Below are 105,455 nucleotides of genomic sequence, written 5' to 3'. Positions count from 1 at the left end.
GTCAATTATTGATTCTACTTCCTGTCTCTGCCCAGCTGCTTCATGCCCTGATTCTTTCAGCAGCTGCTGTTGATCAATATGTTTGTGTTTATATATGTGTGGGATCTTTGTGTGTTTGTTTGTGTGTGTGTGTGTGTGTGTGTGTGTGTGCGTGCGTGCGTGCGTGCGTGCGTGTGTGTGAAGACAGAACACATTATGAACTGCAGAAGGAGGGGGCTATTACATTACCAGTTGATAAAGTACCTTTCCAAGATATGTTTGTCTGCATGTGTAATGTGCACGTGTAAAATAATGTGTGCAAGTTCATTTCAGTTTTTTGGTGTGTGTGTGTGTGTGTGTGTGTGTGTGTGTGTGTGTGTGTGTGTGTGTGTGTGTGTGTGTGTGTGTGTGTGTGTGTGTGTGTGTGTGTGTGTGTGTGTGTGTGTGCAGTCAGACCATCCTGTTGAGGATCATTGATGATGAGGAGTATGAGAAACACGAGAACTTCTTCATTGTCCTGGAGGAGCCACGCTGGCTCAAGAGAGGAATCTCAGGTCAGTGGCACACTTCTACTACCCCACACGCACACAAACACAGATCACACAAATGCTCGCACACACGGGCAAACACACAAAGATCACGCACACACACACATACACACACACTGCTACATTTTATTGCTGCTATTTCATTAAATATATATTTTCGATTGTGTCAAATTTTTCTTGGATAAAAGCTTCTGCTGAATGACCTAAATCACTTCAGTCAGTAAATAAATACAGAGTAAACAACGGACGCTAAATCTCTTGTTCATAAAACCCTCCGCATTCAACTCCTCTTCCTCCTGTTTCATATGTTGTATGAAATCTGTGGTCCACCGCCATTATGCCTCCGCTTCTCTGTGTGTTCATGACATAACATGAGATTAAACACATGGACGACGTGACACATAACGCATCTCATACCGTATCTCTTCTGCCTGGGCTAGGGGATCTATGGCCACAGAGCCGTATTAGAAGCAAGCACTCTAGCAGTCTCTCTCTGAAACTCTATGACCCGCTGTGCAAAGGGTTCTGGAGTCGCCAGATCAAGGACCAGCCGCTCAGACTCTGCCCCGACAATGGCCCGTAGAGAAGAGATCCTTTTAGAGAGAGGACAGGGGAATCGGGATTAGAGTCCCCTGGTGATAACGCATCCACCAGGACACACATTCCTAACAATGTGCACTCACACACACACACACACACACACACACACACACACACACACACACACACACACACACACACACACACACACACACACACACACACACACACACACACACACACACACACACACACACACACACAGGAAACACATGGGAATACAATGATGGGTATAGGAAAGTGAGTTATATTTACTGGTTACAAAGCCACATAGTCTACCTTGCCAAGAAGCAGAGAGGAATCTCCGAAAAAATAACCATATATATAAATCCTGTGTTTGTTTCTTTGTTGTATGTTTGTTTGTGTCATAATAACTACTGTCTTCTGTCAGTTCTGTTACTCACTCCTGTTTTAATCTCTCCTCTGTCCCCCCCCATTCTCCTCCCTCCTCTTCTTCCTCTTCATCTTTCCATCTCATCGTCTCTCTCCTCATCTTCCTCCTCCTGGTTACAGCTCTGCTGCTCAACCAAGGTAAGATCATCTCTGTGTTATGAAGCCCACAGCAGTTCAGCCAAACCCAACCTACCCCAGATATGCCTCCCAGTGAAGGGTGTGAAAACCCGGCAAATAGAACCATTACAGGTTCAATGCATCTAATCCCTGCCTGATATGTGCTCACAAACGAAGTCCCTGGTTGTCACTCCAGGACCATGCCATGTTTTGGCTCAAGCCCTGCACTTAACCAGTGGCGTTCCCTCGTTAGCTATTAGCTCTGGGTAATGCCGATGGTCTAATCCACATAATGGCTGGAAAACACCCAACCATGACTCCGTGAAGGTTTGCTGACTGCTTGGCCTTCACATGTTCACATGTTGGCATGATGCGTGTTGGTGTTGATGTCTACAAAAGCGTTCATACAACTAACAGTTCTTAATATGGATTTTTACCCAACAATTCGTTCTACATACCTTTTTCTTTCTATTTCTTTCTCCACATTGATAATAATACGTATTGTTACATTCCTTGGTTTTACTGAAACAGCACACTGGAGCTGTAATTGGCTGCTGCTTATAGCCACTGGCGGATCATGTTGTTTGTGTGGGTTTGTGTTTGTACGTGTTTGTGCTTGGTTGTGTATTTGTGTGTGCGCGTTTTTGTTTGTGCTCATTGTGTGTGTGTTTGTGTTTTTGTTTCTGTCCGTTTGTGTGTTTGTGTGTGTGTTTCTGTGTGTGTGTGTGTGTGTGTGTGTGTGTGCGTTTTTGTTTGTGTTTATTGTGTATGTGTGTTTGTGTGTTTATTTGTGTCCTTGTGTGTGTTTGTGTGTGTGTTTGTGTGTGTGTGTGTGCGTGCGTGTGTATACTTGTTTAGAGAGCGAGATCCATAGCCATACACTGAGCTTCCCTCTTGCTAAGGCCCGTTTGCCTCATTATGCATTTCTCCATGTGCTACAACACATGCTACAGCCCCCGATAGCTTAGCTCGCGGGAGTTAGTTTACATTTGGATCAGAGCCCGGCTGCCCGCTTGAACCTCATACAGGACACCGACGGACAGGAGTTAAAGGCTTTTACACACACAAACACACACACACACACACACACATAGCCCAGATAAACACACACAGTTTTACTGGCCTTAATGTATTTATGGGGCCTTTATCACAAGGTAAACCAGAGCTTTTTGGTTTATGGTTGAAGGGGAATCCCCTGCTGTGCGGTGGACTGGTCTGAATGTCAATAGGATTGTTAGAAGGCTCAGACGATGGTAGGGGGTAAGGAACATTTTCAAGAAGGTGAAAAAGTTGATAAATTCTTTGTGTAGATGGAGATCCCTGCTGGCCCCAGCTGCGCTTAGTTAAGAAGAGGCCGCTTGTGAGTACTGTGGTGTGTAGGAGAGCATCGGGGATGTGGAGTATCACAGGGTGAACAGGGAAGACGGGACTGTTGGTGAATACTGTAGTGTGGAGAGAAGAGCGTCTTACTATTTAGAGGATGTTTGTGTTTATTTGTGTGCATTAATGTGTGGTTTGTCTCACAGCAGTTTGGCACGAATTTGCAGTATTAAAAAAAAAGGCTGAAAATGTTCTTGTGTGGGCCAGTTTTTGTGTCAATCGGTTTTTGTGTGTGTATCTGTGTGTTTGTGTGTATGTCTGTTTGTTGTGTTAACCTGTGTTTGTGTGTGTGTGTGTGTGTGTGTGTGTGTGTGTGTGTGTGTGTGTGTGTGTGTGTGTGTGTGTGTGTGTGTGTGTGTGTGTGTGACATTAGTACAGTAAGTGACTAAAAATCCTTCTTAATGCTGGATGCTTCGCAATAAGAGTCCTCTTTGAAGTGAAGGGAAGCTTTCATGCCCTACTGCTCTTTACAGCCACCATTACACACAGACACACAGACACACACACACACACACACACACACAGACACACACACACACACACACACACACACACACACACACATACACACACACACATACATACAAAATCATACATACACACACACATACACTCGCAAAGTGTAAAAAAAACCTTGCAAGATCATTCTCCACTGCCCACGCTCCTAATCACACCCCATTTCATGCAAAAAAAAAAAAAAAAAAAGTACACACTGTGCGCACAAATACACACAGACAGAAATACATGCATGATTTAATGCACACAAATGATACAGTGGGAAATAAAATGCTGACTCGTCCTGAATTATTAATAAAGTTATGATTTATAGATTGGTGCCGCAATGTGCTGCAGTCTCCACTTCGATCTCTTAAGGCCGCTGCTCTTTATTTAATATCTCCCTTAACCTCTCCTCCCTCTCTCCCCCTTTCCTCCTGCTCTGTCGACCTCCTTCCACATCTGACCTCCTCTCTTCTCCCTCTACCTCCTCTATTCCCAACACCCCACCCCTCACCTTCCCTGTTCCCACCTCCCTACCTCCCCCTCACCTCCTCCCCACCGCCCTGGCTCCCCTTGCACCTACCTACCGACCTCCTTCCACCCCCTGCACTCCCCCGTTCTCCCCTCCCAACCAATCCCTCTTGCCACCTCCCTATCCACTCCCCCTTCCCCTTCCCACCTCCTCCTTCCTGCCCCTCACCGCTCCCTCCTCCCCTCTCCCTCCCCCCTCTCCATCCTCCCTCCCCCCTCTCCCTCCTCCCTCCATCCCTCCTCCCTCCACCCTCCTCCCCTCTCCCTCCCCCCTCCTCCCTCCCCTCTCCCTCCCCCCCTCCTCCCTCCTCCCCTCTCCCTCCCCCCCTCTCCCTCCTCCCCTCTCCCTCCCCCCCTCTCCCTCCTCCCCCCCCTCTCCCTCCCCGCTCCCTCCCTCCTCCCTCCTCCCTCCTCCCGTCTCCCCCCCTCCTCCCTCCCCCTCCTCCCAGATGACGACGGCCAGATGAGTGCGGAGGAGGAGGAGGCCCGCAGGATAGCTGAGATGGGGAAGCCCATCCTGGGGGAGCACAGCCGCCTGGAGGTGGTCATCGAGGAGTCCTACGAGTTCAAGGTAGCCAATCACGCGGTTGCATTTGGCAACCAATCAACCAATCAATGACCACCATACGTTATCCTCTTGCATTGACCTCTTGGCCAATGCCCTGGGGTGGAGAGTCCTCCAGTCTGAGGCGATACAGACGTGTGGAAGGATCATCCATCAGCCCCATTGATCTGCCTAGTCGCTTTAGCTTTCGTGTGAAGAGCCCGTTCAATAGGTGCTACAGCGCTGTCCATCCCCCTTTCGCCCTGGTGCGTGCTGTATATATATAGAAGAGCTCTGTGCCATATGTATATATATAGCCCAGGCTTTAAGTGAGGCAAGGCGGTCCTACTCCGGGCTGGACTGTTACCATCCCTGCGTTATGAACGCACCACGCACCATGAACGCACCACCGCTATTTCCTCTGTGAACCAAGGCGGCCGCAGCCCACTTTCACAGCCCAGCTGGAATGTGGATTTGAATAATTCAAATCCACGACGGGCGCTTGATATATCAGCTCACTCCCTGCCAGGCAGCGGTCTGGCTGTTGAGGCACGTACACGCTTCTTTCTCCTCCTCCTCCTCCTCCTCCTCCTCCTCCTACCTGGAGCCAAACACGGTCTAAACCTAATTGGAAGAATATCTGGTACATCGGTAAACACTGAGAGAACCGCATCGCAAGCCCTGTCCACACGATGCCTGTCAATGTGTAAACATGTTAGTTCAGCCTCTGTTTCGGCCTTATGAACACGCTGAGCCTGGGAACAAGGACGCCAACTGCTCCAGATCCTCCCCAAAGGCTGAAATGGGGAGTGTTTTAAATATGGCTCCGTAATGATGAAAGATTGGCGTCGTTTGCAGTTGAATTTCAGTCGGCGGAGGATGATGACAGAGGCTCATTACAGTGCATGGTTTCTGTGATGCTTGCATGCGTTGTGAATGAAGCCTTTTTCATTTTCATATTTGGATTGCTGGATTTACTTTGAACCCGACCGTTAAGTCCCATACTTAACGAGAGCGCAGACAGAAGATTCAGTCCAAGGCAAATATTGACTCCAATTACATTCTGGTTCCTGTAAACTGACAAATAATCATTTTCAGCGCATTGAACCGAGTCGAAAAGAAACAGGGCAAGCAAACATCGCCAATGTTTGGTGATGAGCGAATGCGAGATACCCAAACACTGAACACCAATCACACTCGCTGCCCTCACGGCCCCGCTCTCCCATTACCTCCCTTAGAATCTTGACCCAACCGCGGGTATAAAACTGCCTCTGTACCTCGTGATATATAGCGCCAGAGGAAACAACCATGGAGGTGAATGGAGTTTTACATTGAAATCAATCCCAAAGAAGAGAACGCCTGAGCCTGAGGTTATAGGGTCAGGGCACTCATCGTAAACGGGGATATCATACGTTTGTGTTGACTGAAACTCCTCATCAGAGGGGGGCCTTCTCATATCCAGAGATTGGTTTCCTCATCTTTATTCCTACCTTATTTATGTGCGTTATTAAAGATGGAATTGCTGCAGCAGACCAGTAAAGGGCAGACGAGCCGGGTTGCTAGGTATCCTTCGGCGGGCTGCTTATTTATACTTCACCTGCAGATTTTGTTTTTGCATTCATTGTATTTTTGGTTTGCCCACGTTTCGTTCTATATTCGGCTCGGTGCGTACGACACTGTGTGCTCTTCCTGTCCCTTACCTGGTAACACATTTCCGACTGAAATCATTTAAATCAATCAATTCAAACATAGTACATATAATACAACCAAATGTGTGTTTACTAGCATGTATAACCTTTCGGATCACCAAACTTGGCTGGCCATCCTCATTCCCAAAAACAAAATATGCAAATATTTAGGTATATCAGCAAAAATATTATGTTATATCTCTTGATATGATGAGGATTTCATCAGAAACATCATCCACATCTGTGTGTGTGGATGACTACGACATGGGAGAGTCCATCTAGCTCCCAAACAATCCACATGACTCTGTTGACCCGGGCCTTATAATGTGGACCCGGCCTCCAGCCTTCCTGTCTTCTGATTGGTTGCTAACCACGAGTTTCCTTGGCTTCTGGTTGGCAGAGCACTGTGGACAAGCTCATTAAGAAGACCAACCTGGCGCTCGTGATCGGCACACACTCCTGGAGAGAGCAGTTCGTGGAGGCGGTTACCGTGAGCGCCGGTGAGACCGCTGTGTGTGTGTGTGTGTCTGTGTGTGTGTGTGTGTGTGTGTGTGTCTGTGTGTGTGTGTGTGTGTGTGTGTGTGTGTGTGTGTGTGTGTGTGTTTGACCGCTTGTGTATGTGCGTGTGTTTGAAAGTGTTTGTACGTGCGTGTGTGTGTGTGTTTGACAGTGTGTGTGTGTGTGTGTGTGTGTGTGTGTGTGTGTGTGTGTGTGTGTGTGTGTGTGTGTGTGTGTGTGTGTGTTTGACAGTGTGTGTGTGTGTGTGTGTGTGTGTGTGTGTGTGTGTGTGTGTGTGTGTGTGTGTGTGTTTGACAGTGTGTGTGTGTGTGTGTGTGTGTGTGTGTGTGTGTTTGTGTGTCTTTTAAAGCGTATGCATGTGTGTGTGGTTGTGTGTGTGTATGTGCACCTATGTGTGTGAGTGAAAAGGTAGGAAACTGTATTTAGCAGTTTGCATTTTTTTGTGGCAGTCAAAGAAGAATAACCAGTTGTAACAAAGTCTAAATATTAATTTATGCGTGATATTTTCACCTGCATGCGTGAAATTGAAATTCCAGCCACTGGCTGATTAATTTCATTTAATGACACCACCTTTAATTTGTCAAGTAATCAGTAAGTAATCACACACTTGAATATACACACAAATGGAAACACACAAAACCACCCACACACACATATATGCGCTATCCATATCCATTAAAGAGCCTCACGCTGGTATTCCGACTTATTTGGCCGGATCTAGTGTTACCCTTCGAGCAAGGTAACTACGGTCGGCTCTTGATTGAGTTCACTGCACTTCCATCGCGCTGATGACACTGCTATGGAGGACTCATAAAAGGAACACAGCCAAAGTCACGTGCAAAGTGATTCAATTTCTGAATATTCTGATACCAACAACGTTAAGACTCAAGTAAAACTGAGAACCTGTTTGGTAAACTGCGCTTGGAGCCACTATGTGTTTGGAATATAAACCACATATTCATAACGTTTTTTTGAAATGCGGATTTAAAATGTAGATCTGTGAGGAGAATGCAAAAGGGTAAATTAAAATATGATCGTTCTTTGGATGGGTAAATACCGCCCTCTATTGGAGGGTATTATTCATTACAGTTAAGGGACATTAAATGAGCGCTTCGACGCAAAACAAACTGCCTCAAGTGTCGTGGTTGTCCATTAGTTATCAAAGAAGGATCAGCTCAGTGGTTAATTAGCTTGCTATGCAAATATTTGTTATTCTAATATTTTTCAAGGATCGCAGTGTCAATTTGGTTAATTAAATACAACATCTTCTTTTCTGTATGTGTCTCGTCGGCGAGCTCAGTATTACGTTAATACTTTAGTTGATTACGTCTAGTACTTACTCCCTGCCAAAGTGAATAATTTGGAGCGTTGCATTGTACATTTTCAAGCAGTTATACTTTGAGATTTCTATATCATGGCCTTCTTTGGATACAATTTGATTGTACTTGCTTTTGACCATGCGTTTGTGTATGAGTACCATTTCAATTATAGTGATACCATATTGATCTATATATAACTAATATCTGAATCTTCGACCTACTCTCCCACCACCCCCTCCTCCCCTTTGTTCCTCTCTCTCCTCCCCCTTGTCCCTCTCTCTCTCCTCCCCCCTCCTCCCCTTCGTCCCTCTCTCTCCTCCATCCTCCTCCCCCTCTCCTCCCCTTCGTCCCTCTCTCTCTCCTCCCCTTTGTCCCTCTCTCTCCTCCCCTTTGTCCCTCTCTCTCCTCCCCTTTGTCCCTCTCTCTCCTCCTTCTCTCCTCCTCTTTGTCCCTCTCTCTCCTCCCCCTCTCCTCCCCTTTGTCCCTCTCTCTCCTCCATCCTCCTCCCCCTCTCCTCCCCTTTGTCCCTCTCTCTCTCCTCCTTCTCTCCTCCCCTTTGTCCCTCTCTCTCCTCCCCCTCTCCTCCCCTTCGTCCCCCTCTCTCTCTCCTCCATCCTCCTCCCCCTCTCCTCCCCTTTGTCCCTCTCTCTCTCCTCCTTCTCTCCTCCCCTTCGTCCCTCTCTCTCTCCTCCCCTTCGTCCCCCTCTCTCTCTCCTCCATCCTCCTCCCCCTCTCCTCCCCTTCATCCCTCTCTCTCTCCTCCCCTTCGTCCCTCTCTCTCTCTCCTCCATCCTCCTCCCCCTCTCCTCCCCTTTGTCCCTCTCTCTCCTCCCCTTCGTCCCTCTCTCTCTCTCCTCCATCCTCCGCCGTCTCCCTCCCAGGCGACGAGGACGATGACGAGGAGCACCTGCCCTCCTGCCTGGACTACGTCATGCACTTCATTACCGTGTTCTGGAAGGTGCTGTTCGCCTGCGTGCCGCCCACCGAGTACTGGAACGGCTGGGCGTGCTTCTGCGTGTCCATCTCCGTCATCGGCCTGCTGACCGCCGTCATCGGGGACCTGGCGTCCCACTTCGGCTGCACCGTGGGCCTCCGCGACTCGGTCACCGCCGTGGTGTTCGTGGCCCTGGGAACCTCCATCCCGGGTGAGCCCCGACCTTTACCCCCCAGTAGTGACTCTCCTCCGCCTGGTCCGGCTGTTCAGAAGCCAGTTCCTGCAGCCCTCAGTGGCTCAGTGTTGAGCGTATGCTGCTGCTCCCCCTAACCCTAAAGGCTTAGTTATGGTTCCACGTTGACGCGACACAAGCACCACTCAAAGCCGATATATGCTCTGTTTTAGACGTAACGCGTAAGCACGTAAGATACATAACCCCCCCTTGCGCGGTAAAATATCCCCCCTTACGTGCTTAAGTGCGTCGCCCAAAATTCCTGACTATGCGACTAAAACACTACGGCCCTACGCAGCTCGCAAAGACTGTGATTGGCCAGCTAACCACATCCTTTCAGGAGTCTCACGATTTCCACTTCCACGCCCACAGATTCGTTTGTTGCTCCCCCTACTGTTCTGGCGGAGAATCCCCTTGCAACACGCGCAATCCTTAAGGAACCTTAAAGGAACCGTAAATCAAAACTTGTCTAAAACAAGTCCCTTGTGTAAATTACGTGCTTACGTCTCTGCGTCTAAAACGACCCTAAATCGGCCCTCAGTCGCTTCGACGCAGTCGTGAACCCGATTCGGTTCCGCGTCGGGGTTTACGTTGGCGGAGCTGTCACAGCCCTTGCTGCCGCGTCGCCTCGACGCAAGGTTAACCCCCTTTGTGTAAACCTTTGTGTAAACCCCCTTGCGCTGCGTCGACGTGGAACCATAACTAAGCCTTCACCCTAACTCCAACCCTACCACTCACCCGTGTGTCACAATGTATAGAGCATCCGCCAAAGGACCGAACCTGAAGGCCTCGTCTGCTGTGTCCGCCTCACATGTTAGACGAGACGGTACTTTATTGATCCCAGACGGGATATGCGGGAGCATCAGATAAATATAGGATGTACGTCGCACTCATGAATGAAGGGTCTCCATGGTCGGCCCCTGTAACCCCCTAACCTCTCCCTACCGGTCTCCCCCCCCCCCCCCACCAGACACCTTCGCCAGCAAGGTGGCCGCCACGCAGGACCAGCACGCCGACGCGTCCGTGGGCAACGTGACGGGCAGCAACGCGGTCAACGTGTTCCTGGGCATCGGCGTGGCGTGGTCGGTGGCCGCCATCTACTGGGCCTCCAAGGGCATGGAGTTCCGCGTGGACCCGGGCTCGCTGGCCTTCTCCGTCACGCTCTTCACCATCTTCGCCTTCTTCACCATGGGCGTGCTGCTGTTCCGGCGCCGGCCCTCCATCGGCGGGGAGCTGGGCGGGCCCCGCAGCTCGCGCATCGCCACCAGCCTGCTGTTCCTCGGCCTCTGGTTCCTCTACATCTTCTTCTCCAGCCTGGAGGCCTACTGCCACATCAAGGGCTTCTGAGGGGAGGGAGTGAGGGGTGGAGAGGAGTGGAGAGAGAGAGGGGGAGAGAGGGAGAGTGGAGAGGAAGAGGGAGAGGGGCAGAGGGAGAGAGGAGTGGAGAGAGGAGGGGAGAGAGAGAGGGGGAGAGAGGGAGAGTGGAGAGGAAGAGGGAGAGTGGAGAGGAAGAGGGAGAGTGGCAGAGGGAGAGAGGAGTGGAGAGAGGAGGGGAGAGAGAGAGGGAGAGAGGAGTGGAGAGAGGGAGAGAGGAGAGGAGGGGAGAGAGAGGGAGAGGTTAGAGAGGAGAGGGGGAGAGAAGAATGTAGGGAGAGCGGGAAACAGGGAGAGAGTAATTGAGAGAGGGGAAAAGAACGGGAGAAAGGGAGTGAAACAGCCACATATCCTCCACGCTCATCCCCATTGTTCAGTGTAGCCCGGGGAACGGTTGCTACGGTTAATGGTGTTCACGCTCCGTCGCGCCCCCTGTGCATTGGGACCCCGCAGACTTTACACACACACACACACACACACACACACCACTGTTATCTTACTTTTTTACATTTCTATTTTTTATGCACTTTGAGATTTTTTTTAAAAGTTTTAGTTTGAAAGATCCCCATTCTGCTCTTCTTATCACAGGTGTTCTGTCCCCCATTCATTAACCCATGCCCACCACCTAGTGAAATGACCCAGGTCTTGGTCCACTGGAGCGAGGTCAGGAGGAAGGGCCACCCCTGCCTACCGTTTACCTTATTATTTCTGTTAAATAATTGTTTCTATCCGTTTGAGTTTATTTTAGTCAGTTTCAGTAAACAACAATCACACTGAACACACACACACACACACACACACATTGTGTTAACACAGGGCAGAGGAGGGGTGGCGGTTAGTTTGTGCATGGAAGAGTAAATACGAAGAATTAAGAGCGCCAGAGATAAGAAAGGCTGAGTAGGTTTCATGAGGGAGAGATTAGGGTAAGGGTTTAAACACTGCAAAGGATTCAGACAACATCCATCTACCCTGATTAGTTCTGCTACCGTGCCGATGAAGGAAAGTGGAGCCGAACTCACAGTTCCTTCAGCCGACGCACTGAGGAAAGAAGAATGCCCCTTGGTCCATTCAACCAGCCGTGTTTTAAACACCCTCTTCAGCACGGTTCTGCGTTGGCCTCTGTCCAAACAAACCTTTGATGAGGAGAGGGAAGGAGTGCAATGTTTACAAAAACAACATGTGAGACGAGCGTGGACCTAATGGAAGGCCTGAAGATGTTTGTCTGGATGGAAGGAGCCCTGCATCGGGCTGTTTTACATACTGGTGTACTTGGAGCTCATAGATATCACCGCATTCGATAGACAACAAGAATAACATTGACCGAGAGTCGGACTCGACCACGGGCTGCATGTGGTGTATCAACGCACGACATGCCATGTGCTGACACACCACACACAATAGAGTAACACAATTGAATCACTTGCTTAACACAGTACATTGACACACTGCACACAACACAGCACACTGAATCAACACTGCTAGCTAATGTACAGACTGTAAATACAGTAAGATTAATTTCCTGTGACATGCATCACATATACTCTCAGACTCCATCCCTTCCCTGAACTAGGGACTCCTCCACATTTCAACGTAACTGAACTGGGACTGGACCCAAGACTGTGTGGAATCCAGATTCATCCTCTTAATATCCCCCTCCCTTTTCAGTGTGCAGGAAATGCACTCCGGATCTGAAGTGATTATTTAGCGTTGAGTAAATATGGTGTCGTGTTTGAGAATGGTCACACTTTAGTCCGTCAAAGTGAGTTGCTGTCCACTGATGCTGAGCCAAACATTTGTTATCTTTGAAGCAGAGAAGCAGAGTAGAGAATTAGAGCAGTAGAGGGTTTAACATTTAGGTTCCAACAGTGATCTATACGCTTTTAGATTTGAGATCAATGAATTCGATTCTGTTGTTTGTCTCATCAAAATTTGTTTAAGGATACTTAGGCTGCTAGCATATTAATTTAGCAGCCTATGGAAGTCAGGCATCAAAGTTAATTATAGCTCTTTTAATCAACACTGATATTATTCTAAAGGTGATTACATTTTCCCTGCCACATAACGGGTTAGGCAAGGAAATTGTTAAATGAATCCCACAGCAAAGATAAAAGATTAGCTAACATTGATAATATAACAGTGTTATAATACAGCATTGTATTCTGTAACTGATTAATATTTTTCCACGCTAATTTGATGTTACAAAGGACAACGTTTTGAGAGCTCATTTTAAAGCTACAGAGAAAAAACATGTGCCTGTTCTAATCCGGTTTAATCCTCATTGTTTACCCTGTTAAGATTAAACACTGCAACTACACTAATACAATTCAAATTAATTCCTAGCAATTCTGGCTGTTCAAAATATTAGAATTATACAAAGATAATATTATATTGGAGATGCTAATTTTTATTTAAAATGTGTATATATATATATATATATATATCCACGCATATATTGCCTGATTAGGCAGTGAAAAGGAATAGTGAGTGATTGAATGTGTATGCTAACTAAGGGTCCAACAAATGTAACTTTTCCTCCCCTCATGTCTACTTAATAGTGATATGTAAATACATGAACCTCATTGGGTAATGTTTCCAGGTCAGTGGACAGTAACCAATAAGCTATCAGCATTTTGAAGTTCTCCTACTCTCAAACGCATGGCAAACACACCTGTGACAGTTTAATCTTCAAGACTGGTCATCAAGAGAAAATAATGAGAGAAGAAAGAAGTTACACTTTTCTTCATCTACCAAGGACATTTGTAATATCATTGGCTCCTTAGCTCACAGAACAACTGTGGGCTACAAGCCTCCAAACTCTTGTGCTGATATTTTGTGTTTGCTAAACCATACTAGGGGCCACCTTAGTCCACAACGGGACAGATTTAGGGCTAATTGTTGAAAATCACAATTTAGTGGCTTGACAGCTTTGGTCGGTAATGTGGGTAATGACTCCTAATCCATGGGATTCCCATGAATCCATTTCTGTGGCATGCATCCTGACAAGACTATCGTAGCATGGTTATGGCATGGTTAACTCCAACTAATATGCATGGGTAGTCCGAGTAAGAGGCGGAACAGTGTTAGATGATCATCATGAGAGAGAAACCCTCAGGTCACAGTGACCTCTAACATCACTCGTAGGTAGATCAGATCATCCGGCAGCATTACCTAGCCATACCCACACAAAACAAAAATGACTATTACACAGGATACTAATCGAATGCCTAATAACTAAACGTCAAAAACTACACTAATAGGATATTAACACCTTTGGTTTTCCAAACTTTGCCTCTTTTGGTTTTTTATCGTTTATGTCCACCATTTTTTTTTTTTATACACATGCACCAGAACCCGAATTACCCTTTAGGCACGTTCATTCAGGTCACTGATTTAAATCAGAGATTTGGATGAAACTTACATCCCTTCTCTGCTGAGACGATGTCACCCCATTGTGTCCTGTGTAGCACAATGCTAGGGTACAGTTGGTGTAAAACCACCCCAATATAGAGTGGAAAGTCCTAAACCGGTATATGTGAACTATAATCCATCCAGAGTCAACTGCCCACCCCCAACCCTCACCCATGTGTAGGACCTGTATTATATATCTAAGACAGGTCATGACCTAACCATGAAATTATGAGGTAGGATCAAACCTGTTAATTGCGTGTAAGGTCTTGAATGATGGACTGAAAGAGGTGAGGTATGCCGTGGATATGTTTAAGTGTCCACTCGCAAAACGCTGTCGGCGACATGGAAAACGTAGCGAACACAACAAGTGGGGTCATATGACTGCATAACAGCCAAACATTTGAATCGATTTTTTCCGGTTATTTGAGTGATTTGGTTCCGAAGCCAGTATCACGCCAAATTTGGGGCAGTCTCCCTTTGTTTGTTTGATATTAAAACATGACAAGTATTTACAAAGATACATTGGCCGATAAGCAGGGAGTGTTGTGAGCTTTGATATATTCAGATAACTGAAACTACTACAGTAAATTCACTGCCTAATATTGTTGTTATTATTATGACTATTATTATATTACTGCAAGGATTTAGTTTCTAGTGCTGCCACGGTGTCATTGCAATTCTCCCCAACCCCCTCTAGAAGTTTACAACTGATAAGTGCTCTAAAGGTAGATTTTATTACTCCTGTTATTCATGATAATATTTCGTAGCTACCCAATTTGTTAACCCTATAGACAAACCATACTTTGTACAAATTTCGTAAAATCGACTTTATACCGTTTCCTCACATATATAACTAAGGTGGGTTTTTGTATTTCTTAACAATCTAGTAGTAGTGAGAACAAAATGGATTGTGTGGTAGATGAAGTGTCGATGATATTGTTAGCAAACAAACCGTGGATTACATTTTGATCAATGTTTCCCATCGAGGATGCTCCCATTCAAACCAGTCAGTGAAGTGTCTCATATTGAAAATACTTTAATCAAACGCACATTACTTTGTCTGTGGACTCGTTTGTTTCTGTTTTACAAACACCTGTGTATATTTTTTCTGACGAGATTATTTATTTATTTACACAGATTATTTATGTATAGAAAAAAATTGTACTGCAGTTTTTCGACGTACACTGTAGGTTCAACGTGCAATACAGATATATTTAACACATTATTACTTCAATATCTTTGATGTGAACTGAACTACATTTATACTCCAGCTAGGAGGTTAAAACTAAGACATCAGACATGATCTTCTCTCTAGTGTTTCTCGCACCCTTTTTGCCAACCCATCATCATCTATTCCCTTTCTCCGAGGAAGAAACGTTTTTTAACGTTATGTTAAGTAGCATGTTTACAAAGGGAAACTCGAATATTTCCAGTATAGGCTTACTGTCAGCTTTGGGGTGTCACGACGAGCATACGGGAGCATGAAAAGGGGCCACTTCAAGGCAAAGCGGTCGCGATACGAGCCGTTAATAAGCACAGCAGTGACGAGCAGAGACGTTAAACAAGATCAGTGGTCAAGCAGCTAGCTGCAACGGTAGCCCACCGTCGTACTCTCTCCCGCCAAATCACACGTCTGCGCCCCTGAACTTAAAAGCAACGGTTACATCAAAGGTTTCCCTTGGCTCGTTGGTGGCCTTTGACTGAGTAGAGGCTGTCTCTGTAACAGTTGGTGTACGGTATATAGAGTGTTACTAATAGTACACCCAATGTGTCCTGCTTCTCCCCGGATGATGTGGCCCAGCGCCGCGCACCTGCTCTCTGCCCCCATAGAACTGTTTACAATGTCGCAACATGATTCTGTGTTTTGATAAACTTCTGTACCAACTGTCTAGCGGTGCCCTTGGCTGTTCTTGTAGCTAGATGTGATGTCTCCCCGCCCCAGTGTTCGTATGACTCGTGTTTCCTCTAAAGACGCATGGTGAACGTGTGGTAGCAGCATGATCTACGATGATGGATGTTTCTATACATATGTGATGATAGGTTGATTCCTGTGATTGACTTCTAACAAAACCCAACCTTTTTTGTAACAAACAATAAACAAAGCGGCATAAGAAAATACATTACATGTGATGTGAATGGAAACGTGTACTAACCTGGTAACACAACATGGACACCGGGACTTGTGTGTTTCAAACACACAACTACAGGCATACACATATGAAGGGATTCTGTGTCTGTGTAATTATATTTCCTTTAAAGCTGTGAAATGAGAGCCTTCTCTGTTTTTGTTAAGGCTGTGCCTGCGACAAATACCATTCAATTCCATCTTGTTGGTGTAAAATATTTCTGTGTGTACCCCCACCACCCTCCCCTCCCCCCGTCTCGCTCTGTAACCAGTGTCTTGTGGCGTTTTACCCGTGATGAAACTTCTCTTTGCCTGAACCTTTGTAGGGTTACAACGACTGAGTTATTACAATACCATGTGATAGAGATATACATTATTCAATACTGTAATAAATTATTAACCAAAATGGATTTTTTAACAAAATGATTGTGGAAAAAATAAGCAAATAGGGATGACGCTTGTTTTGGGAATATGGCATGAGGTGTTAATGTGTTACTGAAAGAAATTAAGCTATTTATTGAGCTAAGGTAGACCTTGTTTAAATATAGTTTATTTATTTTCATCGCTAACTGTGTTTGTGTCGTTATTCTTTGCAGCACCCCTAGATTAAAACTGATCCGAAAATAAACATTATGTTGTTTCACTTTGGCAATTAATTGGGTTTTTCGATGATAGATTATCCCTCCAGAATAATGCAGCGTTTTTTTGTGATTTATGTGGCCAAAAATCCTTGATTATGCGGCACGTTTTCTTAAAAAATGCGATGAAATATGCGGCATATTTATGCAATTTGATGCAATGAAATTGCGGGAACTTGCAAAAAATGCGGGAACTTGCAAAAATTGCGGAAAAAGAGGGGGAAAAAGCGATTCCCCCAACACCCTGTTCTCACTAGGCTACTACCTTAATGTAGTGTCATTTCTTATTACTTTCTATGATAAACAAGCATACTACATCACAGAAAGTGCTGGGAATAATTAAGTTCTCATCTTATTTTATTTGAGACCTTAAAACATGGCTCAAACTTACAAAACATTGAGTACAACTTCTGTAGCTTTATAAAAAGAATCTTCTGTAAAGATGAATAAATAAAATATCAAAAAAAATATTTTCCTGTTTTACAGAGGAAGCTTTTCAAAAGAGCAACAAAAAAGTGCAATCTTACAACTGTAAAGTTGCATCAACTCATTGAATGAAACTACAACAGTCCACTGTGAAAATAAAAACTAACTGCGTAGCCTCTAACACTAGCCAATCATTCCTCATCCTCCGTCCCCTCTCCCTCAACGTCCATTTCTTTAACCATCCTTGCATGTTTGGCTGCGGCAAAGTGGTTTCCCAGTGTCGACTTCCGCCTGCGGTCCAACACGCAGTTGCACTCGCGTGTTGGACCGCAGGCGGAAGTCGACGCAAATTATTGACAGTTGGGGCAATAATTTGCCCCCACTGTCGTGTAACTGGGAAACTGCTTTGCACGGTCTTTTGCACTTATCTTTGTTGGCAAATGAAACCGCTTCATCTTGCCTTCGTCAGGGGTTTGCGATGACGTTCACGTCGCGTAATTACGTCACTCCATTCCGTTCCCATGGCAACAGGGGGAAATGGATGCTTTTTTTCGCGGAAATTGGCAATTGATGCGGTGAAAGTGCGGCATATTTGAAAGAATGTGGCCGCCGCATGAATATGCACTTAGGCTGATTATGCGTTGAAATATGCGATCACGTTTTTAGGTTTCTATAGAGGGGACCAGCACCGCAGGGGTCTTGGCGCCCTCAGTGGTGGTTTTTGCTCCTTCTATTTAAGCTTTATATTGAAAATAGCAAAAAACACACAATTGTTGGCTAAATGTGAGACTTACACCGAGGCTGTCGTTTCCAAAATGCTTGTGTTTCAGGTATTTTACAAAGGCCACCGTCAGCAGTTTTGAAGTGCATCCCCCTGCTGGTTTTGAGATTCATAAATTAGAATAAATGCTATCTTTTTATGTTATTACTCGGATTAATACATATACTCGTCAATTTTGAACCGTATGATTGTGCTGATATTTAGCCTCTTGGCTCGATTGCACGGTAAACTCGTGATTTTTTTAATGGGAAAAACGAATCCCCGCAAAATGTAAAATCTCGTCGTTGCGCCGGTGTTACACCGAATTCTGCGACCCACCGAATTCTGCGACCCACCGAAAAGTGTGACCCCAGGAGGCGCTGTTGCACATTTTCTGCAACATGCACGTTTGCATTATAACAAAAACATAAATAAAACACAAGATCTCCCCCCACCGGTGGGTCTTTCTTTTCTTATACTAACATTAATTCTAAACAGCATTTTACACAGTAGCCTAATAGGAAATGATCAAAGGTAAATCAGCCTAATTTAACACTGACTGTAGCTTTTCATAGGTAAAGAAGCAACGGTGAAGGGCGGTACTAAACGCCCTATCATTGTATTGGTCTGTAAAATGATGATCAAATCAAAACAAATGTATTTATTAAGCACCTTTAATAAAAAGGTAATTGGTTGGGGGGAGATCTTATGTTTTATTTATGTTTTTGTCATGCCTGTATACGCTTCGAACTCGTGCATATTGCAAAAAATATGCAACAGCGCCACCTTGGGTCACACTTTTCGGTGGGTCCCGTGTGGGTGTCAGATTGACTCATGTTGACTCGGCTGCCAGATCGACTCGGGGTCCTAGAAGCGCAATAATGACGCACTTCCTGTAAACGCTGTCTTTTAAATGCGAATACGCGCTTCATTCATTCCCATGTTATTCCCAAGTATTAACGATCTCCTTTTGTTTTCTAATCTATGAATAATAATCTAATGTACAAATTATTTTTGCATACTTGGGTTATATATAAAAGAAGAATTGGTTAACTCGATTCACTGAACGGGGCGATCCACTTTATTTCCAGCGCTCCCAACACAGAGTCAAAACAGCGACCCACACGCAGACACTTCCGTTCTCCTCCTTCAGAATAAGAGTTCCTACCAGGAACTGGGTTACGTATGCATTCATCAGTGCTTTTAGACGTGTTTCCAATGGCTTTTTTAGTGCGAAAGAACGGGCTGCGTTCAATGAAATCAAAACCAAAACGGATTGAGCCTTCTTTTTATGTCAATAATTGAGCCCCGTTTATAAACAACCCTTCCAGGTTTTGTCCGTTGGCTTGTGTCGATGCGTCAAGTGTCGATACGTCGTCTGTAAGCGCAGGACCCCGAGTAGATCTGGCAGCCGAGTCAATCCGGTAACCACACCTGCCCTGCTACGAAGTTTTGCGCATATATTCGGACAGCCACATGGGGGCGCTGTTTGGTTCGTGATTGAACGACCCGCCCCTTGATGAAACGCTAGACTGCGCAGATGCGGATGTGGCGGCTTCGGGGGGCTCGCTGATTGGACAGCACGCCGAGCTAGCGCTAAAGCTTAGCCAGTTAGCCTGGCGGAAAGAAGCTGTAAGATACATTAACGCTTGGTACATTGGTTACTGGCCAAATAACACAGTTGGATCGGTATATCTTCGGTTAATTTGAAGGGTTAGCTGCTGCTCACGTGCAGTAGAAGCTTCTTCGCCGGGCGCATTGACGTGGATCGCGACAAACAAGGTACGATGGCTAACGCATGGGCTCGCCATTGTTTATGGACAGTTGCGGGCACTGACTAATTCCAAGATAATGTTATACAATATTGTGTTTTAAATGCTCGGTTTGCTGAGTATCGGTAGCCTCCAATGCATTCTTCTTCTACGATATTGACGTTTAATCATATTTTCATTTACTCACCGTACAACAGTTTATTTTTGTCCAGAACATAGACGGGTCCACACTCAGGTGTTTATCTATATATATAACGCTCTGACAATCTTGATGGCATGTAGACACATGGCTACGTTTATCCTGTTGAGCGAGCAATAACTAACGTTACTCATAAGTATTGGCCCATTGAAATATGAAATTATAGTATTTAGTTTCACTTTCAACTGTGCTTTAAGATTGGTTGAACGAATTGTGTTCATGGCCAACTGCAGCTTCTATACATTGAGCATAAGTGGCTGAATACCAAGACTAATATCGCTGTATGCTGCTGTTTTTGCATTTAAACTTTGAGGTTGTTGTAAAACAGACCCAATGAGGAAGTTGACGAGCTGCCTGTGAGTGACACATCGCGCACGTACAGGCGGACGCGCGTGGGCAGGATTGGCGCGTGGGCAGGATTGGCGCGTGGGCAGGATTGGCGCGTGGGCAGGATTGGCGCGTGGGAAAAGGTCATCACAATGAGATAGAATGATTGATGATCTACAGCCCTCGGCAACAGTGGAGATATCAAACTCCTTAATCCGCTGGTTTGCCTATGATGAAGTTTCAATCAATTCCTTGTCGCATAATAAGTCGTACTACGGTATTTATTTATTTTTGTAGTGCATTGGTGTTTTATCTTGCATTATTCTCATGTACACGCACGTTTTTCTTCCTTCTGGACTCCTTTCTCCTACCAGCAGACGAGGTGAGAGATGTCCCACTACTCCTCATCCCGTAGCTCGTCGCGGGCCACCGACTGTAAAGTGTACGTCGGTGACCTGGGCAATGGCGCAGCGAAAGGCGAGCTGGAACGGGCTTTTAGCTACTATGGCCCCCTTCGTACTGTGTGGGTGGCCCGGAACCCTCCTGGGTTCGCCTTTGTCGAGTATGAGGACCCCAGAGATGCTGAGGATGCTGTGAAGGGAATGGATGGAAAGTGAGTTTAAACGGGCCGTGCTACTTCAACAAGCCGTATTCACATGCATTGGATTATTTTTTTAGACACACACAATTATTTTTACTTTTTTTCTCAAACATAAATCGGACGTTGGCCATATTGGTGTCTGAATTTTCATCACAATTTCCACCAAAACTATATTGCCGGGCCAGCTTTTGCTTTTAAAATTAAACCGCTGTCTTTTCCACCAGGGTCTTGTGTGGTTCTAGAATTCGCGTTGAGCTTTCAACCGGCATGTCCAGGAAGGGTCGCGGGCGTCCAAGTCGTCGACACTTTGACCCCCAAGACCGTTGCTACCAGTGTGGTGACCGTGGCCACTATGCATACGACTGCTACCGCTTCAACAAGAGGGGAGGTGGCCGACGTAGCAGGTACCCCCAAGGCCCCTCACATACCTCTACTACCCAACCAGTCACAGCTTCCTTCTCTGAAAAGTGTTTACTTCATCTGAAAGATGTCCAAAAGCATCATGAGGTTAACCATAACCAATTAGCATAAGGTTGAACCTGACCACTTTATCTGAAAGGAATCATGAGGTTAACCCTAAAAACTTTATCTGAAAGATGTCAAAGGCATCATGAGGTTAAACCTCACCACTTTAGGTTAGTTTAACCCTGACCACTTCATCGGAAGATGTCCAGGGGGTTGAACCCAACGGCTTCATCTGAAGATGTCCTGCAGTTGAATGCCCTCCAATATGCTGAGTCGGTTAAACCATATCGGTTGTTCTCTTCTTTTCTAGGTCCCGCTCTCACTCCAGATCTCGCTCCCGGTCCAGGTCCCGTGGCCGCCGCTACAATTCCCGCTCTCGTAGCCGTAGCAACGAACGGTACATGGATGTGCTGCATGCTTCAAGCATTTTTTTTGTCAATAACTGCTCATTGCTGTTTATTGATTGTGAGAATGGGCGGACAGTCCAGGTGGATGTGTGTCATTTCCTAACCCTTTGCCTGTTGTCTTTTAGTGGCAGTGGGCGACGCCGTTCTCCATCGTACTCTAAGCGCAGGAGCAGGTGAGCCTTAGTGTCGACGGCTGTTACCAGAGCTAATGTTGGCCTTTGTTCTTTCCCCACCATGTAATATGACCTCACTTTGAGGGTCTTTCTCTGTTATCGTACTTCAGCACCCACACGTGGAGCCTTAAACCTGCTGCCCGCCCCGTTTCTTGAACCCGTCTGGCTTGTTTAGTGCTCTGGCCCTTTTCACTTAAAAGTGTTTTCATGATAACAGGTCTGGCTCCCCAGCCCGCTCTAATAAGTCCAGGACTCCTGCGAGGAGGTGAGTTTCAAATTTTTGCTGCAATCGTTCTCCGAAGATGGGAGTTAAATATATTTAGGCCCAGTCCCCCCTCGACTCTTAAACATCACACGCATCGTATTGAAGTTGGTGGTAATATTTTCCCAGTCCTTGACCCGTTTGGTGTGCTTCACCAGTCGCTCTAGGTCCCGGTCCAGGTCCGCCTCGGCTCCCCGCCGTCGCTCTGCGTCTGGCCCCAGGCGCCGGTCTGTCTCTGGCCCCAGGCGCCGATCGGCCTCGCGCTCTCGCTCCCGTTCACCTAGCCACAAGAGGACAAGGTACGGCCCCATCTCTACTTCCTCACTCACTGTAGAAAAGCTGTTTTAACTTGTCTAGTTCAACCAGATTGTCTTCTTTTAGAAAAGTAATTGAATTTGCCCTGTGTACCACCCCTTGAGCAGTCTAGTGATCAGCCAGCCTTATGAGTTCAGCCAAGGGTCAGATTTGCACATTAGCCAGGGTAGATTGTCTTGTCCTCTGCATTAAGCGTTGGATGAGCCTAGACCAGCCCAGGCACAGCCACAGCTCCCCTACATCGTCGACGTGATTCGGACGGCTCTGCTACTGTTTCTCAGTAGCAGGATAGAGAGGTGGAGGCAGGGAGGATGAATAGGAAGTGAGGTGGAAGGTTTAGAACGGCGGCCTTCCTTCATGTACCCGGTTCTCTCTTCACAACCATCACCGAGCGGTTGAGCGGGAGGTTCCTGTCCTGTTAAGTGAACCTCCGCCCGGCTTTGTGCTGAGGAATTGAGAATAGGGCACATGGAAGGAAGGAAGGAACACCTTTAATCTTAGGATAGCCAATGGGGTTTCATCTCTTACAGTTGCAACAAGGCCCTGTTAGTTAAGCATTTGAGGTTCATTAGATTCAGTCTTAATTTAAAGTGAAAAACACAATATGACTAGCACTAAAATCCAACAGCAGGAACCGCACCATCCCTGGAAGCCTTAGTCTTTCTGAATGCTGCTTCAGATTGGTTTTAATAAGGGTATTATCCCTGGCTTTCTGCTTTTGGATCGTAGTGTTTAGTTGCTCTTTAAACTGACTGCAGTCATGAACTGAAAGATTAGTAAACAGTAAGCTTTAGGTTCAAATGTTGTTCTAAATTTGGGTGGGTTCTTATGTACAGTAAAGGGGTACTTGTAGAAAGGCAGCTGGGTGTAGTTGGGGTTCAGGCAGCATAGCACCAGTGGTGACTCATCTTTGCAGAACGGTTTTGTTTATTTTTCATATTTTCTTTAAAGCGTGTGGTGGCAGCGGACCCCAGGGTCTGCCCGCTGCCGGCGGTCACGGCCTGCGGGAGGGTGACTTAAGCCCTGAGCTGAGATCAGCCTCCGCCTGCAGCTGGCGTTAGAGTGAGAGAGAGCGAGAGAGAGAGGTCGACCGACCGACCGAGCGCTCCCCCCACAGTGAATGGGCGACCGACGCACGCGCTCAGACCAGAACCGCCCGAGCACTCACACAGTTGTTCTACTAGAGCCAGCCTTCAGGCCTGCCAGCGGGCGGACCCACACAGTCAGAGTCTCGACCACGACCTTCTTGAACCCCTCCCCCCCTCCCCTTTCCCTTCCTCCACCCTCCTCTCCCCCTTCACCTTCCTACCTACCGGAGCTCTCCGGCCTCTGTCTTAGCTTATGAGAGGGGGAGGGAGCGCGCTGAGGAGACTTCAGCCGTCTTCAAGAGCCTCCCAGCGCAGTCTCTTCGAGTAGTAGTCATCCGTCCTTCAGTGCTTTCGTCCTCCGCTTCAATGTACTTGTTGTTTCTGGCTCAAAGGTAAACATCCAGATGTCCCCCCCCCCCCCCCCCACCCCCCACTGATAAGGCTAGAAAACAGCTGGTTTCGATGTAAAGCACTCACCTGAGGTGGCGGGGCTGACAGTTAGCCGTTAGGGCAAAGGTGCTGCGCATGCTAATGAGTGGCTGAGTGAGTGATTGAGGGGTGAAAGGATAATGTGCTCAATTTCAGAGACCTTGAACGAAGTGGGGAACATAACCGGGTACTTTAGCCTTAAGCTAACGGTAACTGTAACTGGTTGGCCGACAGAATAACATTATTGAAACTTACAAGGCGGAGCTCAAGACCATGTGGCCATCCACTAAAGTAAAACCAACTTAGCAGTAGACTCGGGATTGAATGGAATTGAATGCGCTCTGAATGATTTTATTGATTCCCCAAATAGATAAAACATAGACTCAGTCAAAATGTATGTGTCTTGAGCCCTATAATGTGAAGGTGACTTTATGAGTCTAGTTTAACTTCTCAAATGTAGAAACCCTAGCCCTGGTAGAAAGAACCCGTTAAGTCCCGATTGGTGGTGATTGAATCTAATATCTGTTCCCATTACAATGTGTTGATCCCAGCCTACCAGACGACAATGACATGTATTGTTCTTTGATGCAAAGAGACTGTTTTTTGTGTGGAAGTTGTATAATTGAGTGTGTTCAGAAGTGTCGGTCCTTACAATTGGATTTCCATTTGAAAGCCAAGGACCGGCCTGCTGAAACTCCTTCATACATCTCATGGGCTTCTCCCCCGGACCAATGCCATTTCCCTGGCACCGATTATCCCTTAGTGCATCGAATCTGAGTCTCTGCACCTGGACCGATTTGCAATATAACTGAATCTTCTTGACTATTTGGTGTACAGTAATCAAATGGTTCTGAATCAAGCCAGGGAAATGGCACAGGGAGCGGGCCTGGAGTGTGAAGGTTGTGTTGTCCTTGTCCCCATGCTGCAACCATTAACCCTCATCTCTCTCTGTTACAGTCGTTCCCGCACACCAAGCGCAAAGAGGAGCCCCACCCCTGCAGGCGACTGAACATACCCAACCACACCCCAATAACATCCACCCTGATACACACCCTAATAACGCAGAGTAATAACACACACCTAACCAAACCCTGACACACACGTTATTATCACACACCCAACCTCACGGTAATATTACATGCTAATAACACATTAACCCTAACCACACAACACAAACACAAAAAAATTCTCCATCTCCCCCCCCCCCCCCACAAAACAAAACTAGTCTCTCACAAACCATCGTGTGCGGTTTGCTTTGAACAGTTGAAATTGGCACATTGTATGGACCTGGCTATTTTAGTTTTTAAGTTATGTGCCCGTTATCCTTATGCTGAATGGCACCCTTTATTTCTTTTTACACTTCCAAGGACCTTGCAATAACTTGCTTGTATTTCAAAGAGAAAATGTACATTATGGTTGTTAGTTCGTAACAAATCCTGAAGGTTTTTTTTGGTTTAATTTATGGAATGAAACTCTTTCACACTGAAACATGCTTAAACAAGACCCAACCTTAATTGATTGATATTGTGTTATTAATCCTCCGTTGCTGTTGTTTATTAGGACTTTATCTTATGTTTTATGGGATGACCCGACCCCCCCCCCCCCCCCCCCCCCCCCCCCCAGGCTGTTCAGTTCCAGCCCCACCTCTGTCCCGTCGGAACTGGCCTGCATGTCTTGGGACCATGGTTACATGTCGTCATGGTTACCGTGTCGCTGGCTCATGGAGGAGGCCGACCCTAAGCATGAAGTCTGGTCTTCTACTGCACTGCCCGTTTTACATGTCCTCAGCCCACTGTCAACTGATCGGGATTTCTGCTGTTCATTTGTTTGTGATTTTTTTTTTTTGTATAGGTTTTTAGAGCTATAGAGATCTGGCTTTTGTTTTTGTAAGGGCTTGTTCTTAAAGGTTGGGTATGGAATTCTCTTTTCTGGTCATTTTTGAAAAATTACTTAATCCTTATCACCCACTTACAGCCACTGAGTTAGAAGTACTGACATGAAAATTAAACAAGTCAATCATCTGTGGAACGGGAAGGGTTCGAAAAAATCTCCAGCCAATGATTTCCACAACCATCGAGTGGCATTGGACAGTAAGTACGTCAATCAAACGGTCGTATTGCACTCCCCGCGCGTGACCCCTTCGTGCGCGTACTCAAAGCTCGTGACCCAGAGCAAGCTTCTGTTATCCTGGGGTAGCTAATGGCCCGCTCTCGCGCATCTCTGTTCGCGCTCGTGCATGATTGCGCGTCCATGTACTTGGAATGGGTAGAGTCAGCATTGAAGGAGAGTGGGTAGGACCATTTGAGTTGTGTATTTTCAAAATCTGCTGGCGTTTCGCAAATCCCATACCCAACCTTTTAATATTGGTTGACTCTCCCTGGCTCGCAAGTGGCAGTTATTTTTGAATAAATTTCTTGGACATGTCTTTCGTCTGGTCATTTGTTCATTTGTATCGGCTTTCGTCATACAATTTACAAATAAGCAACTGAAAGTTGATTTCTTGTCCTCTTTCCAGCAACTTATTGTAAATATAATTTTTGCATTAATTTAACCCACATAAAATACTGGCAATTAAAGGCTAAGTAATATTACATGGGAGGAAGTGCAGCTCAGAATATAAGCATAGTGCTTCTTTAAGCGCTATGTTAACCGTAGTAAGCGACCACATATTGTGACTTCACTAATGTATTTGGTCTCGTTAAAAAAGAATCCACTGGACTGTTGCCATTCAAAAGACACATTTTCACGAGAAATAGCTTGCTGATTTCACACAGGTCCACACGTTGATGCAGGATAACTTCGGTATTATGTACATTTGTCTGTTTCCATTTATTGTGCAACCAGGGGAATAAGAGAGGAGCCGGTCTAAACCGCTTGATAACACTACGTTGTTATCGTTTCCGGCTTCTTTCCTCACCATTTAACTAAAAAGTTATCTTTGGGAATGTTAATCTTTGCAGTGCGAAATGAATTTCCACCGCGGAATGATGTTAAATCAAGTGTCCCAGTGCTCCTTTACTCTACAGCACCCATATGAGGCATGTGCCTTTAAAAGACTGTCGGAATTAAACAATATATAATTACATTTAATTGTACTGCAATGTCCAAATCCAGTCTTCATTATTACGAATCGAATAATCAAGAAACACATTTTTGCATGGTATGGGTAAGCACTATGGGAGTGTTTGTTTGCGGTACATACGCCGCGATATTGACAGGGCCCATGAGAGTTCACCCTGTAAACATATACGTGACCTAGGCTAGTCGCAACTTAGTGGGTTCTCGCATTGGAATCAATTTCAAAAAACAAAGTGCCTCAATAATGATAAATATATTTTCCTATTTAATGACCCAAAAAACACTACTTCTTACATACGCATTCCAATGCGCTCATGCTTCCAATATCGAGGCGGTCTGGGATGCGGTTATACATCGATATAAAAGCCCGAGTATGCAATACTTCGTCAGACAAATTCTAATGTGTCTTATTTGTCCCTGTAAATTACACCATAGTAACAAAAACTGGAAAACTATATTTGTACTACTGTAAAAAAAAAAAAAATGGTGGAAAATTCGCACATGATATTTGAAAAAGCAAGGTAGGTTGTATTGATTATTTATATACGACCCTGATAACGGCGATCTGGTAATGTATTTCTATTGGTTCCTCCTTGTGTCACATAAAAATGAACAGGTGGTTTTAACCAATCGGTGCGCGCAAATAACAATAATAGGCGTGGTCATCGGAGGGTCGTTTTTCTTGACTTTTCCGTCCATTTTCTTTCAGTCGTCACTCCAACCAACCTTTTTAACCGGGACAACATGGCTACTGCAACCAGCCGTTATTACAGCGAAGACGGCAGGGCAACGAAACGACAGAAAACCGACGGAATGGCAACGGTAAGTTCCATCAGTAATAGGTATTAAGCAAGCGCTCGACGGTGCCCACAGTTGGCTAAAGCACGACGGTCTCGGTATGAAGATCCATTCAATCCAACGCCTGTAGGAATACCCCGAAGTAGTCGGTTCAAACATTAAAATGTGTCCTATGAAACATAAAAATCTCGTTATTTTAGACTCACTGTCAATAATCCTGTATTCTTTTAAAAACGATATGCTATCGACCATTGTGCATTCATTTACACGAGTTAAAAGTGAAAAGGTACGCCCTGCTAACTAGGCCCCGCCACGCCGGATAGGCTTTGTTCGCCTCATGCTAATGCTAGCTAGCACCTTGAGGTTCCCATGTCATATGTGGCCACATTTGAACATTGCCGTTTTCATTAGGTTTTAATATGGTCGCACTCGCATTATATTTGAATTGGAAGAACTGCGGACCGCTCTTGTGTTATTTCGTATTAAATCCGTAAAGGACGTAACGCAACTCAAGACCCCTCCCCCTATGGTTAACCCTTTGTCCCAATCGGTCCCAGCTGCACCAGGTATTGATTAATATGGCAATATCATGTTTGTTCTTTCACGTCCTGCACATATAAGTGGGCACGTTACGTTAATCCGCGCTTCGATTCTAGTAATTACAATTATTTCAACCGGTCCCCTTCGCATCGTAAGGTCGGGCTAATCGGCCGGAAATGGCCGCACCGCTTTGCCCATAGGACATCCCAATGGGACTACTACGGAGTGGGTCGCGTTCAGCGCATCAAGTGAACGCACTTCAAATGGTTAAACCTTTTATTTGTTACAGGGCTATGAGGACCCGCACAAGACCCTTCCGTCTGTGGTGGTGCATATCCGTGGACTGGTGGATGGGGTCACTGAGGCGGATTTGGTGGAGGCCCTCCAGGAGTTTGGAGCAATTAGGTAAATTCTTCAAGAGCACATTTGACCGAATATTTAAACCAGACATATTTAACCAAGGGTTTATGAGGTTGCGTCTCATCGTTTTTTGTTTTTTTGGTTGTAGCTATGTTGTTGTGATGCCCAAGAAGCGTCAGGCCCTGGTGGAGTATGAGGACATGAACGGCTCCTCCACTGCCGTGACCTACGCCGCAGACAACCAGGTGTACATTGCAGGCCACCCGGCCTTCATCAACTACTCCACCAGCCAGAAAATATCAAGGCCCGGAGACTCAGACGACTCCCGCACCGTCAACAACGTCCTGCTCCTCACCATCATGAACCCCATCTACCCCATCACCTCGGTAACCACTGGGCGCCTCGTTGGTCGGATTTCAAATTGGGCATTTTGTTGGTAGTAATTGTGGTTGATTGATGGTTTGTCCTTTTTTTAACAGGATGTCTTGTACACCATCTGCAACAACTGTGGGCCTGTCCAGAGGATTGTAATCTTCAGGAAGAATGGTGTACAAGCCATGGTCGAATATCCTTTTAGATGAGATTTGGGTTCACGAGCAGACTATAAATACGTTTTACTGTTTTGAGGTCACACCTCTGCTAAAGCATGCTAGTGTGCCTTAGCTAATGATAAAATACATTATTGTGCTAGCATGTTTCCCCCTATGTTTCCTTAACTCCAACATCACATTCGACTCGGTTCAGAGTGCACAGAGAGCAAAGGCCTCGCTCAACGGAGCGGACATATACTCCGGCTGTTGTACTCTCAAGATCGAGTATGCCAAGGTACTTGATTTAAACTGTCAACATATTTATCTCAACAAAGACTGGGTATCTTATCTGCATGCCCCAGCTGGTGCAATAAAAAAATGTATCTTGGTGACAAGATTAATCATGTAAACTTAACTATGTTAATGGTTCAGAGTGTACACTTGTGAACACATCTAAATATTTACGTTGGGGTTATTGGGGTAAAGAACTCTTTGAATTTATGCTACTGGAATTTAAACTCTTTATTCAGAAGACATGTGGATCAGCAAGGGGTTTTAATAATAAGGTGTGGTTTTGATTATCATCTCTTGTCTTCGCAGCCTACTCGTCTGAACGTGTTCAAGAATGACCAGGACACCTGGGACTATACCAACCCCAACCTGGGAGGACCCGGTAAGTCTTTAAGCAGGGGCTTTGGAGTGGACACACACCATAGGTTCCTGCACAGCCTGCACCTTACAATCAACCCCCTTGCTTCTGCGATTGTGGGAACGTTGAGTAACCAGGCTTCTGGTGCAATTTCAACACGACTAGATATGACCAAGACATACAATATAAAGCCCCCATTTTTGTTAATAAGGAGGGTTTTTCAAGTACCACTGAAGGTTGCGTTACTTGGATAAAGGAAAGTTACACTAGTGCAGAGTTGCAATATATTCATGGTGATGCTACACTCTGGGGGTTTTGGGAATGCATAAGGGCAGGTCACACAAAGGCGCCCTTTACCGACAAACCTATGCCTGTTCCCAACCGCTGCATTCTCACATTTTGACTTCAAATAATGCAATGTTACAAATACAATAAAGGCCTACTGGGATTGAGAGGTACACATTGTTGCTGACAACACCACCAGAACCACCACCACCACCACCCTCTCAAACATCCACTTCTCCAGTGAAGACACATCCACTCCAAAGCAGAACAGAAGGCCCCTCTCAAACACAGATGGACAGAGCACAGCGCACCCTCCATCCAACACCATCGCAGTAGGACTGATCTGACTGCTGCTCCCGCACCACGCCTCATCTCCTCCGCATCCCAACACCAGAGCCCTGAAGACTTTCATTCACCACACAGAGCCACCACACCCCAAGCCGGGGAGCTTGGTGCTCCGTGCTTTTGGGGCTGGAAGCTATGCTTGGTCTCCTCCCTGCCCGCCCCTACCTCTGCTCTCTCTTTCCATCTCTCTCTCTCTCTCCTTTCCCTCTTCTTACCCCATTGGTGTCCATGTGCTCAACACACTGAAACAGACCTGGGGTGTAGCGGTGCCTACACTCCCACTTTGATAACGGAGAAATGATTACTGACCTGATGGCCATCTCACAGAAGAAGGCCGCACAAAGACAACATCCACAACAGACCATCTGTCCACCCAACAAGCAGACTGATAAACCTAGTGGCAGACACGTGTTACTACAACGGTACTAATACCAGTTGGGCTCGGGCTCTCTGTTCTCTCTGCTTTGTACCGGGCTCGTCCGTTGATGACTCGAGTGACACTCAAGCGACACATTCTCCTGCTGATGTACCAACTGATCCAAATAGATGCCTTGCACAGCAACTGGCATCAACACCCCTACTGAATCCTCCTCATCACTCTTAGCCACCAACACAGGAGGAAACACGAGACCAATGAAGACAGGACACTGCTGACAACACCAACCACAGAATCAAGTTACCTGGGTGTCTTACCACATGCATTTTTGTCTAGCTATTTTTTTTTTTTTTCATCTATTCTATCTTAAACTCTCCAGAACGTGTGTAACACCTTCCATGTAATGCAGGTTTGGCAATTTTCGCCTAAGAGGAGCCAGCTTCACGTCTGAAATGTGCTCTAATGGAGACAAAGTCAAACTAAAAGGAGAGCGGGAGCTCTGGTCGCCGCAGGGCCACCCTGGGTGCACCCAAGAGGCCGGAGGGTGCTCCCGCAGGAGTGGGACTAAAGACAGTGTTGGATGAAATGAAATGGGTGGAGAGTGGTGGGACTGCTGCAGCTAATGTCTTCTCTCCCTTACCGCAGTGTGTAACAATGCAGTAAGTAAATCCAGACCCCCCCGTCTTTTCCACCGGAGAACACGACAGCACAACACCACCACTCTGCCCAGCATCCAACACTGCCACACCAGACTGACGCTGACTTTTGTGTTCCCACTGAAACACCCAACCCTGTCACTGCGTCTCTGGGTGTATTTGTGCGGGAGGGGATCGTTGGTTGTGTGAACTCCAGCTGTTATTCGATCATGCGTCTTTTTAAGTCCAAGGAAAGCTCAGATCCCTCCACATGGGTGGTCTTAATGGCTACCCCTGCACTGTTCTGGTGCCAATGACTACTGATTTTTAAAGCCTGTATAATTGATTAACTACATTTTCCTTTTACATGAAAAGATTTGTACCTGTTTTTATTCCCCTCTCATCCTTGCCTGGTTTAGGATAGGTCTCCAATTTGAGGCAGCATATTACGTGCGCTCCTAAATGCATGCATATTCTATGCTTTTGTAGAGGGGCTAGCTGTGAAATGTAGCTGTACATTTGAACCGGCCTCCTCATGGTCTATGATTATTGTTTACTTCTGCAGATGGTGACGCAGATGGAAACGGAAGCAATTCAGGTGTGTACACGTGCAACGTTTAATCAGAATGTTCCTTTTTTTTGTTCAATCCATTACATTTTCTTAATGTATAATCTAAAACCTGGTTTGATTGAAGCATATTCTATTTTTAGAAAAGGGTATCCCTTCTATCTCAACGTTCCATACTTACCCTCAGTCTTTCCTTGTCGTTCTCAGAGGATGTGAATGCCAACCCCAACAAACGGCAGAGGCAGCCTGCTCTGCTGGGCGACCACCCCCCAGAGTACTGTAAGTTCCCTCTCCTCGGACACGACCCTACACGGAACAAAGAACCTAGCCAGCCGGCCCCCCTCAATCCTGCAGAAGCGTTTACACTTCTGACACGTTAAACTAGGGAGGCGGAAGTCGGTTTTCTAGTCCTGGAATATAGATCTGTGGGACTCCTTCGACCAGCAACCAAATGCTAATGTCCTTGGGCCTCATCCTCCCACACTGTGGCCCTTAAGAGTTGCAGATATTAAATACACGTTCAGAATATGTATACAATGCTGGTTAAATATTTAACCTTTTTTATTGAATGTCAAATGAGATTTCAACCGAGGTCCGAGAGCCAACCGAGGTCAGTTTCCCGCTGCGCGTACTAACTACGGCCGTCACACTTGTCACACGCTGCCTTATCCTCCCCTCCAGCTGGTGGTTACCACGGCGGCTACGACGACAGCTACGGCTCCCCGCCCTACGAGGGCCGACGCATGGGTCCCCCGATGAGGGGCCGTGGTGGGCGGAGCTTCGCCCCCGGCTACGGCCCCCCTCCTCCCCCTCCCGGGGAGTATGGTGCCCACGCCGACTCTCCTGTCGTCATGGTGTACGGCCTGGAGCCCGTCAAGATGAACGCGGACAAAGTCTTCAACGTCTTCTGTCTCTATGGCAACGTGGAGCGAGTAAGTGGCCTGCAGGAGTTCTTTGCAACTTACAACTCGTAGATAAACTACAATGTATAGAATTGCTGTCACACATCGTAAGATACTCGACTGTTGGCTGAAGTTCTGCCCTTTAGCTATATGCCACTGGTATCTCACCCTGCATTGTGTGCCCCCACCAGGTGAAGTTCATGAAGAGTAAGCCCGGGGCAGCCATGGTGGAGATGGGAGACTGCTACGCTGTCGACCGTGCCATCACTCACCTCAACAACAACTTCTTGTTCGGCCAGAAACTCAATGTCTGGTGAGTGTCCTAGTGGGGTTACTCCCCTGCTGGCCCGATGACCATTGGGTTTAGGGCTATAGTCTGTTAAAATACTTGAATTAAATGGCACTCTGATTTTCAACCCTAGTACAAAAAATGTCAACGCTTGATGGGTCTGAAAAAAGTCTTGAGTTGAAACTCGTTGGCCCCGCTCCCCCTCAACATGTGTTCTCATCCCCGTGCCTGCAGTGTGTCCAAGCAGCAGGCCATCATGCCGGGCCAGTGCTACGAGCTGGAGGACGGGAGCAGCAGCTTCAAAGACTTCCACGGCTCCAGGAACAACCGATTCACGTCCCCGGAGCAGGCGGCCAAGAACCGCATCCAGCACCCCAGCAACGTGCTGCACTTCTTCAACGCACAGCCCGAGTCGTCGACGGAGATCTTCGGTCAGGTCCGTACGCAGCGCACCCGCCTCCGTCGTCGGAAGCTCAGATTCCTGACTCGACGTCTAATTTGTAACTAGACGCCTAAGGAATAATGCAAAGTGAGAAATCAGGCATATCAATGAGTGCTAGTTTATGGTGCATTGAGTTCTGTCATCTGAATGTTAACTTTTCTATCACAGATTTGTGAAGAAATTGGTGTCAAGTGTCCAATCAACATCAAGCTGTTCACTGGAAAGAGTAAGCTACTTTATGTTTATTCATTCAACATGGGAAGCTTGTATAATGTTAACATAATATTTTTTCATGGAGACATGAGCTCCACTGCACGATACTTGAGCATGAAGGTAATGACGTTAGTGAGGTGTCCCCTGTGTTAAGTGACTGAATGCCCACCAGGTGGCGCCGCACCCAGTGAGCGCAGTGCGTCTGGACTTCTGGAATGGGAGTCAATCAACGACGCCATGGAGGCTCTGGCCATGATGAACCACCACCAGATGAAGAACACAAGTATGTACCCCATTGAACGAGTTCACAAAGATATAAATACGGAACTAGTACTCCAGAAACTTATTTTTGCATCATCATTTTTCAAACGACAACGCAAGGCGTGCAGGCGCGCCTGTCGTATGATGTAAGTCACCCGTGTTGTGCTGCTCAATAGAGTGTTGTCCTCCAGTTTGTCTAACGGTGTGGTGCTCCTCTCTCCCCAGCTGGCCCGTACCCATACACCCTGAAGCTGTGCTTCTCCACCGTACAACACGCCAACTGAGTGTTTTCCTGGCTGCTGCAGAGATCACCAAGTCCACCATTCCCCACCAATCCTTACCGGAGGCACCTCAAATATTAGCGGATTAGACCAGCCTGAATCATTATATATTTTTTGATTTTTACCTTGACACTTATTTGGCCATTCTGTGATTCAGCCTGTTGTGGGTCTCATCCAGATGTTTGAAAGGTGGTTTGTGTGTATTTTCTCTGGTGGCAATTCTCGCTTGTCTGTAGTCCTTGTGATGCAATGTTCTGTTGTCCTTTTTACTTGGATATTCTTATACAACAGCTTTGAGATGGTATATTTCATAAAAGTTGTTTTTATGCTCGGGTGGTTAGGAAAAACATGGTTTTGTATAAGATTTTGTTTTATTTTTATTTTTATTGCTGCCTCTTCTGCCCCTTCAAGAATCTGTTAATATGCAGGGCAGTCCGTTTTTTGTTGTAAGAAAAATAAAACAAGAACATTAATGAATCCTTGCTTCAATACGCTTCACTTCAAACTATACAATGTAGTCGTTGCTTACTTGCTGGTTTCTTAAGTGGCCCACCTCACATCACTTAGGCATTCCAGCTGCCTACATTAAACGCATTGACGTATGACCCAATCCGGCCATATGACAGCACAGCATCTGCTTGATGTTTTTAAACATGTTAATTGTTGAAGCCACAACTGGGTGCTGGTGAATCGTTTTTAAACATGCCATTAGGGGAGAAGGTTGGCTATTCTACCCTCTCCCAACTAGAGAGAGATGTGTTTTGGGGGGATTATTGTGGTGCAGTCCAGATGTTAAAGATCTAAGACTTATCAGCCTTTTGAACTGAGGCTACGCTTAGACTGGCCAATTTAGGTGTAATCTTTGGTCCGTGGACAAAGGAGAGTACTACATGCAGTGTGTACAGTGACTGCAGATACTTTGGGGGATGTGGATATGTCGTAAAGACCGTAGACAATAGACGCATGATTAGCAGTTTTCTGTAATCGTAGCCAGCTGAGCTTCGTTAACGGTTAGTTACATACACTGGCACGACAATTAGTGCTGCAAGGCGATTGCACTTCTACAACGCAGCTTAATTACTTAGTTATTTTTTACATGTTTATCAGGGGAGAGCGCGAACGCAGTCCCCTACTACCACAAATTATGCAATCGAGATTCCCACATTTGGGGAATTCTTGGATAGTGTGATTCACTAACCATGCTGAAGGCTGTGGGTTAGAAGCCCTACTGTTAATCAACAGACCTGTAGCCCTCCTTGAGCCGGAGGGCCTCACCCGTACACCTCCTCATTGACCACATGTCTGAATCCACTGCTTTGGAAAGAAGCTCAAACTCTAAAGAGGTCATTTGTAATTTTCCCAGGCCCTACTTCAAAATGGTCTGGCATGATGTTAACCGACACAGCCAATCATTTACCTGATTGCTTTATTATTGAACAACTTTTCCCTGTGTTTCGTCCTCCCATCAGGCTCCAGCCCACTAATATATCTTATCCTTCAAAACCTATGATACATCTCTTCATGGGGCTAGACCGAGGTATAAGACACTTGTGTGTCTTAACTTGGCACTGTGGTGCGTCCTCCCATCAGGCTCCAGTCCACTAGCTAATCTGTCTTATCCTTCAAAACCTATGATACATCTCTTCATGGGGCTAGACCGAGGTAGAGTCAGCAGGTGCAGAGACATCCTCCAGTAAATGGTGGTTGACGCATATGCCTGCCCACTCATTTTAATTTTTCAATGTGAATTTGTTGCCCAGTACACGTTAGTAGTTATAGTATTAGAAATGTTTTCATAGCATCCGTAGTGTCCAAGCGAAGATACGACCAAAAGTCGACCACAGTCGACCATCGTATTTGCATGGCTAGGCAGAGGTGCCCTGAATACCTATAGTAGAAGATATCTTCTACATAGTAGAAGATATCTCTTAGCACTCATCCATATTAACTTTACATAGTGTTTAAGAGCCGTGCTGGATCATATGGGTCCCTATGAGGGCACAGGGGTACCTGGACTCCTTGAGAAACAGCCAACCAATGTTTTTCATTATTTTATTTCAATATATATGTTTTTATTAGTTCTTTTTTTTTTTTTTTTTTTTAAAGAAAACACTTAATTTAATACATAAGCTGACGACATAGTTACCAGAAAATGACTCAAATTAACCGAATATTAGGGTTACGCAGGGTGTGCGCAGACTAATGCATCTAACCTGTTTTGTGCACTGAAAACCGGGTAGCAAGTGAGAAAGGAAGCACTTCGGGATATGGTCTCATAACTAATTTGCTCCATTCCTTACATAGGCTACAGCAATGTGTGGAAAAAGTATGATAAAGAAAGTAGATATTCAATTCAATACACCCCAGTGGATTTTGTTTGTGCGGTAAAGGTGAGGGTGGTGGGCCCTTCAGTCTGCTGGTGCCTCGGGTGCAACATTCGGTATAGGCTTATTGATAATATGTCTTCGCGTCATTTATAAACAAAGTCAATTTTGGTTTCTTTAAATTTGTTTATTTTTTATGCTGCTATTTTACATTAAATTACATTGCGAGTGAAATTAGCTTTCCATTAAAAGGGGCGGGACGTGCTGCAAGCCAATTAAGTCGCCGGAGGGGCAGGTCGGATGTAGGGCCATGTATGTTATAATGTAGCTGTATCTGGGGAATACCTTCCAGGCGTTTCTTTCTGATGCACCAGTCCAATCCAAGTTACGTAGGCCTATCGATGGAAATATTTCTTAAATATGAGCCAAACAACTTTTAAGCCAAGTGGTTCGCTTTTTGATACTTTGTTACCGTTTTGGCAACTGAACAATGTGGTTCACCTTAGAAAAGCGAAGTAAGACGAAGTGAGGGCCACAGTAGCCTATGGAGTCGGGCCCTCGCAGCGTCGTCGGAGCAGAAACCTGATCCTTCCACGACGGGAGAAAGTAGGTCAAACACTGAATGGTCATTTTACCGTTTTAAACGACGTTTGTATTTGTTTAGCCTATGGGTTTATATTAATTATATTGGTTGTTTTGTAACCAAGTAGGCCTAATATTGAATTACTATGTTTGGGTCAAGGCTAAATGCTCGCCAGGTTTCTCCGCTCCCGACACACCAATGATTTCACACCATTGACGTGAAATGGATCATTTTTTTGGATCCTTTCCATGGCGAAAGTCTTTAGCACCTGTAACTGCAGATTTTGTAAGCGTAGCCTACACTAAAGTCACAAATGTGTAACAGTAAATTTGGAGTCCTAAATATTTATTTTGCATGTACTTTTGCGACAATAATACCTTCATATATTTTTGACCTTTATTTAATTATATATGTGACAGGGCTAGCTTTGTGTCACTTTGCTGCACTTGTGGTAGCTTAACTTAACATGCTGTTGGCGTAGTTCCTAAAATGTCCTGCAGAGGGCAGTGATGTGCCTCTTTATGTTACAAAGCGGGAAACATCAGAATAAGAGTACAGGATTGCATGATGGGAAACAACAAAGATAAAACTATAATTATATTGCTAGTAGTCTTTAAATTGTGTCTTTGGGATATGGATATCCGAATGCTGATTGCAGTTTGATAGCCAAGCCGTTGTTCTTGTTTTGTAGTCAAAAAAATGTTAATACCATCATATAGACTGTTATGTGTGAGAACCAGTATAGCACGTTAGCCGTGTACAACTCATACTTACCTGGCAGGGGAGACACCATGATCAAGAAGGTGGTTCACCCAGGGCGAGGCTCAGCCATTGCACTTCGGCTGTGCTGACCCGTGCGAATTCCTCAAATGTGGGAATCTCGACTGCATAATTTGTGGTAGTGGGGGACTGCGTTCGCGCTCTCCCCTGATAATATTGTGGAAAATAAATATTTTTTGTGATTACGTAATATATCCCTTTAAGTTCTCTCTGTAGCGGACTCGTGTTTGGTTTACTAAAGGCAGAATGGTATTTTCACATTCATCGGCCATAACTCAACCATTGTTATCATAATCTGAACCAAAAAAATTGAATAATTTTGGGCAGTAGTATGTGGTATTTTGACGAAATTGTGGATAATTTAGGATTACGGTTTGTTAAATTTCCCAAACTTTCAAGGTACAGCAAAATCGATCCCGACGGACCGTATTGGCGGCGAATACAACTGTGCATTATATTACAAGTTTAAACTATATCATTTTATTTCTAGTAATTTGTGTTGAAATTGTATCAGATTGTAATATGTTACTCAAATGTTAGCACTAGATATAGACTCTTATGTGGGAGAACTAGAAAAGCACTCCCCTGATATTCTTGTTGAGTATAAATGCTTCAGCTTGAATGTGAGTGACCTTTGACTAGGGCTGGGCGATATGGACCAAAACGCATATCTCGATATTTTTTGTTTGAATGGAGATATACGATATTATAACGATATTTTGAACAAAACGGGTAAAGTGTGTAGTTTTAACTCCACGTCACAAGTATTCACCATCAACCATTTATTAAGGTTTATTCAATTTTTTTTGCTCAACGAAGCACAGATGTTCCTTAACAACAGATATAAAACAATAGTGTTGCCTGTTTGAAACATGTCAAGTACTATTTAAAAAATAAACATAGTGCAGTGCAACAGTGCAACTAGCCTACACTTATAGGCATAACGTGCAAGTAACAAAAAATGTAAAACAGGCTGACCCAAAAACAGGCCTATGGCTTCACAGTATTACATTGAAAACAGAGAAATATCATAAAACACAGGCCTACATAAGCCAATATTCTGTTCTAATAGGCAGGCATACCACTGCAAATAATAAAATTGTACACAATAGTGCAGGCCTCACCTGTTTGAAAATATACAGCTGCATAATTAGTCAACTATGAAAATAATTGCTTAATGGGTACCAAAAATAATAAATGTAGAGAAAATAAATAATCCTTAATAAATTCAAATGGCTAGATATATTGCAAATAACAATAAATGTGAAAATAAAATAGAATATTCACTGAGGTAGACTGTGAAGACAAGTCTTCCTATGTAAACTTGTATATTACTTACAGGTTCTGTGCTAGCAAAACAAGCCTGTCAACCGTTTCAGGCCTCAGGGAGGCCCTGTAAGTTACAGCTTACAATGTTACCACTGCAGCTGAAAACTCGCTCAGAAGGAGAACTTGTTGCTGGTACTAAAAGGTACTTATTTGCTACCTTGCTAAGCGCTGTATAGATCATTTCCTATTCCCTCCACCATTTAAGAGGATCTGTATTACTCTCAATCCTAGGGGTTTGAGAGCCTTCTGGACCATCTCCAGTGCCTCAATGTCCTGCCATGTGAGGACTAGGCTCTTTTGTCAGAGGAGGGGACCTTGGTGATAGCCACTAGGGATGGGCATTTGAAGAAATTTTCTTGATCGAGCATCGCTAGAGTTATCGATCAATTATCGATTAATCATTAACTTTTTTCTATGTTTTTTTTCTAATGTTTTTATCAATGAAATCTTTATTCCAACAATAATGTATGGGCCAAAATTAATACAATACAGTTAACTTGAAGACCTACAACTGTTTAACAGTTTTAAAATAATAAATACAGGCATTATAGGTTATAGGCCTATGCGGCGCTCGTAAAGTCCGAACAATGCGCCTACAGGCATTCTTAAAGGTTTGGAAACGATTCAACAAGACTAAATCTGTAGCCTATTCCAATTACAATAAGTAGCGAACTTATCGGACAACAATAATCAAACAAAGGCAGTAGGCTAAAAGTGGGCATTAAACTGTATAACTGTTATGAAAAAAAGGGGGGGGGAAAAGGCCGACATATAATGCCTGCAGCCGGCGCGCGGAAAAGGCTCGCAACAAAAAGATGAGCCACCCATTTACAAACAATTGCATGAACTAGTCTATCTAAAAGCAATACCTTATTGAACATATATAAGGCTGGACTTGTTGCTAAAATATCACAGTTTTGGCAAAATGTAACGACGAGGCACCAAGCGGAGCGAGAGTCAACACATTAAGAAAGAAAAGAGCGACTCACATACGGTGGTGACTGTCCCTACTGTCCATAGCATACAGTAACTCCAGCCTACATATTTTTGTTTAGGAATATAAGCATGTTAACATGCTCGGGGGTCAGACGCGAACGCAGCCTTGTAACTGTCAGTCCAGCAGCAGAAAACACCCGCTCTGACGGGACCGAAGTTGCGGGGATGCAGAGGTATTGTCGCGCTAACTTTGACAGCCTGGGGAACCTTCTTCCATTCACTTTCCACCAGTCGGCAGGGTTATATTCAATTAAATGCTTCAAGACTCACAGTATGCAACACAACGTCCTTTTGATCGATAACAATATAAATTGATCGACGCATTTCTTAACGATCAATTATCGAGCATCGATTAATTATGCCCATCCCTAATAGCCACCTATTGTTCCAGGATCCTTTCGACCGTCAGCTGCCTTGATCCCCAACGTGTGACAGATTCTGTAATGAGCTGATGAGTTGGGAGGCCAAGCTGTTGCTGGACTTCAGAGAGCGCCCTCCTCCTCAGCCAGCGGTCGGAAAAGCTCCTGACTATCTTTGTGCTCAGGGAAATGGCCCCTGTGATGCGGCTGTCATCCATCCCATGACCTGTGAGAATCAGTATCATAACTTGATCAGCAGAGTGCTTTCTTAAAAATTTAAATATGGTTGATCTGCTTTTCAGTCAATTCCAGTGGTTATCTAAAAACCCAAAGGCATTTAAAAGTAAAAAAAACTGGTCGCTATGAAGGAAAGTCAAAGTAGGTTGTTTAAGGTAGCCCACAACACTGTTTTAGGACTTAATAACGCATTACTGAATGAGCTAAAAATCCAAGCAAGTTGTTTATGATGGCCATAAATAATTATGTTAGTGTAACTTGCAAATAATGGTTTTTTAAAACTATTTCATCAATAATAATGTGGAGACACTTAGCCAAATTAAGTCTGTGACCAAAGCACTGCATCCTCATTCAGCTCCACCGCCTTGATAATGTTGCTCCCGTTATCTGTAGTTATCCGTGGTCATGCCAATTTCAAATGCTGTTTACAGGCAGGCCTTAGGATAGTAGTGGAGAGCAAAAATGAATGAATAGCTTCAGAGCTAAGAGATGACAGATTGTATAGAAAGAGATTTTGAGATTAAGTTCCTCAATAGTACTACTGAGGGTTGGGATGTATCGACTTCAGACTGTTATAGCTGGAGACCCCAGAAGAATACAGAAATGCATGATGGGAAACAACCAAGATGCTCACTAAGTATATTCATTACATCACTAAGTTGTCTTTTAATTGTATCTTATGGAAAGCAGACTGCTGATTGTAGTTTGATAGCCAAGCCGTTCTTGAAAAAAAAAAAAAAAAAAGTTAATACCATCATATAGACTGTTATGTGGGAGAATGAGTACAGCACGAGAGCCATGTACAACTCATACTTACCTGGCAGGGGAGACACCATGATCAAGAAGGTGGTTCACCCAGGGCGAGGCTCAGCCATTGCACTTCGGCTGTGCTGACCCGTGCGAATTCCTCAAATGTGGGAATCTCGACTGCATAATTTGTGGTAGTGGGGGACTGCGTTCGCGCTCTCCCCTGATAATGTTGTGGAAAATAAATATTTTGGTGATTACGTAATAAATAATCCTTAATAAATTCAAATGGCTAGATATATTGCAAATAACAATAAATGTGAAAATAAAATAGAATATTCACTGAGGTAGACTGTGAAGACAAGTCTTCCTATGTAAACTTGTATATTACTTACAGGTTCTGTGCTAGCAAAACAAGCCTGTCAACCGTTTCAGGCCTCAGGGAGGCCCTGTAAGTTACAGCTTACAATGTTACCACTGCAGCTGAAAACTCGCTCAGAAGGAGAACTTGTTGCTGGTACTAAAAGGTACTTATTTGCTACCTTGCTAAGCGCTGTATAAATCATTTCCTATTCCCTCCACCATTTAAGAGGATCTGTATTACTCTCAATCCTAGGGGTTTGAGAGCCTTCTGGACCATCTCCAGTGCCTCAATGTCCTGCCATGTGAGGACTAGGCTCTTTTGTCAGAGGAGGGGACCTTGGTGATAGCCACCTATTGTTCCAGGATCCTTTCGACCGTCAGCTGCCTTGATCCCCAACGTGTGACAGATTCTGTAATGAGCTGATGAGTTGGGAGGCCAAGCTGTTGCTGGACTTCAGAGAGCGCCCTCCTCCTCAGCCAGCTGTCGGAAAAGCTCCTGACTATCTTTGTGCACAGGGAAATGGCCCCTGTGATGCGGCTGTCATCCATCCCATGACCTGTGAGAATCAGTATCATAACTTGATCAGCAGAGTGCTTTCTTAAAAATTTAAATATGGTTGATCTGCTTTTCAGTCAATTCCAGTGGTTATCTAAAAACCCAAAGGCATTTAAAAGTAAAAAAAACTGGTCGCTATGAAGGAAAGTCAAAGTAGGTTGTTTAAGGTAGCCCACAACACTGTTTTAGGACTTAATAACGCATTACTGAATGAGCTAAAAATCCAAGCAAGTTGTTTATGATGGCCATAAATAATTATGTTAGTGTAACTGGCAAATAATGGTTTTTTAAAACTATTTCATCAATAATAATGTGGAGACACTTAGCCAAATTAAGTCTGTGACCAAAGCACTGCATCCTCATTCAGCTCCACCGCCTTGATAATGTTGCTCCCGTTATCTGTAGTTATCCGTGGTCATGCCAATTTCAAATGCTGTTTACAGGCAGGCCTTAGGATAGTAGTGGAGAGCAAAAATGAATGAATAGCTTCAGAGCTAAGAGATGACAGATTGAATAGAAAGAGATTTTGAGATTAAGTTCCTCAATAGTACTACTGAGGGTTGGGATGTATCGACTTCAGACTGTTATAGCTGGAGACCCCAGAAGAATACAGAAATGCATGATGGGAAACAACCAAGATGCTCACTAAGTATATTCATTACATCACTAAGTTGTCTTTTAATTGTATCTTATGGAAAGCAGACTGCTGATTGTAGTTTGATAGCCAAGCCGTTCTTGAAAAAAAAAAAAAAAAAATGTTAATACCATCATATAGACTGTTATGTGGGAGAATGAGTACAGCACGAGAGCCATGTACAACTCATACTTACCTGGCAGGGGAGACACCATGATCAAGAAGGTGGTTCACCCAGGGCGAGGCTCAGCCATTGCACTTCGGCTGTGCTGACCCGTGCGAATTCCTCAAATGTGGGAATCTCGACTGCATAATTTGTGGTAGTGGGGGACTGCGTTCGCGCTCTCCCCTGATAATATTGTGGAAAATAAATATTTTGGTGATTACGTAATATATCCCTTTAAGTTCTCTCTGTAGCGGACTCGTGTTTGGTTTACTAAAGGCAGAATGGTATTTTCACATTCATCGGCCATAACTCAACCATTGTTATCATAATCTGAACCAAAAAAATTGAATAATTTTGGGCAGTAGTACGTGGTATTTTCACGAAATTGTGGATAATTTAGGATTACGGTTTGTTAAATTTCCCAAACTTTCAAGGTACAGCAAAATCGATCCTGACGGACCGTATTGGTGGCGAATACAACTGTGCATTATATTACAAGTTTAAACTATCATTTTATTTCTAGTAATTTGTATTGAAATTGTATCAGATTGTAATATGTTACTCAAATGTTAGCACTAGATATAGACTCTTATGTGGGAGAACTAGAAAAGCACTCCCCTGATATTCTTGTTGAGTATAAATGCTTCAGCTTGAATGTGAGTGACCTTTGACTAGGGCTGGGCGATATGGACCAAAACGCATATCTCGATATTCTTTGTTTGAATGGAGATATACGATATAACGATATTTTGAACAAAACAGGTAAAGTGTGTAGTTTTAACTCCACGTCACAAGTATTCACCATCAACCATTTATTAAGGTTTATTCAATTTTTTTTGCTCAACGAAGCACAGATGTTCCTTATGTTAATTATTTTAACATAAGGAACGCGTTTACTAGAAAATACCATTCTGCCTTTAGTAAACCAATCACGAGTCCGCTACAGAGAACTTGGAGGGATATATTACGTAATCACGAAAATATTTATTTTCCACAATATTATCAGGGGAGAGCGCGAACGCAGTCCCCCACTACCACAAATTATGCAGTTGAGATTCCCACATTTGAAGAATTTGCACGGGTCAGCGCAGCCGAAGTGCAATGGCTCAGCCTCGCCCTGGGTGAACCAATTCAATTTTTTCAATTTTTAGGCGTTTATTTAAGTCAGGCACAAAGTTAAATTTTAACTTTGGTTTGAAGGTCAGAACACACATGGTTTCAAGGTCAGAACACATTCAAAGGTTAACAAGCAAATAGTTACATTTTACAGCAAGGTCAACACATTCATAGGTTAACACAAAATCCTACATAACTCAGTGTTCTTTATTTTCCTGAGTTCCTTACATACCACAATTCCATATCGTTCCTTGTCCCTCCAAACATAATCCTTTAACAAGGTTATGCTCAAATTAACTATTGATTCCGCTGAAAACAAAAGGCTTTTGTACACCATTAGGTTACGACACCTCCAAATCGACTCTTTTATGCAATTAATCAAGGCCCACCATCTTTCCCACCCCTTACAATCACCACTCTGTATAACCCCATACAGGACATCTGATTCCGTGGGGACTCTAAACAGGTCACCCAGCCATTGCCCCAATAAGCGCCAAACCCTCCGAGCCACCCCACACGACCACAACAAATGTGAAACATCCTCGTCTCCACCTCACCCCACCCTGGGACATCTTGCGCTCTTAGATGACCCCCGTCTCTTCAGAAATTTTCGTGTAGGGAGACACCTCTGAACTGCCTGCCAAGTGAGATCTCTATATGCATTGAACAAAAATGGCGAATTAACATTTCTCCACACCCTAAGGCAGCTGGCTTCAGCCAGCGCGCCAACAGTAACCAGTCTTGACCGTTCGGGGCTCTAACAGCTCTTTACAAAGGCTCGGTCTACCCGACCAACATCCCGCCACTTTCCAGACTTTACAAAGGTCACCACCCTTTCATATAGCAGAGGCCTCTTCTCTGCATGAGGTCTTTTTAGGCACGGTCTTAAGGCACGGCCTTAAGGCATGGCCTAAGGAAAGTGGGGACTTTCCTTAGGACTTGATGGCCTATCCAGAACATGGCGAAATTTGGTCATAGGCTCCTCTTATTTTAGTTTAGCACTGCTGCCTGCAATATGGGCGTCAGAAATAGAGCTTTCATTATCTTTGCTAGATCAGGGAAATTTTTACCCCCTTTCTGTGATGGCCTACACCAAGCAAGTTAAGTGGGCGCCGGTTCTTAATGTCTTTTTTGTCTCCTTTTTTGTAAAGCAAGGAGATGATACCTGTTCTTAAGGATAATGGTAGGTTATTACTATGCAAACTTTCATTAAACATCTCTAAAAGTGGGTCTTTTAATTAGGGCCCGACCGATATTGATTTTTGAGTGCCGATGCCGATTATTTTCAGAGAAAAATTACGATTAAGATTTAATCGGCCGATTAAAAACAAAACAAAAAAAAGCATATAAAACAGTTTTTGATACCTTAAATATACCTTAAACACTTTTGACGAATATGTGAATTGAATGCAGAACCTTTGAGTGTTTTAGAATACATTTACAGTCAAAAATTTGTGTAATGTAAAAACAGGCACAACATGCTCAAACAACGCGTCTTATGTACATTGGTGAGGTGAGCGCGCAGCTGCCTGAGCGAGCGTGCTTTCATGTTGTACGGTAAAATTCAATCTCCTCTTTTTTACTCCAGCTAAAGTTGTTAGTTAGCAAGGTGAGTAGGAGCGCACTCTGCAGGATACTAAGCGCAATAACATTTCTAAAAAAAAAGAAAGAAAAAAAACGGTTGTAATCTGCGTCTTTTTGGCAGATGTTGATTATTTTCAAAAAGGCTATAATCGGCCGATTAAATCGGCAGGCCGATGAATCGGTTGGGCCCTACTTTTAATACATCCCCAAAGGTAATATACAATTATTTGGGTAACCCATCAGCTCCTGGGGGCTTATAATCTTGCATGCTCTGTATGGCTTTGGTCAATTCATTTACATTTCAGTCACTTTCGAGTTCAGAGGCAATACCGACGTTTGGCTTAAGAAACTCAATAGGTTTTCCAATGCGGTTATCAGTCACCTCTTCTTTATACAATTCAGTATAAAATGTATGTATTAAATCAAGGATGTCTTTAGTTTCTGTTTGTTCTTTTCCATCCTCATTCGGAATGGATAACATAGTATTCCTGGGCCTGGCTAATTTCCTAAAGAAGTATCTTGACATTTTTTTGTTATTTTCTATGTGTTTAGTCCTGCTACGCATAAGAAGGCCTTTTGAATCCTCAGCAGTAACAGCTATCATCTCCTTCTTTAGCCTCAAAATCTCTACTGCCACATAAAACCCTGAATGGGCCATCATAAATAAACGCTGTAACTTTGCCCGTTGTTTTTTGTATTTGAAACGCTTTTTCATTGCAATTCTTTTCCCTTTAGTGAAAAAGTTTTTGGTCCGACTTTTTAAGTCTTCCCACCACTCTCCGACTGACTGGAATAAAAACTGTAGTGATATCCATCTTTTTAACTTGTCCTTTAGTCTTCTACTAATTTTTGATCTTTGAGTAATGAAACATTTAATTTCCAGTGATTTTGGCTTGTATGAGCAGGGTGTCCTCGCGGTAGTAAAACGTAGTCAAAAATAAAATTGATAATTAAGGCCCTTAAAGGAATAAAAGGTAACAAACGCAATTTGACTTGGTAGTAGGGATGGGCACGAGTCCCGCCCGCAAATGCCCACAAGGATGGATGTTTACTTTCTGTCTCAGGAAAGGCCTGTCCATTGGCTTGGAAAAAACGAGCGTGCACATAATTCATTAGGCTACCAGTATTGGTAACATATTTATTGGTAAGCCTGCATGTTTTCAACCATGCAAAACATTAAATAGGCCTCAGTAAATGAAACACGAAAGTCACATATTTAAAAAGATAAAAACTCTGCAGGTCGGGAACCAGCACGTCTAAATGAAAAATGAAAGGTAAAAGAATCAGCTGGTGCTTCGACCATGAAGGAAAAGTTGTTGGAAAAGTAGGTTTTGCTTATTGATGAGGGCCTCATGATAATTTGTATATTTGACTTTACCCTCATATTTGATTTGCGGGAGTGCAGTGTATCATCCCGCACCCGCAAATGCACCTCTATCGTCCTGCCCGCACCCGCAATGAGCTTTAATTTTTTGTCCCGCGCTGCATTATTTTGCGTCGCGTCCCGCGGGAGTGAAGACCTCTACTCTCTATGTCGTTGTTTTGCGGTGCTAGCAGCAGCAGCACTAGGGCTACAGGGATCGCGGCAGTGTCACATTTATACCTTATAGTAAGTAGTAAGTGGTGCTTTGCATACCCCCCCGCCCCGCTGCTTGATGTCGTGTTGGTAGTAAAAAAATATTGTGGAGGTAGTAAAAGGTAGTAAATTCATCTCTATGATTCCTGCATATACCCTGATGAGCCTTGACATGGCACGTTATTGTACAGTCAATTTTTGAATGGTCACTGAAAAATACTGGGGTAACAGCAGCATCAGAAACTAAAATGTTCTTTGTCGTCAACAGAAAATCAATACGTGAACAAATGGTACCATTTGACCATGTATAGCCTGGTGTGTTAGGGTTCTTATTGCGCAAGGTATCATTAAGTTTAAAATCCTTGATGAGGTTATTCAACATTTCTGAACTTGAGTCCAGCCTGACCGTAGCAACGGTCATTCTGTCCTTTTTGTCCATCAGACAATTGAAGTCCCCGCCCAGGATCACATCGCTTCCACACACAAGAAGTGGCTGTAATTTCTTTAAGAACCTCTAGGCGTTCATTTAGATCAGGTCAGAACCTCTAGGCGTTCATTTAGATTACCCATACCAAGTCTGTAGTCGAGCGGTGTATGGGACACAGTGAATTGCGGACAGAACACGCAGTCTAGCTAAGCCGGCCATGGCTTCATCAACTGCTCCGGCAGTTGCCATGGCCTTGCAACAGAATCAAAGGAATGCAGTGAAATTCAACCTCCTAGAAGATCTCGAAATGGACCGGCTTCAGTTCAGTAGACAAATTCTCCTGAAAGACCTTCAGTTTTCCACCAACGAACTGGATTACATCTTTGCCTTCCCGGGCAAGAAGGTATATTAAGTTGTGTTTACAACAGTACCGAACTTTGACCTTTGTATGCAAAGATTTGAGGAGAAGAAGAGATCAGCACCGAGCTTCAAGAAGATCACAATGATACCACTGGCAGAAAGAGATGTGAAGACAGTCAACGTGATGATCCTTTCTGAAAAAGTTAGAAATCAAGACGTGTGGACCTGGTTATCGAGGTTTTGCGATGTCACCAATGGAAGGTAGGTTACAGACATCGATGGAGTGAAAACAGGAACCAGACGCTTCCAGGTGCGTTTACGACGGCTGAGGGAGCAGACCCAACACATCCCTAACACAGCTGGGAGCCTTCCGTAGCTCTGCGTTCTACCCTGGCCAGCCCAAGCAGTGCAGGAGGTGTGGAAGCCTGGACCATCTTGCAGCCTCCTGTAAAAGCAACAACTGCAAAAGGTGCAAAGGATCAGACCACAACACAGACCAGTGCACAACCCCACTAGAATGCAGCCTGTATTCTTCAACCAGCCATAGACTCAGGGACTGTCCCAAAGCCTACTCCAACCGAGTGAAGCTCAATACGATCTCAAACAACCTTCCGATGAACCAAGGTCCGAACGATGACCAACCCTTACACCAGGTGCCGCTCGCCCCCCAAGGACCGAATGCAGCCCCAGATAAAGGACCGATACCGGATGATGTTGTAGTGTCCACTGGCATTGACACCTCCATTGCCCCAGCCACCGACCAACGGCCTGCACAGCAAGCGGAATCCGGAATCCATCCGAGCGTCAGGGGTTGTGACTTTGAACTTGATGTTAGGGTCATCTGTCCATGACCCTCTTGATTAGATGTCTGATAAACTGGGTGGTGTGTGGCGTGAAGATTGTTTTCAATATCCATTGCTTGGACTTCTTGCAGTGCACCTGTTTGAACCGTGGTTCTCCTGTAAATGACAAGGAATATGATTGCACAGAAAATCTGAAGATCTAGTAGACTTCTCTCCCCAGGAATAGATTAAACCTTTCAGCGACGTATGCCTATCTTCTGATGACAACGCTGATGTGGGGGTGAGGGTTGACTCAGGCTGATAGCTTTAGTCGGTTTCACCAACTTCAAGGCTACTGGCACTGGTATTGAGGCCTGGTGACTATAAAACAAAAGAGGTTTATTTTCAATGTTAAATTCCACAAATTACAGTAGTTGTATAATTCAATCAGAGACAATATGCTGTACAAACTTACAAACTGTGCTTGGCCAGAGGAAGGATTCTTGACTGGTGTTGACATCATTGGTGCTGACTGGTGTTACTCATCTTCTGACGACGAGAACAAAGCCGCAGCAGACGTCGTTTGAGTCTGAAATGCGATACGTTCAATAAACATTTTAAGAACATCAAACTAACACACGTGAAACATCGTAAAACATTGATAACAGCAAACGTATATAGAACATAGCTAGTCTAACGTTAAATCGCCAACTTTGCTTTTTCACTGTTGAGGAGTCGAGTTTTAGAGTCGCCGGCACATTAGAACAACATGCGACAAAAACATGCGAAAGAAGGCAGATTTACTTGGCAAACAGCCAACTTATATACAACTCCTATGAGATGTGGTGCTATACTGCAAACGACTGTATCAGTGTGTTTTATCATTATCAGTAATATAGTCGAGCGAGTCTTACCTCCAGGCAAACGCGTTTAGCGCTGCTTGCAGACATCCCAGGCGGTTCGTCGTCACATGGAAAGGTAAATATCGACGGAATTGCGGTGTTCAAAAGAGCGGCTCTCTTCATTCCCAGGACATTGAATTCAAAGTCTTCCGGCTTGAAATGGAGACTGAAAAGCTTCTTTTGTTTTAAGGCTTCCATGGCTGTGTCTTCTCCAAACTTTGGATGATTGATAGCCCGTAGCCACTGTTAGCAACGCTCCAAATCTCTAGGTAGGAGATGAAGACTTACTGCTTGTCCTTTCCTTGTCCTGCTTGAACATCCCGGCACCTTGCAAAAGTTCACCATTTCAGAAGAAATACAAACGAGGAGTAATTCACTAATGAGTTCACCAGAGTTCACTAGAAATGTTGTGTGAATTGATTTTCAAGCTGTCTTGCGGTATCAGCTTGGTAGATGGAACCGCAAGGTCTCTGATAGGTGGAGATCTAGATCAGTGGGAGTGGCCTGCGAAGCTGTGCATCGGGGTGCATTGTGGGAGTTGTTGTCTTCAATCCACAAGCACCAAAAAGTCACTTTCTGCCTTTTCTTGGTCAAGACGGCACCAAATTAGAAATGTATTTTATTATTCGACTACATATAGGACCCAATTTCAATACATTTAATTTAACGATGCAGAATTTGTCATATTCGCAGCAATTAAAGCAACAGCAAAGAAATGCCTGAGTCTAAGGATCCCTTCAACAATGCAATAATATAAAATAATACAATTTATAAGAGAAAACAAAAGTCAACTGAGACATGAAAAAACACATAGTGCAAAGAGAAAGAAATATCTATATATGTCATAAAATGACAACATCACCTGAGGACTCAATCCTCCTGCAAAACGCCCAAAACAAGATAGCTTACCTGACTGATGACATCCGTAGACTTTCTGCTGAGCTGCGAAAGAAAGAAGCGATCCTCTCCAGTTTCAGTGAAAGACTCCGGGAGAAGGAACTTTTACTCTCCAGCTTCACTGATCTCGCAACCGATCAATCAAAGCAGATCTCCACCCTCAGTGCAGCCCTCCAGGACACGGTCCTCTGGGACCCATCAGGCATCCGAGCACCTGTCTCTTCCACTCCTGGCCCTCAACCCTGGATGGAGGTCATCGTTCGCGACCGAAGAAGAAGGCACACTAGGGCGGTCATACCTGCTCTGCCCCTCGGAAATCGGTATGAGGCCCTCGCCGCAGTCGAAGCTTCAATCACTCCACCGGCCAAGTCGGACGAACAGCAGGACCTGCCGCGTGCCTCGCCAGCCCAGTCATCACCTCCGGCAACTTCCCACTGGACGCTTGCCAGTGTCCCGGCGATTGGGGCTGCTCCTCCGGTCGATTCCTCCCTGGGGGCTGAAGTTATCTCCAACGGCTGTCCAAGGGTTCCTCCGGTGAAGCATCCGTCCGTCGCCGCATCTACCATCCAGGCCAACAGCAAAATGGATATTCCTCATCCCGGCGAAGACTGCTGCAGGAGGCAGTCTCCAGGCGATCGGCACCTTTTCCCACGGTGCCTCCTGAGGCGGAGCCCGACAGTGCCTCTCCTCTCCAGCCCTCGGTGGAACAGCCGCTGCAGGGAGCCTCTGGAACCACTGCCACCACACACTGTATCACCGGCCCCAAGATCCCAGTCATTCAGCCACTGTTCCCACCATCCACTCTGATAATCGGCGACTCCATCACTAGACATTTGCGCTTCTTCAACGTTATCAGGCGTTGTATGCCAGGCGCCTTGGTTACTGATGTCCTGGCTGAGCTCCGGGATATGCTACCAACTCTCCCATCTACAATTCGGAGGATTATCGTCCATGTCGGGTCAAATGACTCTGCCCGTTGTCAGTCAGAGCTCACAAAAACTGACTTCAGTGCTCTCATTAGCTACCTTAAGCAGTGTGGTAAATCTGTATTTGTCTCTGGTCCAATTCCTACCATTGGGCGCAGGATCGAGCGTTTCAGTAGACTTTTGAGCCTTAACACTTGGCTTCGGGACACTTGCGGGGAAACCAACGTGGGCTTTATTGACAATTTCGATGTTTTCTGGAACAGACAATCACTCTACTTGAGGGATGGATTACACCCAAACGCGAAAGGCTCACGCCTGCTAGCTGCAAATATCCACTATACCGTGACATGCATAGACACATGCAGATGCAGTCGCCATGCTCAGAAATGACTTCCTGCCTCTGACCTCCGCTCCTCTCCTGTGGAAACTACGATCCCCCTGCAGCTTACAGCATCTAGCGCCCTCTGCTGTCCCATTCCGGCATTGACAACTAATAGAAAAATACCCAAGACTAGGCAAAGTGGAAAATATGGAGTGCATCGCCGCGTATTACGGAGCTTGCAGAGACTTCCACCCTCAGCTCTGTCTCCTATCACCATGGAGCTGTTTAATACACAATCCCTCACAAATAAATCCCTCCTCATAAATGACCATATTATAGAGAAAAGGCTTGACTTCATGTGCCTAACTGAAACCTGGCATAAACCAGCGGACTACTACGTGCTCAATGAAGCATGCCCGCCTGGATACAACTACATGGAGAAAGCCCGCAGCTCTGGTCGTGGTGGTGGACTGGCCATCATACACCGGGCCGAACTAAAACTATCTCCTCTGCAAATGCCTGACCTTTCCTCTATGGAATGTCTGGCCTTCAAATGCAAACATCCATACCCCATGACAGTGCTTCTCATTTACCGTCCTCCAAAGCCAAACTCATCTTTTTTACCAGAGATAAGTGATCTGCTGACCTCACTCTGCAGTATCTCAACAAACATTGTCATTGTTGGTGATCTTAATATCCATGTCGACAACCCCTCCTGTCTGTTTGCAGCAGATTTCCTGAATGTGCTTGAGTGTCTTGGCCTGCAGCAGCATGTTGAGGTCCCTACTCACACCAAGGGGCACACTCTGGATCTGGTCATCACTGACACTGCCCTAATCAATAACATACAGGTCTACGATCTTGGTGTATCTGACCACAAGGTGGTCTCAATGGCCTTTACTTTTATGCTGCCTACCACTACACTTAGGCGTCAAATGTCTTTTCGCAACTGGAAAAGAATTGACGCAGCCACTATGAGCATGGATCTCCAGCTCATCACCTGCCCAGCATCTGCATCAGCGGATGAATTAGTGGAGATCTATAATACCTCACTGAGCAGTGTTTTTGATCTCCATGCCCCGGTCAAATCACGTATTATTAATTTCTCACGGTCTGCTCCATGGTTCACTCATGAACTGAGGAAAATGAAAACAGCTGGGCATGTCTTGGAACGGCGATGCAGGCACTCTGGGCTCACAGTCCATAAGCTGGCCTTCCGTGAGCATCAAAAGGCCTACTCAAATTCCCTTAAAGATGCTCGCTCACAGTTCTACTCCAGCCTAATCAATGAAAACCCGGGAAACTCTAAACAGCTTTTTTCCACCATAAAGCATCTCCTGAAACCACAACCATCCTCCTCAACTGAAGCTACAGAAGAGCAATGTAACAGCTTCATCGACTTTTTCAGATCAAAGGTCGACAGCATTCGCTCTGAGATGTCCAGCTCTCCATCTCTGCTTCCCTCTGACGCCAACACCCTATCTGCAAGTGTGCTGTCTCCCCTGCATCTTGCTGAGGTTCAGGAGAGCCATGTTGAGGAAATCATCAGGAAAATGAAACCCTGTACCTGTACCCTGGACCCTGGACCCCATTCCCACTGCTCTGCTCAAGTTACACATCCCCACTCTCAGTCCTCTCATCACCAAAATTGTCAACCTTTCCCTTCAGTCAGGCTGTGTCTCGCCGGCTCTCAAGGTCGCTGTCATCCGTCCCCTTCTCAAGAAGCCCACCCTGGACCCGGAGGTCCTAGCCAACTACCGGCCTATCTCCAACCTTGCCTTCCTGTCCAAAGTGCTAGAAAAGGTAGTTGCTTCTCAACTTCAGGACCACCTCAAACACAACAACCTGTTTGAAAAATTCCAGTCAGGATTCCGTTCAGCCCACAGCACTGAAACCGCCTTGAAAATGCTGTGACCTGCTGATTCGAAAAACGAATGACCTGCTGATTCGAAAAATGTGCATTTCGGTGTAGTTCCACAGTTTGCATTTAATTATTTTCTTTCTTTTTTTACAAATAATAAGCACCATATCTTTATCAATAAGGTGGCATTCATTGCATTTGGTTTGTAGAAAACAATGAGGGTAAAATGGTTGTTCCTCAATGCTCCTGCAGAGGGCAGTGATGCCGCATGATGGCTTTAAATTATGGGAAATCCCAGAAGATGAATACTACAGTGCATGAAACATGTTTGACCTTTATTCAATATGTTACTGGTCATTTATGTTTGAATTGTATCTTCGGGATACAGATATCAGACTAATGTCAGTTGTCAGTCCAGGCATTGTGGTTTTGTTTTTAGTAAAATGTTGGCACCATGATATAGACTCATATGTGGGAGAATCAGTACAGCACGAGAGCCTTGTGCAACTCATACTTACCTGGCAGGGGAGACACCATGATCAAGAAGGTGGTTCACCCAGGGCGAGGCTCAGCCATTGCACTTCGGCTGTGCTGACCGGTGCGAATTCCTCAAATGTGGGAATCTCGACTGCATAATTTGTGGTAGTGGGGGACTGCGTTCGCGCTCTCCCCTGATAATATTGTGGAAAATAAATATTTTTTGTGATTACGTAATATATCCCTTTAAGTTCTCTCTGTAGCGGACTCGTGTTTGGTTTACTAAAGGCAGAATGGTATTTTCACATTCATCGGCCATAACTCAACCATTGTTATCATAATCTGAACCAAAAAAATTGAATTATTTTGGGCAGTAAAAAAAAGATCAGGAAAGACAAAATATAGTTTTTGCCCCCCCCCCCTCACTATCCTGATGCCTGTCCTCTCCATCTCATCCCTGAACACTAGAGGCCTTAATGACCCTGTGAAGTGCCTGACGGCTTTCACCTTTTTAAATAGTGAAAAACATGACATCTTTCTACTCCAAGAATGTAATATACCATACAGAGACGATTACAAGACATTTGAACAAAGATGGACTTTTGGCCAATCTGTATGGTCAGGGGACAACAAGAACAGAGCGTCAGGGGTTGTGGTTTTATTCAAAGGTAAAGATTTCTGCATACAAAGGGTCAAACGAGTGATTGGTGGAAGACTGCTTTGCATTGACGTTGAATGGCACCAGCTAAAATTTAGAATAATCAATGTTTACTGTCCACCTGATCTAAATGAACGCCTAGAGGTTCTTAAAGAAATACAGCCGCTTCTTGTGTGTGGAAGCGATGTGATCCTGGGCGGGGACTTCAATTGTCTTATGGACAAAAAGGACAGAATGACCGTTGCTACGGTCAGGCTTGACTCAAGTTCAGAAATGTTGAATAACCTCATCAAGGATTTTAAACTTAATGATACCTTTCGCTATAAGAACCCTAACACACCAGGCTATACATGGTCAAATGGCACCATTTGTTCACGTATTGATTTTCTGTTGACAACAAAGAACATTTTAGTTTCTGATGCAGCTGTTACCCCAGTTTTTTTCAGTGACCATTCAAAAATTGACTGCACAATAAGGTGCAATGTTAAGGCTCATACAAGCCAAAATCCCTGGAAATTAAATGTTTCATTACTCAAAGATCTAAAATTAGTAGAAAGACTAAAGGACAAGTTAAAAAGATGGATTTCACTACAGTTTTTATTCCAGTCAGTCGGTGAGTGGTGGGAAGACTTAAAAAGTCGGACCAAAAACTTTTTCACACGAGAAGGGAAAAGAATTGCAATGAAAAAGCGTTTCAAATACAAAAAACAACAGGCAAAGTTACAGCGTTTATATACGATGGCCCATTCAGGGTTTGATGTGGCAGTAGAGATTGCGAGGCTAAAGAAGGAGATGATGGCTATTACTGCTGAGGATTCTAAAGGCCTTCTTATGCGTAGCAGGACTAAACACATGGAAGATAACGAAAAATGTTCCAGATACTTCTTTAGGAAATTAGCCAGACCCAGGAACACCATGTCATCCATTCTGAATGAGGATGGAATAGAAAAAACAGAAACTAAAGACATCCTTGCTTTAATACATACCTTTTATACTGAATTGTATAAAGAAGGGGTGACTGACATAAATGCCTTGGAAGACCTCTTGAGTTTCTTAAAGCCAAACGTCGGTATTGCCTCTGAACTCGAAAGTGACTTAACTGTAAATGAATTGACCAAAGCCATACAGAGCATGCAAGATAATAAGGCCCCAGGAGCTGATGGGTTACCCAAAGAATTTTATGTTACCTTTTGGGATATATTAAAAGACCCACTTTTAGAGATGTTTAATGAAAGTTTGCATAGTAATAATCTACCATTATCCTTAAGAACAGGTATCATCTCCTTGCTTTACAAAAAAGGAGAAAAAAAAGACATTAAGAACTGGCGCCCACTTACCTTGCTTGGTGTAGACAGAAAGATCCTTGCAAAAGCCCTTTTTTTCCGCCTGCAACAAGTGTCTGGGCAGATTGTGGGGGAAGAGCAGACATGTGCAATACCTGGAAGATGCATGAGTGAAAGTCTTGCCTTAGTCAGAGATTCCTACCTCTACGCATATGACCGCAGACTGCCATTATGTATATCCGCCTTAGATTTGGAAAAAGCATTTGACAAGGTTAGCCATACCTTCCTCAGGAAAGTCCTGGTTAAACTTGGTTTTGGGCCTCAGCTTAGAGCTTGGATTGACTTGCTGTATACTGACTGCTTAAGCAAGGTTGTTATCAATGGTCACTCCACTGACACCTTTGAAGTTTGCTCAGGAGTAAGACAGGGATGCCCATTGTCTGTTATGTTGTTTATATTTGCCATGGAGCCCTTGGCTCGGGCTATAAAGGAAGACCCTTCTATTCATGGTCTCCAAGTCCCTGGAAGCGGGGGACAGGAAGCCAAGCTAGCCGTGTATATGGATGATCTAACAATATTATGCACAGACAATAAGTCAATACTCAAAGTGCTATATTGGTGTGACCAATTCTCCGCCGCCTCTAGTGCCAAACTCAATAGGTCAAAAAGTGAAATCTTGTATCTTAATTGGCCTGAACCTAATTTTAACCACGGCCTGGTCCAAAGGGATGAGAGAATTAAGATTCTTGGACTAGAGATTGGGCAAAATATGGAAAATATTAATTGGGAGAAAAAACTACCAATGATTAAAGGTAAACTGCTCCAATGGGAACAAAGAAATCTCACCTTTACGGGGAAAGTACTGGTGATCAACTCAGAAATTGTTGCTTCTCTCACTTACCTTGCCGCAACAATTCCAGCCCCCAAGCATGTAATGACAGCCCTGAGAAGATGCATTTTTCAGTTTGTGTGGGGAGCGCAGCAAGAGAGAATTAGACGAGAGATAATGTATCGGCCATTGCAGAAAGGGGGTCAAAATGTCCCTGATCTAGCAAAGAAAATGGAGGCTCTATTCCTGACGCCCATATTGCAGGCAGTACTAAACGAAAATAGGAGGAGCCTATGGCCAAATTTCGCCATGTTCTGGGTAGGCCATCAAGTCCTAAGGAAAGTGGGGTTAAGACCGTGCCTAAAAAGACCTCATGCAGAGAAGAGACCTCCGCTGTATGAAAGGGTGGTGACCTTTGTAAAGTCTGGAAAGTGGCGGGATGTTGGTCGGGTAGACCGAGCCTTTGTGGAGAGTTGTTTGAGCCCCGAACGGTCAAGACTGGTTACTGTTGGCGTGCTGGCTGAAACCAGCTGCCTTAGGGTGTGGAGAAATGTCAATGCACCTTTTTTGTTCAATGCATATAGAGAGCTCGCTTGGCAGGCAGTTCAGAGGTGTCTCCCTACACGAGACTTTCTGAAGAGACGGGGGTCATCTAAGAGTGCAAGATGTCCCAGGGTGGGGTGTGGTGGAGATGAGGATGTTTCACATTTGTTGTGGTCATGTGGGGTGGCTCGGAGGGTTTGGCGCTTATTAGGGCCATGGCTGGGTGACCTGTTTAGAGTCCCAACGGAATCAGATGTCCTGTATGGGGTTATAAAGAGTGGTGACGGTAAGGGCTGGGAAAGATGGTGGGCCTTGATTAATTGCACAAAAGAGTCAATGTGGAGGTGTCGTAACCTAATGGTGTACAAGAGCCTTTTGTTTTCAGCGGAATCAATCGTTAATTTGAGCATAACCTTGGTAAAGGATTATGTGTGGAGGGACAAGGAACGATATGGAATTGTGGTATGTAAGGAACTCTGGAAAATAGAGAACACTGAGTTATGTAGAATTTTGTGTTAACATTTGAATGCGTTGACCTTGCTGTAAAATGTAACTATTTTGCTTTTTAACCTTGAATGTGTTTTGACCTTGAAACCATGTTGTAAAATGTAACTCTGTGCCTGACTTAAATAAACGCCTAAAAATTGAAATTGGTTCACCCAGGGCGAGGCTCAGCCATTGCACTTCGGCTGTGCTGACCCGTGCGAATTCCTCAAATGTGGGAATCTCGACTGCATAATTTGTGGTAGTGGGGGACTGCGTTCGCGCTCTCCCCTGAAATTATTGTGGAAAATTAAGAAAGTTAATTATTGGATCGACTAGTTCTGGCAGCCTAGACGTAGGAAAGGCGCATTACTGCCCCTACAGGCCACAAATAGAAGTTTGGATTGGTCACAAATCTCGCGAGACAGATTTTTAACGCGACGGGTAATATCGTTGAGTTTAATCTCGCGAGATCTCGTGGCACGAGACCTCGTCACACCCAGTCATATATTTTGTCATCGTGGTTTTCTTAAAATCTCGTCTCGTCTCATTCTCATGAACCCAATATCGTGTCTCGTCTCGTGAGCTGAGCTGAGTGTATCGTCACACCCCTACTGGATTGTCTAGATTAGAGCATATTAAATGGTGTTGTACCACTACTACAGAATATCTGATCTTTACACGGGTACCAAAATTGACCACCCTGAGTTGCTCCTGTTTGGAATGGTTGAGGTTAGCGTTTTTTCACACTAGACTTATTTTTTAAGCTATCAAAACCTAACCTACGGGGGAGGATCTTGATGGACACACCAAATGTGAGGCCTCTGGGGTTCTCTGCAGCAGTCTTCACAATTGCATAAGGGTAACTCCGCATAAATCAGCCATAACTCTGCTTTTTTTAACAAAATAAAAACCAAAATACCATAAGGTCGGGCAAGCAGAATTTGGAACAAATTGAGGATCATTTGGGCTTCTGGTTTGTTTTGCATGACGATTTCAATTTTCAACACTTTTTGGAGACCTTACTTCCTGTCTACACATGCTAATGAAACTGTGCATTTCTCTGGTGTTCAGGTTTGGAGTGGTTGATTTTGCGCTTTTGCCGCAATCAATTAATATATTAAAAAAAAAAATTATTGTAAATATTAAAAATAAAAACCGGCTGTAGTGATTAAAACTTTTTTTAAAATTCTAAAATTGTGCACGGTTCTTATAATTGTATTTCTTTGCAATGTATTTATATATATATATATATATATATATATATATATATACATTAATATATATATATATATATTAATGTATTAATATATATATATATATATATATATATATATAATCAAATATTAATATATATAATATATACAAAGAGCCCAGTGTCAGAGCATTCGAGCGCTGCTCTAAGGGGCCTGGGACTGAGAGGCCAGAAGCTCGTCCACTGCCATATGGAAGTCTGTGATATTTTCAAAAGTCTTTCCAGTGAGGCCTTTGGAAGTGGAACAAATTGAGGATCATTTGGGCTTCTGGTTTGTTTTGCATGACGATTTCAATTTTCAACACTTTTTGGAGACCTTACTTCCTGTCTACACATGCTAATGAAACTGTACATTTCTCTGGTGTTCAGGTTTGGAGTGGTTGATTTTGCGCTTTTGCCGCAATCAATTAATATATTAAAAAAAAAAATTATTGTAAATATTAAAAAATAAAAACCGGCTGTAGTGATTAAAACTTTTTTTAAAATTCTAAAATTGTGCACGGTTCTTATAATTGTATTTCTTTGCAATGGGCTAATTTTTTATACCTGCAACAATGTAGTAGGAGATAATTACTGAAAGTCAGAAGGAAGAATTATAAGATGCATAATAACAGTGTGGCTTGTTTTTGCAACTAATAATTGACATTTAGAACCACAAAAATAACGGGGACATTATGGGTGCACCATGGGTGATCGGGCCTTTTCTGCTGCTGCCCCTAGACTATGGAACGCCCTCCCTGACCACCTGAGGGCTCCACAGACTACAGCTCTTTTTAAACGGAACCTCAAAACCCATCTCTTTAAAAGAGCATTTAGCTAAACTTTCTTTGAGGTTCCCCCTTTTAATAGTTTTTTTTTCTCTGAAGCACTTTGAGATTCTTGAATATAAAGTGCATTATAAATAAAATGTATTATTATTATTATCTTCATCATAAAGGTGTCCTTCATTGCATTTGGTTTGTAGAAAGAACACAGAAGATTGTTGTTGGTCGTGCGTGTTGGACATCTCGATTCTAGACTACATTCCTCAATTCTCCTGTAGAGGGCAGTGTTGCCCCATGAAGGCTATTAATTATAGAAAAATCCCAGAAGAAGAACACAGCAGTGGATGATACAGGTTATACTTTCATTCATTACGTTAATGGTAATTTGTGGTTGAATTATTTCTGCCGGATACCATTAGACCGATTGTAATATGTCAGTCAAGGCGTTTTTGTAATGTTGTCAATAAAATGTTAGCACCATGACGTAGACTCTTATGTGGGAGAATCACTTCAGCACGAGCGCCGTGTACAACTCATACTTACCTGGCAGGGGAGACACCATGATCAAGAAGGTGGTTCACCCAGGGCGAGGCTCAGCCATTGCACTTCGGCTGTGCTGACCCGTGCGAATTCCTCAAATGTGGGAATCTCGACTGCATAATTTGTGGTAGTGGGGGACTGCGTTCGCGCTCTCCCCTGAAATTGTTGTGGAAAATTAAGAAAGTTAATTATTGAATCGACTAGAATTTGTCAATTGACTGCGCTTTGCTACATTTAGAATGCTGGATTGTCTAGACTAGAGCATATTAAATGGTGTTGTAGCACTATTACAGAATATCTGATCTTTACACGGGTACCAACATTGACCACCCTGAGTTGCTCAGGGTGGAATGGTTGAGGTTAGCGTTTTTTCCCCCTAGACTTAATGTTTAAGCTATCAAAACCTATCCTACGGGGGAGGACCTTGATGGACACACCAAATGTGAGGCCTCTGGGGTTCTCTGCAGCAGACTTCACAATTGCATAAGGGTAACTCCGCATAAATCAGCCATAACTCTGCGATTTTTAACAAAATCAAAACCAAAATACCATAAGGTCGGGTAAGCAGAATTTGGAACAAATTGTGGATCATTTGGGCTTATGGTTTGTTTTGCAAGACGATTTCAATTTTCCAAAACATTCAATGTACAGCTAAATGTATCCCTGTGGACCTGATGGACCCAATGGCAAAAAGATTCAGCTCGTCAAATAAGGCCAAGATGCCAAGTTTCAGATTTTTTTAATAAAACAGGGCGCTGGTCATGGACATATAGGTTTGACTATAAGTCATAGCGCCCCCTGTGGTCATAGCGGGACAACACTTTTTGGAGACCTCCTTACTTCCTGTCTACACATGCTACTGAAATTGACCATTTCTCTGGTGTTCAGGTTTGGAGTGGTTGATTTTGCGCTTTTGACACAATCAATTCATATATTAAATAATAATTTTATTGTAAATGTTACAAATAAAAACTGGCTGTAGTGATTACAACTTTTTTAAAAATTCAAAAATTGTGCATGGTTCTTATAATTGTATTTCTTTGCAATGGGCTAATTTTTTATACCTGCAACAATGTAGTAGGAGATAATTACTGAAAGTCAGAAGGAAGAATTATAAGATGCATAATAACAGTGTGGCTTGTTTTGCAACTAATAATTGACATTCAGAACCACAAAAATAACAAGGACATTATCTTCATCAAAAAGGTGGCCTTCATTGCATTTGGTTTGTAGAAAGAACAATGAAGATTGTTGTTGGTCGTGCATGTTGGACATCTCGATTCTAGACTACATTCCTCAATTCTCCTGTAGAGGGCAGTGTTGCCCCATGAAGGCTATTAATTATAGAAAAATCCCAGAAGAAGAACACAGCAGTGGATGATACAGGTTATACTTTCATTCATTACGTTAATGGTCATCTGTGGTTGAATTATTTCTGCCGGATACCATTAGACCGATTGTAATATGTCAGTCAAGGCGTTTTTTGTAATGTTGTCAATAAAATGTTAGCACCATGACGTAGACTCTTATGTGGGAGAATCACTTCAGCACGAGCGCCGTGTACAACTCATACTTACCTGGCAGGGGAGACACCATGATCAAGAAGGTGGTTCACCCAGGGCGAGGCTCAGCCATTGCACTTCGGCTGTGCTGACCCGTGCGAATTCCTCAAATGTGGGAATCTCGACTGCATAATTTGTGGTAGTGGGGGACTGCGTTCGCGCTCTCCCCTGAAATTGTTGTGGAAAATTAAGAAAGTTAATTATTGAATCGACTAGTTCTGGCAGCCTAGACGTAGCAAAGGCGCATTACTGCCCCTACAGGCCACAAATAGAAGTTTGGATTGGTTTGGCGCTTATTGGGGCAATGGCTGGGTGACCTGTTTAGAGTCCCAACGGAATCAGATGTCCTGTATGGGGTTATAAAGAGTGGTGACGGTAAGGGCTGGGAAAGATGGTGGGCCTTGATTAATTGCACAAAAGAGTCAATGTGGAGGTGTCGTAACCTAATGGTGTACAAGAGCCTTTTGTTTTCAGCGGAATCAATCGTTAATTTGAGCATAACCTTGGTAAAGGATTATGTGTGGAGGGACAAGGAACGATATGGAATTGTGGTATGTAAGGAACTCTGGAAAATAGAGAACACTGAGTTATGTAGAATTTTGTGTTAACATTTGAATGCGTTGACTTTGCTGTGAAATGTAACTATTTTGCTTGTTAACCTTGAATGTGTTTTGACCTTGAAACCATGTTGTAAAATGTAACTCTGTGCCTGACTTAAATAAACGCCTAAAAATTGAATTGGTTCACCCAGGGCGAGGCTCAGCCATTGCACTTCGGCTGTGCTGACCCGTGCGAATTCCTCAAATGTGGGAATCTCGACTGCATAATTTGTGGTAGTGGGGGACTGCGTTCGCGCTCTCCCCTGATAATATTGTGGAAAATATATATTTTGGTGATTATGTAATATATCCCTCAAAATTCTCTGTAGCGGACTCGTGATTGGTTTACTAAAGGCATAATGATATCCACCCAGTGGCGGGCCGTACTATTAGGCAAACCAGGCATTTGCCTGGAGCCCCGGGCCCCATAGAAGGTTTTTGGGCCCCCAAAATGCCCCAATGCATATATTTTGTCCCCATATTTATTATATTCATAAAAATCTCTTCACAATAGTAGCATTGGGATGTCTAATTACTCATGTTTTGAAGATCTTTCCGTGTGCACCCCCCTTCAGTCTGCACTACATGAACTATTCCATGTTACGTGCATCACGGTCATCACGCGTATGTGGATGATGTCAAATTCAAAACAGTAAGCGGTAAGAGAAAGAGAGAGAAATCGAGTGAAACATGAAGCGATCGTACGAAAGCGGGTCAAATAAAAAAAAGAAGAAAGACCAAAGGCAGGACTTTCTTTCAAAGCTGCCAAAGCTATCCAGCTTTTTTACAGCCACCGCAGTGGCAGCGGGACCGTCGGCGGATCAAGAGCAGCCGTCAACGTCGTTTGCTGTCACGTTACTGCTCCTTTCATTCCAAGTGGCTCTGGCTCAGCCAGCAGCGATGCTAATGACATGTCTCTTGTGGATGACCCAGCACTCTGGCCCAAGCTGCTGTGTCTTGGGCAGGTGGGCAGGTGGAAATTAAATGTTTCATTACTCAAATATCAAAAATTTGTAGAAAGACTAAAGGACAAGTTAAAAAGATGGATTTCACTACAGTTTTTATTCCAGTCAGTCGGAGAGTGGTGGGAAGACTTAAAAAGGCGGACCAAAAACTTTTTTACGGAATTAAGGAAGTAAGTAGTAAGTAGTTTCCAAGAAGGTGCATAAAGATATGTCATGAACTGGAAAAAGAATGATTGCATCTGCTAAATATATACAAAGAACACAGCAAGCACAACAGTAAAAACACCTCTAAAATATAAAATTCAAACAGTGAGAAATAAGGTGCATAGTGAAATATAATACAAAACGAATGATTGTGTCTGTCAAATATTAATATATATAATATATACAAAGAGCCCAGTGTCAGAGCATTCGAGCGCTGCTCTAAGGGGCCTGGGACTGAGAGGCCAGAAGCTCGTCCACTGCCATATGGAAGTCTGATATTTTCAAAAGTCTTTCCAGTGAGGCCTTTGGAAGTAGATAATTGGGATTGCTGACAGTATGTTTTTTTCCTGTATTTTATGTGTCCTTGAGTGGACTGGCCACAAAGTGTGCATGTGTGCTTTTGTACTGTGCTCTGGGGCCGTGTAGCGCCCAGCTCTGTTTTTTTCCACTTGTACAGAGTAGATCTGGCTTGTGGCAGTGCGGGAGGCGGCAGGAAAACAGGCGGCGGCAGCAGCTGGGGGGGAAGAGCTGGTCTATGGAGTGACGGGAACACGGGCTGGGGCTGGAGTCCTGCTGCCGTGGTGACCGTCGCTGTCGCTGCCGCTATTGATGGCTGAGGTTGGGGTGCAGACGTTAGGTTGTCATGCGGCACTTTGCGTTTCCGCGTGCCAGCCAGAGATGGAGTGACCTCATACTGCACTTGAGGTCGGCTGGTGTGCGGCCTCTCATCCGGGAGCTCTGCAGCGGGAGGTAGGCTGGTGCTGGTGATGCTCTGCGGACGCTGGAGGATAGACAAACCTCGATCCGTCACGTTTGTGGCTGAGAAGGCTTCCTGTCTCCTTATGAACTCGGCAACAGATTTGTTGTTCATTTTCAGGATGGGAATCCCTAGTTTGCTGAGTTCAGCGTCATCCACGGTCACTCTCTGTTGCACCCGCTGGTAGAGTGTGGTGATCTGGTGCTTGAGAGGGGAGCCGCAAGCCTTTTTCCTGCAGTCCGGGTGAAGCCAGAGCTGTTCAACAGCCGGTTCTTCCTGGAGTCAAGCAGGTGGGCGGGAGAGAAGCGCTTGTTAAACTTCAGCTTCTGCACCAAAGAGGCCTCGGCCGGATCTCCGTTGGTGCGGCCAAACAGAGCGTTCCCCCAGCGTGCAGAGTAGAGGCTGTCAAATTGTTGGATGCTGCGGTCGTGGAGGTCAAGCTTGTTCCAGGCGCTGACTACTCTCTCTCTTGAAGAGTCACTAAGAGCAAGCTTTCCCTCCTCCAACGCAATTTCAACGAGAATGCTGCTCAGCTCTTCCACATGCTGGTACCCAGGGAGATGATTGGGGCCGCACACATCCTCCACACAAGGGTCGTGCTCCGAAGCCACCACCTGGTCTGTGAGAACCAGATTCCTCTTCAGCGGAGCCAGGTCATCGCTCTCAGCGTCTGTGGCGTAGCCCACATCATCTTGCGTGGACTCCTCTGTGTCGGCAGCAACCTCCTCTTCATCGTCTTCATCCTCCACAGTCTGAAGCGTTTCTCTGGTTTGAGCGTAATGCTCAGAAGCGCTGAAGGGCTGGGAAGATTGGGCAAAGAGGTACTCCAGCCCAATGGGCTCCTCACCAGCAGGAACTGGAGGCCTGAAGTTGATCTCCTCCACCTCGCCAAACAGGTCTTGGCACCGCTTGTTAAGCCGATCTATCAGGGGAGACATGTACACTAGATTTTTTCTGCCCTTCTGGCCTTTAACGCTGCCTGACTCCCGGTCAGAGTTCCAGCGTGCGATGCCACTGAGGAGGTATACCTGGAAGGGGACGGCAGCACAGTGGGGCCCTGGGATCATCCGGGGCAGGAAGAAGTGGATCCCCTCCAGGCTGTGGCTTCCTCTCACGGTGGTATAGTATGGCATGCGCACACTGTTGCGGGTGACGACCTTCATGACAGTGTACATGTCTCTCCCTGGGGGATCCTGAATGCACTCCAGGTGCTTCTGCTGGTTCTCCCAGACCCGGTCGATGGCTGCAGCGTCCTTAAACAGAGGGACCTGGTTCTCATCCAGCCCAGCTGCTCCCTTCAGGCTGTTGATGGCTGTCTGCACACGGAGGAAGGACTCCTGGGCTCCCAACGTGATCCTCCTGACAAAGTGGCGGAGATCTTCTTTGCTGACGTAGATTTCAATCATCTCCGCGTCAGTCAGTGAGGCATACCTGGTCGTGTTTCCTGCACGTATGGCCTGGATGAGCAGCGCCATGTCATCCTTATTGTAGGAGAAGACAGCTGCAGAGAGCGCAGACTTAAACAGTGCATATTTAGGATGGTGGTCTGTCCGGACGGCCGCATCGAAGCGCTTGATCCAGTGGAAGATGTCCAGCCGCACCATCGTTCCACTGTTCGCCCAGTCGCTGAAGAGATGCTCCAAAGAGGAGACACCATGCACCCTGCAGCAGCCACGGTCCACATACATCAGCTCAGGAGGGCCCTCTCCTGCTCTCCTGTAGCGCTCCATGAGGCCGTCAGCCATGGGCTTCAGGCACGTTAGAGACTCCTCGCAGGTGAACACCGACATGAGGACCTGCCCCAGCTCGTTGGCCACGTTGGTGCACCTCTCTGCAGTGCCCCTTCCGTGACCTGAAAGCTTCTTGCAGATCTGATGACGGATAAAACACAAAGAAAAGGGAGTCAGACATTTGGTATAGAATAAAGTATTAAAAAATAACTCAGAGGGGTGTATTCAAACTGCTTTTTCAATAGCTGCCTCCCTTCCATTAATCATTTATCTAGATTATTATAATCTAAATAATAAACAGCATATCCATCAAAAAACCCTTCCCATCTGCACTAACAATATTTCAAAACTCATATGCCACTACTTTAAATGTGTACATAATGCTGTTATTAATATAACAAATGCAATACTACAAACATAAGTACAATAACTAGTCAGTCTTTGGCTCATACAGTTATTGAAGTATTGATTATTAAATTATGCACATTGAGACACTTGTTAAATGAAACATTTTACACTGTGTTAAATTTACCTTCCTGGTGGAGTCATACTTGAGGACTTTCCCGAACGTGGACATGATTTGTGTCCGGTAGTCCTCAATGTGCTCTGCCTCATAGATGAGGTAGGCTTTTCTCAGAAGCCTCGGCGACGGCAGCTCCCTGCGCGTTGGCGGCTTCTGGTAATGATGGCCCAGAGCACCTGGAGGCAGAGAAGTGGATTGTTATATTATACAGTGTGTGTGGGTGTGTGTGTGAAAAAAAAAAAAAAAAACTAATCTGACTTACTCATGATGCTTCCAGGTCTGCTGAGCTGACAGAGAAGGGTGGTGTAGATGTCCTTTCTCTGCAGGTACTCCTCACAGTGACCCTCCTGGACCTGCCTCCACACCTTAACCATGGTGTTGCCCTCAGTCCGATCCCTCATCAGGCGGACAACTTGCTTGTCCAAACCGCGTCTGAAATTACAGCACAATCATGTAACGCCAGTGGAACTTTGCTCTGTAGTAAAACTGTTTAAGATTCAAAATATTGTGAAATAACAAGAGACTCTCACCTTGGTGTTAGGATCACAGGGAACACAGCTTGGTGGGCTGGAGTCAGCTGCTTCAAAATAGCAGCATCCCACGCCAGGAAGCGACCAATTGAATGCTCCTGAGAGCCCTTTGCAGCCTTCCTGCACGCGTTGCAGGCCAGGAGCTCTGTGAGCATGCTGTACCAGCCAGTCATGTCACAGATATGCCTCACTGTGTTTCCATACCCACAGCGGTACAGAAAGGCTGCTTTTTCCCCGGGGCAGCCTGACCTGGGACAGCGAAGGCTGTAGCCCCACACTCCCACAGGCCTCCAAAAGAAGACACGGCTTCTAAAAAAAGCGTCTGCAGAGGGCACTCCTCCCCCCACCACCACTCCAGGAATTTCTGGTGGATGGAACCAAATGCGATCATCCTTCAGAATTTTCCTGCGAGCGATGGTGAGGTTCTTAAAGAGCCCCCTGTCAGCGTCCTCCCTCAGCCACTTCACGTCAGCACTGGGGAGACCTTGAGGGCCAGACTCCCACTGTTTGTGCCAGCCCTCAAATGACACCTGGTGGAAGAACAGAGACAAAAACCGTCATGTACCAGTCACTGAGTGCTCTGACTGTAACGCTGTTCCTGCTGCATCAACATATTAAACCGTATTTAGCTGTATTGTACATGTATTACCTCAGGCTGCGTGACAGTGGCTTCTATTGGCTGTGGCTGTGGCAGTGCCGCAGACTTTGACGTCCTCTTACGAGGACCAGATGGAGGTTCCTTCAAAAAAGTAAGTGTATTAGTATAAACATATATGGAAGTGAGTAAGTGTATAACTATAAACCTGTATGTTAGTGTGACCTATCTATGAACTATGTCTGTACCTGCGATGGTGGAACGGGGTCTGTCTGTGGCTGCTGTGGAGGGTCTGGTGGAGGGGCCATGGCAGTGTCAGCTGGAAGAAAATGAGGACAAAAGCTTAGGAAGCCACAAGGATCATATTGGGTTGAAACAGAAATAAAGAATAATCCTGAAAAGTGTGCCTTTTAACCTGTTTTATTTTAAACAGATTTAAAGTTTTATATTAAATATATGTACAGTTATATGAGCTTAATGTTGATCTGTGAATGCCATCGATAAAATAAAAAACTGATTTACCTTCAAAAGTGGCGAGAGCCTCTGATAACAATGCATCATCCTCCCAAGGTGACGGGGATGTTGCTGTCGGAGGGGCCACTGAAGCAGACGCTGACGCTGACGGAGGAACCACTGACGCCGACGGAGGAACCACTGTTTCAGTTGGGACAGGACCAGACAAGGACGAAGATGGTACAGCTGCAGCAGGGGCTTTCTGAGGAGTTTCACAAATTACAGTTAAAGTACAGTGAAGTAGTTTTGTCTTATGAACTGCATTCTGCTTTTGAGTAACACCTCAACCTACCTGTTTCTCTTTGTCGAGAATAAATCTCCTGAAGCGCTTCAGTGGCTTGGAGCTGATGTCCTCCTCCTTCATTCCAAGCCACTGGCGAACAGAAGAGAAAGCCTCCTCTGCCATCTTCCTCTCTTGGGCACTGCCAGCTTGAGGGTCGGCATTAAGGCACTTGTGCAGGCTGTACCACTGCCACATCTCCTGAAAGGTGAAGGACTTAAAGCGACCCTGTCCATAAATGGCCCTGTCCACATTTTTCTCCAGGTGGCAGGAGACTGAGGGGAAAAACTCCACATAACGGAGGAGACAGTCCTTCACCCAGTCATTCTCCCTGGTTCCTCCTGTCCTGCCCGGGTCCTGGCTCTCCGCAATATGGCGGTCAAGCAGACTGAAACACACAGAACATGACGTTAAAGTAAGAAATAACGACTTAACGTGATTCTCTGTAGTGAAATATACTCACTATTTTAAGTAGCCCACATCATTCGCTACCAGCCACATGAAGCTTTGGCCAGCATATTTCCCAAAGGGAACAACCAGCTGGCCAAGGTAGAGCTTCATTGAGGGCCTGGTGGTAGTAACGAGCCGGCATCTCCTTTTTGCTGAAGAGTAAGACATTGGAATGGTTATTCTTAACTAATTCAGTTCATAAGCTCTAGCACACAGGTCAGGTCAGGTGTAAAGTGATATGTATGGTTCATATGCCCATCGTGCTACTGGGATAATAATTCAGATTTATTACCCTCATCACGAGCCGTCTGAAGGTCCTTGGGACCGGCGCTGGCTTGGAAGCCTTTGGGCCTGTGAAAGGCCCTGGCCTCTTTGGTTGCCTTCAGGACCCATTGCTGCCTGTCCAGGGGCACAGTGGGGTCCAGAACGGGCAGCACGGGCAGCAATGGGTCCGCAGACGGTCTGCTGCTGCTGGCTGTACCTGAACAAATATTCACCAAAGTGTTTAAAGTGTTTTGGGACTTTTTCCCCAGGCATTCATTTCCTACTATATTTGTAAATTATGACATAATAACATGACAAGTGTTTTCACGCACTGGGCAGTTTATTCTGCTGGCTATACATAACGTATAGACAATGGAAGTATGCATGTTATAACCATACAGACAAAACATGCATGTTATAAACTAACCTGCTGAATGGGTCGCTGCTTCGGAATCCATCCTCAAATACAGCTAATGTGTTGCCTATTAAAGTTCATAGAAACAAAATATCAACGTCAAAATGTAGCCCATGTTTTTCTTTACATTCATTGGCGCAACAACAACCACACTAGGGGGACTGTAGTGTTTTTTCTTGGCCTTTTTTTGAGGGCTGCTATGGCTATGTCGACTTCTGATTCATAAATATACGTGTGGGCTACATATTGATGTAATATTGGCAAGTTTAAGTCAAGGTAGGTATGATAGCTTTATAAGAGAAATTAATGACAAATATGGGTCAAATTTGAACGGACAGGGTTGGCCGGCGTCGGGGCACTGATTTGCGGATCGACCGTAACATTGAATCAATATACGATAGTAGTACATTAACGGGGACACTTTCAACCTACATTTATAGATATACTTTTTAACAGTAACTAAGCAAAATGTCTCGAGAGTAGGCCAAACTCCGCTCGCTGGCGGACTCGGAGTTTGGCTATGTAAATGAGGCCGAATGGCCGTCGGCAGCACATTAACATATAAATAAACCCAAAGATAAACAAGTTCATTCACGGAAAAAGTCATTTAATAAACCCACATTAAAAAACATAGCTAAGTTGGCTAAGTTGTTGACATGAAGCGAACGAGACTGGTTGTATTAGGGCAAAGTAGCCTCCGCAGTGAGTGGGATGAAAAAAGGGGCAAAAATACATTAATAAGCTAGGTACGACAGATATGATGAATGAAAAGCACTCGGTGGGAACGAGAAGCACAAGCCGAACATATTAGCTAGTAATATTAGTAGGAATGCGACTCTTACCGGGTGAAACGGTGGTGACTTTTTAACTTTTTCCATTCGGCTGAACTCGCTCGGAGTGCGTCAAGTGCCAACGTCGGGGAGGGGGAGGGCTCTAGGGAACTGTAGACTCCGCGCCAATGGGAGGCCGCCATTGTCTACACTTCGGAGGAGAGTGTAGACTCCTGGCCAATGAGCGGCCGGCAAGTGTAGACAAGTGTAGACTCCGAGCCAATGGGCGGCCGCCGTTGTCTACACTTCCAACGGCTATGCACTCGCCTGGCTGTCCTCTTCGTAGACGTGTAACTGGAATGGGAGGCCATTTAAGCAAATGTCAGGATGAATCTCACACTCAATCCCCCACTTCCAGCAAATAAGCATTCTACATTCTCACATTCTCGAAGGACACAGGAAGAGCGAAACGGCAGTGCACTGTTTGAGCGTCTGTGTAGCTGCAGACACTGGAGCGTTGTGATAGGCTACTGACTCTACACACTCTTGACCGATAATTATGACCGTTTGATTGGCTGAGAGTGTTTCACATTTGGAGAATACGTTCAGGAGCGTTTCACAAAAAGAATCGCTGTTTGTGAATAGCGCACACAGATACGCCGATCTCACACATAATATTTTGTTATTTTTACATCCTTATCAGGGGAGAGCGCGAACGCAGTCCCCCACTACCACAAATTATGCAATCGAGATTCCCACATTTGGGGAATTCGCACGGGTCAGCACAGCCGAAGTGCAATGGTTGAGCCTCGCTATGGGTGAACCACCTTGTTGATCATGGTATCTCCCTTGCCAGGTAAGTATGAGTTGTACACGGGCAGGGCGGTCGACACACTCCCACGTGTGCTCATGTGAGTGACGGGTTGCATAGCATTTCGACTGCCATGCCATAATAGTTAAAATCATTTCGCCTTTTACCACAAATGAACTTTGAGGTTAATTTAAAAAGATCAACCAAGTCAGCAGGACAAGTCAAACTGGAAGACAATGTTTTCTATAACTGTTGTCTTCCCATCGTGCAACGCGACAATCGTGGCCTTGTGACCCGCACACACGTCGTCCTCTTCGTAGACGTGTAACTGGAATGGGAGGCCATTTTAACAAATGTCAGGATGAATCTCACACTCAATCCCCCACTTCCAGCAAATAAGCATTCTACATTCTCACATTCTCGAAGGACACAGGAAGAGCGAAACGGCAGTGCACTGTTTGAGCGTCTGTGTAGCTGCAGACACTGGAGCGTTGTGATAGGCTACTGACTCTACACACTCTTGACCGATAATTATGACCGTTTGCTTGGCTGAGAGTGTTGCACATTTGGAGAATACGTTCAGGAGCGTTTCACAAAAAGAATCGCTGTTTGTTAATAGCGCACACAGATACGCCGATCTCACACACAATATTTTGTTTTTTTACATCCTTATCAGGGGAGAGCGCGAACGCAGTCCCCCACTACCACAAATTATGCAATCGAGATTCCCACATTTGGGGAATTCGCACGGGTCAGCACAGCCGAAGTGCAATGGCTGAGCCTCGCTATGGGTGAACCACCTTGTTGATCATGGTATCTCCCTTGCCAGGTAAGTATGAGTTGTACACGGGCAGGGCGGTCCACACACTCCCACGTGTGCTCATGTGAGTGACGGGTTGCATAGCATTTCGACTGCCATGCCATAATAGTTAAAAATCATTTCGCCTTTTACCACAAATGAACTTTGAGGTTAATTTAAAAAGATAAACCAAGTCAACAGGACAAGTCAAACTGGAAGACAATGTTTTCTATAACTGTGTTGTCTTCCCATCGTGCAACGCGACAATCGTGGCCTTGTGACCCGCGCACACGTCGTCCTCTTCGTAGACTTGTAACTGGAATGTGAGGCCATTTAAACAAATGTCAGGATGAATCTCACACTCAATCCCCCACTTCCAGCAAATTACGCTTTCTACATTCTCACATTCTCGAAGGACACAGGAAGAGCGAAACGGCAGTGCACTGTTTGAGCGTCTGTGTAGCTGCAGGCACTGGAGCGTTGTGATAGGCTACTGACCCTACACACTCTTGACCGGTCATTATGTCCGTTTGATTGGCTGAGAGTGTTGCACATTTAACAAGTATATTAGTTAAAATAGTTTATGATTGATTGAGGCATGTCTAATCGAGATAATGTAAATTTGGATCGGTAAACAACTGAAGATGTCTGGCTGATATTCCTTCAGAATGATAAATATAACAAATAATTAAACCCAGCAGAGGGCGCAAATGCAACACACTGCGAAATATATTGGCGAGAAAATGTTCGACTTTGTCCTTACGGATCGTGAAGAGGGACATATGCCCCTCCAATTAGCTTAGCTTTGTTTTGTCTGCCGCTTTGGACATGGCAGCGCACCTAAAAAAGCGCGTTTATGAGGAATATTCCAAAGTGATTCAGGTAACAACCTTTTTAAAGGCCATTTACATCATTCGTCATTCGTGTTTTCAATAGGTTTACGTTCAAACCACACTGCACTAGCTAACGCTGAACGTCTCGTTGTTCCTATGCTTCTTATACTCATGTCACTTATTAAAACAGAAGTTACCAACAATAATAATAGTTGATATTCACACAAGGCTCGAACTGCAGTAGACAGTACTAACAGTAATGTTTTAGTCCACTCATTGGAAACTCGTAGTTATAGTTAGCATGTGTGAAAGTTCCCTTCCCACAAACAGGTATTCGGTTCTTGCGAATTTCTAGTGGTGGTTCCACTTGTTATGAATGTGTTATGAATGTATACATATGATGATGACACATTTGTTTTGTGGCTTTCAGCTAATCACTACGCTATCATCTGTTCAGCTCAATTACTCTTTGCGAGTGTGATAGGAAGACCTTAAGGAAGACCATGGTGTATCTGCGAACGTCATATCTACAGAATGACCAAAATGACTTTTATGACATGTTTATAGTGCAATTAAAACACATTTGTGGACAACGCACGTAACATTTGGATATGCATTTCGAGTGTGTGTTTACATATTGGGCCTCGGGTGGATGTGTTTTTTTGTCGTCAGATTCCCCCAGAGGAAGCGCCGCAGAAAAAGCTCCGTCTCTCCAAGCCCAGTAAGTCCGCGGCTCTGCACATCGACCTGTGCAAAGCCTCCGGCTCCACCGAGGCATTGCAGTACCTGCTGCAGTTCGCCCGCAAGTCCGTGGAGGCAGACAGCGTGGAGGGAGTGATCCGAATCCTGCTGGAACACTACTACAAGGCAAGAAGCCTCACGTGTCTCCCTGGTTTTAAATAATTGATGACTGACACGGCACCTTGATTTGAGTGGCTTAATTTACTTTACTTTAATAATAGACATGAAGAGGAAGAAACGAAGGAGCCGTAAACAACTTCTGGGCAGGATGAAGATTGCCATTGAATGCCATGATCCTGGTTATCTTGTGATGTGGAGCTAACTGAACTGCTCTGCCCTCCCAGGAAACGGACAACTCTGTGAGGCTAAAAATCGTCTCCCTGCTGGGTCTCCTCTCCAAGACCAAGGGCTTCAGCCCCGACTGTATTGTAGACGATGCCATCAATGCCCTCACCACAGAGAGTAAGACACGCCTCCTTCTGCTGCTACTTGAGGTTAAAAAAACAACAACAACGCAATTCTAAGTGTGTGTGTGTGTGTGTGTGTGTGTGTGTGTGTGTGTGTGTGTGTGGACACACATAGAGTCCCACCAGGTTCTCGCCCAGCTGATGGACACGCTGCTGGTGATTGGTTCTCGGCTGCCTGACAACCTGTCAGTCAGACAGAGGCTAATAGAGATGGCCTGCAAGGTAAAGACACCCCCATACCAATCAAGGTCATACTTACCTGTTCACTTCATAAACTGGGTCAATCAATTAAGGCCCAATCCCATTTCTACCCCTTACCCCTTCCCCTTACCCCTTCAAAACAAGGGGGAGGGGTAAGGGGAAGGGATAAGGGGTAGAAATGGGATTGGGCCTAAGACTCAACACACTCTGTCTCTGTCTCCATGTGTGAGCAGCACCTGGCTGACACGTACTTTGGGGTGAGGAACAAGTGTCTGGAGGTTCTGGGCCACCTCGGCACCGTAGACTCCCCTCTGAGCCGAGACGGAGAGTCCCACCCGTCTCTGAGTGGTACGCTCGCACACCGCCGCCCGCTGTTCCTTACATGGCTTCATGTTATTTCACTGTGTGGTAGGGCTGCTCGATTATGGGAAAAAATGTCATCACGATTATTTTGGTCAAAATGAAATCACGATTATTTTTTGAGTTTGAAAACATGATAGATTTATTCAGCATATCTCTCCCAAAAAATATTTTGTAACTGAGAGCTTTAAAATTTCGACTTAAAAAAATACACAAAATTGTCCAAAATATTTTTTTTAGAATCTAATAATAATGTAGATATGTATCCAGCTGTTCTTTCTATAATACATTTAATAAACAAAAATAAAAATCTAAGACTTGATTATATTAGTTTTGTGATCTATTTGACGCTAAAATTCGATTAATCGCTCAACCCTGCTGTGTGGCGTTAAGTTGTGGTTGTGATTTAATTTTTGTGTGTTCAAAGCTGTGTTATTAGTCAATTCCAAGCTGTTTGCCATACGCATGCTATTTACAGTGAATCACATGCTACGGTGCTTCACGTTGTTTTGGGTTCATAGCTGTGTATCAACGGAAATGTGTTACGAGCAGCCTGTTATACAGTCGGGGTGTTGAGGGTATCAGAGTTTTGGGAAGTGTGAGTTACTGATCTGTATGTGTGCATACGTATGATGTCGTCTGTTAATCTCTGTCGTCTGATTGGTCGGCAGGGCTGAGGGATGTCCAGAGTGTCATCAGTGACTACTTTGGTGACCAGGAGCCCAGAGTCCGCACAGCAGCCATCAAGGCCATGGTAATCCCCGCCTCCGGCCTACTGGGCCCCGGTTATACTGGTTATACTGGTTATACTCTGAGGCTGTTTTCACACCTGAGCTGCTTGGTCCGTTTTAATAGTGTTTCCCAAAATATTACGGTTCAGTTTGGCGAACTCGAAATAATAAAAAAAATTCAGCCAGGTTATAGGCAGGTATAAGTTTACGCTTCCTCGATCAAAAGGAGTCACTGTCAGAAGTGGTACGATGAGGAGGTGAACGGCCACGTTGAAATGGTTGGATGACTATGTAAATATATCGCTCGTGATCACTGGTAAAACATATCAATTATTAAATATTAATTTAATATGTTGGCTACCAAACTATAGATGTGGAAGAGCCCTAACAAGACGTATTGTTTGTGCTCTGTTTTCAGCTGCAGCTCCACGAGAGAGGAATGAAGATTAATCAGATTATATACGAGCAGGTCTGTGTCTCTGTATTCGTATTCATGTTTGCATGTGTTATTCATTGTGTACGTGTTAATGTGTGTGTGTGTGTGTGTGTATTCATATGTGTGTGTGTGTGTGTGTGTGTGTGTGTGTGTGCAGGCCTGTCGCTTGCTGTCTGATGACTACGAGCAGGTGCGATCAGCTGCGGTGCAGATGGTGTGGGTCCTCAGCCAGCTGTATCCAGAGAGGTAAGTGCCCCGATACTCCCTGTCCCACAGATGGTACTCCCTGTTTTAATGCTTCAGATTCATTGCTTTGCTTTGCCGTCATCCAATCAGCATTGTGCCAATCCCATCGTCCAATGAGGAGGTCCGACTGGTAGACGACTCGTTCGGGAAGATCAGTCACATGGTCAACGACGGATCCTGGATGGTCCGGGTGCAGGCCGCAAAAACACTGGTGAGACAGTCAATGGTAAAAGTTGGGGTTAGACAGTGAATACAGGGCATTAAGGAGCATGTAGGGGTTAGACAGTGAATACAGGGCATTGAGGAGCATGTAGGGGTTAGACAGTGAATACAGGGCATTGAGGAGCATGTAGGGGTTAGACAGTGAATACAGGGCATTGAGGAGCATGTAGGGGTTAGACAGTGAATACAGGGCATTAAGGAGCATGTAGGGGTTAGACAGTGAATACAGGGCATTGAGGAGCATGTAGGGGTTAGACAGTGAATACAGGGCATTGAGGAGCATGTAGGGGTTAGACAGTGAATACAGGGCATTGAGGAGCATGTAGGGGTTAGACAGTGAATACCGGGCATTGAGGAGCCTGTAGGGGTTAGACAGTGAATACCGGGCATTGAGGAGCATGTAGGGGTTAGACAGTGAATACAGGGCACTGAGGAGAAGGTAGGGGTTAGACAGTGAATACAGGGCATTGAGGAGCATGTAGGGGTTAGACAGTGAATACAGGGCATTGAGGAGCATGTAGGGGTTAGACAGTGAATACAGGGCATTGAGGAGCATGTAGGGGTTAGACAGTGAATACAGGGCATTGAGGAGCATGTAGGGGTTAGACAGTGAATACAGGGCATTGAGGAGCATGTAGGGGTTAGACAGTGAATACAGGGCACTGAGGAGCATGTAGGGGTTAGACAGTGAATACAGGGCATTGAGGAGCATGTAGGGGTTAGACAGTGAATACAGGGCATTGAGGAGCATGTAGGGGTTAGACAGTGAATACCGGGCATTGAGGAGCATGTAGGGGTTAGACAGTGAATACAGGGCATTGAGGAGCATGTAGGGGTTAGACAGTGAATACAGGGCATTGAGGAGCATGTAGGGGTTAGACAGTGAATACAGGGCATTAAGGAGCATGTAGGGGTTAGACAGTGAATACAGGGCATTGAGGAGCATGTAGGGGTTAGACAGTGAATACCGGGCATTGAGGAGCATGTAGGGGTTAGACAGTGAATACAGGGCATTGAGGAGCATGTAGGGGTCAGACAGTGAATACAGGGCACTGAGGAGCATGTAGGGGTTAGACAGTGAATACAGGGCATTGAGGAGCATGTAGGGGTTAGACAGTGAATACAGGGCATTAAGGAGCGTGTAGGGGTTAGACAGTGAATACAGGGCATTGAGGAGCATGTAGGCGTTAGACAGTGAATACAGGGCATTGAGGAGCATGTAGGGGTTAGACAGTGAATACCGGGCATTGAGGAGCATGTAGGGGTTAGACAGTGAATACAGGGCATTAAGGAGCGTGTAGGGGTTAGACAGTGAATACAGGGCATTGAGGAGCATGTAGGGGTTAGACAGTGAATACAGGGCATTGAGGAGCATGTAGGGGTTAGACAGTGAATACAGGGCACTGAGGAGCATGTAGGGGTTAGACAGTGAATACAGGGCATTGAGGAGAAGGTGGGGCGTGGACATTGAACCCAGATATGGGTCGTTAAGGACCAGGGTCGGGTTGCTCCGTGGTGGTTGATCTTCTCTGTGTTCTCAGGGCTCCATGCTGCAGGTCAGCCATTACTTCCTGGAACAGACGCTGGACAAGAAGCTGATGTCAGATCTGAGGGTGAGCGTTCCCGACCTCAACAACAACAACAACAACAACAACAACACCGTAGCACATTCCAGTACCTCCCCACAAAGGGAACTGAACTTTTCTTACAAATCTTTTAAAAAAATGCTCTAGAATACAAACGCAAATCCTGAGCATCCTAAGAAAACTTCAAAGCTCAAGTTATGTCTGTGCAGGCTGACTAATCCCCCCCCCCCCCATCCCCCACCACAGAGGAAGCGCACAGCCCACGAGCGCGCCAAAGAGCTGTACGCGTCCGGAGAGTTCTCCTCCGGCAGGAAGTGGGCGGACGACGCCCCCAAGGAGAGGCTTGACACCAACGCCGTCAACCTGATCGCCTCAGGGGCCTGCGGGGCCTTCGTGCACGGCCTGGAGGACGAGATGTACGGTACGGATCTGTCTGTCTGTCTGTCTGTCTGTCTGTCTGTCTGTCTGTCTGTCTGTCTGTCTGTCTGGGAGACTTTAGAGGTGGTGTGATTGGCCAGTGGTGTGGGAGGAGGGAGGCACCGCAGAGTGTGGATTTGACATGTCCAGTGAGACTGCCATCGCTAGTCCAGCTGTCGTTGAGCCCGGGAGGAGGAGCTGAACCCTAGCAGGAATCCCTGCAAGCACACAAACACCTGTGTGTGTGTGTGTGTGTGTGTGTGTGTGTGTGTGTGTGTGTGTGTGTGTGTGTGTGTGTGTGTGTGTGTGTGTGTGTGTGTGTGTGTGTGTGTGTGTGTGTGTGTGTGTGTGTGTGTGTGTGTGTGTGTGTGTAAGTGTTAGCGTGCCTAAGTGCGCATGTCTAAGTGTGTTTGTCAGTTAGTGCATCCGTGTGTGTGTGTCTGATTTTGATTTGTTTAAGGTTTAAAATAACACTATCATGACTTGGTCCCTCTCCAATTGGCGGGCGGGTGCAGAGGTGCGCATCGCGGCGGTGGAGGCGCTCAGCCTGCTGGCCCAGTCGTCCCCCAGCTTCGCGGAGAAGTGCCTGGACTTCCTGGTGGACATGTTCAACGACGAGATCGAGGAGGTCCGGCTGCAGTCCATCCACGTGCTGCGGGAGATCTCCACCAACATCATCCTCCGGGAGGACCAGCTGGACACAGTGCTCGCCGTGCTGGAGGTACGCCCGCACACACATGCAAGCACATACACACACACACACACACGTAAACACACACAGACACACACACGTTAACACACACACACACACACACGTAAACACACACAGACACACACACACGTTAATACACACACACACACACACGTAAACACACACACGTTAACACACACACACACACACACACACACGTAAACACACGCACGCACACACACACACACACGTAAACACACACAGACACACACACACGTTAATACACACACACACACACGTAAACACACACACGTTAACACACACACACACACACACACATACACACACACACACACACACACGTAAACACACGCACACACACACACACGTAAACACACACACACACGTAAACACACACACACACACACACGCACACGTAAACACACACACACACGTAAACACACACACACACACAAACACACGTAAACACACACACACACACACACACACACACACACACACACACGTAAACACACACACACACACACACACACACGTAAACACACACACACACACAAACAGACACACACACACACGTTAACACACGTAAACACACACACACACACACGTAAATACTGAAGAGGTGTGTGTTTGTGTAGGACAAATCCCGGGACATCAGAGAGGCGCTCCATGAGCTGATCTGCTACACCAACGTGTCGAATAAAGAGTGTGTCCAGCTGGCTCTGCTGGAGCTCCTGAAGAACCTCAACAAGTACCCCACCGACCGCAACTCTGTCTGGAAGTACGTACTCACCCTGGCCTAGGCAGCAGTGTCTCTCTTGACCCACGTCCGTCTTTCTGACCGGATGTGCTGTTTTCCCTCCCAGGTGTCTGAAGTTCCTGGGCTCCAGACATCCCACGCTCGTTCTGCCTCTGGTCCCGGAGCTGCTCAGCACACACCCTTACTTCGACACGCCCGAACCCGACATGGACGACCCTGCTTGTATCCTCCAGACCAGAATACTCTCCCACCCGCTCCCCCAGTCCTCTAACGGCCCCGGCATATGGAGCGAGACTGACGCATGTAAACGGCTTGTGCAGACATAGTTCATGATAGGTTACGGATTAAGATTATGTTTACTTGCGCTCTTCGCATTGGCGGCCATTGTACAAAGGAAAATCGCAATGCATTCTGGGATGCTTCTATATAACTCCCTCACGGAGTCAGCAACTGATTCTCTCAGTTCCTAGGGCCTTCTGCAGAGGTAAAACAGACCTACTTCAATACCCAGGTAACATTGGGACCCACCCCCCCGTGAGTGTTCAAAACCTTGTGGTAGGGGGTAGGGCCCGTAATGGGACAGGGGTTCTGTTCCCTGGGTTGAGGGTCTCTCTCCCACCGGTGTTTGTGTGTGTGTGTGTGTTCCTTGACCTCCGCTGTGTACAGATATTGCAGTGCTGGTGCTGGTGTTCAATGCAGCCCAGGCCTGTCCCACCATGTCCTCCTTGTTCTCCGACCACACCTTCAGACACTACGCCTACCTCCGGGACAGCCTGTCCCACCTGGTCCCAGCGCTCCGGGTGAGGAACACACACACACACACACACACACACACACACACACACACACACACACACACACACACACACACACACACACACACACACACACACACACACACAAACAAACTAGGGCTTTGACTTTTGCCCAAAAATCATATTCGAAGTTCGTTTTTTTTTATTAATATTCGAATATTTAGTAATAATATTTTGACAATTAAATGACTTCAGTAAAACCTGGTATAAAACTTAAGTTGTATATGTTTTGTCCAACAGAGGGCAGTGTATCAGTTGACTGCAGCTTGCCGGGATGTAGTGTAGACAGGTGGGCTCTCAAGTTGCTGGTTGTCCCGTGGTACAACAAGCAGAGTTTGGTCCTACATATTCTACATATTACTTTATCCTTACCGGTTATTTCCCCCTGTATTTTTTCAAACACAAAGTAGCGCCACACTTTGCTTTTGAAATGGTCAGGAGTGTAAATTTCGATCTCCTCCTCGGGGGCTGCTGTCGGGGTTGACGCGGCCATTGTTTTGCTATAAAATACAAAATTGGCGAAAACCAGGACGCACCGCCCCCTACAGGAGCCCAGATGACCAATAATAGCCTTGCTAATGAGCACGCGATTCACAACTTCACAACTTCACCGATTTCACAAAGCCTCGGAAGCTGAATTGAAAACGGCGCCCAAGCAAAGGCATTTAAAAAAAATAATGCCCATAACAGGTTTGAATATTACGGGCTGCCTAATATTCGTTTAAATATTGATTTATTTTTTGATATTCGAATTATATTCTAATAACGAAGTTCAGAGTCAAAGCCCTACTACACACACACACACACACACACTCACACTCACACACCTACACACTCACACACACACACACACCGCGCTGACCCCTCTGCCCCCCAGCTGGCGGGGCGCGGGGTGGAGCTGGTGGTCTCGGCGGCCGGCCCCGGGTCGGTGGAGTCGGCCCAGGTCTTCCTCCAGGACAGCCTGAACCGGACCAACACCATCCACAGCCTGGAGGCCCCCGGGAGCCAGGACCTGCTGGACTTCACCATACGGTACGGACCAAACGGTGCCAACCTCCAATGTATGGTTCTGTGGTTCTGAGCGCAGTCTGCCTAAAGTCACTTGGACGGTCATATCTGTTGGCATATATAATGTGAAGATGATATGAAAGAACATGCATGCAAACCTCTTTGAAGAACTAGATGTGCGTGTGTGTACGTGTGCGTGTGTAGGGACCTCCAGAGGTTGGGGGAACTCCAGACGGAGCTGGCTGGCGCTGCAGACTTCTGTGCCACTTACCTCCGTTGCCAGCTACTGCTGATGAAGGTGGAGAAACCAAAGCCCCCATGGCCTCCGGCACACAGCCATGAATCAATCATCAATACACATTGAACACGCCGCAACTGAAGTCATTGGGTCATCTCGTTTAGATTCAAATGTATGCCACATAAAGTAAAAGGACAATGGAGATTTTGACCTTTAACCCCTCCATGCCAGGCCCTGCAGGAGAAGTTCTGGAACATGGCTGTCCCCCTCTGCCTCAAACAGAACGTCATGGCAACGGCGGCTGCTCGGCAGGTGGGGCGGACACACACACACACACACACACACACACACACACACACACACACACACACACACACACACACACACACACACACACACACACACACACACACACACACACACCGCACTGCCCAGTATGCAAACAGGTTGATTTGTGAATATGTATTCAGTGTGTGTGTTTGCGTGTATAGATCCTGGAGGAGACCTACAAGCTTGAATTTGTATACAGCGGTCTGGAGCGCAGACAGGTGGCCACGGTCCATCACGTCAGACTGCAGGCCAGGGCCCTGCAGCTGGTGCTGACGGCACGCACACGCAAAGGGTATCCTCATGCTCGGTCGTCTCTCCGTGTATTTAGACTTTGTGACTGTAATTTTTTTTATTTACCGCAAGTGAGTGTGTTGTCTGACTTGTCTGTGTTGCTAAACGTGTGTTTCACACATTTCCTTTCAGGTTAGAACCTCTCGTCAGCAGCTGTGACAAGTTTCTCCAGGAAGTAGATTCTTTTCAGAGGTAAGTCAAAGGCCCAATCCCATTTCTACCCCTTACCCTTACCCCTCCCCCTTGTTTTGAAGGGGTAAGGGGTAGAAATGGGATTGGGCCTTAGGCCCAATCTCGTTTCTACCCCTTACCCTTACCCCTCCCCCTTGTTTTGAAGGGGTAAGGGGTAGATATGGGATTGGGCCTCCTTCTACTGAAAGTAAATTCCCAGTAGCATATAAAGTTGATCTAGTTGGCCTACAGTGCTGACTCCCTCTCTCTGGTCCCCCCAGGCAGTTCCTCACCGAGCTGCCCCACTTCCAGGAGAGCTTTGTGGGCAAGCTGCTGGAGCTGATGCCCCGACTCTCCTCCTGCAAGACGGTGGAGCTCATAAAGATCCTACAGAGCACTCTGCGACAGAGCAGCATGCTACCGCTAACGCTGCCCCAACAGGTTAGCATAACGATATACGATAGACTCTAGCATGAATGCCGCTAACCCTGCTCTAATCAGGTTGGCATGCAGATATACAATACACACACTTGCCTGCTACTGCTAACCCCGCATATACAGGTTAGACTAGATACCTGGCCAGTCCACACACTAGCATGCTACCGCTAACCCCACCTATGCAAGTTAGACAACAGATACCCTGCCAGTACACACACTAGCATGCTACCGCTAACCCCACCTATACAGGTTAGACTAGATACCTGGCCAGTCCACACACTAGCATGCTACCGCTAACCCCACCTATGCAAGTTAGACCACAGATACCCGGCCAGTACACACACACTAGCATGCTACCGCTAACCCCGCTAATAGAGGTTAGACTAGATACCCGGCCAGTCCACACACTAGCATGCTACCGCTAACCCCACCTATGCAAGTTAGACCACAGATACCCGGCCAGTACACACACACTAGCATGCTACCGCTAACCCCACCTATACAGGTTAGACTAGATACCTGGCCAGTCCACACACTAGCATGCTACCGCTAACCCCACCTATGCAAGTTAGACCACAGATACCCTGCCAGTACACACACTAGCATGCTACCGCTAACCCCACCTATGCAAGTTAGACCACAGATACCCGGCCAGTACACACACACTAGCATGCTACCGCTAACCCCGCTAATAGAGGTTAGACTAGATACCCGGCCAGTCCACACACTAGCATGCTACCGCTAACCCCACCTATGCAAGTTAGACCACAGATACCCGGCCAGTACACACACACTAGCATGCTACCGCTAACCCCACCTATACAGGTTAGACTAGATACCTGGCCAGTCCACACACTAGCATGCTACCGCTAACCCCACCTATGCAAGTTAGACCACAGATACCCTGCCAGTACACACACTAGCATGCTACCGCTAACCCCACCTATGCAAGTTAGACCACAGATACCCGGCCAGTACACACACACTAGCATGCTACCGCTAACCCCGCTAATAGAGGTTAGACTAGATACCCGGCCAGTCCACACACTAGCATGCTACCGCTAACCCCACCTATGCAAGTTAGACCACAGATACCCGGCCAGTACACACACACTAGCATGCTACCGCTAACCCCGCTAATAGAGGTTAGACCACAGATACCCGGCCAGTACACACACTAGCATGCTACCGCTAACCCCACCTATACAGGTTAGACTACAGATACCCGGCCAGTACACACTAGCTTGCTACCGCTAACCTTGCCTCAACAAGGTCATCATAAAGATACAAAGTACACACATAAATTTTCTTACCTTTCCCCAACAGCATAGCATGCTAGCACGGTAGCAGCGGTAGCATGCTAGCACGCTAGCATGCTACCGCTAACCCCTGCCCCAACAGGAAAGCACACCAAAACACACAGCAGACTGTTAGCATATCCATACACGATGCACAAAAGGTAAACAAAATATATGAAAAGCATGGACCTTGGCTTGTCTTAGAAAATATATAAATACAATTTAATACCCTGAAAAGCACTTCTGAGGAGAAGTTTAGTTAAAACAATAACAAAATTAAACATCGATTAGACGATGCATGCCAAGACTTATATCATCGCCTCAACGGCCGTCTCCTATTGGCCGACAGCTGCACCGTGCCACGGCCACCATCATCGAGCCGACGGGGGAGTCGGACAACCCGCTGAAGTTCACCACGGGCCTGGTGGTGGCGCTGGACATCGACGCCACGCTGGAGCACGTCCAGGACCCCCAGAGCCGGGTCAAGGTCCAGGTGGGTGGCGGTCCTTTGCCCCCGTAACGCCCTGTTTTACTGCCGTCTTAAGGTGTGAGAGTCATCACAAGTGGGCGTGTCCACTAGGGGTGGGAAAAATAATCGATTCTTCGATGCATCGCGATTCTCGCTAGAAAGATTCTGTCTCGATGCAGATAAATTAATAATCGGAATTAAAAAAATAAACATTTTTATTTTTATTTATTTTTTGCCTGCTGCAACATTTTGTTCGCCAGAGAAGGATACTTTTTGTAATTTTAAAATTATTGAATTTATCTTCAGTGTGTATTGGCCAAGCTGATTTGTCTTGACACAATTGCGAAAAAAAAAAAGCCAGACACAAGAATTCCTTCTAATTCAAGAGCTGCTTTTCCTTTAATGACATAGAAAAGAAAGATTAGAAAGAAAATAAAACTGAAACCTATTTTTTGCATGCTTCCATATTTTGTTATAATGCAAGCTGCATTGAATATTGCATCATTCATAAGTAAAAAAAAAGCCAGACACAAGAATTCCTTCTAATTCAAGAGCTGCTTTTCCTTTAATGACATAGAAAAGAAAGATTAGAAAGAAAATAAAACTGAAACCTATTTTTTGCATGCTTCCATATTTTGTTATAATGCAAGCTGCATTGAATATTGCATCATTCATAAGTCCTTTTTCCATCAAAAAGATAATGCGCTTTAAAATGATGCGCATCAAAAGTTAGTGCGACATATGTGATGGAAAAAGGGTTATATCGCTCTAACGCCGATTTTGTCGCACTAAGTTAATTCGCTCTGCAGAGGTGGTTTTGGGAAAGTTCTAGCGACATAAAAGTAATAGAAAACGGCTGAAGCGATATAGAATGTCGCGCATGCGCATTGTTGATGGAAAATCATCTAGCGGGTCAGAAAAATGCGCTTCAACACGGGGCATTGTGACACAATTTTAATTCGCTATAATCATTCTGTCGATGGAAAACCGTTTAGGCGCTTCTTATGTCGCTACAAATTAATTCGCTTTAAGAGTTAATTCGCTTGAAAATCTGATGGAAAAAGGACTACAGAAAGTCATATTTGTGACAAAAGCTTTCTCTCTTATGAAATATTAGATAAGTTAATTCATCTGTTGATGTCTTTAATGAGCATCACAAAAGTAGGAAGTGATTAGCAAATGTACATAAAAAAAAATTGTTGCATCGATAATCGCTTCAGAATCGAATCGGTGACCTCATAATCGGAATCAAATCGAATCGTGAGGTGCCAAGAGATTACCACCCCTAGTGTCCACCTAGATGTAAGAAGGATAGATGAGCAACGTTTCCTTCGGTCCACTTGGTAGGCTTGTAGACTGTCCAGCACACATCTATTTGGACACGCCCACTGGTGATGTCAGAAGAGGCCGATTTCTAAAACGGCTTGTAACGGCTAATCACACTCGCACCTGGTTGTATATTATGTCTTAAATCCTTTAAGCAAAGATCCATGTTGGTTAGTTGGGGTTTTGCGGAAGGCCATTTATCACCCGGATGATTAAAGTATGCCCCAAAAACTATATATTTATATAGTTTTTGTTGATGCGTTTTTAGCTTTCCATTGTAGTGATATGATCACTGTGTGCTCGGCCCAGGTTCTGTATCCCGACGGACAGGCACATGTGATCACCCCCAAACCAGGAGACTTCAGGAAACCAGGCCCTGACCGGCACCGTCTCATCACCCAGGTGTACCTGTCCCACTCTGCATGGACAGGTGTGTGTACAATCAATCACTCACACTCTCTCACACACACACACACACACAGCTGGTGATAGTAGAACGGCACTTGTAAACATGGCGCAGTAAAGAATAACAACACAGATGTTTCATCCCATTATTACAAAACCCTGAACCCTGTCTTCTGAGTCTGATCTGTCCTCCTTTTTCCTCTTTTTGTAGACCCTGGTCACGTGGAGGTAAGCCTCCTCCTTGCATACAGCTCCTCCACCTCCTCCAAGCCAAGCTGGGCCGACAGCGCAGACAGCCTCCCACCACCGGAGGGCGCCATAGAAGGAACGATCCCCTTCAGCAAGAGCGTCAAAGTCCTCATCATGCCCAAACCGGCTCGCCGCTAAAACAGTCCGTTCTCCAAGAGCTTCCAACCTGCTCGTTGATCCTATTTGAGCGTACATTTCACGAATTGGACATTTTTTTCAAGGGTTATTCCCGAAGTATGACGATACTGTCACTGTCCCACCGACAGAAGGAACCTCAACTTGCCTCCTGGGACATGGGTCCAGATCCAGTCAGAACCCAGGGGTTCCAGTGGCCCTGAGCAGAAACCCTGATTTGGTTTGTTTCTCTTCGTACCTACCGCAGAGTTTCAGGGTAGAGGATTTGTTTGTACAACATTTGTAATATACTAAAGACAATTTCTTGAAAAATAAACAAGGCAAGAAAATTGTTGCATTGTTCACTTGTATTTTATTTCATACTAACTATTCTCCTAAATGCTTTGCATTACAGACTTGAATTGACTGAATTACTTAGTTAATCTCTCACCTGGCCGCGCTCAGCAATGTAGGTACGCAGACGGAGACACCAGACAGACAAGTAGACAAACAGGAGAAAGACAGACAGAAAGGTGGACAGACAGAAAGCTAGACCAATAGGTAAGACACAGGTAGACACAGACGGTTAGGGAAACCTACCTGGAGAAAGACACTGAAACAGACAGACGGACAAGACAGGAAAACCGGTAGAGTGAGACCGTAATAGAGAAACAGACTAACTGTATGCATGTTTGTGTGCCTGCAGGCCTTTGTGCTAGTGTCTCTCGCTCTCACTCGCGGTTCAGTAAGGAGCATGTAGGGGTTAGACAGTAGAGACGGCTCAGTAAGGCGCACGTAGGGGTTGGACAGTTCAGAGACAGCTCAGTAAGGAGCACATAGGGGTTGGACAGTTCAGAGACAGCTCAGTAAGGAGCACGTAGGGGTTGGACAGTTCAGAGACAGCTCAGTAAGGAGCACGTAGGGGTTAGACAGTACAGAGACAGCTCAGTAAGGAGCACGTAGGGGTTAGACAGTACAGAGACAGCTCAGTAAGGAGCACGTAGGGGTTAGACAGTACAGAGACAGCTCAGTAAGGAGCACGTAGGGGTTAGACAGTACAGAGACAGCTCAGTAAGGAGCACGTAGGGGTTAGACAGTACAGAGACAGCTCAGTAAGGAGCACGTAGGGGTTAGACAGTACAGAGACAGCTCAGTAAGGAGCACGTAGGGGTTAGACAGTACAGAGACAGCTCAGTAAGGAGCACGTAGGGGTTAGACCTTGCTAGAAGGCGTATTGATCTTGAGTTGGGTCGTCTTGTGTGGATGCTGGCTCTGGTTGTGTTGCAGTCAGCCAACAGAACACTGATCCCAGTGATCCCTTCTCCTGCCACACAGGGCCGGGAACCAACTTGACCTGATAGTCACGAGGTCCTAGAGCACCTCCGCTCTCTCTGTTACCCTGCGCTCCCTGTGTCTGAACATCACTTTGTTAATTTTTCTCTCCCCTTGAAGTCCTCACATTGTCACCACCCGCCGTGACCTGAAATCTCTCTCTCCCTCACGTTTGCCTCAACTGTTCTGGCTTCACTACCTTCTGTCGAACGATTCTCTCAACTATCCACCGACACTATGCTATCCTCCCTCACCTTCTCTTTGGACTCCCTCTGTCCCTTCCACTCCAGACCTGCGCGATCCTCACCCCCCCCCTCCTTGGCTGTCCGAATCTCTGCAGACTTATAGAGCAGAGTTGCGGGCAGCTGTGGGGAAATAGAAGAGATCAGACTGTCCTAATGATCTATCTCACTATCTACACCTTCTCCCAGATTTCTCCTCCACTGTGTCAACAGCCAAATCTGCCTTCTACTGGACCAAAATCAACTATCCTCACCCCTCCCTCCACCTCCTTCCTGCCTCACTGCTGATGACTTAGTTACCTACTTTACCCAGAAGGTGAAGGACATTAGCTCCTCTTCTATCCCTGCCACCATACCCCCTCCTCCCATCCCCACCTGTTTTTACCCAATTTATCCCTCTCACCTCCGAAGAAGTCAAAAGAATAGTTAAGGCTAACCATGCCACCATCTGCCCCCCTTGACCCTATCCTTCCCTCACTCCTCCAGGCCGTCTCGAGCGACATCCTGCCATTTCTCACCGCGCTTATCAACTCCTCCCTCACTTCAGGCATTGTTCCAGCGTCTTTCAAGACGTTCCAGAATAAAGCCTCTCCTCAAAAAACCGACCCTTTCCACCACCAACATCCAGAACTACAGACTGGTATCTCTTCTTTCATTCCTCTCTAAAACACTGAGACGTGCCATGGCTAACCAACTGTCTTCCTATCTCTCATCTAACAACCTGCTTGACCCTCACTAGTCAGGCTTCAAGAAGGTACACTCCAAGATGACGGCTCTCCTCGCGGTGAGTCCCTCCCTGCTGCCAGAGCCTCGTCCCTCTCATCGGTTCTCATTCTCCATGACCTGTCTGCAGCATTTGACACAGTGACCCACCAGATCCTCCTTGCCACTCTCGCTGAACTTTGCATTGCTGAATCTGCCCTTTCCTAGTTCACATCCTACCCGACGAATCGCACCTATCAGGTACCATCGAATGGCTCCTTGTCCAAACCTTGCCCGCTTGACAATGGTGTCCCTCAAGGCTCTGTACTGGGGCCCCTTCTGTTCTCCCTCTATACCAGATCTCTGGGCTCTGTAATTACATTAAACGGCTTTTCCTATCACTGCTACACATGTCTACGCATATGTCTGGCAGACGTCAGCACTTGGAGAACTGCCCACCACCTGAGGCCTTAACCTCAACAAGACTGAGCTCCTCCTAATGCCAGGGAAAGATTGCCCACACATGGACTTACTGGTCACTGTTGAGAACATCACTTTATCTCCCTCTCCAACTGCCAGAAACCTCGTGTGGAACTGGACTATCAGTTGTGCTGCACAGCAAACATCACCGCGGTGGCCCGATTCTGCAGATTTGCAATTCACAACATCCGCGGGATCCGGCCCTTCCTCACAAGGGAAGCAGCTCAGCTGCTATTCCAAGCGATGGTCATCTCCCACCTTAACTACTGCAACTCGCTCCTGGCTGGACTCCCTGCCTCTACGATTAAACCTTTGCAGCGTATCTAGAACTCTGCAGCGTGCCTTGTGTTCAACCTTGCCTACTGCCTTCCTCAATGATTTGGTCAAGCCACACACCCCAGCTCGATCCCTCCGCTCAACTACCTCAGCTGGACGTCTGGTACCGCCATCGCTTAGAGCAAGCAAAGGTCGATCAGCGAAGTCACAACTCTTCTGTTTTGGGACCTCAGTGGTGGACCAAGCTCCCTGCCAATGTCAGGATCGCAGAGTCGCTCACCAGCTTTCGCAAAAGACTCAAAGCTCACCTGTTCAGAGTTCACCAAGACACTGCATAGCCATCCAGTCCCTTCCACCAACCATTGTATGTTGTACGTCCTGGCACTTATTGTACGTTGTACTTATTCATAGTACTTAATTGAGTAGCATCTGCAGAAGCTGTTATCACTGCTGTATAAGGGGAATGGGTTAGCCTAGCGATTGTTAGTAGTCACTTCTTATGGCAAATGTACTTACTGTAGGTCGCTTTGGATAAAAGCGTCTGCTACTTGCCCTAAATGTAAATGTAAATCATTGTATCCTCTGTAAAGCGCTTTGAGTTTGAGAAAAGCACTACACAAAAACAATGTATTATTAGGGACCAGAGATGACATCATTAGGGACAGTAATGACATCATTAGGGACAGTAGAAGACATCATTAGGGACAGTAGAAGACATCATTAGGGACAGTAGATGACATCATCAGGGACAGTAGATGACATCATCAGGGACAGTAGACGACATCATTAGGGACAGTAGACGACATCATTAGGGACAGTAGATGTCATCATTAGGGACAGTAGATGACATCATTAGGGACAGTAGACGGCATCATTAGGGACAGTAGATGGCATCATTAGAAATACTAGATGACATCATTAGAAAAACACTAGATGACCTCATTAGGGGCATAGATGACATTAGGGACAGTTGAGTGAAGACAGTTGAAGACGTCAGTCAACAATAATTTACATCATTAGAGACTGTAGACGTCATCATTAGAGCGTGAGATCGTTTTAGCACTGATACCGTACGGTACAACCCATCATAATATTAAATGATAAACATCTTAATGAAAGAGAAATCCAACCCTCCCCTCCCTGAGACAGTGTGATTGGTGGCAGACAAACACCTGACCTAGACAGACCATTTCATTGGTTGCAGACAGACACCTGACCTGGAGAGACCATGTGATTGGTTGAGAGGCCTTTTGAGGCCCAGGGTTATCTTGGCTAATCGCTATAGGTAGCAGCATAAGTCACAAACACATAATATAAGATGGACAAAACAATATAGAAACGTTTTTATTTTAAATGTGAACAGAATGCCCTGCATTAAAGAGCTCTTTGGTTTAAAAGAAAGAGTCAATTGAAATATATTTAAAAAAAAACACCCCAGAACTACTCACCCACAAGCCAACATGGCTGCATTCCCAAGCAGCAGGAAAAGACCCGCCCCTTCTGGGCCAGAGAGGGCGTGATGTTGTTACAGAGAAACTATTGTTTAATTGTGTTTTGTAGTTAATGCCGTATGCTTTCAGCACATAATTCAAAGTGTCTTGAGGTCATTTAGGACCAAAGCTTAAGAAAATCTCAACATTGTAAGAATCAGGAGGGGGGAGTCCACTATCAAGGACACTTCTTAGGATCCTTCAGGTTTAGGTCTAGTTTCCTTGGACATGGGACGGACTCTAAAAGTCCCTAGGTAAAAAAACTGAACCGTTCTTCACAGTAAGTCCTGGTCTTGTTCTGTTGAAGCCAAGATATAAGAACACAATAGATACTTCAGATCATTATGGGATGGAACACAGTCCTGTTGAAACCAAGACATACATTAGATATATCAGATGTATAGGCTGTGTTGTAAAGCAGGGAGAATATATAGTGTGTGTCTATGTGGTCAACCCAGCAGATAACATAGTGTGTGTGTGCGTGTGCGTGTGCGTGTGTGTGTGTGTGCGCGCGCGCGTGTTTAATAAAGCAGACACAATCATATATTGTGTGTGTACCTTTATTGCCTCAGGAACGGAACACGTGCACGGCCCGGACCACATACTGCCGACAGATGGGACACTCCGACATCCTCTTTCCACACTTAGTGCACGTGACCATGTGGCCGCACTCCAGCAGGACGCAGTCGATGGGAGAGTCCATGCACACCCTGCACAGAAGGTCCTCACCCGCTGCAGTGGAATCCCCCAGGCCTGGGACACACAATATGAAAGTATGATACACACAATATAATACACACAGGATGTCCTCTGCTGCTGCTTCGCCCATTACAGGGGAAACACACACACACACACACACACACACACACACACACACACACACACACACACACACACACACACACACACACACACACACACACACACACAGCTACCCCAGCAAACTCCCCTTCTTGACAGATAATGAGGAATTGGGAATTAAACAACTTCTCAGAATCTGGGTAAAACTATTTATCCATATCTCAGCGTATCCCGTAAAACACAGAAAAAAACCACGCACACACACACACACACACAAACACACACATAATATGACAAATAAATATGTTAAGGTTGGAGGTCCAGGTGAGTCACTAAGCAGCCTACTGACCCTGGTTATGCAGCTCCAGGTCGTTCTGGTAGAGCCGGGTCACTCTCTCCATCAGCTCCCACTTTTCGCAGCATCCTTTGTAGTTGACAAAGTTGCGGGCCAGGATCTCCTTGAGCTGGCGGACGCTCAGCTGCTCGATGTCCTCCAGCGAGGACAGGTCGGAGAGGGAGGCCCTGCGCCCCGGGACCGCCACCTCCTCAGAGTCCGACCACTGCAGGGAGACACACAGCTGAATGGATATACACCAGGGGGCAGGTGGAGAATTCCAGCGTAGAGCTCGAGTGAAGAGCTCTAGTGTAGGGCTCTAGTGAAGAGCTCTAGTGAAGAGCTCTAGTGAAGAGCTCTAGTGCTACGCTAGAGCACTCCACTAGAGCTCTAGTGGAGAGCTCTAGTGAAGGGCTCTAGTGTAGAGCTCTAGTGAAGGGCTCTACACTAGAGCTCTAGTGAAGAGCTCTAGTGTAGAGCCCTACACTAGAGCTCTTCACTAGAGCTCTTCACTAGAGCCCTACACTAGAGCTCTTCACTAGAGCTCTAGTGAAGAGCTCTAGTGTAGGGCTCTAGTGTAGGGCTCTAGTGAAGAGCTCTAGTGTAGAGCTCTATTGAAGAGCTCTAGCACAGGGCTCTGGGCTACAGCTCTAGTGTAGAGCTCTAGTGAAAAGCTCTAGTTTAGTGCTATAGTGTAGAGCTAGCCCAGGGCTCTTGGCTAGAGCTCTACACTAGAGCTCTAGTGAAGATCTCTAACGTAGAGCTCTAGAACAGGGCTCTGGGGTAGAGCTCTAGTGGAGGGGTCCAGCGTAGAGCTCTAGAACAGGGCTCTGGGGTAGAGCTCTAGTCTAGGGCTCTGGCATAGGGCTCTGGTGTAGAGCTCTATTCCAGAGCTCTAGCATATCGTCTATTCTAAACGATGTCTGCATACGTCAAAGGTGTCTGTGCGCGAGTGTATGTGTGTGTACCTCCAACTGCGGCCCAGTGAGGCTCTCAGAGTCAGAAACCTCGACCTCCACCTCCACACACACACACACACACACACACACACACAAACACAATGCTTGGATCAATGCAGTTCAATCAAACACGCTGGCTGGACAACACATGTGCCGTTCAACAGGGGTCCTCACCTCTTCGGTCCCCTGTGGGGGGGCCGTCCCACCGGGTGCAGTATCTGTAGGGGTTGGGGCCGCGGCGGGGTCCGTGTGGACGGGTAACGTCTCGGTGGGGAATGTTTCCGTAGAGGCGGTGTGTGCCGAGGGCGGGGCCGCTGCATGGGCGGGCTCCGTGTGTGCGCGTGCGTGCGTCGTGTCTGTGTGCGCTGTGTGTGCAGAGTCTGAGGGCGCCGTGTGTGTGGGTGTGGTGTGTTGGTCCGGGGGGAAGGGGGGCGTCTCGAAGCTGGACGTGAGCGGGCTGGTGCTACCGGGTGACGGGGTCTGCTGACCTAAGACCAACTCCACCAGCTCCTCCTAGAGAACCACAACACAGGCGTCCTCGCTTCAGAAACACCGCCACGCCGTCTGACCACGCTACGTCCTCAAGAGTTATCAAGCCTCGCCTGTAGATATACAGCCTCTCCTTTAGTCCTCAAGCCTCTCCTCTAGTCCTCAAGCCTCTCTTCTAGTTATCAAGCCTCTCCTCTAGCTATCAAGCCTCTCCTCTAGTTATACAGCCTCTCCTCTAGCTATCAAGCCTCTCCTCTAGTTATACAGCCTCTCCTCTAGCTATCAAGCCTCTCCTCTAGTTATACAGCCTCTCCTGTAGATATCAAGCATCTCTTGTATTCATCAAACCTCTCTTCTAGTTATCAAGCCTCTCCACCCATAGCCGGGTGGAGGCCGGCTGACGCTATGTACTGCAATATTACTATATATATATATATATATGTATGTATTCAAAATTAAAAAAAATTAAAAAATAAACTTTATTTGTCCCCAGGGAGCAATTGAGTATGTAGTATTACTGTAGTACCTTCTCTCTGCAGAGCTGGGTGGGGACTTCGTGCAGGTGGAGGTAGTCTCGGAGGTCCTTCACCTTCAGCTTCATTAGTTCAGCCGGCTCCAGCAGGTTACCGTAGAAACGCTGGCAGGTGTGGCAGAGGCGGGGCCTGGGATCCGCCTCAGCGGAGCAGCTGCTGCAGTAGTCCTTCTTACAGTCAACACACACATGCTGGGGAGAGACAGACACACAGTGAGAGAGAGACAGACACACAGTGAGAGAGAGACAGACACACAGTGAGAGAGAGACAGACACACAGTGAGAGAGAGACAGACACACAGTGAGAGAGAGACAGACACACAGTGAGAGAGAGACAGACACACAGTGAGAGAGAGACAGACACACAGTGAGAGAGAGACAGACACACAGTGAGAGAGAGACAGACACACAGTGAGAGAGAGACAGACACACAGTGAGAGAGAGACAGACACAGAGAGAGAGAGAGACAGACACACAGTGAGAGAAAGACAGACACACAGTGAGAGAGAGACAGACACACAGTGAGAGAGAGACAGACACACAGTGAGAGAGAGACAGACACACAGTGAGAGAGAGACAGACACACACAGTTAGAGAGAGATAGACACACAGAGAGAGAGAGACAGACACACAGCGAGAGAGAGACAGACACACACAGTTAGAGAGAGACAGACACACAGTGAGAGAGAGACAGACACACACAGTTAGAGAGAGATAGACACACAGTGAGAGAGAGACAGACACACAGTGAGAGAGAGACAGACACACACAGTTAGAGAGAGATAGACACACAGTGAGAGAGAGACAGACACACAGTGAGAGAGAGACAGACACAGTGAGAGAGAGACAGACACACACAGTTAGAGAGAGTGATAGACACACAGTGAGAGAGAGACAGACACACACAGTTAGAGAGAGTGATAGACACACAGTGAGAGAGAGGCAGACACACACAGTTAGAGAGAGAGATAGACCCACAGAGAGAGACAGACACACAGTTAGGGAGAGACAGACACACACAGTTAGAGAGAGAGATAGACACACAGAGAGACACAGACACACAGTTAGAGAGAGACAGACACACAGTTAGAAAGAGAGATAGACACACAGTTAGAGAGAGACCGACACAGTTAGAGAGAGACATAGACACACAGTTTTAGAGAGAAAGACGGACACACAGTTCGAGAGAGACAGACAGACCGACAGGTATCTACAAGTATTAAGAAAAATCAAGATTTGGCACCAGTTTATCGGTTCTTGTGTCGCACAAAGAAGGGCGACCCTATATCGCCGTATTGTTATTTTGTCCCAGCCCTACTAGATATGGTTTCAGTGATACATTGGCCAGCGATGTTACTGGGTGGTAGAAGAGTATAAAGGTTACTCAGTGAATAATGGGGAAGTGTCAAAGAGCCCGTAGCCAAATAGCAGTATAGTAAACTTGTCCAAGGTATTGAGATTGCTTCAACCAGTTCAATGTCCCTACACATCACCAGTAGCTGTGATGTGTAGATAATGTTCTACATTAATGGGATAACTAGCTGTTAGCCTAGTTCTGAGACCCGGACATAATTTGTCAATACGTAATTCAAGTTGCAATGTTGAACATTTCAACTGACATTTAGCAATCAATAGAAATCACATCCTGTAACTGATCATTTCGGCATATAAAGAATGGCAGCCCGTACCGCTGTCTTTGTTTACAAGAATATTACTTTCAACCCTCCTAGGCCCCTCCCACTCACACCACCCAGCCAGCCGAGCTACACTGGTTCCCTTCACCCAGTCTGCCAACTCCAGTCAGAGTGGAAAGGACTCTGGTAATTCGGTGAATTTTGAAAATTTGAAAGTCTCCTGCCAGTCGGTAACAGTCGGTTGACTATAGGGTTGGTTAATGCATGATTAACTACTAAGCTGTAATAGAGGGTTGACTATAGGGTTGGTTAATGCATGAATGTTAACAAGTCAGGGTCAGTGGTGTCCATGGTTACCTTGCGGGCAAGGGTGTGGAACCCATCACCACAGGCCTTACAGCGGGGCTGCTGATTGGCCGAGGGCTGGCTGCTGTAGCCAGAGTTGGTGTAGGCCTGCTGGCAGTGCCCCCTGCGCGCCGGCTCCTCCGACGGAACGTCGTCCACACACAACCAGCTGCAGCACGACCACATGGGTCTAACACACACACACACACACACACACACACACACACACACACACACACACACACACACACACACACACACACACACACACACACACACACACACACACACACACACACACACACTATTCTAAATGTCTTACTCCTAAATAATAGTGACACACATACTGCATGCGGATAATATGTGTCCTAACATAGACTGTAGAAAATAAGGACAATTACTATGAATAGGTGCTAACATTATTTGTGAGTGTGTGAGAGGCTGCGGACTAATGATTAATTTAAAGCATTAGCCAAGTGACATCCTATATCCGACCGGCTACCTGTGGCACGATGTAAGAACTGTGTCATCACTACGACACGTACAAAAAACGTGAGTTAGAACTGTGGTACCTTGTAAGTTCCATAGTACTAGGGGAGTATTGCGGTACTTGGCGAGTACTGCGGTACTAGGCGAGTACTGTGGTACTAGGTGAGTACACTTTGTCAGCATTAATGTGATACTGTCTCAGTACTGTGGTACTAGGTCAGTAATATGGTACTACGGGATTACTGTCAGTACTGCAGTACTAGAATAGCAATGTGGTACCAGGTGAGTACTTTCTGGGCTGCTGCAATAGGGGAGTACGCTCAGTAGTACTGTGTTATTCTGCAGAGGTCATGTTTAAGCAACCATTAAGAGTTAGTGAATACCTAACAGTTGACCACTATATACAAGACAGTATAAACATACACAGAAGACAATACTAATACTCAGAAAGAGGAGTGTCTAAATTACTTCTCAGGAATAATGCCAACGTGTCTCGTAATGCTAGGAGTTCAGACCAACTGTCCAGATCAAAATATATGTCACTGTATCTTCCCTTTAAGAACTCTAGCCATTCACTGAATATAAAGCACATGGAAATAATACCAAGTCCATGGAAATGTAGGGATGCAAGTGTGGAAATGGTCAATTTAGTTTTAACCAACTGCAGTTTGGACAGATAACATAGTAAGGCTAAATGGGAGTAGTATTTCTAGATGTATTTATATTTAAATTTACATTATAGGTGGACAGGTAACATAGAGCTAAATGGGAGTTCTATTTATAGATGTATTTATATTTAAATGCACATTATAGGGGGAGAAGATAACATAGTACAGATAGATTGGATGTAGTATTTAAAATTAATTGATAGTTAAATGTGATTTATTAGGTAGACAGGTCACATAGTACACCTAGATGGGAGAAGTACTATAACGTAATGATTTTTTAGATTTGAATGTAAATGATGATGAATGGTTTGGATAATAAAGTACAACATTATGGGAAAGTGAAAGTTAAACAAAGTTCGACATTATGTGTCAAGGGGTATTAAAAGCTCAAAAGTGATCAGAGTATAACAATTGGTACTGTGGTATAAATACACGATAAGAGAAGATAAGAGAAGTTAAAAGCAGTAGTCTTACCTGAAGAGACGACAACAAGTCGGACTGGAAGCTCGTCAGCCTCTTCTTCAACCGGTGGTCGAAAGTTAACCTTACTCGACTAGTCAACGAAACTTCATAAACTAGTTCCGTACATATAATGATGTAAACTATATGTATTTTAAACGACAGCGGATTAAAGTTAATCAAACTTTTTAAAAAGCGACATCTCTGTTGTTAGGTTCAACCAGGAAGAGACTCCTGGACGAGACTCCTCCTCCTCCCGTGGACCTGCCCCCTGGCGGTTTACACAAGCAGCCTTGATTACCTAGTCGCCCGTGGTTCCCTTACTAGTTCCCCTCCTGAGCTATCGTCAGTAACCTGTAGTTCACTAGCTAGTGGTTCACTAACCCAGCGACAGTTAGATGTAGCTTCCCAGCTAGTGACCTAGAAACTGTTATCTAGAGTATCCTCTAGAGTCAGGGGCAGTAACGTATAGTTCCCCTATAGTTACCTAGATTTACTTCCCGGACCTGGATCAGTTACCTGTAGTTCACCTATAGTTACTAAGAGTTTTCTAGATGCCTCTATATACAGATATGTATATTCATCTAGAACTATATAACTAGTAACCTCGATAGTTACTTAGTTGGGACTAGTTAACTTAATTAATTTTAGACTAGTCACCTACCTATAATAGTTAAAATAGGTATTAACAATTATCTATAACTAGTTACGATATTCACCTTACAGCCTTCCTACATTAGTCATGAACTATATAATAATATACAAGTTACCAAGACAACTGTTAACCTAAGTATATCGATACCCATAGAACTAGTCAGACTATAATAGTTAAATATATAGTTTACCAACCAGAGATCTTCTGAATCAGAGTAAATGGAGATTCTTTCTCTCCTAGACCCTCAATCCTTTTGCTTGTGAACCAACACAATGGTAATCTGCATGTCATAAATAAGAAAAATGTAAATGCTTAATTACACTAGTTCATTAAGAATGAGAATGACGGATGGATAATAAGGACCTCATATAGCTATTACCACTTAGTATGCTTTTGGGGGGGGGGGGGGGGGGGGGGGTCAAGACTACATTTAAACCAAACATCACAAGATGTACATTAGAGTGAGAAATCTAGACACATTTGATCATCTATTGTAGACTTCATGTGTCCATACAAGAAATACTAGCAATAATACTAATATAGAAAATTAAATGGAGTAGCTATGAGGTCAGAATCCCCTCCCCCCCCACCACGAACTGAAAGTAGCGGGCTGAGGAACAGGTCCCTGGAGCGTACGTGTATGCATGCGTGTTATGTGTATGCGTGTAAATAAGTCACGTCCTGTACCCGTGGTTGAGCCTTCTCAGAGACGGCTTCCTCTGCCATGATGCCTGAACATGTTTTAAACATTACTTAACAGAATAGTTTTAAACCAGGCCATGGGGCGGTGCAGTCAAACTGATGTACAGAAAAACTTTATTCTCGACTTCCGCTTCATTTTGAAGGAAACTTCATACAACGTCAACGCTTCCCAAAATGTAAACACATTCTTAATAATGTCAGATGGTACATTTTTATTGCCATAAACCGTGTAGGAAACAACTTAACCCAAAATAATAAAAACAGCTGTTCTTTCTATAGTACAGTAAGAAAAGGTTTCACGTTCCCAATCTCGTTTCCAGTAAAACGTCAAATAAAAATGGTTCTTGCAACACACAAAATGTTCAGAAAGCATCTAGAGTTGGTCTATGGGGGAGCGTGATGCTGGTCGTTAGTGAGGCCAGCGGAGCATCTGTTGGTGGAGAGAGGTGTGCCTGTGGTGGCTGCTGCTAGGCGCCCTCACAGTGACACCACATTATTCCAGGAAGCCAGGACACCCGAGCTCAAAAATCTTTCAAACAGAGGAGCTGGTAACTCTGGGCAGGGCCTCGCTGAAGACCCACCCCTACAGCAGCTTTAACCAATCAGCTGCTTGGAATAAAGCCACATGGAGGAGGGGGACCAATGGCTAACCCAGCCAGCCAGATCTCTTTTTTAAGGGGGGGAGGGAAGAGGGAGTGGGGGGGAAGGGGGGGGGGGGGGGGGGGAGTGGACTCTTTGAAAGATTTTTGTTGTGGAGAAGTGGATCCGGGCTTGCTTCCAGAATAATGAAGGTTATTCGTCAGCCTAAGGAAGCACAAGCAAGGCCAGAGTTAGAAAAAGCCAGCACATTGGACACTGCAGCTCTGCAGTCAACATCCTACAGCTTTAATAAGTCACAACAACGACAAGTGGGCTCAAAGTTCCATGATTGTCAAGTAACCCAAGATATGACATTGTTGATTAGGCAAATCGAGCACATCATGCACCCCATGCACCCACGGCCTAGGCGCAGCCCAGAGCGACACACCAATCACAACATGCTTTACATCATGACCCTCTCCCTAAAGGCTGCTGACTAACCAACATCCTTTCACCCAGGCTACACCAGTAGGAAACAGTCAGACCAGCTGTAGGTCTGACTGTAGGGCAGTCCTATTGAACCCCCTGATGTGACCCAGACACTCAGAGCACACAGGTAGCTGTGAGCATGCATTCAGAAGCTGGTGTGTTGTTGGAAAAGAGAGTGTCTATGTGTGCGTGCGAATATTTAGCCGAGGACAACGAGAAGAAGGCTTCATGGTTGACCGAAGGTTCTAGTTGCCATGCTAACATAGGTCCTCCCCCCTTTCTCTCCCCCAGCCAGTCTCTCTCCCTACGCCTTCTCTTGGGCGGTTACCTCCTCTCTGGGCTTGGCCCCGCCGAAGATGGCTGAGTGGGGGTTGGCCACCTGGTTCAGCGGGCCAGCCACGGTGCGCGGCTTCAGCTGGAGGCGGGGCCTCTGAGCACGCTCCTCTGTGGACACACAACAAGACACTTTAATACACGACACAAACAAAACACACAACACAGACATGTGGTCTGCAAGCTGGGGACACAGCAACAGGCCAACCACAGCCCGGCGCCGGAAACGTCACGTGACCTCGCCACACTGCTGCAGTGTGCTAATGTCCCTGAAGGCTCAGGCCCCGTCCACACGGAGCCGTAACGTGGGAAAAAAATCCGGTTTCGTTTTATGCGGTTCACGGATTATCTCCGTAAAGTCGGAGTCATTGCGAAACCGCATCGAGCTGAGGAAACGCTGTAGTAAATATTCAAGGCGCTGGTTCTCCACCGAAAAAAGTGGAGCGCATCAAGCCTGCACGCATACAGCCTACGCGCTGTACACAAACATTCAGTCACGAGGAGATTCAACCTTTTAAATTGAGCAGAATTACTTGTTAATGTACAGTTCGTACTTAAATTCCTCAAGGGGCTTTATTTTAAGCTACAAAAAAAATACAAATAAATTCAACGCAACTCTGACGTCCCCCAGCTGGTGGGGGGGCTAACGACGTCATCGTTTGCGTTTCAGGCGTCCACACGAATCCTAACACGAAACCGCAGAGGTCCGGATAGATTTGCAACCACCTCCGAGGGTGGTTATGCGGTTCCGTGAGGACGGGGCCTCAGTTATGGTTCCACGTTGATGCAATGCTAGGGGGTTTACGGACCCATTACGTCCTTGCCGACCCTTCTCGCTTCCACCGCAAGGGCCTGACGCACGCCTCCCAATAATTGTATCCTTACATCGAGACGACGCAGCAGCAAGGGCTGGGATTGGTCCGCTCACTAAAACCCGACGCAGCTCCAAAACAGGTTCAGGACTGCGTCGAAGCATCTCTGCGTTGTCATTGCTATGACGTGGAACCATAACTGAGCCTTTACACCAACAGCGCTATATATATATATATATATATTTATTTTGTGCGTGCGTGTGCGCGTGCGCGTGTCGTCTCTCACCGTCTGAAGGTTCTCTGAAGTCGTCTGTTGGGGGTCCTCCGCGAGGAGGTCCGTCTCTAAAGCGACCCATTCCCCCACCGGGTGCTGCTCCTCCCCTCCGGTCACCGGGGCCACCGGCTCCTCGACCCCGCTCCCCCATGAAGTTGTCCTCTCTAAAGCCTACACACACACACACACACACACACACACACACACACACACGTTAGCCGTCTGAACCCTTGTTCAGCGAGAACCCCGGACGGCTCCTGTAGAATGATGATGTCATGGGGTGAGGGGGGTGATGAGGGGGGAGCCTGCAGAACGTGTGGCACCTCCTCCCGTCCCGACGTGGCTCCAGACGGGATGCAGGACAGAGACCTTCGCTCCGCTGCAAGCCTCATGAACTCATTCACTACCAATCCATTAGGCAAACTGAGGGACCCCTACAACCACCCGATGATAACACTGTCTATACAGCTTCGTTTTGAGTGGCCCAAGCCAGGTGCCCTATTGGACCCTGAATGGCCAATAGCTGCTGTTGCCCCGCCCTGACCGCACCTCCTCCTGAGTTCTCAAAGTCGTCCCGGCCTCCTCTCGGCGGTCCTCGTGAGCCTCCACCTCCTCCTCCTCCGCCTCCTCCTCCTGCAGGGAATAGCTTTAGTTAAACAGATCGGGGAGGAGAGACGCAGAGGAGGGAGAGAAGGAGGGGAAACGCAGCGGGGGTGGGGGGGGGGGGGGGGGGGAGAGACGAGGCGGGGAGATGAAGAAAGAAGAAGAAAACAAGCAAACCACGAGCACTATATATACACGGAGGTTAAGGGGAGAGGGCTGAAAAGAGAGCCAGGGTTAGGTTAGAAGAGCTCATGCATTCTTTCACAGCACCATACCAGCCCTACGCCGGGAGTGTAGGCCCTACATTACAGAAGGCTTCAGCTGACCATAGCACCTCCACCACGGTGTGTAGGCACTACAATACTACAAGGGGTGGGAAGGGGAGCTGAGGGGAAGGTGGAGTGAAGATGAGGTGAAGATGAAGGTGTGCCGTTAGACTTCATAGTAGCCATTACTGAACGGATAGACAAGCTGAAGAAGAAAAACAAGGGTTAGTTAAAGGCCTCTAGCTGCTAGCAAGAGACCACTAGCTGAGAGGATGCTAGCGGCTAGTAGAGCTATTAGTAGCAGGGTTGTAGCCGCTGGAAAGAGGCAGTTATCGACAGGCTGGGTGCTGCCTAGCCCCTAGCTAGAGGCTGCCTAGCCCCTAGCTAGAGGCTGCCTAGCCCCTAGCTAGAGGCTGCCTAGCCCCTAGCTAGAGGATGACTGCTAGCTGGAAGAAAGGCTGCTAGCTGCTTGTTAGCTAGCCAATTAGATCTCACCTCTGTCGTCTTTCCTGAAGCCAAAGCCGCCGGCTCCTCTCTCCTGCCTCCGGCCCTCGGCAATGTCCACCCTGAGCGACCTGTCTTCCAGGAGCTGCAAGAGTCAAAGGTTAAAGGTCAGTGAGGGCATCATATGTACTTGAATAATAGCCTTAATTATATGCCTAGAGACACTCACCGCTCCATCATATGCAAGGGCTTCCTTCAGTGACTCCAAGTCCTCAAACTCCACGTAACAAAAACCTGCAACACACATACAAACAATCAGACTCCAAATAGCATGCGCGTGTGTGGAAAGTGTGTATGTGTGTTTGTATGCAAGTGTGTGTTAGTTTGTGAATCAAGTGGGAAGTGTGTTTGTTCGTGACGTTAAGAGTCCATCAACCGTACCGTACGATATTTTTTATAACTATAACCAGTGATAATTTATGTAAGCAGGACTTTATTATACAACTATACACACAGCCAGTAACAATTAGTGTCACAGATAACGTCTGCTTATTGCTGGACAGCGCCAGGGTAGTTTAGCTGGTTTGGGCTCAACATATCAACTAGCTAACCTACCAACTCTCCTTACAAGGAAGCAACTAAAGGTCTGGGTGTGCTGCTTATAGTCGCAGAGGAAGATATGGGATTTAAAAAAAATGCTTTAAGAAATTGGCTTTTAAAGTACAGATATACACAGGTAGCCATTACATAACAGAACCAAATACACTTTTATAAGATGATAACCAAATCATGTGGACACTGGGAAGGCAATACATAACGATTTATTGTACGGTCGCTCAACATTGAAACGTTAAAGTCCGAACAACCTATGGAACCACTTACTCCCATTATGGGCCTTTTAACGTTGTCATTACAGTTATTTTTAGAGAGCATTTGATGCCATACAAACATACATACATACATGCATGCATGCATATATATATATATATATATATATAAATATAGTACCGAGCGTTACACGTATTCAAAGGGTTTGTACCTTTGAACTTGTCCGTCTCTTTGTCTCTGACCAGGCGAACGCTGCGGACGCTGAGGTCCTTGAATATGTTGTCGATGTCCCCCTGCACCGTCTTGAAGGGAAGGTTGCCCACGTAGGCCGTGAACGGAGGGTCC

General features: G+C 45.7%; 6 protein-coding genes, 8 non-coding genes and 3 pseudogenes across 20 annotated transcripts in view; 12 read left to right on the top strand and 5 right to left on the bottom strand.

Moving 5' to 3' along the window:
- Nucleotides 1-298: 298 nt before the first annotated feature.
- LOC132474955 (sodium/calcium exchanger 2-like) lies at nucleotides 299-10,682 on the top strand (the record flags this gene model as incomplete). Its single annotated transcript, XM_060075900.1, has 6 exons — nucleotides 299-533; nucleotides 1,641-1,658; nucleotides 4,496-4,617; nucleotides 6,679-6,778; nucleotides 8,998-9,261; nucleotides 10,253-10,682. Coding segments are annotated over 6 exons (1,116 nt in total), but the record flags the coding sequence as incomplete, so codon positions are not given.
- An 8,782-nt stretch (nucleotides 10,683-19,464) lies between these two features.
- Nucleotides 19,465-26,475, top strand: srsf7a (serine and arginine rich splicing factor 7a). 4 transcript variants are annotated; one of them, XR_009529773.1, is made up of 9 exons: nucleotides 19,465-19,795; nucleotides 20,686-20,924; nucleotides 21,137-21,316; nucleotides 21,688-21,774; nucleotides 21,910-21,957; nucleotides 22,175-22,222; nucleotides 22,378-22,518; nucleotides 23,486-24,014; nucleotides 25,009-26,475. XR_009529773.1 is itself a non-coding variant. In XM_060075887.1 (8 exons), the coding sequence occupies exons 2-8, from the start codon at nucleotides 20,701-20,703 to the stop codon at nucleotides 25,058-25,060; spliced, it is 780 nt and encodes a 259-aa protein (XP_059931870.1). In that variant the 5' UTR covers nucleotides 19,493-19,795; nucleotides 20,689-20,700; the 3' UTR covers nucleotides 25,061-26,475. The 4 variants fall into 4 exon arrangements, 1 of the variants encoding a protein (XP_059931870.1); XR_009529774.1 differs by having other exon boundaries at nucleotides 19,478-19,795; nucleotides 20,689-20,924; nucleotides 22,387-22,518; XR_009529772.1 differs by having other exon boundaries at nucleotides 19,479-19,795; nucleotides 20,689-20,924.
- A 1,316-nt stretch (nucleotides 26,476-27,791) lies between these two features.
- On the top strand, nucleotides 27,792-35,080 carry LOC132474926 (heterogeneous nuclear ribonucleoprotein L-like). Of its 2 annotated transcripts, none has more exons than XM_060075854.1 (14): nucleotides 27,792-27,951; nucleotides 28,757-28,872; nucleotides 28,976-29,213; nucleotides 29,307-29,394; nucleotides 29,558-29,652; nucleotides 29,958-30,030; nucleotides 32,213-32,245; nucleotides 32,423-32,494; nucleotides 32,897-33,147; nucleotides 33,309-33,430; nucleotides 33,641-33,842; nucleotides 34,017-34,074; nucleotides 34,234-34,344; nucleotides 34,548-35,080. In XM_060075854.1, exons 1-14 carry the CDS (start codon nucleotides 27,874-27,876, stop codon nucleotides 34,604-34,606), a joined length of 1,596 nt encoding a protein of 531 aa, XP_059931837.1. In that variant the 5' UTR covers nucleotides 27,792-27,873; the 3' UTR covers nucleotides 34,607-35,080. The 2 variants fall into 2 exon arrangements, with proteins under 2 accessions (XP_059931837.1, XP_059931836.1); XM_060075853.1 differs by having other exon boundaries at nucleotides 34,216-34,344.
- Nucleotides 35,081-38,276: 3,196 nt separating this feature from the next.
- LOC132475365 (U1 spliceosomal RNA) lies at nucleotides 38,277-38,440 on the top strand. Its single transcript, XR_009529875.1, has one exon. It is a non-coding gene; the product is annotated as a U1 spliceosomal RNA (small nuclear RNA).
- A 3,580-nt stretch (nucleotides 38,441-42,020) lies between these two features.
- On the top strand, nucleotides 42,021-42,184 carry LOC132475364 (U1 spliceosomal RNA). The gene has a single exon (XR_009529874.1). It is a non-coding gene; the product is annotated as a U1 spliceosomal RNA (small nuclear RNA).
- A 1,515-nt stretch (nucleotides 42,185-43,699) lies between these two features.
- LOC132475362 (U1 spliceosomal RNA) lies at nucleotides 43,700-43,863 on the top strand. Its single transcript, XR_009529873.1, has one exon. It is a non-coding gene; the product is annotated as a U1 spliceosomal RNA (small nuclear RNA).
- Nucleotides 43,864-44,680: 817 nt separating this feature from the next.
- On the bottom strand, nucleotides 44,681-44,815 carry LOC132475372 (U1 spliceosomal RNA; annotated as a pseudogene).
- A 10,125-nt stretch (nucleotides 44,816-54,940) lies between these two features.
- Nucleotides 54,941-55,104, top strand: LOC132475368 (U1 spliceosomal RNA). Its single transcript, XR_009529878.1, has one exon. It is a non-coding gene; the product is annotated as a U1 spliceosomal RNA (small nuclear RNA).
- Nucleotides 55,105-58,860: 3,756 nt separating this feature from the next.
- LOC132475371 (U1 spliceosomal RNA) lies at nucleotides 58,861-58,997 on the top strand (annotated as a pseudogene).
- A 2,260-nt stretch (nucleotides 58,998-61,257) lies between these two features.
- Nucleotides 61,258-61,421, top strand: LOC132475361 (U1 spliceosomal RNA). Its single transcript, XR_009529872.1, has one exon. It is a non-coding gene; the product is annotated as a U1 spliceosomal RNA (small nuclear RNA).
- Nucleotides 61,422-62,831: 1,410 nt separating this feature from the next.
- On the top strand, nucleotides 62,832-62,995 carry LOC132475360 (U1 spliceosomal RNA). The gene has a single exon (XR_009529871.1). It is a non-coding gene; the product is annotated as a U1 spliceosomal RNA (small nuclear RNA).
- Nucleotides 62,996-63,554: 559 nt separating this feature from the next.
- Nucleotides 63,555-63,689, top strand: LOC132475370 (U1 spliceosomal RNA; annotated as a pseudogene).
- Nucleotides 63,690-72,119: 8,430 nt separating this feature from the next.
- Nucleotides 72,120-72,283, bottom strand: LOC132475367 (U1 spliceosomal RNA). The gene has a single exon (XR_009529877.1). It is a non-coding gene; the product is annotated as a U1 spliceosomal RNA (small nuclear RNA).
- A 620-nt stretch (nucleotides 72,284-72,903) lies between these two features.
- LOC132475366 (U1 spliceosomal RNA) lies at nucleotides 72,904-73,067 on the bottom strand. The gene has a single exon (XR_009529876.1). It is a non-coding gene; the product is annotated as a U1 spliceosomal RNA (small nuclear RNA).
- A 711-nt stretch (nucleotides 73,068-73,778) lies between these two features.
- On the top strand, nucleotides 73,779-88,246 carry ints4 (integrator complex subunit 4). The gene is made up of 24 exons (XM_060075827.1): nucleotides 73,779-73,911; nucleotides 74,535-74,729; nucleotides 74,948-75,065; nucleotides 75,186-75,292; nucleotides 75,505-75,619; nucleotides 76,303-76,385; nucleotides 76,781-76,831; nucleotides 76,956-77,044; nucleotides 77,135-77,255; nucleotides 78,808-78,879; nucleotides 79,099-79,273; nucleotides 79,785-79,990; nucleotides 80,620-80,762; nucleotides 80,848-80,963; nucleotides 81,408-81,541; nucleotides 82,434-82,588; nucleotides 82,769-82,862; nucleotides 83,034-83,114; nucleotides 83,294-83,424; nucleotides 83,556-83,615; nucleotides 83,876-84,035; nucleotides 85,680-85,823; nucleotides 87,435-87,555; nucleotides 87,742-88,246. The coding sequence occupies exons 1-24, from the start codon at nucleotides 73,858-73,860 to the stop codon at nucleotides 87,915-87,917; spliced, it is 2,901 nt and encodes a 966-aa protein (XP_059931810.1). The 5' UTR covers nucleotides 73,779-73,857; the 3' UTR covers nucleotides 87,918-88,246.
- A 4,007-nt stretch (nucleotides 88,247-92,253) lies between these two features.
- Nucleotides 92,254-99,394, bottom strand: rffl (ring finger and FYVE-like domain containing E3 ubiquitin protein ligase). 2 transcript variants are annotated; one of them, XM_060075870.1, is made up of 8 exons: nucleotides 99,141-99,394; nucleotides 97,522-97,699; nucleotides 95,525-95,722; nucleotides 94,684-95,022; nucleotides 94,519-94,569; nucleotides 93,566-93,776; nucleotides 92,974-93,168; nucleotides 92,254-92,713 (listed from the first exon to the last, which is right to left on the bottom strand). In XM_060075870.1, exons 2-7 carry the CDS (start codon nucleotides 97,693-97,695, stop codon nucleotides 92,984-92,986), a joined length of 1,158 nt encoding a protein of 385 aa, XP_059931853.1. In that variant the 5' UTR covers nucleotides 97,696-97,699; nucleotides 99,141-99,394; the 3' UTR covers nucleotides 92,254-92,713; nucleotides 92,974-92,983. The 2 variants fall into 2 exon arrangements, with proteins under 2 accessions (XP_059931853.1, XP_059931854.1); XM_060075871.1 differs by lacking the exon at nucleotides 94,519-94,569.
- Nucleotides 99,395-100,579: 1,185 nt separating this feature from the next.
- The window catches only part of eif4h (eukaryotic translation initiation factor 4h), a 7,177-nt gene continuing 2,301 nt past the window's right edge, over nucleotides 100,580-105,455 (bottom strand). Inside the window, exons 2-8 of one of the 2 annotated variants that reach the window (XM_060075888.1) lie at nucleotides 105,322-105,455; nucleotides 104,512-104,576; nucleotides 104,334-104,427; nucleotides 103,519-103,602; nucleotides 102,982-103,140; nucleotides 101,879-101,994; nucleotides 100,580-101,286 (exon numbers count right to left, since the gene is read on the bottom strand). The exon at nucleotides 105,322-105,455 is cut by the window's right edge and continues 51 nt beyond it. In XM_060075888.1, the coding sequence (XP_059931871.1) occupies nucleotides 101,275-101,286; nucleotides 101,879-101,994; nucleotides 102,982-103,140; nucleotides 103,519-103,602; nucleotides 104,334-104,427; nucleotides 104,512-104,576; nucleotides 105,322-105,455 (664 nt within the window). In that variant the 3' untranslated portion in view covers nucleotides 100,580-101,274. The remainder of the gene's footprint in view (nucleotides 101,287-101,878; nucleotides 101,995-102,981; nucleotides 103,141-103,518; nucleotides 103,603-104,333; nucleotides 104,428-104,511; nucleotides 104,577-105,321) is intronic. The other variant, XM_060075889.1, reaches the window with a different exon arrangement.

This window comes from Gadus macrocephalus, chromosome 16 (assembly GCF_031168955.1).
Source record: "Gadus macrocephalus chromosome 16, ASM3116895v1".
Lineage (NCBI taxonomy): Eukaryota > Metazoa > Chordata > Actinopteri > Gadiformes > Gadidae > Gadus > Gadus macrocephalus.
This window is presented reverse-complemented; position numbering and strand designations above follow the sequence as displayed.

Excerpts from the sequence above, each read along its gene's own strand:
- srsf7a (XM_060075887.1), top strand. The coding sequence starts at position 20,701 with ATGTCCCACTACTCCTCATCCCGTAGCTCGTCGCGGGCCACCGACTGT. Across the intron at positions 21,317-21,687 it reads GGAGGTGGCCGACGTAGCAG|GTCCCGCTCTCACTCCAGAT; the intron begins GTACCCCCAAGG and ends CTTCTTTTCTAG. Across the intron at positions 22,223-22,377 it reads TCCAGGACTCCTGCGAGGAG|TCGCTCTAGGTCCCGGTCCA; the intron begins GTGAGTTTCAAA and ends GTGCTTCACCAG.
- LOC132474926 (XM_060075853.1), top strand. The coding sequence starts at position 27,874 with ATGGCTACTGCAACCAGCCGTTATTACAGCGAAGACGGCAGGGCAACG. Across the intron at positions 29,395-29,557 it reads TGTACAAGCCATGGTCGAAT|TCGACTCGGTTCAGAGTGCA; the intron begins ATCCTTTTAGAT and ends CCAACATCACAT. Across the intron at positions 32,495-32,896 it reads CGACCACCCCCCAGAGTACT|CTGGTGGTTACCACGGCGGC; the intron begins GTAAGTTCCCTC and ends CCTCCCCTCCAG.
- ints4 (XM_060075827.1), top strand. The coding sequence starts at position 73,858 with ATGGCAGCGCACCTAAAAAAGCGCGTTTATGAGGAATATTCCAAAGTG. Across the intron at positions 77,256-78,807 it reads TGCAGGCCGCAAAAACACTG|GGCTCCATGCTGCAGGTCAG; the intron begins GTGAGACAGTCA and ends CTGTGTTCTCAG. Across the intron at positions 82,863-83,033 it reads GCCAGCTACTGCTGATGAAG|GCCCTGCAGGAGAAGTTCTG; the intron begins GTGGAGAAACCA and ends CCTCCATGCCAG.
- rffl (XM_060075870.1), bottom strand. The coding sequence starts at position 97,695 with ATGTGGTCGTGCTGCAGCTGGTTGTGTGTGGACGACGTTCCGTCGGAG. Across the intron at positions 94,570-94,683 it reads CCCCACAGGGGACCGAAGAG|GTGGAGGTCGAGGTTTCTGA; the intron begins GTGAGGACCCCT and ends GTGTGTGTGGAG. Across the intron at positions 93,169-93,565 it reads CCTGGAGCTGCATAACCAGG|GCCTGGGGGATTCCACTGCA; the intron begins GTCAGTAGGCTG and ends TGTGTGTCCCAG.